At 32.1% G+C, this 139483-nt stretch overlaps 4 protein-coding genes and 1 long non-coding RNA gene across 31 annotated transcripts in view; 2 read left to right on the top strand and 3 right to left on the bottom strand.

Moving 5' to 3' along the window:
- Nucleotides 1-20782: 20782 nt before the first annotated feature.
- Nucleotides 20783-118412, top strand: LOC139511944 (uncharacterized). 10 transcript variants are annotated; one of them, XM_071299144.1, is made up of 31 exons: nucleotides 23580-23702; nucleotides 30375-30412; nucleotides 39949-40120; nucleotides 45553-45733; nucleotides 53722-53794; nucleotides 55991-56065; nucleotides 58021-58144; nucleotides 59243-59290; nucleotides 62416-62719; nucleotides 71572-71664; nucleotides 79371-79514; nucleotides 80155-80295; nucleotides 81382-81514; nucleotides 82673-82743; nucleotides 83816-84005; nucleotides 85639-85794; nucleotides 86714-86803; nucleotides 88101-88225; nucleotides 89312-89522; nucleotides 100856-101035; nucleotides 101479-101610; nucleotides 102005-102071; nucleotides 102801-102892; nucleotides 103198-103295; nucleotides 105601-105724; nucleotides 106105-106244; nucleotides 107161-107178; nucleotides 108232-108424; nucleotides 109462-111782; nucleotides 115064-115151; nucleotides 115920-118412. In XM_071299144.1, the coding sequence occupies exons 3-31, from the start codon at nucleotides 40066-40068 to the stop codon at nucleotides 116079-116081; spliced, it is 5829 nt and encodes a 1942-aa protein (XP_071155245.1). In that variant the 5' UTR covers nucleotides 23580-23702; nucleotides 30375-30412; nucleotides 39949-40065; the 3' UTR covers nucleotides 116082-118412. The 10 variants fall into 10 exon arrangements, 8 of the variants coding, with proteins under 8 accessions (XP_071155246.1, XP_071155245.1, XP_071155249.1 ...); XM_071299145.1 differs by lacking the exons at nucleotides 23580-23702; nucleotides 30375-30412; nucleotides 59243-59290 and adding an exon at nucleotides 20783-20898 and having other exon boundaries at nucleotides 71575-71664; XR_011662122.1 differs by lacking the exons at nucleotides 23580-23702; nucleotides 30375-30412; nucleotides 39949-40120; ... (5 more) ...; nucleotides 62416-62719; nucleotides 107161-107178 and adding an exon at nucleotides 64148-64291 and having other exon boundaries at nucleotides 115920-117650; nucleotides 117703-118412.
- LOC139511930 (uncharacterized) lies at nucleotides 42260-44644 on the bottom strand. The gene is made up of 3 exons (XR_011662120.1): nucleotides 44140-44644; nucleotides 43327-43395; nucleotides 42260-42565 (listed from the first exon to the last, which is right to left on the bottom strand). It is a non-coding gene; the product is annotated as an uncharacterized lncRNA (long non-coding RNA).
- On the bottom strand, nucleotides 93348-98953 carry LOC139511929 (protein scabrous-like). Its single transcript, XM_071299120.1, has 3 exons — nucleotides 98612-98953; nucleotides 95119-96683; nucleotides 93348-94198 (listed from the first exon to the last, which is right to left on the bottom strand). The coding sequence occupies exons 1-3, from the start codon at nucleotides 98818-98820 to the stop codon at nucleotides 93588-93590; spliced, it is 2385 nt and encodes a 794-aa protein (XP_071155221.1). The 5' UTR covers nucleotides 98821-98953; the 3' UTR covers nucleotides 93348-93587.
- A 5827-nt stretch (nucleotides 118413-124239) lies between the features above and the next one.
- LOC139511928 (uncharacterized) lies at nucleotides 124240-128268 on the top strand. Its single transcript, XM_071299119.1, has 5 exons — nucleotides 124240-124486; nucleotides 125494-125563; nucleotides 126287-126337; nucleotides 127082-127225; nucleotides 128157-128268. The coding sequence occupies exons 1-5, from the start codon at nucleotides 124313-124315 to the stop codon at nucleotides 128204-128206; spliced, it is 489 nt and encodes a 162-aa protein (XP_071155220.1). The 5' UTR covers nucleotides 124240-124312; the 3' UTR covers nucleotides 128207-128268.
- Nucleotides 128269-139455: 11187 nt separating this feature from the next.
- LOC139511924 (rap guanine nucleotide exchange factor 1-like) overlaps nucleotides 139456-139483 on the bottom strand; it is a 69741-nt gene continuing 69713 nt past the window's right edge. For all 18 annotated transcript variants that reach the window (XM_071299093.1, XM_071299095.1, XM_071299101.1 and 15 more), the window contains one exon: nucleotides 139456-139483. This exon is cut by the window's right edge and continues 864 nt beyond it. The gene's annotated coding sequence lies outside the window, so the exon portion shown is untranslated.

The following is a 139483-nucleotide window of genomic DNA, read 5'->3' as shown; positions in this document are numbered from 1 at the left end:
TGAAATAACCACGTTTATTTCACATGTGAAATTATCGGTTTTTATTCAACTGGGATATCAATGTAATTCATTGCAACCAATGTAATAAACTTTTATATCTTAAATTGAAGAAGGCCAATGGCCAAAACGTCTTGAACAATTGGTTTATTTATACAATTATAAAAGGTATGTTCCCTATTGGAATTTTGAAAACAAGGATATCTTAAATTTCTTCAGTCTTGCTTTGGTAAAATTGAAATATAAAAAAAAGAAACTGTGCTTACAATACTCTAAGTTAGTTTTGTGATAAGAAATCATGACTTAGTGCAAAAAATAATGTGATGAATATGCAATTTTTTTGTTCACGAGTTACTTCCCTTTGTAACTTGCTGGAGTTGAAAGAAATACAACTTATATTGATGATTTGATGTGCCTTTATTTTATTAAATGATATTTCCCTGTTAACTTAATTCGAGTGGGAAAAAAATTTTATGCTTGAGATTTTTTCGTTCAATCTAACATTTCTGTAAAATGAGGCCACCATGGTTTTAGAAATAAAATTGAGCTAATATTTAATAGAAGTGTTTATGTAATCATGGTAACATATAGATAATATTACCTTGTCTAATATGATATGTAATAATAGATTAAAAGTGTACTTGGAAAAGATAATATTTTATTGAAAATGAGTGAAAACTTTCCTTTTTCTTTCTTCTGTCGTTCTCTATAATACTCCATGTAAATAGCACATATTTAATAACTAAATGTAATAAACAAATATCAGCATTTTTGTAATTTATTGAGTTGTTTTAGTGAAAACTAAGGCATTTGCATAATTTTGAGAGACTTGTAAGAGAATTGAATATATAACTAGAATGTCCGAACATGTTCATGTAGTGTTTGATGATTTGTGTCCATGTTTAGGTTACTTACTTGTACTTTAGTACTTTGGCAAATGTTCAGAAGTAATATATTAAAGAAATTTTCAACAAAATTGACAATCATATTATCTAAATGGTCTAAACTAAAAATATGAATTGGTTTCTGATAATAGGAGATCACTAGACTAGTATTGATTGTGAAATTTCATTAAGATATATTTAATTTTGAATTAATTTGTAGATATTCTTTTTCAGAAATTCAAATTTAATTTATCTGGTAAAATTTCGAAAACCTTTTCAATTTGAGGACTGGAATTTTTATTGAAAATTTGAAACTAAGAATAAAATGTTTTCATATGATTTTGAAAATACTTTTATTAAAATTTGAAACTGAGTATGCATGAAATATTTACTTCTAGACACCAAGAAAACAATCAATCAATAAATATGAAAAAAATCACAGACATTTTCTACTGAAATTTTTGAACAATTGTAATTGAAGTTGCTCATACTTGAACATGGACATAATCTGTTTGATAGAATGCTGCAACATTATAGCAATCAACTGTTTGTTTTTCGTTAGTTAAATGTCTGTATACTTTCTGCTTAAAAAGCAGTTCACATGCAAGAGAATACAAGCTGCATGGGATAAAATATTGATAAAATTGAGCCTTGAATCATATCACATAAATCGAGTACCGGTAATATGTATTATTTTGATAACCGTTTTAAATTCCCTTTTGGAATACTGTAAGGTCTTTGTTGCTAGATAATGGCTATTTATACAAGTCACCACTGCTTTTCATTTGATAAACTGATTTGTTCTTCTTAGCCGTTTATAGAAGAAAACCATTAAGAATACGAAAGACTATCTTCATAAGTACATAGAAATAGAAATATTTTTTTTATGAGCTTTTTCTCATGCTGGTTATATTTAGAAGAATTTTGGTAATTATCAACAGTTTTAAGAAGAAAAAAATAGCTGTTGAAATTTACTTTGATTATGATGTAGCAGTTGTGATTGGTCAATATTTATCCTTTGAAGCTTGTGTTTCATCCACACATGAAAATGGTTCATTTGTCTCATAATGCTTTATAAGATCGAGGTGCATCTTCAAAAATAGTTTTAAATTAGACATCTGAAGAAGTGATCATTGTTTGATTATAAGACTATAGAAACTGAGTTCTGAGGATTCATACATTTTGTTGGGTTCGATCATGAATTTAGGAAAAAACAATGGATATTTTATTCTCTTGTTTTGGCTATAGTCTGCTTTCAAGCCTATAGTAAATTTATACTCTTTTGTACATTAAAAGTTTGTGGTAAATCAATACCCATAAAATCCACAAAAATTTGTACTCCATGAGTAATAATAAATCCACAGTACATAAGTTATCCAGATAGCATTTTACTTTGGATAAGTCTTTAACTGTCCTTCATGTGCATGTACATATGCTTTTGAGTAAGTGAGTCAATTATGTGAGGAAGATCCAAGTTAATCATGTGGTCTTGGTATAATTTTTTTAAAGATCATGTGGTGGTCATGTGACCAAATTTTAAATAATCATGTGATACTTGTATACAAAGTGTATTTCTAAGTGCTCTTTATGAAAAAGTTTTATACAATTAAAACAATTTTAACAAAATAAATATGCTTTGCTTTAATGTCAGAATGTTTTATAAATAATGTATATTTAAACTGAAACTTGTGCTTTAAACTTGAGGAATGTATGAGAGAGTATAATACAGTGTATATCAATGTACATTTCATGTCAATTAAAAAATCAGATCATTTTGTCAATGCTTTTCTCATTTGAGCCTATTCTGATCAACACTTATTTTTTGTCTCAAAAGAAAAACAAATGAATTAGAAAAAGTTATCAATGTGTACAAGCAATATAAGTAATTCTAGTATAATAGACTAAACTAACTTTGAAAAGAGTCCATTTGCTTGTTTCATTTATTTTCAATGAAAACAAGACTTGGTGGTCTATATAAAAAAGAAGATGTGGTATAATTGCCAATTAGACAACTCTCCACAAGAGCCCAAATGACATAGACATTAAAAACTATGTCACTTATATGGTTGTTTTTTTCTGATCTTTGGTCAGGTTGTTGCTTCTTTGACACAAATTTTATTTGTTAATTTTTGTGCTACTGAAGGATTTTCTGAATTTTATCTTTATCTGGAACAATTAAACCCCAAAAATCTGATATATGTATAATTCCCTGAAGACACAAGGAGCTATATCACCAAAATGGACATAAAAAGAATAGCCAAATCCAATTTATGTCAACTTAAGGGGGCTCGTGGGTCTTAATCAATTTTTATACGACCGCAAACAAATTTTGCTGTCGTTTATTGGTATGACGTTGGCGTCGTCATCGTCCGAAGCCACATTGGTTTTCTCACTATAACTTTAGTTTAAACAAAAGGAAGGTATGGATTGATTTTGGGAGTTGAGGTCCCAACAGTTAAGGAATTAGGGGCCAAAAAGGTACCCAAATAAGCATTTTTCTTGGTTTTCGCACCATAACTTTAGTTTATGTAAATAGAAATCTATGAAATTTAAACACAAGGTTTATGACCACAAAAGGAAGGTTGGGATTGATTTTGTGAGTTTTAGTCCCAACAGTTTAGGAATTAGGGGCCAAAAAAGGGCCAAAATAAGCATTTTTCTTGGTTTTCGCACAATAACTTTAGTATGATAAAATAGAAATCTATGAAATTTAAACACAAGGTTTATGAACGCAAAAGGAAGGTTGGGATTGATTTTGGGAATTTTGGTCCCAACAGTTTAGGAATTTAAGGGGCCCAAATAAGCATTTTTCTTGGTTTTCGCACCATAACTTTAGTATAAGTAAATAGAAATCTATGAAATTTAAACGCAAGGTTTATGATCATAATAGGAAGGTTCAGATTGATTTTGGGAGTTTTGGTCACAACAGTTTAGGAATTATGGGCCCAAAGGGTCCAAAATTAAACTTTGTTTGATTTCATCAAAAATTAAATAATTGGGGTTCTTTGATATGCTGAATCTAACCGTGTATGTAGATTCTTAATTTTTGGTCCCGTTTTCAAATTGGTCTACAGGTCCAAAGGGTCCAAAATTAAACTTAGTTTGATTTTAACAAAAAATGAGTTCTTGGGGTTCTTTGATATGCTGAATCTAACCATGTACTTAGATTTTTAGCTCACCTGGCCTAAAAGGCCATGTGAGCTTTTCTCATCACTTGGCGTCCGTCGTCGTCGTCGACGTCGTCGTCGTCGTCGACGTCGTCGTCGTCGTTAACAATTTTTCAAACATCTTCTCCTCTGAAACTACTGAATGGATTTGAATGAAACTTAAAATGATTGTTCCTTAGTATATCCTGCACAAAATGTGCGCTTCGATTTTTGATCCGTCAAAAAACATGGCCGCCGTTACTTAAAATAGAACATAGGGGTCAAATGCAGTTTTTGGCTTATATCTCAAAAACGAAAGCATTTAGAGCAAATCTGACATGGGGTAAAAATGTTCATTAGGTCAATATCTATCAGCCCTGAAATTTTCAGATGAATCAAACAAACCATTGTTGGGTTGCTGCCACTTAATTGGTAATTTTAAGGAAATTTTGCAGTTTTTGGTCATTATCTTGAATATTATTATAGATAAAGATAAACTGTAAACAGCAAAAAAGATCAGCAAAGTAAGATCTACAAATAAGTTAATATGACCAAAATTGTCAATTGACCCCTTAAGGGGTTATTGTCCTTTAATGACAATTTTTCACAATTTGTTCATCATATTTGCTAACTTTAAAAAATCTTCTCCTCTGAAACTACTGAATGGATTTGGTTAAAACTTAGCATGGTTGTTCCTTAGATTATCCTGCACAAAGTGTGTGCTTTGATTTTTGATCCGTCAAAAAACATGGCCGCCGTTACTTAAAATAGAACATAGGGGTCAAATGCAGTTTTTGGCTTATATCTCAAAAACGAAAGCATTAAGAGCAAATCTGACATGTAGTAAAAATGTTCATTAGGTCAATATCTATCAGCCCTGAAATTTTCAGATGAATCAAACATCCAATTGTTGGGTTGCTGCCACTTAATTGGTAATTTTAAGGAAATTTTGCAGTTTTTGGTCATTATCTTGAATATTATTATAGATAAAGATAAACTGTAAACAGCAAAAAAGATCAGCAAAGTAAGATCTACAAATAAGTTAATATGACCAAAATTGTCAATTGACCCCTTAAGGGGTTATTGTCCTTTAATGACAATTTTTCACAATTTGTTCATCATATTTGCTAACTTTAAAAAATCTTCTCCTCTGAAACTACTGAATGGATTTGGTTAAAACTTAGCATGGTTGTTCCTTAGATTATCCTGCACAAAGTGTGTGCTTTGATTTTTGATCCGTCAAAAAACATGGCCGCCGTTACTTAAAATAGAACATAGGGGTCAAATGCAGTTTTTGGCTTATATCTCAAAAACGAAAGCATTAAGAGCAAATCTGACATGTAGTAAAAATGTTCATTAGGTCAATATCTATCAGCCCTGAAATTTTCAGATGAATCAAACATCCAATTGTTGGGTTGCTGCCACTTAATTGGTAATTTTAAGGAAATTTTGCAGTTTTTGGTCATTATCTTGAATATTATTATAGATAAAGATAAACTGTAAACAGCAAAAAAGATCAGCAAAGTAAGATCTACAAATAAGTTAATATGACCAAAATTGTCAATTGACCCCTTAAGGGGTTATTGTCCTTTAATGACAATTTTTCACAATTTGTTCATCATATTTGCTAACTTTAAAAAATCTTCTCCTCTGAAACTACTGAATGGATTTGGTTAAAACTTAGCATGGTTGTTCCTTAGATTATCCTGCACAAAGTGTGTGCTTTGATTTTTGATCCGTCAAAAAACATGGCCGCCGTTACTTAAAATAGAAGATAGGGGTCAAATGCAGTTTTTGGCTTATATCTCAAAAACGAAAGCATTAAGAGCAAATCTGACATGGAGTAAAAATGTTCATTAGGTCAATATCTATCAGCCCTGAAATTTTCAGATGAATCAAACAAACCATTGTTGGGTTGCTGCCACTTAATTGGTAATTTTAAGGAAATTTTGCAGTTTTTGGTCATTATCTTGAATATTATTATAGATAAAGATAAACTGTAAACAGCAAATATGATCAGCAAAGTAAGATCTACAAATAAGTCAATTTGACCAAAATTGTCAATTGACCTCTTTAGGAGTTATTGCCCTTTAAAGACTTTTTTCACAATTTGTTCATCATGTTGACTTACTTTAAAAAATCTTCTCTTATGAAACTGCTGTATCAATTTCAGCCAAACTTAGGCTAAATGAGTTTCAGAGTTTCAGAGTATCTAGTATAAATTTTATATTTCATTTCCTTGTATGTCAAGAAACATAGCTCCTATGGCTAAAATAGAACATAGGAGAAAATGATTTTTTTTTGCTTTTGAAGAAAATAGGACGATTCAAAGAACATTTAAATAAATTGAAAAGCCAAAATAATCATTGATGAGAGATTAAACCAAAAAAATTCAGGTGAGCGATTCAGGCTCTTGAGAGCCTCTTGTTTATTATGGGCCCAGTTTTCAAGTTGGTCCAAATCAGGGTCCAAAATTAAACTTTTTTTGATTTCAACAAAAATTGAATCCTTTGGGTTCTTTGATATGCTGAATCTAAACATGTATTAAGATTTTTGCTTATAGAGCCAGTTTTCAAGTTGGTCCAAATCGTGGTCCAAAATTAAACTTTGTTTGATATCAACAAAAATTGAATCCTTGGGGTTCTTTGATATGCTGAATCTAAACATGTATTTAGATTTTTGATTATCGGCCCAGTCTTCAAGTTGGTCCAAATCGGGGTCCAAATTTAAACTTTTTTGTTTGATTTCAACAAAAACTGAATATATGGGGGTTCTTTGATATATGCTGAATCTAACCATGTATTTAGATTTTTGATATTTGGGCCCGGTTATCAAATTGGTCCACATTGAGGGTCCAAAATTGAACTTTATTTGATTTCATCAAAAATTGAATTCTTGGGGTTCTTTGATATGCTGAATCTAACCATGTATTTAGATATTGGATATTGGACCATAATAGGTTAATGTCCAATTTAAAATTTAAAGTTTTTAAGTTTAAGTTCTTAGACCACATTCATTCTGTGTCAGAAACCTATGTTGTGTCAACTATTTAATCACAATCCAAATTCAGAGCTGTATCAAGCTTGAATGTTGTGTCCATACTTGCCCCAACTGTTCAGGGTTCGAACTCGGCTGTCGTATAAATCTGCGCCCTGTGGAGCATCTGGTTTTATCTAATATAGGATTTCGCTATATTTTTCTATAAATGAACTTTATCTTATACTTAATAGAAAAATGAAATAAAAAAATGGGATTACCGTTCATTTACGCTCCCAGTCTGCCTTCGAAGGAAGCATATATTTTTGTTAATGTCATTTTTTTCTGTTGAACTAATAGGAGAAATAGCGGTAATATCGAAATAAAAAAGAACTAAATTACAGAAATCGCTTAAATTTTACAATTATTTAGTTTATGTAAAGCTTATTCGAAAACAACAATAAAAAATATAGGTCACCGATGAGAATATTTCAATTTTAATGCCAAAAAATGGCATTTTTGCACAAAAGGGAGATAATTTGGAGCTTATTCAATGATATCTACATTTTGGAAGTCACCTGGGGCCAACACAAATTGATTTTTTGGAATGATTTTTGTACCATATCTATCAGTCCATCTGTATGTTCCATGAATATTTTTCGTCCCATCTTTCTCAGTTACTACATTACAAGGATTTCAGGGTTTATATGAGTCAGCAATACCGTGTGATGCCTGTTCAGATTCATCACTCAACAAGTTCCTGTTTACCTTATACTTTTAGCGGTCAGGGGTATGATAAGTGAGCAGTAGCTCACAGATTCTATTGTTTCTAATACAAAATGTCTTGACTTAAAATGGAATAGTGAATATTTCATGCATTTTCAGGACCAAACGGTTGAAATTTTAAATTAGTATGGTAATATGGATGATAAGTACAACTTTTGTAAATTGTATACATCAGCAATATATAAAAAAGAAGATGCGGTATGATTGCCAATGAGACAACTGTCCACAAGAGACCAAAATGACACAAACATTAGTTTAAACATATTTATTTATAGTGGATTGGGAAACAAGTTTTGCAACTTATATTAATCCCTTTCCACTTTGCGGGTGCGAGTGCTGCCTTGTAGCGGCATTAGCCTGCTCTTTTTCGAAATCTACAAGGGTGTCTTTAACGTGCAAGAGATATGGCTCTCACTTAACACGGGTCAGCCATTTATCGTCCCCTTCCGACGGACTATCATCGTTTCCTCGAGACCATACTCGCAAATGGTGTCAAGGGAGAGCCGAAAATTCAGTTCCTGAAATTTTCATCCCAATTGGGAATCGAACCAGGAACCTTTGTGTTAGTAGTCCGATGCACTAACCACTACACCACGGCTCTCTCTGAGACACAAACATTAACAACTATAGGTCACCATACAGCCTTCAACAATGAGCAAAGCCTATACCGAATAGTCAGCTATAAAAGGCCCTGATAAGACAATGTAAAACAATTCAAATATAACCACTTATCCAAGATACCAGTGTAAAAATAAGAAGATATGGTACAACTGCCAACAACTCTTCATCAGAGGCCTAGTTAAATAGAAGTTAGCAACAATAGGTTACTCTATACATGGCCTTCAACAATGAACAAAACCAATACAGCATAGAAAGCTATAAGAGACAAATGAAAAATGTAAAACAATTCAAACAAGAAAAACAATGACCTGATTTATATACCAAATCATGAAATGGTATACAGCAACAAACGATAATCACTGAATTACAGTCACTTATAGAATTTGGCTGATTTATCATAGTACAACATAAGAAAAAACTATAAAAATCAGAGAATGGCTCAAGAGTGATACAAAGCACAAAAACCTTATAGACACAAAAGAACATATCTGAGAGTACTTGCAGTTCATAAAGGTATTTCAAAGCCAATAACAAGTAATAAAACAAGAGAGCACCTTCAGAAATGTCAATCTGCTTTATTTGACCATGATAATTCTAGGTTGAAAATTGAAGGGTTAACTACAAGTATCACATCAACTTAACATTTTCAAAAGATCCATGACAGAGGTCAAGGTCAAATTAACCTTAAAAACATACATGGACTCGTTACATTATTCCATACACCAAATATAGTTGACCTATTGCTCACAGTTTCTGAGGAACCGGCCACCAAACTAAGAATACTTCAACATTTACTAGATGAACCATGCAGATGAATTTAAGTCAAGGTCAGATGACACATGCCAGATAGAGATGTATATTTTACCAGGAAAACTAAATTAAGACAAAGATACCAGGATAAAATTTTGTACATTTGTACTAAACATTGAGCAATGAAAAATAAAAATGAATCAAGGTCTGATAAACTTGCCAGATAGACATGGACATCATTCCATACACAAAATATAGTTGACCTATTACATTAAGTATTTAAAAACAATGCATCCTTGAAAACGTAAGATTGAACCATTAACATAAGGTCATGGTCAGATGATACATACCATACAGACTTATACACCTTACAATCATTTCATACACCAGTTGACTTCCTGCTTATAGCATCTGAGAAAGTAAAATAACCATGAAACATTTAACCTTGATCACTGATCCATGGGAAATGAGGTCGAGGTCAAATGAATCCTGTTTCATGGTCATGTACTGGTCGAGGACCAGTTACTAGTTACTCTTACCATCATCTGCCATTTTATTCAATAATGGAGACATTGTATAAATACGACATATAGTGTTGTTTTTTTCACAATTATTTTGCTGAATTTTCTGTAAATTGAACGCTTTCTTGAGAGTTTCATGTGTGTTTTTTTTCACATGTTAAACAAATATGTTTGAAAGAGTTCCTGTTAATAATGATTTGAGAAAAACTGCAATTTCTGACAGTTAATTGTTCTTGATCAGTAGACCTTAAAAGGATACAGTTTATATCCTATAGTCCAGTCAATCTAGCATAGATTTGAGTCTAACCTTGAAGTAATTGCAACAGAAGATTTTAAAGTTATAATCTTTAGTATTATACCCCAAATACACAAGAAAAAAGTCCAACAAAATCTAACTTGAAGAAAAATTAAAAAAATCATGAATTTACAATTCCTATAGAGATTTGCATTGAAACGGGAGATAACTCTGCAAAAAAAGCAGAAATATCAATAAAAATTTATACAAAATTATAACTTTACGCTTCTATTCAACAAAATGTATTGATTCTTGATATTTTAGCTGTCTTTAGATTATAACAAACAACTTTAAAGGTATTTTCATATCTTTTAATCAAGCTACAACCTAAGTTTCATTATTACTTAGTTGACCATTTATTAGATTTTTCTGCATATCTAGGTAAAAAATCTCAAATTTAATAAAACTCAGTGGAGGATCCAGAAATTTAAATAAGTGGGGGCCCACTGACTGACCTAAGAGGGGGCCGGCTCCAGTCACGCTTCAATGATTTCCTATATAAGCAACCAAATTATATAATATAGTAAATGCAAGCTTATAAGACTTACAACACCATCAAAGTATCGTTATCTCCCTTTCGAATGGCTGATTTTAAGATTTCCTTAAGTTAGATTTTAGGGGATGTATTTTTTCTGTGTTTATTTGGGGCTTAATGCTATAAATGAGAACTAAAACATTTTCTGTTGCAATTATTTTGAGGTTCAAACTTATGACTGGACTTACAATTAGGAAGCTACCATTTGATTTTTATGCAGGAGCTAGAAGGAAATTTGAAGGGAAAAAAGGCAGGACAGAAGATTTGAAGAAAAATATCGTGAGTCAGTTTTCTCTGAAATTGAAAATTTTTGTATGCAATAATAAAAATTTGTAATTTGATAAAAAGTGTTTGGAAATCCTGTCGGTCTTTTATTTTTTTCTGCTTAATAATAATACATCCAGGGGCGTAGCTAGACCAAAGTGATGTGTATGCAATGCAGAGGAAAGAAGTCTTACTGCGAGAGGTCTGGGGGATCCTGCATTCTCGCGATTTCCTGGGACTGAAAATGACCTCACAGAAATCTTATTTTCATGAGTAACAAGTCAACTTTTGAAAATAATTAAATTTGAAAAAAAAAGTTAGAGAAAAAAAAAAATTCTAATGTGTAGTGGGTAGAGCTTATTTATATATTAGGTAACAATTAAAACATATAGTGCCACCACCATATATTTTAATTGCTACCTAATCAGTCTCAACCCACTATACATTCACTGAGAAAATCCAAATTTCTAAGCCTTAAAGGGTATTTTTTTTTATTGTGAAAATACATAAATAAATCGAATCACATTTCTCTATGTTTTATTTTATAAGATAACAAGCAGTCTTTCTTTTAGCTTTTAATTCTGAAAGTTAGTTCTGAAAGTCAATGACCATTTCCTTTCCAGTTATCCAAAACCGTGTCTGTTGAAATTTGTTTTTCGTGGTATATGTTCAATAGAACAAGCCCAGATAAACAAATGGATTTCATTGTATTTCCTTGGTTGTCTCATGGTACTGAAAGATTGTTCTATTGTTGCCGTCCAGAACGACATACATGCATATATGTTTTAAGTATTTTAAAGATACCCGGGTATAAATCCTTGTTTATAACATCATAGTTTGGAAACCTTTAACTATACATTTGTATATAAATACTTTTGAAATCCCAAAATCTACAAGGAAAAGCTTCAAATTAAATCTGTAACTCCAAACTCCAAAACGAGTCTTTTATTTTTACAAAGCAAGGAAAACAAGCACTTTAAATTTTGCACATGGAGAATAAGCACTTTTAATCTCGAGACACGTATAATTAAATTAACGAGGCACCCATCTTGCACGACCGAACATAAAATAAAAAAGTAAAAAACACGTTGATCGTTAAAAAAACCGGCGAATAGGTTGCAAAAATATTACCCTTAATAGAACACCACTTTTTATTTCATCAGTCATTTTGAAATCTTCATAAAAGATGTCAGGGTAAGGAGGCATAGTAGACGCACTTATAGTATTCTGAAACCCCGAGGACTCAGCTATTTTAATTGTTTGCATCAGCAGCACAATCACGATGCTGGTCCCGAAGGTGTAAAGAGAAAATTAGTTTCCGGAACGGAATATAGTTACAAAGTGACTATTAACATATTTTTATAACACTTTATAATTAATTCTATTACGTAAGTTTTATTCTAACTAGATTTACCATATTTTTATTTTTGTCAAATTTTCGATGTGTACGCAACTGCGTTTTTGCGTACGGGTTGCTACGCGCCCAATCTAATTAAAAACCGATCTCTCATCGCTCCTGTTTCTGATATGTCGCGTGGGAGATCTAACGAATCCGGCTTTGAGGTCCCACGCGACATATCAGAAACAGGAGCGATGAGATATCGGTTTTTAATTAGATTGCTACGCGCCTGACATCTGATTATTCTCCTGATATAAAGACAAAAAATAAGTAAGTATTATCAGAGACATACACACACATGTGTATAATATGTCTCTGGCATTATATGTCTTAGACTCTTGACAGTGGACCACGTGCAATGGATAATTTCCATTCTAAAAGATCATAATAGCTGTATTGAAAATAATGTCATTTTGACAGTTCCTTTCCCCGGTCTCTGCTGGTCCTTCTGATGCTGCTGTTGCTTTTTCTTCACGATTGCAAAGGTTATTTTAAATGCAACGAGCTCGAGTCTAAGAGGTTTAAATATGTTAAGACAATGCTTGTCTTTTCAATTAGCATTTGTGGTGTAGATAGTAAACCGCACATTGACAGAAACAAGTGCCTGAGTGAAAAAAGTAGTAGCTTTTAAAGTAGAGTTTTTTTTTATGGCTAATGTATTAATCAGAAAAAGCAACAGCACATTGACAATCAACACTGACAACAGGTCAAGATTAACAGTTGAACATGAGGGTACCCAAGTTGCTAGTTTATTTCAAGTTTTTTCACCTTTGATTTTTGAGAAGCAAATCAAAGTGTCTGTGCATTGTCATTCTGTATATCTTTTGTAATCATTTCCTTGTTTTAATTACTATTTAGTTCCACTAATTTTTATTTTGAATCCAGTATTGCTGTTGAATCCAGTATTGCTGTTGAATCCAGTATTGCTGTTGAATCCAGTATTGCTGTTGAATATGGTTTTAATCAATGTTGCATATTTGTTATTATGACAGTCATCTAGGTAAAAAGTTATGAAAAAAACTGTCAAATTACTGTTTATTGGAGTTATTGCCCTTTACTTACTATATATAAACCACTATTTGCAATCATTACTTTTGAAACTCCAGTTCCTTACATTTTCCTCTGTATACATGTATATCATATATATATATGCTGATTATAGTTATAGTAATCTCAGATATATGTTAGGATTGACAATATATATATGCAAGTTGATGAAACTTTGTCACACTTTTCTCAGGATCTATGTATCAGAGCTTCCCGAAATTTTGTAATAAGATTCATAGGATTGTTAGGTTGGAGGCTCTCTCTGGGCACATACTCAAGCTTCCACCATAGAATTGTCAGGTTGGAGGCTTTGTCTGGGCACATACTCAAGCTTCCACCATAGGATTGTCAGGTTGGAGGTTCTCTCTGGGCACATACTCCAGCTTCCACCATAGGATTGAGAGGTTGGAGGTTCTCTCTGGGCACATACTCAAGCTTCCACCATAGGATTGTCAGGTTGGAGGTTCTCTCTGGGCACATACTCAAGCTTCCACCATAGGATTGTCAGGTTGGAGGTTCTCTCTGGGCACATACTCAAGCTTCCACCATAGGATTGTCAGGTTGGAGGTTCTCTCTGGGCACATACTCAAGCTTCTAGGATTGTCAGGTTGGAGGTTCTCTCTGGGCACATACTCCAGCTTCCACCATAGGATTGTCAGGTTGGAGGTTCTCTCTGGGCACATACTCCAGCTTCCACCACGAAATAGCACAACAGTGGCGGATCCAGAACTTTTCATAAAAGAGGGGGGGGGGGGGGGGGGGGGCCCGCTGACTGACCTAAGGGGGCCCACTCCAGTCGTGCTTCAGTGATTCCCTATATAATCAACCAAATTTTTCCCCACGAAAGGGGGGCCCGGGCCCCCCAGGCCCCCCCTGGATCCGCCTATGCACAATAGTGCTGAAAGTGGTGTTAAAACACAAATCAATCAATTATCAATCAATCATTCAATCATGTGAGTATGCTTTACCATTAGATGCATTTTCACCTCCAACCTCTTGTTAATTTAATAACAATAGTGGGGTATGCTTGGTGAGAAATGGCTCATATTTTAACTTGCAATATCAATTTTTGCATCTGATCTCATTTATTTCATAGTTCATTTAATTTCCACTTATTTTCTGTACTTTTAAAATGTGATTCCACCTATTTATCACAAAGCAGCACTTCATTTGTAGTCCTGTGTCAAAAATTACCTGTTTACAGTAATTTTAAGAAATTGGTCAGGCTCCTTTAAGGTTAACGAATCTTTGGTGTAATACATAAAAATAAAGTTCAACAAAAATAAATTCATATATATATGCCTCTTCTTTTGTAGAAAATGTTTGTATGAATCCATTGATTTTCATACAAAGCCTTTATGTCTAGTTATTTTATTTGATATTTATGTAAAGAAAGTTACAGATTGGTATTCAATGAATTATTATAATCAACCAAAGGTTCAATAACCTCACACTTGTTTTGTGACATTTGGCCTCTGTTTGAAATTAGCTGAAAAATCTATTTCTGTTCAAACTATTTAAAAACTACTCAACAATAAAGTTCAGTCAAAGTGTTATTTTATCTAAATTTATCAATGCAAGAATCATAAAAGTACGATTTTTAGCATACTGTTGATTCATCATTATTTATCGCACCGCGGGTAAAATATCACGTTGTGATTGGTTTAACACCGTCATGTGGTGACCCCTATGAGACTGTATGGGGTTAGTAGATTTCATAGGGGGTTCATGACACGTTAATGGTGACGTCATCTAGTAATGTTGTTGTGTTTCATTGTTTATCATGTATTTTTCAACATAACGCAGCAGAAAAAGTCCAGTGTGCAATAAATTTGTTATACGGTTAACTACTGACCCCCTACGGACCATAGAGGGTGAATAAAATCCATAGGGGATTTCGGCCTCCGGCCTCACCCCCTATGAATTTTACTAACCTTCTATGGATCTGTATGGGGTCAGTAGCGAACCATATAACTTATATCGTTGGATATGAATTTTTTATGTATTTTGTGGGAACATGTAAACCATAAAATTAAATAATCAAAGATAAGAATGACAAATTTTCTATAAGCTTGTATCCAGACTTCATCAAAACCACTAAATTCAATATCCATAAAAAATGTAAGTTTCCTCAATCCACAGTTCCCACAAAAATAAATGAATCCACAGTACCTGCTCTGTAAGTCTGTTTATTCATTCTTTTATACAGATTTATTTTAACTGACATGACAGAATAAAATTTGTTATTTGAACTGGACTTCTTTGTAAAACTGTACAACAGATTATCTCCCTTTTAAGCCTATCTGGCCTGAAGACCACTAAAGCTATTTGTCATCACTTGACATACATCTGCTTTTTGTCTCGCTTGTCGAATCAAAAAAGCGAGACATAGGTATGCTTTTTTGGGTGTCTGCGTTGATGGCGGCGGCATCAATAATGTATTAGTTTGTGATTTATAGGTCTAGTTTATGGTGAACCACTAGTGGTAAGTTAAAGATATTTGGTATGCAGTTGTATAAGTATTTGCACATTTCATTACCATGGAGATTACTTAGCTTGTTTTCCTGTATTAGTTTGTGATTAGGTCAGTTTATGGGGAACTACTAGTGGTTAGTTTATGATAATTGGTATGCAGTTGGCAGATTTCATTTCCATGGAGATTATTTTGCCCCGCCCCTCAGTGATGATCTCTTCCCTTTGAAATCTTTGCTTTGTTTTCCTGTATTAGTTTGTGATTAGGTCAGTTTATAGGGAACCACTTGTGATAAGTTGATGATAATTGGTATGTAGTGTATAAGCATTGGCATATGTCATTTCCTTCAGGATTATTTGGGCCCGCTCCCTCAGTCATGGTCTATTGACTTTGAAACTTTTGCTTAGTTATCATGTGAGCTTAGTCGGATAGAAATCGAACTTGTGCAAGTGCATGTACACAGATACATGTATAAGACTTTGATCGATTTTGGAATAATTAAGATATAAAAGATGCATTTTGGTCCGTTTTAAAGGGTTGTCTTCTTATGGAAACCTACTTTTGGAACAATTACAGACTTTCCATAGAAATTATTTCAACCCAAAATAGGTTAACAGAGGTATTGATTTTCGTTTTATATAAGGTTGTTTTCTATCCGACATAGCTCATGTATAAGTTTGTGATAAGGTCGGTTTATGGTGAACCACTAGTGGTAGGTCATTGATATTTGGTATGCAGTTGTATTATCATTGGCAAATCTCATTACCATGGAGATTATTTGACCCTGCCCCCTCAGTCATGGTTCATTCACTTTTAGATTTTGCTTAGTTAACATGTATTAGTTTGTGTTTAAGTTTGTTTAAGGAGGCTCGCGGGTACAAAAATTTTAGCAAAAAATTAAACATTTGTTTTTTCATTACAAATTTTATTTATTACACTATTAGTTATTATCTTATGATATGGTACAAACATCAACCAAACAAATCAATTCAGTTTGGCCACAAATGACATTTAAAATATTTATATCACTGAAATCTCCAAATTATCTCCCTTTGGTGCAAAAATGAAATTTTGGGTCATATAAATTGAAATATCTTTTTTAACTCATTTGTGACCTATACTCTTTATTATTGTTTTCAAATAAGCTGTACATAAACTAAACAATTGTACAAATTAAGCGATTTTTATAATTTAGTTCTTATTTTATTTCCATATTACTTCTTTTTCTCCTATTAGTTCATTCTCCTATTAGTTCAACAGAAAAAAGGGACAATAACAAAAATGTTTGCTTCTTTCGGAGACAGATTGTGAGTTTAAATGAATGGTGACCCAACTTTTTATTTCATTTTTCCATTAAGTATATGATAAAGTTCATTTATTGAAAAATATAGCAAAATCCTATATTAAAAAAAAATTTGATTTATACCGGTGAGACCCTTTAAAGGGAACTAACTACTCATGATAAGTCAATAGTATTTGGTATGCAGTTGTATCAGCATTCGCACATCTCATTTCCATTGAGATTGTTTAGCCATGTACCTTCAGTCATGGTTCATTGACTTTGAATATTTGCAAAACTTATGTAAGATGTTAAAGTGTTTCTATTTTAATTTCAACATTTGCATTATCGAAATTACAAAAGCGAGGCATATCTCTGTGATAACAGTTTATGATATTTAAAACTCTTCTTCTTTGAAACTTTTTGGCCAAATGTCACCAAACTTTATTTGAATGCTCTTAAGGAATCTTGTTCAAACATAATATCTGTATATTTGATCCATCAACCATCATAGCCACTGTTACTTAAAATAGAACATAGGGGTAAAATTCAGTTTTGTTTTTTCTCCAAAACTTGAGCAGTTTAGAACAAAAATGACAGGTAAAATTGTGAACTGACATCTTCTAAGGGTATAACCTTCAGTCATATTTGAAGGTATTTTAGGGTAAGCATTATGAATTTCCCAACACTTTTCAAAATTTTCACACAGCAGCTCTTACTTACCCAGGAAAACTTTAAACATCAGTGTGTAAATTTGTGAAGTTTTGCAATAGAATTCATAATTTTGATTGTACAGATTTTTCTATAAAAGTGTACATCATCACCCTTTTCTATGCTACAGGTTTGAGCAATAAAAAGCTCATTTTTGTCGAGCCTGTGACTTTGTTGCAGAAAGCTCGACATAGGGATAGTGATCCGGCGGTGTATCGGCATTTGCTTACTTCTTAAAAGCTTAATATTTTAGAAGGTGGAAGATCTGGATGCTTCATACTTTGTATATAGATGCCTCATGTTATGAAGTTTCCGTCAGTCACATGTTCAATATAAATATAGATGATAGTTCAGGCAACGATATTACAACAACTGTTCAGCCATTACATTTAATATACAAGTACGTATTTCCGCCCAAGGCGACGTCACTGACAATACGACGTCGACAATAGACATGTACAATAGTTGGAACGTTATGTTCCCGCGATAATCTCAACAGTCCTTGACCTCATTTTCATGGTTCAGTGACTACTTGAAAAAAAGTAAATAATTTTGTAATGTTAAATTCTCTCTTATTATAAGTAATAGGATAACTGTATTTGGTATGTGCGTACCTCGTAAGGTCCTCATGCCCTTTAGACAGTTTTCACTTGACCTCAACCTCATTTCATTGATCAGTGAACAAGGTTAAGTTTTGGTGGTCAAGTCCATATGTCAGATACTATAATCAATAGGTCTAGTATATTCGGTGTATAGAAGGACTGTTAAGTGTACATGTCCAACTGGCAGGTGTTATCTGACCTTGACCTCATTTTCATGGTTCATTCGTTATAGTTAAGTTTTTGTGATTTGGTCTGTTTTTCTTATACTGTATACACTAGGTCTACTGTATTTGGTGTATGGAAATATTTTATGATCTATATGTCAGTCGTGCAGGTTTTATTTGACCTTGACCTCATTTTCACGGTTCATTGCTTGGTGATAAGTTTTGGTGTTTTGGTCTGTTTTTCTTAAACTATAAGTAATAGGTCAGCTACATGTATATCTGTTGTATGGAAGAATTGTTAGCTGTACATGTCTACCTGGCATGGTTCATCTGACCATGACCTCATTTTCATAGTTCATTGGTCAATGTTTACTTTTCTTGGTTAATGTTAAAATTGTGTGACAGTTGTAAGACAGCTTTATATTTAGGACAATCAACATAATATCAATGATTAGTAAAGAAGGCGAGACATTTCAGCGTGTGCCTTCTTGTAGTAGATAGCATCTTGATTTTAAATTTACTCTTAAATTGAAAACACAATATCTCAGGAGCATTATGTAGCTGCCTTGTTACTTTTTTCTTTTTTCAATCTTATGTTAATTTGCATGTTGATGTACTAGAAAGGACAAGGTACGAAAATGCCTGTTTTTGGCCCCCCTATTTTCTCATTTTCTAAATTTTGTTTTGGAGAGTTACTTATCACATTAAGATATTCTCTTAGGTTTGAAGTTTGTTTGGATGAACTTCAAAACCATTAATTTCAGAAAAAGGGTGATGTTAGGGGGGTAAAAGGGCATCAAAAACGTCAAAAGAAGGAAAAATTATGATTTTTGGCCAATATTTCTTAAAATTTAATAGGATGCGCCTACGTAACCTGGAAAAAATTATGCCGATTTAGACAGAAAAAACAGTTCTCATGAAATTGGGTCACGTTGGCACAGGCACTAAAAAAAATAAAAATTGTTGTAAAATCACCTGCAAAATGAATAATAATTACAATATTTGAATAATAGCCGAAAGTTAATGCCCCTCACCTTACCCAGTTGCAGAAATAAGAGGTTTTGAAGTTCATCCAAACAAACTTCGAACCTCAGGGAATGTTTTAACATAAGTAGCTTTCTGAAACATAATTTGAAAAATGAGAAAATAGGGGGACCAAAAACAGGCCTTATCATACCTTGTCCTTTAGAAATTATTGTGACATTTATATAAATGTGAACTTGTGACAGTACTATATCAGGTTTATGATAATTAAAACTCAAATTTACAATTTCAATAGGGATGGTCCTTCATTTAACTTTTGCAATGGCTTTAACATATTCTCATTTTTTCCATTGGCTGAGGATTTGCAATAATAAAAACACCCAATAATTTTTGAAATTACAGCAATATTTTGTAAGTGATCTTGAAGATATTATCATGCACAATAATGATTATACAACTAGAGAACACTAAACCTTAAAGAAACAACAATAAAACAATCAGCCTAAAAGATTGTTGCATTTCTTTTTATCCTCAGTATATTTGGTAGGATTTCTATAGGATAATATTTGATAGATATAAGAAGATGTGGTATGAGTGCCAATGAGACAAATCTCCATCCAAGTCACAATTTGTAAAAGAAACACCATTATGTCTTCAACACAGAGCCTTGGTTAATATTTGATGCCCATTTGACTTGATAATATTTGCGATTTTCTTTTTCAGGATACAGGCAATGTATTACATTTGCCTAATGCATAGCAGTCTTGCATCAAAAGTCAATGCATATATATCACCTTTTACAGCAACGCAGAGATTATACAAAGCTTAAACATACAGAACGAATGCCTAATCTTCCAAGGCAAGAACTAAGATCAATAATCGGTGATCCCACTGACTCTAGAACAGAGGTAAGCCTATAATATATATATTTGTGGAAACCTTGTTGATTAGGGGACCCTGAGCCCATCAGCTGGTCTCTAATTTTAGGACAAGATAAGGCCAGATTGGTTCCTGCATAATCTTGGAATCTTCTGATTTGTGAGTCACAGTATATATAACGTGAATGACCTTGAAACAAACTTTTATCAATATTGACAATTCAATAAATGGCAACATCTGGCTAAATATGTTTGTAATACATAAATAAAAAGGTCCAATAGGGGGCATTCCTAAGATAATAGAATGTTAAAAAACCTGAACAGTTTCAAAGAAAGATTGAACTTTTTAAAGGATTTTTTTTATTATTTTCTTAGAGAAAGACTAAGGTTGATTAAGTTATTTTTTACTTTATATGAACAAGTTTTAAGGAACCCTGTTGGTAACCTTATTTTCTGTAGGAAATGTCCTTGTCTGGCTTTTTAACTTACCTAGAAATTAATTTAAACAAGATTCTTGTTCATATTTCCCTTGATGGTGCCTCTTTTACATGGATAATATTTCAAATAGGATTTTACTAAGTCTAATGTAAGTTTTGTTTTGCAGACAGTTGCTTTTTATTTATTTTTTAAACTTTTTTTAACTTTAATGTTTTGAGATTTGTTTTTTACAATGCATTTATAAACAACAACAATAAACTTAGTTTGATTTAAGGCGCCCTGTTGAAAAAACAACTCACTGTGGTGCATGTAATCTTTATATGTATAATATACTTCATACTTAGGTGTCTATATACTGCTATTATTCTGAGAGGTGTTTTCTTTTCAATACCAAAAAACTTTTGCACTATAAAGGCATTTAAAAAAAATCTGTTGTTTTTTAAAACTAATTTACCTGAAGTTTTGCTCATAATCAGGTAATTCAAAGTGTTTCTAAATATTAATTTAAAACAAGATTATACGAGAAAAGAGTAGAGAGTTCATTTAAATCTTTATTTGTAACAATGATTGAATAAACATTGCTGAATTTCAAAAGAAAGTTAAAGTCATGAAGTAAGCCTGAACAAATTAAAAGACCTCATAGTTAAGTTAAATTTAGTTTTAATGTAACTAGCATTATTATGCAACTTGAAATAGGAATCAGTGATAAAAATGAATTTTCACAATACCAGGATTGATCTGATCGCATTGTTTCTATTTCACATTGCATGAACTTTGATTGAATTAAACTTCTTGAAGATTGTTATGATACCAAATTGTCTTATCTTGTGTAAGTTGATAAAAAGATGCACCAACATTGGAATGGTAGAATAACTGAAATTAAAGATTGTGTGCATATGTCAAAGCAATAACATTAACAGTACCAGTTTTACTGCAGCAGATGCACATATCAAAGATCAATGTCTCTTCAGTGATGCTTAAGTCCAAATATGTTCGAAATCTCAAGCTTAATGAAAGAAAGGAGAGCTAATTTCTGTATTTTTAATATCTTGATAAGCTTTGTTTCCTTTTTTGATGACATCAATAATTTATATTTGAAGATATTTGGTCGAAGAAAATATATGTAATTTTTCTCTCTTGTTTAAAAATGGACATTTTAAGATAAAGTGAAATTCATCTCCAATGTCATTCACAATTTGTCTAGTCAAACCAGATTATGATGCTTTAAAGCTTGACAAATGGTTAAGATATTTGTCTATTGTTAAAATACTTGGTATTTTAGATGCAAGAAGTTACTGTGGTGTGTTGTCAGGTTGTTGTTTCATAACCACATTACTTTTTATCAGGGCCTAGCCACTAATTGCAGATCGCCCAATAGTGATCAGTTTTTCCGTCTGCCGTCTGTCCTTCACAAATTGTATCCCCTCTATATCTAGAGAACCGGTATGATTTACATGACATGCATATTAACTATCTTCAGAGGGTGATTCATAACTTCCTAGGTCAAAAGACAACCCCATGTCCTATGTTAAAGATACAATTTTTTTACCACACATTATTGAAAGCAGCGCCTTCAGAGATGGAAATTGGAAAAAGTTAATTTTTTTGGAAAGAAAGACTATTTTTTTGATTTTTTATGGATAGCTTCCTGAAATTCTAAATTTTGAACAATTCTGGAATGGATATTATTCAAGACCAGTACCAGATCTGAAACTGCATTGCAGCATGAAATGGAATAATTAAGATTGCATATATTGAAGCCTCCATAATCAAGCTGTAGACCAAATATAAAATCAATCCCTTCCATACAAGCCAAGAAACTTTGATGAAATTTTCTCTATATATCAAAAGTAAAGTTTCAAATTAGCAAACAGGAAGTGGCTGCATGACAGATGTAAAATTTACTTACAAAGTACACATCATCATTATCAGGCTGAAATTAGTCTGCTCCAAAATCTTTTTAAACTTCTAATTTGAAGACCATTATTTCTGACATTTTTCTAACTTTTGAACAAAGTTTTACAAATACTTGCCAGTCCGAATTAAATTTTTACTAGTCTGGGGCATCAGACTAGTGTTTAATAGAGCAGACTATGAAATGGTAGCCAAGATATCTAGGTAGCATAAGATCAATGAGAGGTTGAGATATATCCTGTATTTTTATATACATTTTTGTTTAAGGGCCAGCTGAAGCACACCTCTGGGTGCGGGATTTTCTAGATGTATTGAAGACCCATTGGTGGCCTTCAGCTGTTTTCTGATCTTTGGTCAGGTTGTTGTCTCTTTGACACATTTCCTATTTCCATTCTCAATTTTATATGAAGCATAGAAAAGATGCCATGCACTAAATGACCTATGTGTGAAGCTTCACTTGAAGAAAAGGTTATAGGTACACCACTTGAACAAGTTTTAACAACTAGATACAAACTTCCTTAAATATTTGGTATACACTACTTTGACACAAAAAGGGTTTGTAAACTGGTAACATGCTTGTAATCTTTTAACACGGTTTTCTATAAATAATCGGTAAAAAATTAATTGATTTGAAGAAGGTTTTAATCACGAACGTGAGTTACATGACAAACATACTTTCAAAATCATTAAAACCAACAGATTAGACCTATCTTCCCTACCTGTTCAGGTAAAAACTTTTACTTACAGTTTTTTTTATGAATAGATTTTATTATTTTAATTGAAACTTGGCTTTCATTAGCTTTGATAAGAAGTTACTTTCACTTGACAGAGTATCGGTGGAAAATGATGTATCTGTTATTAACTTTACGTTAAAAGTGAAATTTTAAAAATATGCTTTCTATAGTGAATTTTGTTATTCGGCTCAAGGGCAACTAATGGACTTTTATTCAGCCTTTGAAATAATATAGGTGAATTCATTCATGTTATTACATCATTTGGAGTGGGTTGTTTAGGATTAAAAGTTAATGTGGTTGAAATGTGAGTAAAATATAATTATTAAATTAAATTTAATTTCTATTTTGTAGATTATTTATTAACCGATAATGTAATAATTTAAAAATTTAGAATTTTTAGTGGTTATTTTAACCCTTAAATAAGCCCTTTTCAAGTTGCAAATTAGAATAGGAATAAGTACTATAACATCATGCTTTGATGCTTAATTTGATCTTGTTGCAATACACAATTTTGTCAAAATTAGCCGAGTTTTTACAAAAGATTTAACTTTTATTACTATTAGTATCATTGACCATTGCGAAATTGAGATGACATGAATGAATCATCATATTAAACAATATAAAGATATGAAGATGTGGTATGATTGCCAATGAGACAACTCTCCGCAAGAGAACCAATGGCACATACATTAACAACTATAGGTGAACCAATGGCACATACATTAACAACTATAGGTCACAGTACAACAATGAGCAAAACCCATACTGCATAGTCAGCTATATTAAAAGGCCATGAAATGACAAATGTAAAACAATTCAAACGAAGTCTTCTATATAATAAGACTAAATTCACTGAATATTCAATATTCTGTGATGCTAAACTAAAAGCTTTTATAACCTTGAGCCAAAAAAAATAAAAATATGCATATATTTTTCATGAAGATTGTATCATATTTTGATTTCTAAGAGAGAATGTTGTCATTTGTGTCTCATATTTTTTTTTTTTTTTTTTTTTTAGCTTTTTTGCTGCTTTTGTTTATTTTTCATGAAAAGATTTCTTTTGTTATTTTTTATGACTTCACAAAATCTTCACTGTTGTAATAGAAACCAAAACATTACATACAAAATTTTTTGTTGTGTATTCATAATCTTGGCCATGTCAAATTCTTTTTCAAGCTTAACACTTTTAAATTACTTTATGATTTATCACAACAAAAGCCCCTAGTGCCTAATCTTACTTTGCAATGGGAATTTAAGTGAAGAATATTTAAACACAAAATGTATGTTAGCAAACTGAAATATTTTGCATTTTAAATATTAAAGTTAAATACTAGAACTTCCAAAAAGCGTCCTGTATGTAACATGCACTATCTATTCCTTCTGATTTAAAATTGTCTTTGAACAATACATATATGTACATATATGTATTTGTAAAGCATGTTCCCCTGAACAAAAAGTACAAAGCGATAGACCTTTAAATGTCAGGTTCATGGCTAAAATTATTACACGAAAACTGTTATACAATAACAGATAATACAACATAATACTGTCATTTACCAGGGCTACTTAAAACATTTACTTTAATTATTACAATTGGAAATGTAATTATAGTGATTTTATCGGTACTTGTCCAGTTTTGGTCTTAAATGTTTGTACAACTTATGCCTAAATTAGGAAAACAGAAAATTCTAAGGGTTTTGAAGGATTGTTGTGATGAAGTATCATGTACACTAAAGGGGGATTTTCTTTCATATATAAATGAACCACCAATTTCAGTGTATTTTACAATGATAGTTTTGTGGTTGATCTAGCCAATTTTAAAAGGAGGTCCCAACCCAGGATAAAAAGGAGGGGGGATGACCAACAGGGAAAGCCTGTGCAAGGCCTCTCCATTAATGTTAATGCTGTAATTTGTTATAAGTTAGTATAACAGTACTACTGTTAATAAACCATTGATATTTGGTATTCATGTGCAGTTTAGGAAGTCCTGCCTTTCATAACTGTAAATAGGGCCTTGGTCAGGCTGAGTGGTCTAAGTAGTTACTACTGTAATCACCTAAGCCAGTCAACACTGAGGTTGTAATTTCCAACCCCACTTGTGCTGGAGCACTCAACTCCAATCTTAATTGAATAGGATTATCATTTTTCCTGTCGAAGGTCAATTATTTTCTCCTGCTTCCTGCCACCAATAAAAAATGGCTGCCACAAAATATCCCAAAAGCAGTGCTCAAAAGTGGCTTTAAACCACAAAAAAAACAGAACTGTATTTATGAGGGAGTACTAATATTAGACTTTTGATATTTTTCATTCAGTTTCATTAGTACATACCATAACTTAATTATCAGCAATACAAGATTTACAAAAATAACATAATTGATTGAAAGGTAAAAATTAATTTCAAAATTAAATGTCTCTACCAAACTCTAATGAGCCTCTTGTTTTAAACTATGAAGGAAACTTCCTATGAATAAGTGATAGATATGAGCCGCTGGAATAGTGTGCTTTTTCCAAACTCATAATATGTGATTAGGTAGAGAATTTAAGATGAAATGCATGACAAGTTTGCTTATTGAATCATAAGTATCTGAGACTAATCAGATGTCGATTTTTAATCACAGATGCGATTAAAACTCGTCATCAAATGCATCAGATGTTTGTCAAATCTATTTATGTCCCTATGAAATAGCATGATAGCATGTTGTAATTCGAAATATATAAAAAGGTGATGTACTCCACAAAAAGGTTAAAGTGGCTCCCAAGTTGTAAAAGTAAAATGTGCTGTAAATTCAGAAATTATTGCGATGTTTTTATTATTGCTAAAAACTGGGACAGTGTAATAATTGCAATAATTTAAATGGTATTTTTCTCAATGTCGCAAAAATTAAAATTGTAAAATTATAGTCGAAAATGACAAAATTGCAATGATAATTAAATGCAGGAAATAATTTTTGAATTTACAGTACTTTGTTTTGAAGATATTAAAATTCCAGGACCTTTCACTTACAGATATTATCTTGAACCAAAGCCTCTTTAAAATCAGTTATTGGGTTAATTTCAAATTATGTGAGAATTGAACATGATGACAATAGTTCAGTACACTTGTACTTATGTAAGTTTGTTTACATGTAGATAAGATTTCTATTATATTTGTACGTTAAAGACCTTTTATCAGATACTTATAGAGATGATGGTGTCTTCTTACTTATGATATTAATTGAAAAGATGTACGATAGATACCGATAAGACAAGGCCTTGCGGTCATAAAACTTTTGAGCACGATTTTTGTACTCAGACTCAATAATCGACCAATCAAAATACTGTATTATGTGTTTCGAGCACTTATTTTGTACTCGGAGTACTGAGTAAAGTTTTATGACCGAGACCCAAGATCTTGCACAAATATTATTAAAATTTACAGGTTATTTTTACTTTATAAAATTGAGAAAGGAAATGGGGAATGTGTCAAAGCCACAACAACCCGACCATAGACTAGACAATAGCCGAAGGCTACCAATGGGTCCTCAATGTAGCGAGAAACTCCCGCATCCAGAGGCATCCTTCAGCTGGCCCCTTAAAAAAATATGTATACTAGTACAGTGATAATGGACGGCATACTAAACTCCGAATTATACACAAGAAGCTAAAATTAAAAATCATACAAGACTAACAAAAACCAGAGGCTCCTGACTTGGGACAGGCGCAAAATTGTGGCAGGGTTAAACATGTTTATGAGATCTCAACCCTCCCCTATACCTTTAGCCAATGTAGAAACGCATATATGTTTTGATATGAACTTTTTGATGTGAGATTAAAAGGTTAAAAATGAATTGCTTATAAGATGAAAATATGTCATTTTTTCTTATTCTTCAAAACAGATGTGCAAATGTTGTTGTTCTTCTGTTTTGTAACATATTAATTGTCATTTATTAGCTAATCACATGACCTAAAGTTGGTGAGGCTTCATACCATACTGTGGATTCATTTATTTTTGTGGGTACAATTTTCATGGATTGAGGAAAATTCCATTTTCATTGATATTAAATTTCATGGTTTTCTTGTAGTCAGCATATATTTATTTGGAACATTTGTAATTCGTTAAACGCTTAAATTTGTGGTTTCTCTGTACTCGCAAAATCCTTGAAAATTGGTATCCAGCGAACAATAATGAATTCACAGTATATAAAAACCATGCCTTTGTATATGCTCACTGTGATTCATGAAATTATAACACTCTGTTTGTTTATTCAATAAAAAAAAAACCTGTGCATTATAATTATTTTCAGAGGTTATCATTGAATATAAAGAGGTTCCACTTTAGTTATAACCCGAGTGAGTGTCAAGAATTTGCCCGTTTTTTTTTCATATGATAACTTAAGAAGATGTTTTGTTTTTGATGTGAATAAATCAAGATGATTATTGAAGGCATCTTTATTTTTCCCTAAAGTTTTTAGTTGTTTAGCAATATTAGCATGTGCCAAGATGAAGGATGTGAAGAAACAGGAACCAATATTTTCATTGGTTACATCAGAAAGTGAGATAGTACAAAGTTGTCCATTAATTCAAAATATTCATTGCTCACACCTTTGTCTCTGATAAGCTGTTTAGATAAAAAAAAAAAATTGCACAAATAGCAAAAAGGATTGGACACAAGTTACAACAACATTAGTGACGTCCTCTCCTATGAGCTGTTACAGATGTCTTAAAAAATGAAGCCATTTATTTCATTGAATGCAAAATCCAGAAAGTTGACATTAAGTTTCTGCTTTATTTTACTGTGTCATGATAGTTTTCTGAATAATCTTAATATTTATTAACATTGGTTTGGGATAAATACTGTAAAGGTCTCAAAAAGTTGTGGTCCAAAGGTTATGACTACCAAAATTTGGAAAGGACCAAAAATTTTGGTGGTTTATCATGGAATAGAAATAAAAGTGAGGACCAGCAAATTTCTTTAAGGACCCACAGGAAGAAAAAGATTTATAGAACTGAGATATTTTTTTTTAAATTACCTAGGAACTAGGTGCATCTATGGCAAAGCACCTAGATAAACCAGCTTGTAACTACTGTTTAACCTTTGTACGAGCAGGTCTAGATGGCAGTTTAAGTGATAAAAAATGTTCTATTTTTTACAAGAACAAATTTTTTTAACATAATTGTGTATTAATTAGGGCCCCGCCAAAGGCGGGTCGCCCTATAGTGATCAGTCTGTCCGTCCGTCCGTCCGTCCGTCTGTCCGTCCGTCCGTAACACTTTGTGTCCGCTCCATATCTAGAGAACCATTATGATTTCATACTTTATACTTTACATGTTTATTAACCACCACCAGAGGGCGTGTCATGATGTATGTACAACTTCCTAGGTCAAAGGTCAAGGTAAAAAAACTTTGGTTTCAGTTGACAACCCTGTGTCCTTTGGTGAAGATCGTGTCCGCTCTATATCTTGAGAACCGTTATGATTTCAAAGTTTATACTTGACATGTATATGAACCAACACCAGAGGGTGTGTCATAATTTATAAACGACTGCCTAGGGCAAAGTTCAAGGTCAAAAACTTTGGTTTCAGTTGACAACCCCATGTCCTATGGTAAAGATCGTGTCCGCTCTATATCTTGAGAACCGTTATCATTTCAAAGTTTATACTTGACATGTTTATAAACCAACACCAAAGGGTGTGTCATAATTTATTTACAACTTCCTAGGTCAAAGGTCAAGGTCAAAAACTTTGATTTCAGTTGACAAACCCATGTCTTATGGTAAAGATACAATTTTTTAATGCACATTATTCACAGCGGGGCCCACAGAGATGGCTCCCATCTCAATGATATCTAGTTTTGTTTATATTTAGGCTATGACAGGCCTTATTCATGAATTTTGTAAAATAATCATTTTCAAATATTTTGGCAACTATTCTTCTTGAGTTTTGTAAACTAAACATTTGCATATTTGGTCATATCTATTTTCTGTTTTAACATTTCAATGGTTTGTGTGTGTAGGAAGCTACTGCACCCTAGACAAATAAGATCATAAAATACCAACTTTGCTAAGTTAATAATGATGCACATTGCTTGTTTAACATCTAAGGTATGCTGAAGTTCAATTTTAGAAAAAAAGATGAATTATTTCGGAACAAATATGACAAATCTAACCTTTGAATGTGTAAATTTTATACAATATAAAAGAAAACAAGTTGAATATTTATAACTAATGTAAGGAGATCTGTATTGACTGCCATTGAGACAACTGCATACCAGAGACCAAAAGGCCAAATAAAAAATATGTGTGGTTCTTGTTACCCTACGTCCCTACTTTTTTGTCTTAAAAAATAGCCTACCTTAAAGATTTTATTGTCATTTTTCATTAAGCACTGTTAAAGTCAGAATGTTGCTCCCATAGACTCATTGTTAAAAAAAAAACATAAAATAAAAAAAAAATCCCTACCTACTTACCCTAACTTATTTTCAGATGTAACTGGAACCACACATACTATTTTATTTTGCCTAATATGAAGATATGAAGATGTAAACATCATTATTAAGGTGTATATTATACTGCCAGTAGAGTGCATGCAGCAAATATAAATAGTTTTTAGAAATTTTTTTAACTATTATTCAGAGTGAAATTGCTTTGCTATGTTGTTATAGTATTTTTAGAAATTTGTCTTCTCTAAACTAATGTTTTATATTCATCTTGTCATCCATACTTCATTGATTTAGTTGTAACTAATAACTAAAATAGACCAAAAATCAACACACAAATAACAGGAAAAGGCAGATATTTGGTAATTTACATATCCCCAGATTATAATGAGGGAAGCTGTGCTGGTTGATATATAAATAGTTGTTCAGATGTATGCAATGAATATTAATATTTTTATGTCATTTATAGATCTTTTGTACCTTGTATCATTAAAATAGAACATTATATAACTGATTTAATATGTACTATAAATAAGAAAGATATTTTACTATCTATTTCAGGGTTGACAGAATGTAAAACCATCATCATGTAATCTGTGGTAAGATATTTTTATTCATGAAATTCAGAAATCATATTGAGATTTTTATCAATGTGAAAAATGTGACTGGGTGAGTATTGCAACAATAAGAAATAACATTGTGATACATGTAACTGATACATGTAACTGATACATATATATGTATATGTTTGCAGATTTTTCTTAAATCGCAATAATTAAAGTCTCACATTTCTTCTGTTCTATTTGGTCAGCAGATTAATAGTGATGAATTGTAATGTGCAAGCACTCTTAGGATTTGTCAAGCATCAATTTCAATGGGTTTCAGCTAGGATTCTGGAAGCTTTATTTGGGTTTGTGTTATACAAAACTGACCTTTTTAGCTCACCTGGTCCGAAGGGCCAAGTGAGCTTTTCTCATCTCTTGGCGTCCGGCGTCGTTAACTTTTACAAAAATATTTTCTGAAACTACTGGACCAAATTTATCCAAACTTGGCCACAATCATCATTGGCGTATCTATCTAGTTTTAAAAATGTGTCTGGTGACCCGGCAAACCAACCAAGATGGCCGCCATGGCTAAAAATAGAACATAGGGGTAAAATGTAGATTTTGGCTTATAACTCTAAAACCAAAGCATTTAGAGCAAATCTGTCAAAGGTTAATTCTTTATCAATTCAATATCTATATGCTGTGAAATTTTCAGATTAATTGGACAACTGGTTGTTAGGTTGCTGCCCCCAAATGGTAATTTTTAAAAAAAATTTGCCGTTTTTGGTTATTATCTTGAATACTATTGTAGATAGAGATAAACTGTAAACAGCAATAATGTTCAGCAAAGTAAGATCTACAAATAAATCAATTGACCAAAATGGTCAGTTGACCCCTTTAGAAGTTATTGTCCTTTACAGGCAATTTTTAACAATTTTCATTAATTTCGTAAATTTTTGTAAATTTTACAAAATATTTTCCTCTGTAACTAAAGGGCCAAGTTTATTATAGATAGAGAAAATTTTAAGTAGCAAGAATGTTCAGTAAAGTAAAATCTTCAAACACATCAACATCACCAAACACAATTTTTTTTTATGAATTCATCTGTGTCCTTTCTTTAATATGCACATAGACCAAGGTGTGCAACACATGTTCTTTAAAGCCTCTAGTTTAGGTAACAGAATAAGTCGAACAGCAAGGCTCACTTTTTTGTTTGCCAATATACTTTGAATAACAAGTTGAGGTATGCTAAAAGCACAATAAAGTGTCACATGAAATGAGCTCTAGCTATTGACACAGCTTTGTATCCTCGTTTCTACTGAAATGGTCTAGTAATTTGTTGACATTTGTATCTTCTATAAAAATGAATCAGACAGGCTAAACATGTTTTGCATTTGACAGGAATTATATAAAAAAACACTTTTTTACCTTGAATTTATGTAGACACTATGACAGATATTGATGTTTTATTTATGGTAGTTGGTGACTTGGAGTGTTTTAAAATTATTCTTTATTTGTTGTTTTTTTGACCTGGCAAGTGTTGTGGTTCCAAAGGCAATTTTGAATATTTTTTTCCAATTACATAAGACATAAGACATAAGACATTTTATTTCACTAAGACCCCCACATGGGGTATGGTAGTACAACATTGTTTAACAAACAATAAAAGTGTGAACATATTTACATTAGAACAACATGGTTAACAAAGGTGCAATAATAGTATATATATAATTAATACAAATATTTGACAGGAAGTACAAATTATAGTAACATGATTAAGCACATGTATTAAAAGGTTTTAATAACACTTTTTCAAAATTTTGCTATTCCAGTAAGTGTAAATAAATCTGATGTATTCAACAATTCTTTAAATTTTAAAACATTTGGGTTTTTACATATATTTAAAGGTAAAAATTAAGCTCTTACATTGTTGAAAAAGGTACATTTGAATAAGTAATGAAACTCATCACCAAGTTCATTAGCATTACAAAGATTACAATGTCTTTCAGATCTATCAAAATTAAAAAATCTGCCCGTTTCAATGGGCAATTTATTACTAAGGCAACCAAATTTACATAAATACATTCTTAGATCAGATGGTAACACCGATAAATATTTCTCAAAACAAAAATCAGACTTGTATATTCTGTAATTAAGACATTTTGCAGAATTCATAACATTATTACTCCAGTTCAACATAAATTTATCACTTAAACATTTCTTGACATTCTTACTAATATTATCAGATTTAGCAATTATTTGATCATCCCACATCAAATTAAATCCACATTCATATAAAGTATTTTTAATTTCTAACAACCATTTAGAGTGGTAGATACCCCTTTTACTAAGCTGTACAATATAGAATACAGTGTATATGAATTTTTTTCTCTTTGACCACACATGATACGTTGCCAGAAACCAACCATTCTAGCTTTAATAAGAATATGTAATGGTATTCTACCCAATTCTCCATAAATCATACAATGAGCAGTACTTTTTTTAACCTTCAAAATTATTTTACAAAATTGCATATGAAAGTTTTCTATAATATTACAATTTTCAAAATCCCATACTTCTGCACCATATAACAAAATAGGTACAACCATTGTATCAAATAGCTCTAATTGCATATCAATTGGCAATCACATAAAATGTATTTGGTCCAAGGACACAGTTATCGTCCTTTGGTTTTCATTGTCTACGAATATAGTCCCTAGTGTAAACAGTGTATAACTTGCATGTTTTATTTGATACACTGTCCCAATTTATTTCTTGATATTAAATGCATGAAATATTAAGAAGGGGGATGTATTTACATGTTAAAAAAAATTGGGTGCTGAATCTTTATTTTAATTAGTGATTTGGTCCAGTTCAAACAGGTCAAATTTTATCTTGTCTTAAGCTGTCAAACTGAATTTTACACCCCCTTAACACAGAATTATCAATATTTTGAGTTAAAGCTGGTAGAAGTTTCTATATTTTTTATATTATTTGTCTCACTGGTAGTACACTACACTGTAAAAATCTTTTTGAGAAAGAGCAGGTGCGATTTTTTTAATTTGAATTTATTGTCTAAAAGAAATGCACTACGAAATAACTGTGTTCTCGGGTCATTTGAGGAATTTTTCCTTGCAATCTTTATTAAAAATGAACTTTTATATTTGATAATGTATAGATTAGAAATTTTGTGATGGTTCCAAACCCATTGAATTTTCCTTTTCAAAATTGTCTGTTCTAATAATTTCTTCATTGCAAATAAAGTAAACAGTTCATATACACACAGCATTTTAGAAAAGGTAACTTTTCACTATGGATATTTGTATTTTTTTAAGGTATTTTATACATATCTACCACTGGACCATTTAATTCCCGAGAGAATTTGCTTAACATGAAGTATCAAGATGCTGTGAACTCTTTTATCTTTATAAGGCCCTCCTTTATGGAGCTACTTATATGGTAAATGCAAAAACTTTAAATATTTCAAACGCCTAAAGTTGCCAAGTTCATACTGGCCTACTGTCACTATTTGTGGGAGATTTCCCCCATGGAGGCTCCCAGTTGGCAAAATTTTGAAATAGGAATTTTGTCCGCAATTTAAAACAAAACAATCACTTTTACTACATTGTATTGGTAAAGCTTTGGAAAACTATGAAGAAGCAAATAAACAACATAAAAAAGAAATGTGAAGGCCCCTTTAGAGGTTTTGTAGGACTATGACAGCCATATTGCATGTACAACCCCCATGGGAAATTTAAAATGTTGGTAGGTATGCAACTTTGGGACCCCTCAATTTTTAAAATCCTGTATCCATGGAGTTAGACCATGCAGCTCTTGTAAAAGACTCTTAATAATGTTTTGGTTTTTGTCGAGCCTTCAACTTTTGTTGCAGAAAGCTCGACATAGGGATAGTGATCCGGCGGCGGCGGCTACGGCGGCGGCGTTAGCTCACTTCTTAAAAGCTTTATATTTTAGAAGGTAGAAGACCTGGATACTTCATACTTCGTATATAGATGCTTCATGTTACGAAGTTTCCATCAGTCACATGTCCAATGTCCTTGACCTCATTTTCATGGTTCAGTGACCACTTGAAAAAAAAGTTCAAATTTTTTGTAATGTTGAATTCTCTCTTATTATAAGTAATAGGATAACTATATTTGATATGTGCGTACCTTGCAAGGTCCTCATGTCTGTCAGACAGTTTTCACTTGACCTCAACCTCATTTCATGGATCAGTGAACAAGGTTAAGTTTTGGTGGTCAAGTCCATATCTCAGATACTATAAGCAATAGGGCTAGTATATTCGGTGTATGGAAGGACTGTAAGGTGTACATGCCCAACTGGCAGGTGTCATCTGACCTTGACCTCATTTTCATGGTTCAGTGGTTATAGTTAAATTTTTGTGTTTTGGTCTGTTTTTCTCATACTATATGCAATAGGTCTACTATATTTGTTGTATGGAATGATTGTAAGGTGTACATATCTAGCGGGCAGATGTCATGTGACCCTGACCTCATTTTCATGGTTCAGTGGTCAAAGTTAAGTTTTTGAGTTTTGGTCTTTTTATCTAATACTATATGCCATAGGTCAACTATATTTGGTGTATGGAAATATTTTATGATCTTTATGTCAGTCACGCAGGTTTTATTTGACCCTGACCTCATTTTCACGGTTCATTGCACAGTGTTAAGTTTTTGTGTTTTGGTCTATTTTTCTTAAACTATAAGTAATGGGTCAACTATATATGTTGTATAGAAGCATTGTTAGCTGAACATGTCTGCCTGGCATGTTTCATCTGACCTTGACCTCATTTTCAAGGTTCATTGGTCTTTGTTTAGTTATCTTGGTTAATGTTAAGTTTATGTGACAGTTGTAATAAAGCTTAGCTTTACACCTAGGACTATCAACATAATATCAATGATTAGTATAGAAGGCGAGACATTTCAGCGTGTGCACTCTTGTTATTTTTACCTTGACATTTCTGCTTCTATAAACAGTTTTAAATATCAAATGGAAAAGTTCACAAAATAAGCTGATTGTATCATATGTACTTAAAGTACGTAACCAATTGTGATTTAAACACTATGTCCTTTAGTCTAAAAATTAAGAAAACATAGATCAAATATAAGATTAGATTAATACAATTTCATGTTATCAAAGTTAATCCACCATACCTTACATAGTATATCTAAAAGTAGTCATCCCACATATCAGAGAAATCTAGACCAAATTTAATTTGTTGATCAGATTTGATAGAAATCATTGATGAAAAAGATGAAAATTTAAATGACTATTAGAGGTTTCATAGCTACGGGAAAAATTTTCACAATGAGCAAATTATATGTCAACAGTTCTAACATATTGCTTTTCTAGGTAAAGCTGTATTAACTTATTTCTAGCTCAGGCTTTCTAATACAACTTTGACTTTTATCTTTGGTGGATTAATTTATATTCAAGTGTACCAATTTCAGCTAGTGCATTAAGGTACTTTTTTCTTGGATTACTTGATTTTGTTGTTTTTATTGTTGTACTGACAATATGTGAAATCATCCTCAATAATTTTTTTTTTTTTTACATTGAATCAATATAGATAATTTACTTATATGTAGTATCAGTATTGTTCATACAAAGAACACTCTATTCAGGAGGTTGATAACAATCAATCTTAGCATAGGTTTTTTGGCACTAGATGCTCTTGGACAGAGAAAGGGAGGAGAAATGGTCCTTAATAAGTAGTGTTGTAGACAGTTAACCGTTGAACGACCGAATACAGAATACCCAAAACGCTAACCAGTTACCAGGTAACTGGACTTTTATCAATTTTAATAGATTTGATATCAATTTGTGTTGTAATCATTAGATATTTATGTTTTCTTTAAAAATTGTTGTTTTGGGAATTAATTTGACAGATCAATTGTCTAGTATATTGATTGCTATTGTTAACCCAAAAATATAAAATTAATTAGAACTTGTCTTTCAGCTACGGGCAAGATCTTAAGGAAACATAATTAGTATACATGTTTTTTTAACAGTCACTTTAAATCAGTAATACGATTAAATTTTACGATTTACTTCATTATTTCATTTTTGATCTAATATTGTGTAGACTTACATCTGAATGTGCAATCTTCGTCGTGCAAGGTTTGTCATGCTTTAAATGAAATGCTAACTCAAAAGTTGTGAAATGCAAACCAGTGTAAATGTAATCAATATATGCTTGATAGTATGAGTTACATGCTTAATCATTTCAAATTGAAACACTCCATCTATTTTCGGAAACAACAAGAGACAATTGGTTCTGAAAGAATCATCAGTTTCAGACATCTTAAATTCTATGAGATCAAGAAGTTGTTTTTTTTATTTTTCAATTTAAAGTTAGTACAAACGCCATAGCTGATACGGTGTATTTGATTATTAAAAGACAAACTTCGCCAGGAATCCTACAGACAAGCTTTATAATACCAAAGGACAAACTTCAATTCATCGTATTATAAAAACGTAAATGTATGACTTGGATGGAAGGTTGTCACATTGAAACTCATACCACATCTTCTTTTATCTATGTGTAGGGTACTTTAGATAAGGCCTTCAAACATTAACTTAAACTACCTACCGTTAATCGGTCAAACAATTATCCGAGTAACCGATCAGTCTAAAGTGTACGATTTGACAACACTATTAATAAGAGAACAAAATGTAATCTGAATTTGTTTGCTGATCTTTTTGTCTTTTAATTTGATTGGTTATGATGTTTTCTGTAATTATTTACCTGACCTCATTATGTTTGATTGACTTCTTTCTTAACTTTTTTGTAGTCTAAAATACATCTATTAGTTTCAGTGGATTTGCATAATCAGGAGTTTTATAGAAAAAAATGTGATCTTTCAGAAAGTAATCATAATCACCAAAATTGATTTATCATACAATTTAATCTTTGTTTTATTGAAAGTCCCAGTGAAACCAAATTCATATTATGGTTAAAATTTCAAGTGATTATTATCAGAGATTATATATACTGTAAATTCAGAAATTATTGTGATTTTTTTATTATTGTGAAATTGTGTCAGAGTTATAATCGCAATAATTTAAACTTGCATTTTGAAATTTTTTTAGTTGACTTAAATAGGATTTTTCTCAATATCGCAAAAATTAAAAATTACATTTTAGTCTTATATGACAAAATCGCAATAATTTCTGAATTTACAGTATATATAATCTGTGATAATAATCACTGAAAATTTTAACCATAATACGAATTTGGTTTCAGGGACTTTCAGTAAAACAAAGATTAAATTGTATGATAAATCAATTGTCATGTTAACATTTGGTTTAAATCTTTTTCAAATGTAAAATTGAGAATTGATATGGGGAATATGTCAAAGAGACAACAACCAGACCAAAGAGCAGATAACAGCTGAAGGCCACGAACGGGTCTTCAATGTAGTGAGAAACTCCAGCACCTGGTGGTGGGCCTCATGATCCTATGACAAAATGTGTGGTTCTTTGCCTTCTGAATACAAAACAACCTGGAGAAGTTGCAATGCAGATATGATTTTAAGAATATATTACATAACATCTCACCTTTCAAGGGCACCTGAAATCATCCCCAGTTTTGGCGGGATTCATGTTGCTGAGTATTAAGTATTTTATGTTATGTTTTGTATACTACTGTTTGTCTTTTAATCATTTTTATGCCCCATTGTTATGCCCCATTTATGGGCATTATGTTTTCTGGTCTGTGGGTCCGTTCGTTCGTCCGTCCGTCTGTCTGTCCGTTCGTTCCACTTCAGGTTAACTTTTTTGGTCAAGGTAGTTTTTGATGAAGTTGAAGTCACATCAATTTGAAACTTAGTACACATGTTCCCTATGATATGATCTTTCTAATTTTAATTCCAAATTAAAGTTTTGACCCCAATTTCACAGTCCACTGAACATGAAAAATTATAGTGCGAGTGGGGCATCCATGTACTATGGACACATTCTGGTTTAAACTGTTTCTTTATAATGAAACTGTATCTTCATTCCAATTATTATGTATAATCCCTGACGGAATTTCTAGTGATTATGCATAATTCCTGAAGATTAAATAATTTTCAGGGTTGCAAATTTTTTTTTTTTTATCATTTTCAGTGAATTTAATTTAGAAAATAAGAAAATGAAACTTGTTATCAAGGCTTTGCTAAACAAGCCTGAAATATTAGACAACGTGGTATTGGTTTTGCACATTATGGAAGGCTGTACGTTGACCTATATGCTTTAGTTGTTAATTTTTGTGTCATTTGGTCTCTTGTTAGAAGGTTGTCTCATTGGCAATCATACCACATCTTCTTTTTTTTTTTTTTTTTTTAATATAAGTGAGCTGTAAATGAAGCCAAATATGGGATGAATTTCAATAAAACCTTCAAAAACAATAGTAATAAGAAGATGTGGAATGAGTGCAAATAAGATCTCTCTGCATCCAAGTCAAAATGTGTAAAAAGTAAAGAATTATAGCTCATAGTACAGCCTTCAACAAGCGCCTTGGCTCACACCAAAGAGCAAGCTATAAAGGCCCCCAAAATTACTAGTGTAATACAATTCAAACAGGAAAACAAACCCTCTTATCTATATAAAAAACGAGAAACTAGAAACACTTATGAACCACAGCAACAAACTACAACCACAGCAACAAACTACAACCACTGAACAACAGATTCCTGACTAGATTGAATATGTAGAAGTCATTTCTTTTTGTGTAATTTAAGTTTATTATAATTCGTGAAATAAATACATTTTATAATGTGAATTACAATTGTAACTGCTTATTTCGCTTTTTAACATTTACCAAAGACTATCTTTTGTAAAATTGAGCATGCACCCAGTACACCAAGCATAGATTATTAAATATGAACTTAAAAGCAATTTCTGCTTTAACTCTTGCTTAAAATTAATTTTTTGAAGTATATAATTTGATAAATTTTGTACAATACATCAATAATGAGAGTATATGAATCAGCCGGTAGCTATTGAACCACGGTTGTCGTCACAGATGTTTTCTATTCTAATAACCCTGGTTGAGTCAGGATATTCCTTCGTGATATTTTTAAGAAAATCTTAATAATTTTCTTTAATTTAAGATGCATCATTGATGTATTTTGTGTGATAAAACGTTGATCATTAAACTGAAGTTTAATTGTCACTGAAGAAAGAACGAGCTGAAAGGACTAATATATTTTTGCTTACTTGACAAAATGGAAAAACAGCTGATGTGATTTATAATCGGTCAGTTATATAATACCAGTGTTAAACTCACTCATTTGGAATAATCAAATAGTGGACGTAGTGGACGGAGAAACAATAGATACTTTGAATTGTTTTGATACTAAATCAACTAATTTTATGCATATAAACTTTAAAAGTTTTAGTTGGATTTTCTTTACAATCTGAATTATTGATCGGAATAAAGACTGTTACATAAATTTTAACTTATTGCATAATTAATCTATTTTGTCTTTAATTGGATGTGTATTTATATGTCTATTTATATGTCTATTTAAATTCAGTGGGTTTTGGAGATTTAAGTTTTAATACTTATTTCTTATCGCCAGCAGATGTGAAGGACAGTCATTATTGTGAACTATATAGGATGACCTCATCACCATCAACTCTTTTCATTCCCATCAACTCTCTATACAGTCATCATAAGGATTAGCACAGATGAGTACAGAATGTCTGGTTGGAATAGCCTTTCGGGATACCTCCAATTTCGACCTGGAGGAGGTGGTAAGTAGATATTTTGACCTTGACATTGTTAACATGTAAAGTCTCAATTGATTGAAAATTTTGGGGAACATCCAATGATTTGAGTATTTTTTCTATTTATAGATGATATTTTGAGGGACATATATATAGTAACTAATTTCTACCTCTGTCTTACATCCGGCAGAATTTTTAATCTAAATTCTGAAAATAAATTGTTTTAACTCGTATTATATTGTCCAAGTTTAGCATTCCTTTGAAGATGAAAATATCATCAGAGGACGTCTAAAGAGCCATTATGAGTTAGCCCATGAAACCTTATACTGTAAATTTAGAAACAAATGTGTTTTTTAAATAATGAAAATTATTGCGATTTATATACAAATAATATATGTATCAGACATCAGAATGCATGCTCTTATTATTGTGATACTTATCCAATTACATTATTCAATTCAATAATAAAAACAACCAAAGAACAATCAGCAGTTTACAAAACACAACCTAGCAAGTGATCACAGATGCTATTAAAATGAAGCAGATCCTGCTCCACATGAAGCAACTGTTGTGTTGCTCATACAAGTACAAAACTGGTGATAAGTCTAATTTGCCAGGTTACCTAGTGGACCAAATATAGGGTCAGATAAAAAAAAGTATGATTTCTTTGCCAGGTTACCTAGTGGACCAAATATAGGGTCCGATAAAAAAAAGTATGATTTCTTTGCCAGGTTACCTAGTGGACCAAATATAGGGTCCTATAAAAAAAGTATGATTTCTTTGCCAGGTTACCTAGTGGACCAAATATAGGGTCCGATAAAAAAAAGTATGATTTCTTTGCCAGGTTACCTAGTGGACCAAATATAGGGTCCTATAAAAAAAAGTATGATTTCTTTGCCAGGTTACCTAGTGGACCAAATATAGGGTCAGATAAAAAAAAGTATGATTTCTTTGCCAGGTTACCTAGTGGACCAAATATAGGGTCCTATAAAAAAAAGTATGATTTCTTTGCCAGGTTACCTAGTGGACCAAATATAGGGTTCTATAAAAAAGGTATGATTTCTTTGCCAGGTTACCTAGTGGACCAAATATAGGGTCCTATAAAAAAAGTATGATTTCTTTGCCAGGTTACCTAGTGGACCAAATATAGGGTCCTATAGAAAAAAGGTATGATTTCTTTGCCAGGTTACCTAGTGGACCAAATATAGGGTCCTATAAAAAAAGTATGATTTCTTTGCCAGGTTACCTAGTGGACCAAATATAGGGTCCTATAAAAAAGGTATGATTTCTTTGCCAGGTTACCTAGTGGACCAAATATAGGGTCCTATAAAAAAAGTATGATTTCTTTGCCAGGTTACCTAGTGGACCAAATATAGGGTCCTATAGAAAAAAGGTATGATTTCTTTGCCAGGTTACCTAGTGGACCAAATATAGGGTCCTATAAAAAAAAGTATGATTTCTTTGCCAGGTTACCTAGTGGACCAAATATAGGGTCCTATAAAAAAGGTATGATTTCTTTGCCAGGTTACCTAGTGGACCAAATATAGGGTCCTATAAAAAAAAGTATGATTTCTTTGCCAGGTTACCTAGTGGACCAAATATAGGGTCTATAAAAAAGGTATGATTTCTTCGCCAGGTTACCTAGTGGACCAAATATAGGGTCTATAAAAAAAGTATGATTTCTTTGCCAGATTACCTAGTGGACCAAATATAGGGTCCTATAAAAAAAGGTATGATTTCTTTGCCAGGTTACCTAGTGGACCAAATATAGGGTCCTATAAAAAAAAGTATGATTTCTTTGACAGGTTACCTAGTGGACCAAATATAGGGTCCTATAAAAAAAGTATGATTTCTTTGCCAGGTTACCTAGTGGACCAAATATAGGGTCCTATAAAAAAGGTATGATTTCTTTGCCAGGTTACCTGGGTCAAAATCTTTAATTGTTTTTACATAGGCGGTAATGGTAACGTTTTTTCCTGTAGCTCAGTCCATATCGTTAACTTGGATATGTATGATAGCTTGTTTCGAAGCTGTGACATTTTCACATATGTGGTTAAATTTTCGGGGTACGAAGTGAGATTACTTTTTCCGTAAATTAGCAAACCCCGAACATCCTGTTGTGATGCGGCTCCTTGTGGTAAAATATCCCCTTTTTAACACAATAAGTTCTTTGAAAATTTAATACTTTGAACACATTCAATAGCTCCATAGTTTTTACACATTTATTCTATGTTCCTCTACTTTCCTAATCACCACAAATAATTAAGTTCAGTCATTTGCTAAAAATAGAAATATGTCCAATATCACTACACAGAGATTTTTTCTTTACACGTGACTTTTGAGTTCCTCATTTCAAGGCGCATTAGGGATGTTGTCCCATATTGAAATCCATACTTCTGATTTTTCCAAATATTTTTATGTGATCTTCATCGGTATAATATTCTGAATAAATCTTTGTATTTTTGTCCATTTCTGAAAAAAAATAAAGTTGTTTTAGCACTATAAGGCAATGACACTTTCGTCGCTATATTCATTTATTTTGAATACAATGAGTATGTATAAGTAATTTCTTCCAGATTACCTCCACTAGTCAAAACAAGGACAAAACTTCTGATTATAACCTTTAATTACAATACACAGACCCTGATAAAGCATTCTATAAAATTTTCTTGTGCCTTAAAGTGCATTTTGACAGAGAAATTATGCAAAACTGAAGGTTTTATAAAAAAAACAACACCAAAATAATTATTCTAACTAGTGGAAATCTTGTATTTAATACTGTTGAAACCACTCTAAACTACTGGGAAAGTCATCCATATCATATAATTAGAGTGCAATATAGTGCAAATTTTCAAAACTTGTCCTTTCACATAATTCTATTTGAGAAAAAATGTTTTTTACATGTTTTTCAGTGAAAACCTTTTATCAGTGAGAAATCCACATGAGGTCTTAACGGAAACATTGTGACATCACATGTATTATGGCGTCATTAAATAACGACAGATCAAAATAGCGCTAAAAATAGTTTGCAGTGTTACGTGAGAAACAGTTGCCGCAAGATTTTACTCGAAATATTGAGTCCAAACGATCTGTAACTAAGCCTTTTCATTTAATACCAAGACCATAGCAACAGTTTTCATATTAGCATATTTTTAACATACTGACTGTAATTTCTATTGCATAAATACCAGAAAAAACAATTTAGAGCTTGCCTAATAAAACAAAATGCTTACCAGTTATTCAGGACTTTTTAAAACCTCTAGTTTGCCATCTCAGGTTGAAAAATAATGATATGTCTGGAACTGAAATAAGACAAAAAAAATACTCAGGCTGTGTTATCATTTGATTTAAATGCATAAGTATTATTGAGAGAGAAAAATCTATTCTTGAAAGTTTAATCACAAAGAAAGACAAATGCTTCTCCCTTGTGGCTTAGCCACCTTCATTTAAACCTTTTGTATTAGAACCATGGGTAGTAGCTAACTAGCTTAATAGTTGAATAGGTGCAGAAATATTGTTTTCAAGAAGGTTTGACCCTCCCCCTTTTTCACTGAGAAATGACAATATCTTTTGTTTTGCTCATGTGCATTAAAAATAATAATTCATGATTTTCTTAAAACATGTAAATGTGTTTGTCTGTTTTTTTGTGCATATGATATCTACTGACCAGGGGTCAAATCATTGGATAAAAGCACATGCGATGATGAATCTCATATTACTCGTATGAAGTGTGTTATCTCCCTTGATTATCAGGTATTCCTGTAGACCAGAGTGATAATTACATAACAAAGACTATATTGTGTCATGTTTACTTACAATTTAATAATATTTAAAAGTTATTTCTTGCCTTTTTAATGTAGTAAACAAATTCCTTTCGGATCTCTCGGAAGTAAACAAATTTATGATTGTGCCTAAAACAAGTGTTCAGCCCCGTGCCAGTTATGCATTTTAAAAGCGAAAATTTCCTCGAGTTTTTGCTGATCTTTATCAAAAACATTTATCTTAAACAATTTATGATATCTAGGTATAAATAAAAAACTACTTACCATCATTTTCGGTGGTGTACAAGGTGAAATCATCCATAAATCAGTCTGACAACTTCTGGAATTAAGCTTCTAATTTGGGTCAAAATCTTTAATTGTTTTTACATAGGCGGTAATGGTAACGTTTTTTCCTGTAGCTCAGTCCATATCGTTAACTTGGATATGTATGATAGCTTGTTTCGAAGCTGTGACATTTTCACATATGTGGTTAAATTTTCGGGGTACGAAGTGAGATTACTTTTTCCGTAAATTAGCAAACCCCGAACATCCTGTTGTGATGCGGCTCCTTGTGGTAAAATATCCCCTTTTTAACACAATAAGTTCTTTGAAAATTTAATACTTTGAACACATTCAATAGCTCCATAGTTTTTACACATTTATTCTATGTTCCTCTACTTTCCTAATCACCACAAATAATTAAGTTCAGTCATTTGCTAAAAATAGAAATATGTCCAATATCACTACACAGAGATTTTTTCTTTACACGTGACTTTTGAGTTCCTCATTTCAAGGCGCATTAGGGATGTTGTCCCACCTAGTGGACCAAATATAGGGTCCTATAAAAAAAGTATGATTTCTTTGCCAGGTTACCTAGTGGACCAAATATAGGGTCCTATAGAAAAAAGTATGATTTCTTTGCCAGGTTACCTAGTGGACCAAATATAGGGTCCTATAAAAAAAGTATGATTTCTTTGCCAGGTTACCTAGTGGACCAAATATAGGGTCCTATAAAAAAGGTATGATTTCTTTGCCAGGTTACCTAGTGGACCAAATATAGGGTCCGATAAAAAAAAGTATGATTTCTTTGCCAGGTTACCTAGTGGACCAAATATAGGGTCCTATAAAAAAAAGTATGATTTCTTTGCCAGGTTACCTAGTGGACCAAATATAGGGTCCTATAAAAAAAAGTATGATTTCTTTGCCAGGTTACCTAGTGGACCAAATATAGGGTCCTATAGAAAAAAGTATGATTTTCATATTAAGTGTTACCCTTGTCCATCCCATCTGTCCCTTGTGTACATCCCCAAAATTGTTAGTTTGACTCAATCAAATGCTATGAAATTTATACACAATGATTATTATTACAAATCAGATTAAGTTTGAAGATTGATTGAGTCACTTGAACAGTTCTCGAGTTATGTACCTTTATAAATGGAAAAATGGCTATATCTGATGTTTCTGTTCTCTAACTTTAGTTTGCTTCAACCAAATGTTATGAAAATTTTACACAATGCATAACCATAAAACACAAATCAAATTTGAATTTGGATTTTGTCACTTTAACAGTTCTTGTATTATGTCCCTTTGTAATATTATATGCAAGCAGAGGCATCATCTGTGCAAATCTATGTTTCTGTACAGTAATTTTAAAGATTTTGACCTAAGAATGTCATATTTTTCAAATAATTATTTCAGGTCTGAGTATTTTGAAAACAAAGCGTAAAGTTTGGTGTGTCCTTGATGAAGGTCAATGTAAATTAGTATATTACAAGAACGAGGAGGAATTGAGACACAACAAAACACCAATCGGCAGTATTAACATTAAAGGAGCTGGGATATCACTGGATTTAGATACACACAACCAGTTTATTATTTTGTAAGTAGTGTATTTTAATACTTGATCGTCCTTTATATGCATGAAATATTTGCCACTGGACCTATGCATGGAACAACAAATCAATCAACCAAATATTTGATGAAAAGTTGCCTATCATAAACCAACCAACCTTATGAGTACTCTAGGAGTGTGGCTATATTGCATTCACCTTGTCTGTCTGTTCATCAACTTACTTTTCTTAGAATTGACTACATATTTAACTAGCAGTTGGACAATAATGAGTTGTAATGTGTGAGCACCTTTTGAATCCATCAGTTACCTACTGTTTGTTTGCTGATACTTGGAATCTTTTGATATGGTGAATGATCTCAAAAATATTGATAGACATATATCTCCAATATTACTGAACATAATGACTAAACATTTGTTCAACAGTTCATCATTGATGAGTTGTAATGTGTGTGCACTTTCTCAAATTTTTCATACAACTTCCTTCTTCCTGTTATCCCATACTTTAAAGTAGGAGTGGGGTATCCTTAGAAGCATAAGTATGCTTTTAAGTCAGGAATCTGATGTACAGTGGTTGTCCTCTGTTTATGTTGTTCATACTTGTTTCTTGTTTTTCAATTTTATATAGATTAGACCATTAGTTTTCCTGTTTGAATGGTTTTACACTAGTAATTGTTTGGGGCCCTTTATAGTTTGCTGTTTGGTGTGAGCCAAGGCTCCATGTTGAAGGCTGTACTTTGACTTATTATGGTTTACTTTTACAAATTTTGACTTGGATGGAGAGTTGTCTCATTGGCACTCATACCATATCTCCTTTCTATTTCCAATTTGAAAAAACATGACCAGTATTCAAGTCTCTTGTAATACATTAAAATTCCCCTGTATGACCAGACCCAATGCAGCTGTATTTTAGATGGCAACTAATTACAGGTGCAACGTCTTAGTAACCAGGAAAAAAAGCATTTGCTGATCAAAGTTTTCCTTAGTAATGACTCGGAGAAACAGATGTTTACGTTTGTCATTAAATATAGCTAAAAGTATGATTAATTCTACATAATGTGATTATTAGACAATGTGTTGCGAACCTTAAACGTGAAGGTGAACACTGCGATGGTAAACAATTTCTGTGTCAAGGTCATTGACATAGAACGTAGGCTTCCTGATAAAATATAATTTAGTATATACAAAATATAAAAATTATGTAATAGATATTGTTCAGATCGTGCTACCATTGAAATAACCATTAAAAAGTTATAATCATCAGATTTTGTGAGCTCAGAAACCTAAGATTCCTGTGGATCTGTTGAAAAATGGCATCAATTTATACGCTTCCTTTTCCCCAACCTCAGTTGCAATTTAACATGGAGTGATGGGTAGTCTTTGTTATGTCATGTCAAGAAACCTGACTTCTTATTCCAGGCGCGGATCCAGAGGGGGGGTTCCGGGGGTTGGAACCCCCCCTTTTTTTTGGACGATCAATGCATTTGAATGGGGACATGTAATTGGAACCCCCCCCCCCTTTGTCCTGGGTTAGGAACCCCCCCTTTTTAAAATGGCTGGATCCGCCCCTGTATTCCTCTATTTGGTGACCTTTTGTTCAAGGTTTACATCATTATATCATGTTACATAATAATGGCTGCATTTTGTTTTAGGGTATTGTTGACTTTCTAAAATTGTTTATTATCTCGCCTCTTATTTTATTGATTTTGTATTTACATTGTGTCATAGATCAAATTTATTCCTTCAATGTATATTCACTTGTTTGTTTTTATATGTCTTTTGATTGAGTTCAGCCATTTCAATTTATATTTTATAGTGTGTCTTTCTATGTTAAGATGTTACACTATTGTTTCAGGTAAGGGTGAAGGTTGGTACCTATTAAAACGTTTAAGCCCGCTGCATTTTTTTTACATCTGTCCTAATTCAGGAATCTGATGTTCAGAGGTTGTTGTTTGTTGATGTGTTTCATAAATGTTTCTTGTTTCTTGATTTTTATATAGATTAGACCAATGTTTTTTTCCCTGTTTGAATGGTTTCCCAATAGTCATTGTTGGGGCCCTTTATATTTTGCTATTTGATGTGAGCCAACGCTCTGTGTTGAAGGGAGAGATCCATTTGCGCCAAAAATGCGTCCTTTTGCGCCACAACTTTTTTTCCCAAATGCTACGTTTGCGCCACATGTTTTAAAATTAGATGGTTTCATTTGCGCCAAAAATAAAACATACGATTGCGCCAGTTAAAAGAAAATTACTTCCTTACTCCTTTATTCGGACTTGGAACCGGCAGTGTAACACGGCACATGTTTCCTTTTCTGAAACATATGTTTAACTTAATTACAGAAATTGCTTAAATTTTACTATTATTTAGTTTTAGTATAGCTTTAAATAATTAAAATTATAGGTCACATGATAGAAACATTTTAAAAGTCATCCAGTAGAGCCAAAATGAATAGATTTTATCGGTTGATTTTTGTACCATATCATAAAGTAACAAACAATAGTGTAATAAATAAAATTTGTAATGAATTTTAAAAAAATGTGTAAAATTTGCTGAAATTTTTGTACCTGTAAGCCTCCTTAAATCTGCAAAAATTAGTATATAATATAACAGTTTTTTTATCAATACTTTAAAAGTTTATGAGTGAAGGAATGCCCTATACTGTATGCTTCAAAAATTCATTTTTACTACTGTTAGATTCAAATTGAATAACAGACCCTCATATATGCTACTATCCTTAATTGTTTTCTTTATCCATGACTTTAACACAATACAAATTGATGACTGAAGGTCGTAATCCCATCACATGAAAAAACACATTTATATATAAAGAATTATAGATTATGTCTATATTGAATTTTATTGTTTAAGAAAAAGGCTTATTTTATGCAGACTGACAAATAATGCAGTGATTGATTTTAGAGCTAAATTTAAACGTATTTGTTCGCAATATGTCGACACTTAATGAAGGTCAGGGTTACATGTATTAGTTCAGAATGAAACAGAATCATGAAGGTACTTAGAAATAAAGAGTGGTACCACAGTTTTTACTTTTATATTTTTAATGGACCAAACAATAGTTTATTTGACTTACAACATCAGGTGGTCATTTGGTTTATGTCCTTGCTCTAGGTCCTAAAACTTTACTCAGTACTCTGAGTGTAAAACTTGTGCTTAAAATGCCAAATCAAGTATCTTAATTGGTTGATATTTGAATCTGGAGTACAACAATCATACTCAAAAGTTTTATGAAAGTAAGCCCATAAAACTTTACTCAGTACTCTGAGTACAAAATTTTGCTTTAAAAACAAAATCCAGTATTTTGATTGGTTGATTAATGAGTCTGAGTACAAAAATCATGCTCAAAAGTTTTATGACAGTTAGCCCAGATCTTTTTTAATTACTTTTGAGAATGAATCCATATTGATAAGGCCATCTGATCACATTTACTTATATTTGGAGGTTTATTAGGATTATCATCTACAAGACAACAACTTACGGTCAACACAAAAGAATTGATCTACAATCATGCTTCAGTAAAGTGATCAAGACTTATAGTTTAACTGTTGACTATCATTCCATCATTTTAAAAGAACAACAGTTGTTAGGATTTTTACTTTCATTTTATTAACCGGATTCTTGTGACAAAAATGTCGGTTATTGATTTGGGGATGTACGGCGGGCAGCGGGGCGGGCAGCCGGGCAGGCAGCCGGGCGGGTAAGCGGGCGGGCTGCGGGCTGTTGGCAATCAAATGTTGTCCGTGCATTAACACATGAACCATTCAACCAAAGCTTTTAAAATTTTAATATGTTGTTACTGACAACTAAATGAAGGTCAAAGTTAATAATGGTGATTTTCACTTTTACCATTCAGGAGTTATGGTTCTTGAAAGATTGAAAAATGGTTTTTCCAGTCGAGTCCGTGCATTTACGCATGAACTGTTCTACCAAAGCTTCCCAAATTTTAATATGTTGTTACTGATGACAAAATGGAGGTCAAGTTCAATAATGACAATTTTGACTTTTACCATTCAGGAGTTATGGTTCTTGAAAGATTGAAAAATGGAGTTTCCAGTCGTGTCCGTGTATTTACACATGAACTGTTCTACCAAAGCTTCCCAAATTTTAATATGTTGTTACTGATGACAAAATGGAGGTCAAGTTCAATAATGACGATTTTGACTTTTACCGTTCAGGAGTTATGGTTCTTGAAAGATTGAAAAATGGTGTTTCCAGTTGTGTCCGTGCATTTTCTCATGAACCATTCTACCAAAGCTTTTGAAATTTTTATATGTTGTTACTGATGACAAAATAGAGGTCAAGTTCAATAATGACGATTTTGACTTTTACCGTTCAGGAGTTATGGTTCTTGAAAGATCGTAAAATGGCGTTTCCATTCACTTTATTGCATTTACTCATGAACCATTCAATCTAAGCTTTTCAAATTTTAATATGTTGATACTGATGACAAAATGGAGGTCAAATTTGATATTGACGATTTTCACTTTCATCATTCATCAGTAATTGTTCTTGTGATATTGCCAGGACACAAATAAATGTTAATAAATCTGGTTTGCTGTCGTTGTGACAGCCTCTTGTTTGAGATATCGATCTTATTTTTTATTACATAGCTTAGTTATGATATTATAATAAAAGATAAAATCCTGAACCAGTTTGATCTGCATTTGATAGAAAAATAGAATCGTGGAAATAATCATTAAATTAATACTTGCCCTGCTTTATATTGACCTGATTTTTAGTACATGTACTGTAAATTCAGAAACTCTATGAATTCATGTTTTTATATTTAGAATTGTAATTCTAAAAGGAGTAGGTTCAGTAAGACCCCTTTTTGGCCCCAAAAAGCAGTTTTACAAAATTTTGAAAATGTAATATTTAGCTATATACTGGAAAGTAGAATGCTTCTACTACATAAATATTGGCTGTTTTTGACAATACAATGCACATATATTGGGTACTACACATGTATCATCATTAAGTCATGCTAAATTACTAAAATTTTCTCAATTTTAGCATTTTAGTTAAATTTTAGACGATTTCCGTCTTAAATGAAAGTGTCCGCAATTCGTGTTCATTCATAATATTGATATGGAAGTTGTATTTGATGATGATACATAACATATATAAAGGTTGAGGATGAACACGGATGTGGCCACTTTCATTTTTGACAAAAACCATCTGAAAAGTGACGTTTTTTGGCATATTTGATAGATTTTTCATATTTAAGCTTGAATCGGAGCGTTTTTAATGTCAAAATAAGTTAAAATCTTTCATATAAACTAATTGAATCAACTGAAATAGACACTTAAGTGTTTAAAAAGCGTCCCAAAACTTTCGTTAGATGAACCTAAAATTTGAGGCCAAAATTGGCCCTTACCGGACCTACTCCTTTAAAAGAAGTTAGGATCATTTTAGCACAGACAACTAGCATGCAATAACACTGGATGAATTTTAATGGCCCATTTTAGCCAAAACTTAAATGGTAGAAAAAAATCTCACAATACTAAAATTGTATAGGTATTTATTCTGGCTTATTGTTTGCATTCACACTTTCGTCTGTATCTATCATCAAAATACAAACAACAATATGATTTGAAATAAGAATTATCAATGAATACGCACCTCAAAACTTGACAAGACAAACAGAAAGAACAGTTCCTCATGCAATATTATGAAAAGTATATATATGAGAACCCATCACCTACTTTTTCTGAAATATGATTTTTTATATATTCTATATCTTAAATACTTACAAAACAAATGAATGATGAAAGGGGGTAAAAATGGGGGGAACTTTTTGTCAAAGATCATTTCTCGCAGGTGACAGAGGTCTAAAGAAGGAGTTTTAAAAGGAAAAAGAGGGATTATCCCTCCTACAAATGCTGCGTTGGCATGTATGCTACAGGATTTGTGCTAATCATTGCAAGGATGGTACCTTAATGTTTTACACTTGAAGATTTTGTATACTTATTATTTACAGTGTGTTGTTGGTGTGTGTAATAGGATTTGCATGCAGATATATCGATTTGTGTAACCTCACTTTCTTAACTTGGCTTTATTACAGTATGATGCACAATTATGTAATCTCTCTTACAGTATGGGAGCAAAAAAAACATCAAAACTTCAATTTAAAAAACATTAAGGTAATGTTATATATATGTAGTAATCGTATGAAAGAAGATGAAGAGTAGAAATTAACAGACAGAAACCCAAGGACACGGATATAAAATCTATTTGAAATACAAAGACTATGCAGTGCTTAAATAAAATTGCCTGGATAAAAAAACTGTCTGTTGCCTTGCATCGGTCGTTATCCATTTACTTTTAGAAAAATCTACAAAACTGCTTGACCAATTGAAACCAAACTGGCTCAGTATCATTCTTGAGATATCTCAGTTAAAAAATGTGTTTGATGATCACCCAACAAAGCTGCAAGCCTAAACAGTTTTTTCTAATGTCTTTTAAGTTGTATATTTTGTGATAGTAGTGTCAACAGTGTTAACAGCCCAAAACATCAATTTATATATGAGTAACTTTTTATGTACAATATAAAAAAGAAGATGCGGTAAGATTGCCAATGAGACAACTCTCCAGAAGAGACCAAATGACACAGAAATTAACAACAATAGGTCACCAATGAGCAAAGCCCATACCGCATAGTCAGCTACAAAAGGCCCTGAAATTTCATATATATAATATCCACTTTTGGAAGGTTGAAAATGGGCTGCTACTTTATCCATATTTCATTTAGCTACTTTACGAAAATTACATAACACACTGTGGATTCATATATTTTTGTTGATTCCAATTTTTGTGGATAAAAGAAAACATTTATTTTTCGTCTATATTTGATTTTGTGGTTTTCTGCATACAAGCCTATAGGAATTATGTATTTCTTTGAATGTTTAAATTGATGGTTTAATTATAACCACAAAATCCAGAAAAATCAATACCCTATGAATAATAATGAAACCACAGTACTGAGTGGATGCATGTATTATAAGTAGATTGCATACAGTGCTTTCTTAAATGTGCAATACAGTAACTCAATACTAGACTGATAATAAGTCAGGGTTTAATATTATAATACAACTGAAATGAACAGAAACATAAAAGTACGCTCGCCACAAATCAATAGAGATTACAGTGTGTTCTGAATGCCCCCACATCATCACTAAAGGGAGGTAACATTTGGCGTATGAATCATATCGGCAATATAAATTCAATAATTTATTTATCTTTTGTTCAAAGATACATAAAAGGAATTATATAAACATTTCAGAATTTATCTTTATTGTTTATGATTTTAATGAAGGATTTCGATTAGTATTAAAGTACATGTGTGTGACATGGTTTTGCTTATTGTTGAAGGTTGTAATGTGACCTAGAAAAATGATATACTGTGCACAATATTATTGTTACAGTAATTAAAAATCGGTTAAATGTGGCCTGAGTATTCTATGATTTAATGAGAGGATAAAGACCAGTTTCAGGATTTTGAAAAGCGTGCATTTATCATAAATGCAGCACCATTAGAGAGGGTCCAGGACCCGGCCCCCTCCTAAATCATCCTCTGAAAGTTCATACCATGTAAATACCTTTGATTCCAAGTTTAATAAAGTTCATGTATGTTCTTTCCATAAGCTCTGATTGAAAACTATGGCAGTCCATAGATAAAAGTCCTCATGAGTCATTTCATCTTATTCCTAAAATTCAAACACGATTTTTGTGAAAAAACCTATGATGACATTTTCCTGAATAACTTGACAGGAAAAGAGTGAGAAAATTTACAAATCAGTATGCTCTCTATTTATCTTCCCTGAGACTACTGTATATTGTCCTTCAGAATATTTCCAAAGAGCCAATATGTAAGATGGTACTGTTTTGTTGATTACAGATTTGTGCAAGTAAACCTCTATCTGGTTACCATTTTTATTTAACCAGCATTATTTTTGAGAAGATGGAAACCAAATTAATTTTACAATGGTTTTTTTTTTCAGATCTGATGGAAAAGAATATATCTTTACCGCAGAGAACCATGAAAGTCTTATGATATGGTTGATAGGACTACAGGTATGTGATGCTCAAATTTCCCAATCCAGTTCAGGGGCGGATCCAGTCATTTTCAAAAGGGGGTTCCCAACCTAGGAGAAAGGAGTATTCCAACCATATTTTCCCATTGAAATGCATTTTCAACCCCCTGGGTCCGCCACTGTAGTAAGCTTAGACTTTGTATATAAATATAGGTAATGAAGAATAAAAGTTAACGAGACAGCAGCAACCCGAAGACTCAAATGAACCCTAGAATGAAACATTGAATGAAAAGTCTGAAACAAGCTACAATTACATGTACTATTATTGTATGGATGATCTAATGTATCAATGTTTTACAAATTATGCAATAGATAGATAAAAATGTTGCAGGTGTTTCTTTATATTTATCATATGACATTTATTTATGCAGACATGTGACAGAACTGCCTAGTAACAACTGGAGATTTGAAATTTTGGCCTCATAATTATAATGGAGAAGTTAAGAGAGTTTAATTGTGTAATTAACTATCTTGTCCATTTATTAAATTTTTTATTTTTATTTTTATTAATGTCTATTTTATAATTGATTTTTAAAAAAAAGTGACCGTCACATCAGGGCCTCAAAATTATTTGACATCACAGTTTTACTACATGATCCATATGCAAGAAGATAATTTCTATGTCTAATCTGTACAAAAACAGAGATTTTAAAAAGTAAGGGGTTCCACCCTTATGTCCCTATTCAAATGTGCTGATTGTCCAAAAAAATGGGGTTTCAAACCCCCTGAACCCCCTCCGGATCCACCACTGCAGATAGCTTAGATTTTGTATTTGAATAAAAGGAAATGTAGGATATAGGTTAACAAGACAGCAACCCAAAGACTCAAATGAACCCTAGAAAGAGGCATTGTATGGAAAGTCTGAAACAAGTTACAATATTGCATGTTATATAATTGTATGAATGATCTAATGTATCAATGTTTTACAAATTATGCAATGTATAAATAAAAATGTTGCAGGTGTTTCTTTAACAATCCTATGACATATATTTATGCAGACATGTGACAGAACTGCCTAGTAACAACTGGAGATTTGAAATTTTGGCCTCATAATTATAATGGAGAAGTTAAGAGAGTTTAATTGTGTATTCACTATCTTGTCCATTTATTAAATTTTTTATTTTTATTTTTATTTATGTCTATTTTATAACTGATTTTAAAAAAAAGTGACCGTCACATCAGGGCCTTAAAATATTTCAATATTTGACATCACTGTTTTACTACATGATCCATATGCACGAAGATAATTTCTATGTCAAATCTGTACAAAAGCAGAGATTTTAAAAAGTTGGTATGGATTTTACCATGTGTTTTTCCATGTTGTGATTTTATGCTATTGTTTCAGAAAAAGGGAGAAGGTTTGAATCCATTAAAACGTTTAATCCCGCTGCAAATGTTTGCACCTGTCTTAAGTCAGGAATCTGATGTACAGTAGTTGTTGTTTGTTTATGTAATTTATACGTGTTTCTCGCTTCTCGTTTTTTTAAATTTTATATAGATTAAACTGTTGGTTTTCCCGTTTGAATGGTTTTACACTAGTAATTTTGGGGCCCTTTATAGCTTGTTGTTCGGTGTGAGCCAAGTTTCCGTGTTGAAGGCTGTACATTGACCTATAATGGTTTACTTTTTTTAAATTGTTATTTGGATGGAGAGTTGTCTCATTGGCACTCACACCACATCTTCCTATATCTATGGATGTTTGGTAATGAAGGTGAATAGATTGAGTAAACAGAAATAGAACAAAACAATGCAACCAACGACAAAATAATTACGAGGTATTTCATCTTAACCAGTAACATGTGCTGACCTTTCAAAATCATCTGGTTTACCCCTACATTTTTATGGGTTCATATTGCTTAATATTAAGTTGTCTATTGACTGTTGTTTGAGTGTTTGTCTGTTCCCTGTTTGTCATGGTGTTTCCTTTTTATCTTGGCTTATGTTGATTGTCCACATTTAACTTTCAAACCCCAAAATAATCTTAAAGAGGTTTTTGTATGAAAGACTAAAAGAGTAGGATAAAGTCGGTCATGTGATTCATTCAGAAATTGAAAAAAAAAAAGGTATTTGTTAAATTTTACATTTTAACATGAATAATTTGAATTTAGTACCATATAACTTTTACAGGTTCAGTATGTATGGAATAATTGAAATAAATAATTAAATATTTCCACAGGCAAAGCGTGAAACCTATATTAAAGATCAAGATAAAGTCGTATTAGCCCCAGAAGGCAAGTCACACTGTAGCAAGGTAAGTGTACAATCATTCGCTTAAGAAGGCAGAACTAGGTTAAGGGAAATAACTCTGAAAATCCTCAGTACGTTTGTGTCAGCCATTTTCATAAATATGTTCTAAGCTTCTAGGATACATGGATTATTTCCAATCTGTTTCAGGTAAATGCTTAAAATTTATTGACAAAACTTGGCTTTTACAAACACATTACTGATTTAAAGAGTTATCTCCCTGAACCAAGGTATACCCCCTTAATTTATAAGGCAATGCCTGGAATATATCAAAGAGACAACAAAACGACCAAAGAGCAGATAACAGCTGAGGCCACCAATGGGTCTTCTATGCAGTGAGAAAACCCCGCAACCAGAGGTGGGCCACAGCTGGCTCTTAAATAAAAATGTGTACTAGTTCAGTTAAAATGGAAATCATACTAAACTCCAAAACATATAAATGAACTAAAATTAAAAGACATACAAATCTAACAAAGGCCAAAGGCTCCTGACTTGGGACAGGCACAACAATGTGGAGGGAGGGTGTTTAAACATGTAAAGTGAGATCTCAACCCTCCCCCTAAACCTCTAGTCAAGGTAGATTAAAAAAAACATGCAGTATTAAGCAGTCAGCGTCCTATGTTAGAATAGGTAACAATAGAAACTTAGCAAAATGACAATGATACATAAATTAACAAAGGGCAACTAGCAGTTACTGACATATAATGCTCATAGTTGAAGGATGTACAAGGACCCATAGTTGCTAAATCCTATGTCATTTTGGTCATTGGTGTAGTGTTCTAGCTCTTATTGGCAATCATACCACATCTTCTTAGTTTTATATATAATATATGATAAAGTTGAAAAAATTGGTACTTGTTAGTTTCAACAGATACTGTAAATTTTTAGAGTGCAGGTCCTTCAACCTTAACTAACCTTTGATACAAGTATACCAAATGTATATGACATTGCATGCACTGTTCTACATTTTAGAGTACATGCCCTTCAACCTTGATTAACTTTTGAAACAAGAAAGCAAAATGTTTCCAAAATTACATGTACTTATATACCGGTACAAGTGTAAATCTATACTGTTGTCATATTTTGTTCATTTTCATTTGCTTTTTACTATCATTTATCTCAAAGTCTTTAAGTGGATTGAGACCAATTTCAACAGATAATTTCCTGTATCCCTGAGCTTTTTGGTTAGGGAGAGGGACATAGTTCAGTCCAGTTTTATTTCTTTTTGAAGAAAAAACACTGGCAGGATAATAGTTATTAGTGATGTTAGGTTGTTGACTTTATCACATGCACCCCACATATATTTTACTTATATATACCAGGCAGCATGTATATTTCTCTTAGTGTATTCTAATAATATTTGAGGAAATTCCATGCAATATTTTGAGGACAACTCATTGTAACTTAGCTGGGGTTTCAGGAATGGACAAAAATGTGAGTTTGGTTTTTGCTATTAAAAAAAAAATATACCTAAAGATCTATGTTTATATCGTATAATATAATCAAAATGAGGATGTTAATTTGATGTGTGCTTCTTCGTTACATTTGTTGTTTTTATAGTGATTAAGATGATAACACAATGTTGACTGGTGTACCCCTATTTTTGACATTTTTAACTATTGTGTCTGTTTGTTTTGTTCAAGCATCGGTGACAATATAATGGAATGTGATACGACTGTCATACAAGTGAGAGGTTTAGCTAGCTATAAAACCAGGTTCAATCCACCATTTTCTACATTTGAAAATGCCTGTACCAAGTCAGGAATATGACAGTTCTTGTCCATTCGTTTTTGTTGCGTTTTGTTATTTGATTTTGCCATGTGATTATGGACTTTCCAAATTGATTTTCCTCTGAGTTCAGTATTTTTGTGATTTTACTTTTTTTTTTCAGTTATCAATATGTGAGTTCTTATTATTGCTATACTCACCCAGACACATTATTTAATTGATGTTTTATTTCAGAGAATTGTAGATAGTTGTGAGTCTAACATACCAATGGGTGTTACAAGAAGGAAAGTGAATTGGCAGACTTATAAAAACCAGAGAATAGCAGAATCTCTTGACTCGGCTCTCTACAGAACAAAAAGTTAGTATACATGTAATATGACTTGTGATCTATTATATTATTTTATGCACATCAGATTTATTTGTATTTAAAATGAAATGCATATTTTGTAGTAGGGTTTTCATAAAGTCAATGAATAATATATTAGCAATCAATTTTTGAAATTTATGAATAGTTTTGAAATATGGGAAAATCTAGAGGAAAATCTCAAACTTTTTATTAATTAAAAATTAATTTTGAATACTCTTTTGGTGGGTTGTTGTCTCTTTGATATTTTCCACCTTCAATTGTATTGATGAATGTTTAAAAATATATTTAGAACACTAGTGCAAAAGGCAAGGGTGAGCTGTAGCTATTTATTATGTCCACCGACTTTGAAATAAACTTTGAGGGAATTTTTTGTATTCAAAATTGTATAAATGTTTATACATGAATTGAAAATTGAAAGATATTATCTCCTTCATGCTTAAAAATTAGTTTTTAATCTTTTTTACAAATAATTGAATCATGTTTTATTATGTAGAATAATTATTCACCAAATATTAATATGCACTGAATATTACCTAATAAATTTAGATTATTTAAAAGTATAAATTTTCTAAAGGCTGTATATGAGATTTGATTTTTGCTGATATATATCAATTCTATAAATAACTTTTAATATTTGTTTTACATGCAACAGCTTTTTATGTATCTATGATATGCATCACTTTTATAAACGGCTTAATCGTTATATATTATACTGAATTAATTTTAATGTAGGTCACCACCAGATTTGTATAAATATCACTTAATTATATTAATTTTATTATAAAAGTATGATACTAGGTATTAAATTATATCCTAACATATTTTGGGGATTTTTTTTCTCTTGTTCTTAATAAGTCGAAAAATGTAAAATAAAAATTGTATTGTAAAACTATGTTTCATTTCTAATGAAATTTGTCAAAAATGTATAAAAATTTGTAATATATTTATTTTGAAATTGAAAAAATCTAGACTTGCTGTAGATAAAAGAAAACAGGATTTTTTTGTTTCACTAAAATTTATATGTTGCTTTTAACTATCTATTTAGAAAAATAAACATTTTAAAATTATCATTAATTTATCAATGTTTAGACCATCAAGAAGCAAGTAGATCTAGGTCACTGCCACCTGTTTTTGAAGGTAAAATGTGTTTCAGGTTTGGTCTGAACTGATACTACCTAACATTTTTTTTATTCACCACTGTAAGGGAGATAATCCTAACATTATTTTCTATGAAAAGAAAACAGTGGTGAATAAAACTATTTTTAGTACAAGTGCAAACTATCCCATCATGCTAATCAGCTTCAGAGTTATGTTTCTAACCACATCACACAATTATTTTCACATCCACTTATATTTCACTGAATCTATAATTTACACTACTAATTTTCTCTGCTTAATGCTCAATTTGAACCAGCTGTATATATTTTTGACAGTGGCTTTTAACCAAGTATATCATACTCCTTCTTATAGCACAACCCATTGCTATCCGTGAGTATCTATATGTTGTAGATCAAATGGTTGTTTTTCTGTTTTAAACATGTTTGCTTTGATTCAGTGACTTATACTTGTAGATTGTTTTGGGAAAAAAGAAATAATTAGAAAAAATGTTTAGGCTCTTGGCTGCAGGCCTCGACAATAACGCTTGTCCGATTGTCCGGTACCAGAGGGAAAAAAGGTCGGACAAGTAAAAGCTGTATCAAGCTTGTCCGTCGGGACAAGTACAATTATTCAGCAGAAAATAAATTTAATCTAACTTTGATGAACAAAGTAATTATAAACAACAAGCAAGAAAACAAATATTAGTTTGACATGTTTCTGCATTCTGTTTATTCAAATGCAAAACCTTTTTTTTCAACATGTTTACTTGTTGCAATCGATAATTTTTAACTGGTTCTTTGTCAGGTACTTTTTACCAGGTAAAAGGTATACTATTCTCAGAAACCAGTCTTACTGATCCGAATCAATGATGCGCTTTGTAGATAAGGTAACTGTACAGGACAGTTCGTCACCTCTACAGGTTTAGCTCCAAGTTTAATAGACAGTTTGGCACCGTAGGAGACATATTTAGTAGACATGATTGATAGACAGTTTGGCATGGCAGGAGACATTTGGGACCAAGACAAATCAGTACCTCATTTTGCTACCTTATTCTGTTCCTTATAACAAATACCATACTGGTAATTTTTTCACAAAATGTTTATTTTTTTTATTTACCATTCACAAAATCATATTTGATTATAAGTAGAAAAAAACAATACTGACAATATGGTGACCTATAGTTGTTAATTTCTGTGTCATTTGGTCTCTTATAGAGAGTTGTCTCATTGGCAATCATACCTTATCTTCTTCTTTTTATTGATTGCATTTCAATAAACTTTTTTCAACTTAAAAAAAACAGGATTATACAAATCCAATGTCATTATGAGTGTACAGGCCTATCAGATGGTGCCTCATGTTTAGAGTCTGATGAGACTGGCATTGATGAAAAACTAGAACCTAAGTCCTGTGACATGACTATGTCTATTGTTTAAATTCGTTTTGTTCCTTTAATCAACAAAAAATATAAAAAGGTTATTTTTAATAGAAATCTTTTGGACAAGTAACAATTTCATTCGGACAAGTAAATTTTGGTATGTACTTGTCCTACAGGACAAGTTGAAAAGAAAGTTATTGTAGAGGCCTGGGCTGTAAAATATTCTCATTGTTTTGTGACAACTATTATATTTTAAATAAAGCAGGTGGAAAGACTAATAATTTGGTGATAGAATTTTGAAGAAGTGTTTAATGAGAAAGCCTATCAGTTTCTTATAGAAATTTAAAAAGGGAACCAGACTGACTGGAGATTTTTTTTGTTTTCTTGATAAATGTAAAATAAATTAAAATATGGATTTTCTTACCATATTTTACATACTTAATGTAAAGATTTGGATTGAAAAGTTTATTTTTCTCTAAAACACTTCTGCATAGAAAAATTTATATAATATGAGATGCAGTGTGGTATAATTAGATAAGGATAAAATTATCACACCAACTGAAGAAACATTAAATTGAAAAGTTTATTTTTCTCTAAAACACTTCTGCATAGGAAAATTTATATAATATGAGACGCAGTGTGATATAATTAGATAAGGATGAAATTATCACACCAATTGAAAAAACATTAAAATGTCTGAACAGCAGCCAATAGAACCTTTTCTGTTCCACCGTTCTTATGAATTATGTTGAAGTTACATATTTATATAGTTCCTTATATAAATGTATGAAAACTGAATCAAGGGAGATTGTTTAAAGTTATGTGATTATTTCCCTTATCTTCCTTTCATTGTTGTAGTAGACATCAAAGTCAGAGCATAGACTTCTAAATAGTATTGGGAACTTTTTAAAATGAACTCTTGCTGCAGATACCTAGTCTTTCTAAATTAATTTATTTAACAAAGAAAATTAAAATAACATGTACAAAAAATTTTGTTTTTAATTTACAAAAAATGGAAAACCAACAAAGCTGAAATTTAAAATGTCATCTTTTGAAAAATACCAATGGCAATTATATTTGAGTAATAGGTCATATTCTTTAAACTTTAAAAATAAGCAGTTTTTGTTGGGTCTTAAATTAAAACTTAAAAAATCACAGTTTATCTAGCTATAAGTTCTTTTGTTTTCAATAAGATATCAGTGAAACACGAAAAACATACATAAACCTTAAACTGTTTTTCTAGAGAGATTTCATTAATTGGAACCATTGATCATTGTTCATTAAACTGGTCCATGATGCTAAGTGCATTGTTTTAATTCATTTATACTTTCCTAATCAGAATCTTGCTTGAACATGCATGAAATATTTGCCACTGGATGGTAAACAACCAACAATCAATCTAGATCAGAATCATTTGAAAAATCTTAAGGTTTCACAAATTGCAGTAAATGATATTTTTTATGTCATCAGAAATCATTTACATTTTTGAAAAATTATCTTTTAAAGATTTTTTCTACTTTCGCTCTAATTTATCTTGGCTTCAGTAAAATTAAAAGTTTTTGTTTTTATGTAATTTTAAGACTATAAAGGAAATATTTAGATTTATTTCATGATTTTAATAAATTAATTACTAAATTATAATCCTGGTACCTTTGATAACTATTTAATTCTTCTTTTGTTGTTTAAACAATTTCAAAATAATTCTTCCAATTTAATTTACAATACATTTAAATTAATTGAGCTGTCAATTAAAATCGTAAAATTAATCAAAAGTTTTAAAATATTTTAGCAATGGAAGCCCCAAAGTTATCATCTGCCCATACAACCTTGTGTTTGAGCAGAAGTTATGATGTTCCAAGAAAATATACAATAGCAGGACTAGAAAATTTATCTCGTTCTTTCCGAGACCAAGGTCACAAGAGGTTTTTAAGACGAGAGTCTAGCAGCGGAGATAGTGACGAGGTGTTTGACCTGTCAGAACAAAGTGATGATAGACATTATCTGGCTTACTTACAAAAACTAGATACAATTGATTCCGCTAGTGACAGCTCACCAACAATCGATCCGGTAGAAAGGAAAGAAGTAGGAAGTTGGTGAGTAGTGATAAGAAATTAATGCACAAACCCAATGGAGTAGGTCCGGTAAGGACCGATTTTGGCCTCAAATTTCAGGTTCATCTGACGAAAGATTTTGACCACTTTTTAAACACTTAAGTGTCTATTTTATTTGAATTAATTATAGTTTATGTGAAAGATTTTAACAGATTGAGTCATTAAAAACGATCCGATTCAAGCTCAAATATGAAAAATCTACATAATATGCCGAAAAATGTCACTTTTCAGATGGTTTTTGGTAAAAATGAAAGTGGCCGCATCCGTGTTCATCCTCAACCTTTATATTTGTTATGTATTATCATAAAATACAACTTACATTTCAGGATGAACACGAACGCGGCCACTTTCGTTTTACACGAAACCGTCTAAAATTTAACTAAAATGCTAGAATTATGAGGATTTCAGTAATTTAGCATGACTTAATGGTGCTAGTACCGGATATATGTGCATTGTATTGTCAAAAACAGCCCATATTTATGTAGCAGAAGCATTCTACTGTCCAATAAATAACTAAAGGTTTACATTTTAACAATTTTGTAAAACTGCTATATTTTGGGGCCAAAAAGGGGTCTTACTGAACCTACTCCTTTCTTTGGTAAATCTTTGGTAACTGATGACTCATTTTGGTGTTTTTGAATTATTCATAAGACTTCATTTGGACCCTTCAGCAAAACAGAGCAGTTACTGTGCTTAAAAACAACCTAAAGTAGTAAAACTGTTCCTACTGTTGACTGTCAATACATACCTGCCAACTAACACTATTTGCCGGGGATTTCCCCCATGGTGACTCCCAAATTGAAATTTTGAAAGAGCAGTTTTGTCCACAATTTTAAACAAAACAATTATTTTTTCAATGCCTATGACTTTTAAAAGTATGAAGAAGCCAAAAAGCTACATTAAAATGTATTTGAAAGCCCCTTGAAGATTTTTTAGGACTATTACAGCCATCTTGCATGCAAAACTCCCATAGGCATTTTGAAAAGTTTTTGGCAGGTATGTCAATAATACAATAAAACAAACTTATTTTTAGGGGATACTTTTTTCAGGTTATGGTCTTTCTAGCCGACTTTGCAATGATTTCATATGGGATTTCCAAGCTTTGTTGAGATATTCTTTTCGGAGAAAATTCTTTTTTGTAATAGTTACAAACATTTAAATTCATGTTAATTTTCTTCTTGCATAAACCTAAAAAATAATGACAGTATTCTCAATTTTAAGTAATACATTACACAAGCTAAAATTCAGAGTAAATGTTTATTTTAAAAGGTTCAAGATTTTGTTATGCAACGGGAAATAACTCTTGATGACTAGAAACATCATTCAATGTACTAAATAAAAGTAAATAATATAAGTTTGCTTGATGAGTAATCAAAATCAATTATATAATGTAACAGATGCCAAATATGAGTCACGATAACAATTTTTACATAAACTATGACATATTATAAACTTAACTTCATAAATTTCGCATTTTTCGTTAGAGAGACTACATATTTCAAATATTGTTAACTGAAACATGGGTCTAGTGAAAGCCAGTGAAGAATATTTCTGGTAAGATATAGAAGGAGAATCATCTTAAAAAGTGTAGAGCAAATATCATTATCTGTTTTGTGCTTGTATCATATTTAAATCACATCAAAGTGGTTCAAACACTGCTCATGAAGGGGCCTATTAGGGAGATATAGAATAAGGATCATTGTAACTGCATAGACAGATGGATTGATGGTTTATGTCCAGTGGCATATATGTCATGCATATCAGGAAAAGAACTTGATGATTTGATATGATGTGTACTCAGCTTTGTACACGAGTGATGCACTGAGCTAGATATTAAGCATACACATCACAAAATATTACTCAAAAGGACACACTCCAAGCCGACCATTCCTTGCTCTTACTCTTTAATGAAACATCTTTGGCAGAGATCTGGTTAATTTCAATTTTCAATTCTTTGGTTTTGGCTGGGAATGAAAATCCTTGACCTCCTTCACTTGAAGTGAGCAAGCTGAGGTAGTAACAATGCATAGAAATGCAAAGTAGTGAGTAAGTTAGCATTAAGATTAAAGTGGATCAGTTTGACCTTCTTTTCATGACATAATAACTTTTGTTAAACTTTACATCAAACGTTTGGTTAGCAGTTTGGGAAAATATATCAGATTGACCTACTTTTAATGCCTCACTTACTTTGGATCTACTTAATGAAGAAAGCAGAATTATTAATAATTTACATGCAGTTTTGCTTCATTAACTAGGTAATAATTAAGTTTTTGTTAGCTCATCTGGCCCAAAGGGGCCATTGTTGGTTAACAAAAATCTTCTCCCACGAACCAAATTTAACCAAACTTGGCCACAATCATCATTAGGGTGTCAAGTTTAAAAATGTGTCCGATGACACAGCCTATCAACAATCATGACTGACATGGCAAAAAATAGACCATAGGGGTGAAATACAGTTTTTGGCTTATATCTCTGAAACTAAAGCATTTAGAGGAAATCTGACATGGGGTTTAAATGTTCATTAGGTTAAGATCAATCTTCACTGAAATTTTCAGACATACTTATATTGAGCAAATGCCTCCAAGACCTGAAGGATTAGTTGGGTTCACAGGAAACCCTGCCAGATATTTTGTTTAAGGGTGTTCCCTAAAATACTTAAAGGCATTCTCTAGAATTATGTACCTGGGTGAAATAAATTTTGGAGAGGAGGGATATTAAATGGTGTTTGCTTGGAAGACTTATGACCACAGGCACTCGTCTCAGAAAAAAAAAATCCTATATACTTTTATATAACATTATATAAAGGTATATAGGGAACAAAAATTCTGAGACGAGTGCCTGTGCTTATGACATTACTGATTGCGATATACTGTAAACAGTAAAAACATCAACAAGAAAGATCGACAAATAAGTCAAACTTTATCAAAATTGATAATTGACTTCCAGTTGTAGTTATTGTCCTTGAAAGTCTTTTTTCTACAATTTGTATTGTAATTTTGTAAACTTTTTTCAAAAATTTTCTGCTTTTGAGTTAAATAATGGACCAAATTAAACCAATCTGGGCATCACCATTCAGAGAATGATAGGTTATGTCAGGCTCTGAATGGTGTATGATCCTGTCCCATGCTTGAGATATGATAGGTTATGTTAGGCTCTGAATGGTGTATGATCCTGTCCCATGCTTGAGATATGATAGGTTATGTCAGGCTCTGAATGGTGTATGATCCTGTCCCATGCTTGAGATATGATAGGTTATGTTAGGCTCTGAATGGTGTATGATCCTGTCCCATGCTTGAGATATGATAGGTTATGTCAAGCTCTGAATGGTGTATGATCCTGTCCCATGCTTGAGATAGGTTATGTCAGGCTCTGAATGGTGTATGATCCTGTCCCATGCTTGAGATATGATAGGTTATGTCAGACTCTGAATGGTGTATGATCCTGTCCCATGCTTGAGATATGATAGGTTATGTCAGGCTGTGAATGGTGTATGATCCTGTCCCTGGTTTGAGATATGATAGGTTATGTCAGGCTCTGAATGGTGTATGATCCTGTCCCATGCTTGAGATATGATAGGTTATGTCAAGCTCTGAATGGTGTATGATCCTGTCCCATGCTTGAGATATGATAGGTTATGTCAAGCTCTGAATGGTGTATGATCCTGTCCCATGCTTGAGATATGATAGGTTATGTCAGGCTCTGAATGGTGTATGATCCTGTCCCATGCTTGAGATGTGATAGGTTATGTGAGGCTCTGAATGGTGTATGATCCTGTCCCATGCTTGAGATATGATAGGTTTTGTCAGGCTCTGAATGGTGTATGATCCTGTCCCATGCTTGAGATATGATAGGTAATGTTAGGCTCTGAATGGTGTATGATCCTGTCCCTGGCTTGAGATATGATAGGTTATGTCAGGCTCTGAATGGTGTATGATCCTGTCCCTGGCTTGAGATATGATAGGTTATGTCAGGCTCTGAATGGTGTATGATCCTGTCCCTGGCTTGAGATATGATAGGTTATGTGAGGCTCTGAATGGTGTATGATCCTGTCCCATGCTTGAGATAGGTTATGTCAGGCTCTGAATGGTGTATGATCCTGTCCCATGCTTGAGATGTGATAGGTTATGTCAGGCTCTGAATGGTGTATGATCCTGTCCCATGCTTGAGATAGGTTATGTCAGGCTCTGAATGGTATATGATCCTGTCCCATGCTTGAGATATGATAGGTTATGTGAGGCTCTGAATGGTGTATGATCCTGTCCCATGCTTGAGATATGATAGGTTATGTCAGGCTCTGAATGGTGTATGATCCTGTCCCATGCTTGATATATGATAGGTTATGTCAGGCTCTGAATGGTGTATGATCCTGTCCCATGCTTGAGATATGATAGGTTATGTTAGGCTCTGAATGGTGTATGATCCTGTCCCATGCTTGAGATGTGATAGGTTCCGTCAGGCTCTGAATGGTGTATGATCCTGTCCCATGCTTGAGATATGATAGGTTATGTCCTGCTCTGAATGGTGTATGATCCTGTCCCTGGCTTGAGATATGATAGGTTATGTCAGGCTCTGAATGGTGTATGATCCTGTCCCATGCTTGAGATATGATAGGTTATGTTAGGCTCTGAATGGTGTATGATCCTGTCCCATGCTTGAGATATGATAGGTTATGTCAGCCTCTGAATGGTGTATGATCCTGTCCCTGGCTTGAGATATGATAGGTTATGTCAGGCTCTGAATAGTTTATGATCCTGTCCCATGCTTGAGATATGATAGGTTATGTCAGGCTCTGAATGGTGTATGATCCTGTCCCATGCTTGAGATATGATAGGTTATGTCAGGCTCTGAATGGTGTATGATCCTGTCCCATGCTTGAGATATGATAGGTTATGTTAGGCTCTGAATGGTGTATGATCCTGTCCCATGCTTGAGATATGATAGGTTATGTCAAGCTCTGAATGGTGTATGATCCTGTCCCATGCTTGAGATATGATAGGTTATGTCAGGCTCTGAATGGTGTATGATCCTGTCCCATGCTTGAGATATGATAGGTTATGTCAGGCTCTGAATGGTGTATGATCCTGTCCCATGCTTGAGATATGATAGGTTATGTCAGGCTCTGAATGGTGTATGATCCTGTCCCATGCTTGAGATATGATAGGTTATGTCAGGCTCTGAATGGTGTATGATCCTGTCCCATGCTTGAGATATGATAGGTTATGTCAGGCTCTGAATGGTGTATGATCCTGTCCCATGCTTGAGATATGATAGGTTATGTCAGGCTCTGAATGGTGTATGATCCTGTCCCATGCTTGAGATATGATAGGTTATGTCAGACTCTGAATGGTGTATGATCCTGACCCATGCTTGAGATATGATAGGTTATGTCAGGCTCTGAATGGTGTATGATCCTGTCCCTGGCTTGAGATATGATTAAATGTAAGTCTAATTTTTTTTTTATTAGAGTGACAATTACTATGTGTTCCATGATCTCCAGAAAGTCTTGATCCATTATAAGATAACTGCCATATTTGGTCAATTTTCTTAACTTAAGGTGGTACCCAACACTTTCACTAAAATTAATTTGGCTCGTTTAATTTCATAAAATTTTGACAATGTATTTACTTTTAACCTTTAACAAAAATATAAAAATTTCAAAAATTTTGAACCAACCGTTTTGTCAGAAAAATTACACTGGTTATATAGCAGTTTGACAAACACCAATTTTGATCATTAAGAAGCTTAATATTCCCTTTACAACACAACGTAATTAAGAAACTTGAAAACTAATAAGCACTGTTAAAGTCGGTGTTCTGTTCGAATTGTGACTGTTAAAGTCGAGTTTGTGAGTCAAACGAACCCCCGTTTGGAAAATCCTGGCTACGGGCCTGGATGTCAACCGTCAATGAACCAACTTGACCATGATAGCTAAATATAGAAACATAAAGGTAAAACACAAGTATTTTTTAAGGCATTGCCTTTATTTGCATAGTTCTTAAATAGTAGTTTTAAGATCCAGTAAAAGTATGTTTTTGCTTTATTTCATATTGAAAATTAGGTAAATGCAATTAAACATTCCTTAAACACAATATTAAAATGGATTGAAATTTCATTTCCTTTACTTAGAAAATTATTTGCTAATAATTATAACATAGAATGTTTTTCTATATTGTTGAAAACTGTAAAAGATAAAGAAAATCTGACAAGACAAAAATGCTCAGAAAGTCATGACCTACATATTTTCTATTTCAACCAAAATGATCAGATGACTTCTTGTTGGGGTTATTGTCCCTATATAATGACAATATTTGACCAAGCTTTTGCATTTCTGCAATTACAAGTATCTGAGGCAAAAATCTTTATAATGATGAGATGTAACTAATGGGCAGTTACATTAAAACAGGCAGACGACTTGTTATTAAAAATATTTTTTGTATATTGTTGAACATTTGAATTTGGGAATCGCCTTTACCCACAAATATTGGCATCCATAGTATTGCATATTTTGCCTGGTGGGCTATTTAGGCTCTTCAGCGCTTCTAGATTCTTTAACCATTATGCAATAGATGTACGGGGAATAAACATTGAAGGTGCAAAAGGGTTTGTTTCTCCTTCACTGAAAGCTAACATTTACCCTTTTGGCTTTTGTTAAGGTATTTCATTTTCAATATATTGACCTTAGGTTCACATGACCTGACTAATATACCTTGCATTTTCATTCTGAATCAGGTCATTTTGACATCTATTGAATATTTTGGATCAAAAGTCTTGATTATATATAAATCTGTTGAACAGTAAACTAAAACCATTCATGACCATGTTTGTGGGTCTGTATAAGATGGTCTTAACTTTGCTTGATTAAGTACTGACATAATGTTAAAGAAGTCGGAGTTTTACGATTAAATCAATGAATAGTTCAAAAACAAAATAAACGGATAAATGAAAATTTTATGTGCAACCTGTGTTTAAAAGTTTGAGCCAGAGGTATGATTGGTATTTACATGTGTTACACACTTTATGTGAAAATAAATTCAACAACTTGTTCAATACTTATTTACATTTTATGAAAATGTCAATTTCCGTGGTGACGTGAAAATGGGACATTTTAAACTATAGATGCATTAAGATAAATTGTTACCGTGTCAAAACAAGCTTTGTTGATTAAAAATATTAATGGAAACTACCAAAATGATTAAAATGTTTAAAAAGTTATAAATTTTGTCAAAGTTTAATGATACAATGGATGTGTGGCCTAAAATTTGCTTTCCGTATGCACTTAATCGTGTTATATATACATTTGTGAAAGGATTTGGATAATGCAAAGAACATTTATAGTTCTGCATAAATATGTAGTTAATAAGTGATTGTGACATAGCTACTACAGTTTGTAGATGACATTTTCATAAAAAAAAAAAAATAATTGAGTTTAAATGAGCCTCGCCAAATGAATATTTTTCTGGATTACTGCAAACTACGCGACCAGATTGATGAAGTCAAAATGTTGATGTAAGTTTAATTTTTGTAACAGATAATTTTACTTTCCAAACTATTTAAAAAATCATCAACATACCGGCATTTTTATTTGAGGAATTACACTATCATTATTGATTATCCTTAATGAGCTTTACATTATTTATGGGGGAGGAGGGGCAACATCATTTATTAAAATGTTATTTTGAAATTCAGAAAAAAAACCCATCTACAGTACCAATACTCTTTAACATAATATTGCAAAATCTTATCCATTGGTATCAATTCATATTTTTTATGCTTTTAAAAAAACATTTCATACTTTTTTAATGCAAAGGTTAATTAATATATAGCAATGAACAGTATGTGTATGTCTGTTCCTACTTCCATCACATATTTGTATCCACTGCTGCTAAACTAAAACCAAATATGTTGTCAATTTGCTCCTCCTTTTTGCATTTTGTCATCTGTAAAATTCTTAGTGTTGTGGGGCCTGATGGTGTGAGTTCGAACCCTGCTCATGTGGGTTCAATAGACTCCAATCTTATCCGACTAAGATTGTCAGTTTTCCTCTCCAAAGTTGGTGGTTTTCTCCAGGAACTTCGGCTTCCTCACCCCATACAAACTGGACGCCACGAAAATGCCCAACAGTGGCCCTTCAAAGTGGCATTAAAACACCAACAACCATTCAATCAATCTTAGTGTTGTAACATTGGTATGACATGGAATTTGTCATATCTGTAGGCTACAGTACATATTTTTATCCATATCTCCTTCCAAATTTCTAATTAGAATTTAATGAATCTCTTTCAAAATTTTTTCCATGCAATGGTGTATGTTGGGCATTGTGCTTTGTGTATTTTTCTTTTCTGTATTCAAATTATCTTTGGGGTTTCTCTCAGAAAATCATGGACTTTGTATGGAAAAAGTATCATTTAGTTGACTTTGCTTGAGACTATTTTTAGATTCATTGATTTAGATTGACATTTCCACGAAGGACAAGTGACTCCTGATTTTTGTTTTTCAAATTAAAGATTTATTTTTCAATCTGGAGTTATATGTTATTTATGATAGTGTACATGCCAAAAACAAGCTTACATGCTGTGGATTCATTTAGTTTCATGGGTATCAATTTTCATGGTTTGAGGAAAACTTTTAAATATTTGATTTTGTGGTTTTGGTAAATGCTGCCTACATTCCTTTAGAAAATAAGTAATTTGTTGAACATATAAATTTGTGGTTCCCCTGTACCCAAGAAATCCACGAAAATTGGTATCCAACGAATATTTAGGAATCCACAGTACATATTATTTGTTATAGTGTATATGACAGAATAGGAGCATACATGTTTTTATTATTTTCAGCAGTTCATTGTCCAGTGATTCAGCCATAGATAGAGGAGATGCAAGCTCAGCAGAATTGGCTGGACGCTTACAGGACCTGGAGAAAGAACTCATGTAAGTTAGATATGTATTAACATGTACAGGCATTTGGTGGCCATGTAAACACTGGGGTTGTAAGTTCGACCCCCGCTCTTGTGGGTGCACTCGACTCCAATCTTAATTGACTAGGATTGTCAGTTTTCCTATCAAAGGTCAGTGGTTTTCTCCTGGCACTCTGGCATCCTCCACCTATAAAAAATGACCGCAACAAAATAGCCCAATTGTGGTGCTTTAAAGTGGCATTAAAACAACAACAATCAATGAATATTAACATGTGGTCACAAGTCACACCTGCAAGCATAGTATTTCACTTGTCAATGATTTTACAAAAGGTCATACAGTCGTAATTCCTCTGGTTTTACTCTGGTTGAATGGTCAATCACTTATATGGCTGTCATTAGGTCAAACATAAGTTGACAAACTTGAGTTTTGAATACTGTCTGAATATTACTGACCAGTCTAGATCCAGGATTGTTTATGGAAGTTATATTTGTCATACAATCAGGATATTTTACCCTTTAATACACTATTTTTAAGTTCAAAATAGATTTCTGTCAATTCAGAATTTTTTGCGTGCATTTGTTATTATTGCTTTTTTTAAACAATTGGAAAAAATGGTACCGGTAAATTGATTTTTGAGATATTGGGAAATGCTGTATAAGAAACATGGTATCATAAATTAAATTCAAAATGTGACCGTTTTAACAAGAAGATAACAAAGTTTTAAATTTAGGATAGCAAATATTCTTCAGAAACGGTTATTAACACAATGTATCCATTAGGAAGCAATATTTTTCCACCATTGCCAGAAAAAACTTTTTCCTGTACATTTGTATTTGGTTTAAATCACTGCAGAAACCATTTGTTTTTTTCTTCTACGTAAATGTTATTTGATATAGCAATGAAAAATATTTCAAGTAAAATGGTTTGATTGTTCAAGTCAATATTTTCATCCTTTATATGAATCTGTTATATCATTACAAATGAAATCAATAACAGCATGAATGATCTAACCATATGTGCTGACTTGTCAGGCATTCAAATAAGGTCAAGTTACACAAAGTAAATGGGTCAGGTCACAGACTTTTATCACATTTTGCATACAACTGCTGTACATTGAATTTAAATAAGAAGATGTGGTATGAGTGCCAATGAGACAAACATGAATTTAGAATAAACAAAACAATGCATTTATCTCCTTTGATTTTTAAAATAGTATTGAGTGAATTCTTTCAAAGTTTGATGATTTGTATAGAATGCATGCAAAATTAATGAAAAACATCCTTAAATTGTCTTCAAATGTTAAAATCTTTGAAAAACCAATTTAAGAAAATCTGTGCACCTGACAGGTGTTGAGAGAGGATCTTTTTAAAGATAATTTTGACATTGTTTTTGGAAAGATTGGAACTTGTTCTAAATCTTTCCTTAGGCACTGGTCTCCCTAGCAACACGACACATTAGCTACTATTACTAAATGTATTCACACTGAAATATAGTTCCCTGATCTCATGTGTGTGCACATAATATACATATGAATTTTTAAAAAATTAGTATATTTTTGGAGCACTTCATTCAAGAATATATGTCATTAAGGTGTGTGGATGGAAAGGCTTTTTTTTAAAACATTTTGATTAGGTAGTTGAGTATTGATACAATCAGAGACATAATATATGTCTTTGATACAAAACTAGATGATTGACAACTGTCATTATCATCATCCATTCAGGGACAAGGTGGACCTTTAATTACAATGCTCCACCTCCTAAACTGTCAATCAAATTGACCACATTACTTATCAACCTCAGTCTTACATAATTATACATCCCAATACACAAATATCAGTGAATATTTGACCTCATAATTGAATACACAAATGTATATATTAGATGTTTGATATATAAGGATGAGAGATTTATCTATTGCCTATTACTTCTTATCTGCATTACATAAAGTGATTCTGTAAATTATGTCTGAAAGATAAATGATTAATTAAGGATTAAAAAGATATTTAAAAAAGATGAAATATAAATATGAATATATAAAAGGTATTCAAGTAAGGCCTATGATTTACTTGATAAATTTCCAATAACCATCTGCAATTATCCTTGTTTTCAAAATTCCAATAGGGAACATACCTTTTATAATTGTATAAATAAACCAATTGTTCAAGACGTTTCGGCCATTGGCCTTCTTCAGTTGTTTATTATTCCTCTAAACTACATGGCTGCCATCTGCAATTAATCAACAATTTATGTTAGTTCATTTAATTCTTTTATCAGTAATTGGCTTGAAACAGTTTTAAAATTTTAAAACTTTTTAATTATAACAAACCATTTTTTATTAGTTTATTCCCCATCAATCATTATGTCTATTTTAGTCATTTGAATTTGTATATTAAGAAGTGAATATATATTTTTGCAATCAAGAAAAAATCCACATTTCAAAAAAATAAGTTTTTTTAATTTGTTTACGATGAAAACGTACATTTTCAATGCCCTGTGCTGAAAAATACTTTATAAATTGATCAAAAGGCACTCTACAAGTTTTAATCTTCGATGTCATATAACCTATGTCTCAACTTACAAAGTGCCCCAAAACAAAATTTTTAGATTATTTTTGTTGACACTTTAAAGTTCTTAGCTGTTGGTCTAGATCTCATGTCTTACAAGGATAGTTGGTATCATTTACTAGAAGAATTTTCAGCAATAGTGCTTTTTAGCTCACCTGGCCTAAAAGGCCATGTGAGCTTTTCTCATCACTTGGCGTCCGTCGTCGTCGTCTGTCGTCGTTAACAATTTTTCAAACATCTTCTCCTCTGAAACTACTGAATGGATTTGAATGACACTTAGCATGATTGTTCCTTAGATTATCCTGCACAAAGTGTGTGCTTCGATTTTTGATCCGTCAAAAAACATGGCCGCCGTTACTTAAAATAGAACATAGGGGTCAAATGCAGTTTTTGGCTTATATCTCAAAAACAAAAGCATTTAGAGCAAATCTGACATGGGGTAAAAATGTTCATTAGGTCAAGATCTATCAGCCCTGAAATTTTCAGATGAATCAAACAAACCATTGTTGGGTTGCTGCCACTTAATTGGTAATTTTGAGGAAATTTTGCAGTTTTTGGTCATTATCTTGAATATTATTATAGATAAAGATAAACTGTAAACAGCAAAAATGATCAGCAAAGTAAGATCTACAAATAAGTTAATATGACCAAAATTGTCAATTGACCCCTTAAGGGGTTATTGTCCTTTAATGACAATTTTTCACAATTTGTTCATCACATTTGCTAACTTTAAAAAATCTTCTCCTCTGAAACTACTGAATGGATTTGGATGAAACTTAGCATGATTGTTCCTTAGATTATCCTGCACAAAGTGTGTGCTTCGATTTTTGATCTGTCAAAAAACATGGCCACTGTTACTTAAAATAGAACATAGGGGTCAAATGCAGTTTTTGGCTTATATCTCAAAAACGAAAGCATTTAGAGCAAATCTGACATGGGGTAAAAATGTTCATTAGGTCAAGATCTATCAGCCCTGAAATTTTCAGATGAATCAAACAAACCATTGTTGGGTTGCTGCCTCTTAATTGGTAATTTTAAGGAAATTTTGCAGTTTTTGGTCATTATCTTGAATATTATTATAGATAAAGATAAACTGTAAACAGCAAAAATGATCAGCAAAGTAAGATCTACAAATAAGTTAATATGACCAAAATTGTCAATTGACCCCTTGAGGGGTTATTGTCCTTTAATGACAATTTTTCACAATTTGTTCATCATATTTGCTAACTTTAAAAAATCTTCTCCTCTAAAACTACTAAACCAAATTCAACCAAACTTCAACTGAATGATCAGTAGGGTGTATAAAATAAAGTTTGTGCTTTATTTTTTATTTCGTCAAAAAACATGGCCGTCATGGCTAAAAATAGAACACAGGGTAACATGCAGTTTTTGGCTTATATCTCAAAAACTCCAGCATTTAGAGCAAATAAGACAAGAAGTTAAAGTATTTATTAGGTCAAGGTCTACCTGTCCTGAAATTTTCAGCCGAATTGGGTAACTGGTTTTTCAGGTATAATGCCCCTGAATTGATGATTTTAAAGAAATTTTGCAGTTTTTGGTTATTATCTTGAATATTATTATAGATACAGATAAACTGTTAGTAGCAAAAATGTTAAGCAAAGTAAGATCTACAAATAAGTCAATTTGACCAAAATTGTCAATTGACCTCTTAAGGAGTTATTGCCCTTTAAAGACTTTTTTCACAATTTGTTCATCATGTTGACTCACTTTAAAAAATCTTCTCCTTTGAAACTGCTGTATCAATTTCAGCCAAACTTAGGCTAAATGAGTTTCAGAGTATCTACTATAAATTTTATATTTCATTTCATTGTATGTCAGAAACATAGCTCCTATGGCTAAAATAGAACATAGGAGAAAATGATTTTTTTTTTGCTTTTGAAGAAAATAGGACGATTCAAAGAACATTTAAATAAATTGAAAAGCCAAAATAATCATTGATGAGAGATTTAACCAAAAAAATTAAGGTGAGCGATTCAGGCTCTTGAGAGCCTCTTGTTTAATGTTCTTTTGTCCCCACCATACCTTAATATGAAATTATTCAAACTACTCTTCCAATATTTCCATGAGTGATTTCCATCACTTTGATTGATACATTTAGTCACATTTTATACAAATGTTGACCCATTTGAAGGAATTTCATTCAATAATGTTTTAGCAAGTTTTATGCATTGCTTGTTTTTTGATAAAGTAGTACTGTGTCTGCTTGCAGTATAAATTTGCTATATAGTGAAATCCTAACCGTGGCAAACACTTTTTATTTCTTGAAACAAAAGATATAAATCCAATTTTGACTCAACATTTATGTTAGACACAATGTGTACTTGGACAACTGCTGTTTTATTTAACCCTTGGACTTTTGACTGGGGTAACAGCTTGGTCTTACGGGCAGGGAAACAGTTGTTGTCCTTGTCCCCTGTTGAGTACTGCATACTGACTGCTAATTCACCTATAGTACTATTAGTTTTATTGTTTAACAGAACAAATTTACATTGATTTCATGTTTTTGTCTCCACAAAACAATTTAGAACCCTACAAAATACATATTTTCCTTTGAGTCTGAATGTGTAAATTTTTATACATGTACTATAAATTTAAAAACCTATGAACTGTTGTAATATGTTGACAAGCCATATATTAAAGCTGATACCCACAAAGAAAAGTACTTGTTTAGTACAGTCTTTCCTTTGGAGCCACAGGTCTGGTGCTTATTTTTTATATTAGTACTTTTGTAAAGACTCTATGAGGGTTGTAATGGGGGTACCTTCATGAAGAATATTGGAAAATATTCTTGCCAAATGAATTTTTGGTTCATGATGGTAAAATTTACACCTTCTTTCACAGACAACAAAAAAATAGACTAATATTGACAAATCACGTTAATTTTTTCCAAAAATAACAGTTATGATAATAATTTGAGAAATTGAGACATCTGATAAATCACAATAAGATTTTAACTAATTTGATGCTAACAGAAGCCGAAAGTGACTGTTTGACTCCTGATGGTAAAGGGAATTCCTACCCTCTTTATAGTTTATAGACTATATTGGCCCTGTAGTAGAAATTCTTCCAGCCAGATATACCTTTTACAAGTACAAAGTTTCATACATGGTTACAGTATACAGTTTCTATTTTTGGGACTTTTAATTTCCTGCTGCGCCAACATGTGGTTGAATTTCCTTTTTTGAATCATTCTATAATTTTGGCTTCCTTTTTAATATGCTGTAGTCTTTCAGCACTCCTGTAAAAATAAGTGCCTAAAGTAAAGCATCAAAAACACGACATTGGCCTTCAAAAAATTAGTCAGTATTCTATGGTAAACCATTTTATTGATTTTTGTAGTATATTTATTACATAGAGTTATGTGTAACATTTGGGGATGGATATAATGGAAACATAAGAATTTGAGATTATTTCATAAAAATGTTGGCTAACTTTGTTGATTCAATAAGGTAAGGAAATTATTTCAACTAAAAAAATGATGGAAGTTCTTTTATATAAATTAATTAATGTTTTAGATATATCTAGAGCGCCATATGGTTCTAGTTCATAAAGGGTTTATAAACCAGGAAGAAAAGACAAATAAGAAAGGGTTTATGAGTGGCAATTTATCTGACTATATATTCATAATTTGCAGAAAGTTATGAAATGAAAAGTAAAAAAATGACACATCTAATGCACTGGATATGCAAGATTTTTCAAAACAATGATTAAATTTCAGTTAGAATAAATAAACACTATAGTTCAAAATTTTATACTGTGCTAAAAAAAAAAGATTTTCCTAGTTACTGGAAATTTGGATATTGGATAATGTTAAAATAACTTAATTCTGTAAGTACTGTGAATTCATGTTTTATCTTTGGATTCTCATTTTTCAAGAATTTGAAACCACCAAACTGTAGCAGAGCTGGGGTAAAGGCCAATAAAAATAAAGGAAATAAATACATGTACAAGCAAAAGTTCATAAAAGAATCATGCTAAATTTGATTCATGGGTGGAAAGCATCATGAAATAAACTTTTTATATCTTATACAAATTTATGATATAAAAGTATATTGAAATTCACTTTTTATAATTTTTCATGTGGACCCTCACCATGTTAGATATAAATCTATAGAATGCATTATAAAACTTCTGTTAAGGGGGATAACTCCAACAATATCTAATAAATGGAATGAAATTCAACAAAATATTATGATTATCAGTGATATATCAAACTCAAGATTTTTATGCCCCACCTACGATAGTAGAGGGGCATTATGTTTTTTGGTCTGTGGGTCCCTCTGTTTGTCTGTCCATCTTTCTGGTCGTCCATCCGTCCGTCTGGTTGTCCGTCCATCTGTCCCGCTTCAGGTTAAAGTTTTTGGTCAAGGTAGTTTTTGATGAAGCTGTAGTCCAATCAACTTGAAACCTAGTACACATGTTCCTTATGATATGATCTTTCTCATTTGAAAGCCAAATTAGACTTTGATCCCAATTTCAGGGTCCACTGAACATAGAAAATGAAAGTGCATGTTTTAGGTTAAAATTTTTAGTCCAGGTAGTTTTTGATGAAGTTGAAATCTAATCAAATTGAAACTTAGTACACATGTTCCCTATGGTATGATCTTTCTAATTTTAATGCCAAGTTAGAGTTTTTACCCAATTTCTCGGTCCATTAAACATGAAAAATGATAGTGCAAGTGGGGCATCCGTGTACTTTGGACACATTCTTATTTACTGCTACATCTCATTTCACAGCTGTTGCCCTTTGATGTAGCTAAGATAACACCCTTTTGTTCAAAAAAACATTGATAATCTAGCTATAATTCTTAGGTGTTACGTAACTTACAGAAGATCGTTATCTCATATATGTCCACTCTAATATTCTGTTTCAAACCAAACTATTATTTTGCTTTTAAAGGTCAAATAATTGGATTACGATCGACCAGACAAGGTCATCAGGTTGGTAACAATGAAAATAGGCATAATTATACATGATTATCAATTGTATTTTTGAATTTTCAAAACTTATTTTTACTAAAAAAATGAAATCATTTTCCATTCTTAAACTAAAATTTCATTTACTAGAGGTATGGAAAGTCATTTGAAATATGGTGAACTTCAGATTTAAATTTTTTTTTTTTAATTTTAGATCAACAAAATGTGAGCTTGCCAAGGTAATGAACAGACAGTCCAGTTACCAAGAGTTACTGGTTCAGAGAGAAGATGCAATTAGATTCTTAGAGGGAAGATTAGATACTTCATCAGTCAGTGAACTTGCTAAGACAGGATCTGGGTAAGATGATGTTTGTTAGGTTTAATTTGATTGATTGGTGTTTAACACCACTTTCAGCACTATTGTGTTATTTTATGGGTGTCAATTTCTCTTGTTGAGGGAAGCCTCACTGGCTCAGTGCCCAGAGAGAATTACTGTCAAATCAGAAATTATTGGGAGGTTTTTATTATTGCGAAAAATGCTACACAGTTGTAAACGCAATAATTTAAACTCGCATTTTGGATTATTTTATATGAATTAAACTGAATTTTTCTCAAAATTGTGAAAATTAAAATTGCATTGAAGTGTAAAATGACAAAATCGCAATAATAAATGCACGCAATAATTTCTGAATTTACAGTTATTGAAATTTCAGTAAGATTATTCTTTAAAATAGAACATAATATGTACGACATTTTCTGTTTGTTTTTTTTAACAAATATTTTTATGATTGTCATAAAAAGGGAGGGGTATGTGCATAGATGAATGGAAAATAAAATGGACATTTCATGATGACAAAAAATAAAATAATAACTTGCACATTTCTTTTTCACCAATTTGCAGAAGCATAGTGCTTCAAGCAAGAGAATAACTCTTTACACCAAGCATGAAAATTATGCTTTATCTCCCATTTTATTTATCTGTTTTTCTTCCTTTACAGCAAGTCATCATCAAAGAATGACAAAGATTTACAAGAAAGATTGAGAGTGCTGCAGAATCAGAATAAATTCCTTAATGAAGAAGTGAAAAAATTAGCCAAATTACGAGAGACAGATCGTAACAGTTTTTATCAACAAGAGGAGTAAGTATGCCTTACAGAGATAAGTTTGACTTTCCTTAATTAGAAAAGATAGTCAACAGAGGGAATGAGAAACTTTTGTTTTTTTTGTTTTTTTTTGTTTTGACACCCCCCTTTTTTGTTATTAAATTGTTAATTTTGAGATAAAATAAACTCAAGTAACATACTGTAAACTAACTTATTCAGTACTCCTTTCTAGTCGACTTATTCTATAAAAATATGTAGTGTTGTTATAAGGGAAAATTCAAGTTTTACATACTTGTAAAAGTTGCATAAATCAGGCACAAAGATAAGTTGATGAATTTACAATTTTTTAACATTTGCTGCTGTATAAGTATTCATTCAGTGTAGTTATATTCTTACTGAGTCAATTATTTCTTCACACTGACTGATTTATTTATTTACACAGAGTTTCTTTATTCATACTGTGTCATCTTGTTCACTATGTAATTTTGATCACACTAAGTCATTTGCGATATACTAAGTCATTTTCAATATACTGTGTCATTTTGTTCACACTATGTAATTTTGATCACACTAAGTCATTTTCAATATACTGTGTCATCTTGTTCACACTATGTAATTTTGATCACACAAAGTCATTTTCAATATACTGTGTCATCTTGTTCACACTATGTAATTTTGATCACACTAAGTCATTTTCAATATACTGTGTCATCTTGTTCACACTATTTAATTTTGATCACACTAATTCATTTTCAATATACTGTGTCATTTTGTTCACACTATGTAATTTTGATCACACTAAGTCATTTTCAATATACTGTGTCATTTTATTTACACAATGTTATTCATTGGCCAATAATCAAGAAATTGTCATAAAGGGAGGGGACTGCGTAAGAGAGGGCCCACTCCAGTTATGCTTCAGTGATTCTCTATATAATCAATAAAATTATTCCCACAGAAAAGGGGGGGGGGGGTGTCAAAACAAAAGATAGATATCAAAACACACACAAAAAAAAATGTTAAAGAAATATTCATGTTGATATTTTGACAATTAATGCAATAGTGAAGAAGATGTTCTCATGTAGGACAATGCTCAATTAGCTTATCTTTGATTCTTTACAGAAAAATAAGGACACTAGAGGCAGAAATAGAGAAATGGAAACTGGATTATGTCCTCCTTATACAGTCAAGTATTAGATTCCCTACAGGGGATAGTGTAGAGGATGCAGAACTCATACTATTTGGAGGAGATAGGGTATATAAATTAAGATGACAGTAATTTTGCCCTGTTTGGCACAACTTTTTTTAATTTTCAGATAATGCTCAACTTTGTAAATTTGTTTACCATTCAACTGTTCTGATTTGAGGGCCACTGATGTGTCTTATTAAGATGAAAATGTGCATTTGATGTACAAAAGTTTAAGCCTGGTATCTTTTTATGAGTTGTTCCCGATGTTTAAATTGCATAAGACCCTATACCTGTTATAATTACTGTTTGATAAAGCTATCTGTGCATTTAGATTTCCCCAACTCCCGAAAGTAGGTTGCCTATTAAGTTTTCTTAATACCAAACTACTACTACAATAAATGTACTTGGAATTTGAAACGATATAAAAGGGTAAAAAAAACAATTTCCTGCATTTCCCTTTAAGGTGGCCTTATTTAGGAACAATTAGTTTAGTTTAAACATATTTATTTATAGTGGATTGGGAAACAAGTTTTACAACTTATATTAATCCCTTTTCACTTTGCGGGTGCGAGTGCTGCCTTGTAGCGGCATTAGCCTACTCTTTTTCAAAATCTACAAGGGTGTCTTTAACGTGCAAGAGATATGGCTCTCTCTTAACACGGGCCAGCCATTTATCGTCCCCGTCCGACGGACTATCATCGTTTCCTCAAGACCATACTCGCAAATGGTGTCAAGGGAGGAACAATTATAGCTTCTTTAAACTTGCCTCCGTTTATAATTAGTACATGAACAACCTTTTTGTGAAACACAGCAGTCTTCACGCTGAGTGGCAGCCCAGGCTAGTAAAATTCGTCGTGAAGACTGACACAGGTCTGCTTCTTTATTGCCATTTTTTCATCTTTGGTCCCAAATAATCATGAGAAATATATAGTAAGATCTATAAACTAATCAATTATTTCAAAGTCACTTCAAGGTCAATAAAGAATTAAAAAATACTCTGATTTATAGCTATGTCATTGACTTTTTATACCATGTGATGTTTTCTTAATTAAATGTATTTTTGGTCCATTTATTGTATCAACTAAGAGGTCAAGGGCATTATAAACCTTTAGAAAGTAATTTTTATTTCAAGATAACTGTAAAGTCTGAAAAACCCTTTCATATAGGTCTTTTTGAACAAAAAAAGTGTCTATAATTAAAGTACCTTTCTCTCTTTTTTTTCAGCACAAAATTAGGATAAAGAGGTTGCTTGAAGAAGCAAGAAGGATTAATCCAGGGCTGCCAACTTATGAAAGGTATAAAACCAAAAGGAGTGAAATTCAGACCTAGATAAAATTGAATTCTTAAAAAAAGAAACATAAACTTTTTTTTTAAATAAGATTTTGCCTTCTTTAACTATTATAATTTGCTTTTTCATACAATTTTGATTAATAATTCAAAATTTATTATAAATCAGTACCCTTTTTTAAGAATTTAGAAATACATTTAATGAGTGTAATTCTGTATGGCTTACAATTTCAGATTTAAAGTAGTTCCATGTGAAGCTGATGTGATATCATAATGTATCCAATAATGGTTTATTTTAATATGACTCACTTTAAATGCATTGAGTCCACATTGTGGTAAAATACAAATATATTGTATGTAAGCTGATGTGTTAGGGCTGTTCCAATCATACTCCCACGTTGTAATCTTTTTATGAAATAGTTTAGTGAGGTCATTCGATGTAAACTGCATCATTTGACGTAATAACATAAGTACAGTAAAATACATGAATGTGAAAGTCCTCAAAAACATGGTAGTAATACACATCCAACCTCCAGCTCCTTCATTGGACAATGACATTTGGTGTAACACACAATTCCCTCTTTTCTGACAAAGTCACACAACGTAATGATGTAACTTCATCCGAAGCTGTCCAAGTCTGTAATTATAAATTATTTAAGCATTTCACAATTTCAGATATCCTTGTCTTTTTTTACCACAATATCAAAAGTGTATACAAAAACAGCAAAGATTTTACTTGACCTAGAGCATTTCAATCCAAAAGAATTACTGCCTTTGTCTTGTTAGAATAGCAATAATTCTTTGGGCTTGAATTATTTCTTAAATTTTGTTTGCTATGTATTTTAGTTTTAAACTAATTTGATGTCAAATAATGTGATTTCACAATATAACTTCATCACAGAATTCAGCTCAATCACCAAATTTTCCCATCACTGAGAAATCTAATATTAGAAATGGCAAAATGATCATAATTAATTCTTAGTCTAGTGTTTGTGGCAGGACACAGTGTCAGTATGTTTCCAATAATTCTTATTTTATGCATCCTAATATATGGTTTAATATTTTTTCTTTTATTTCCAGTTTGAGTAATCAGGAAGTCCATGTAGATAGTTATGGATTCCGACATAAGTTTGAGGACCAGAGCCTACTACTACATTACCTGTGTCAAGAACTGGCCCAACATTATCTGTCTCAGGCTGGAACTTATGAAGAACATCAGAAACGATGGACTCATTTCATGAGACAACATGGCAAATCTATTGCGAGTCATGTAAGATATATATTATCATTATTAACAAGCATCTAAGGCTAAACCAATACTTTAAAGTCAACAGAGATGCAAAATTTCCTGAATTTTTAGCAAATTAATTGAGTATAATGTGCATTCTTCACTGAACTAGTTCACAATTTTGTTTAGGGGCAAGCTGAGGACCACCTTAGGGTGCAGGAATTTCTTGCTGCGTTGAAGACACATTGGTGGCTTTCAGCTTTTGTCTACTATTTGGTCATGTGGTTTTTGTCTCTTTGACATATTCCCCATTTTCATTCTCAATGTTGTTTTGGGGTTTCTGTCGTATTGACATATATACTTTACATCTCCATTTATTAATGTAAAACCTTATTCAATATTGTATATATTTCTGACACTTCTACACTAGTTCTGTGGAAATGTTACATCATCAACAATAAGTGTTATTTAATAGTTAGCTACATCAGCTTGTATTGATTCGGCACTAACCCACAGTGATTCAAAAAGTCATCGTCCTATGAAAGATCTTAGTAACTATATAAGATATTGTAATTTATTTACATCTTGAAGTAGCTTTCAGTATACATCAATCTATTATGCAATGACAAAGAATTACTTTAAGAACTTATAAACTCATAAAAGCCAAGATGTCAATGAAATTAAAAACACATGATGTTGGGCAATGAATGATAGTAATTTTAAGGAAGGGCACAACAGTTATTTGTGTAATTGTTGATTAACATTTAAAACATCCAATGTAAATATGAATGAAAGGATTTGTATATTTGATATCATTTCAACAGCAACCCAACAAGAAATGAACCAAAACAGATCACCAAAGATTACTGCACTTACTTTTTATAAAAATGTGAGATTGTTTATTGCATTTTCAGGAAAATTTGCATATAGATTATGCATCAGATATTAGAATGCAAGCTCTTAGTTTTGCAATAATCACCCTGTCTAAATATTCTCATTAATAAAAACCTCTCAATAATTTCTGAATTTTAAATGTTAGATTGAAGTCTCTTTGATACATTGACTATTTCTAAGTATTTCCTGACATTTTGGTGTCATTGGCTTTCCCTAATGTCGTGTCTATACCAATGGATAGGGGCCTCAATGGTCAAGTGATCTGAGTAGTTCATCTACAGTGATCAGTAGTCTATCAAAACTGAGCTTGTGAGTTCAAACACCACTTAAAGAGGTAGACCTAGGTTAAGGGAAATAACTCTTAAAATCATCAGTACGTTTGTGTCAACCATTTTCAAAAATATATTCTAAGCTTCTAGGTTACATAGCTTATTTTCCATCTGTTTCAGGTAAATGCTTAAAATACATTGATGAACTTGACTTTTACAAACGCATAACTGATTTACAGAGTTATCTCCCTGAACCAAGGTCAAACACCACTTCAGGCACGGTGTGTTTGGTTCCAATTATTTTCCAGGCAAAAAGGTTGATTGTTTTCTCCTTGTACTCCCTCTAATAAAAATTGGAGTTATCTTCCTTTGTCTAGAATAGCTGTTAAATCAACTACAACCACATGCCATATTTAATAATACTTCCCACTGATGAATTGAAGCAATCTTTACTGTCAGTGCTTGAAAGCACTTTGATTTTAGTTTGAAATGGATTTTTTTTTCTTTTTCAGCCAAAAGAGTTAAAACCATTGTGTAGAGGAGGAATCCCAGACAGGTTCAGAAAACAAGTATGGAGACAGCTGGTACACTTCAAATGTAGAGATATCATGGAAGAGAAAGGACCACATTACTTCAGGAATCTGTGTAGTCACTTGCCTGATTCACCTGTAAGTTAATTTAGGAATTTGTATAGTCACTTGCCCGATTCTCCTGTAAGTTACTTCAGGAGTTTCTGTAGTCACTTGTCTGATTCTCCTGTAAGCTACTTCAGGAATTTGTGTAGTCACTTGCCTAATTCTCCTGTAAGTTACTTCAGGAATTTGTGTAGTCACTTGCCTGATTCTCCTGTAAGTTACTTCAGGAACTTGTATAGTCACTTGCCTGATTCTCCTGTTAGTTACTTCAGGAACTTGTATAGTCACTTGCCTGATTCTCCTGTAAGTTGCTTCATGAATTTGTGTAGCCACTTGCCTGATTCTCTTGTAGATTTTTAATTTGACATTCTGCAATGATATTATGAATGAATCTTTGTGACTTTGGGTTACTTTCCCTGAATTATAAAATGTCTCTACAGGTTGAAAGATTTGTTTTTATGTCTTTGTGAAGCCTCTTGCACTATTTCTCTAAAAATAAGTTGTCTGGTGTCGTCTCTAATGTTCTATGTCTGCAGTAATTGATAATTCATAGAATTCTAGTACCTAGTACATATTTCTGTTTGGGTTCTTATTTCAAAAGTGTGGAGCACAGAGGTTTATACTTAGGGGCAATTAGTATAGCAGTTATCCTGTTCACTTTTTGCCAGCTATGAAAAATTCAAGTGACTAGATATAATAGTTACAAAATGTATAAAGTTGATGAACATGTCATATGTGATTAAAATTCAAGTTTAATTTGGAACCCCTTCCCAAAAAAAATTAAAAATAAGGAAACTATAGGTAAAATTACAGGTTTTTTTTTCTTCAAAATATTGTCCTCTAACTCCTAATTCTAGCAGGTATGGATAAGAATCTTCAAATCATTTTGATATAAGCTTACTGATGTTTATCATATGTAACTAGCTTAAACGATAACCTTTTCCATTTCCAGTTGGCCTCTCAGTACAGGAAACAGATATCATTAGATCTGATGAGAACTATGCCAAGTAACATCAAATTCTCTGCTCCAGGCTCAAAAGGAGTAAGTATAATGATTGACCTTTCAACTTTTAATTAGTCATGACTATTCCAGAAAAACTGATCACAACCAAATTCATTTTCTATAATAAACAATAAGTGTATGTGGTCTTGATTGCCAATGATACACCTCTTAACCAGAGACTAAATGACTTTGTGAATGATACACCTCTTAACCAGAGACTAAATGATGTATGTCAATGATACACCTCTTAACCATGAACTAAATGATGTATCTCAATGATACACCTCTTAACCAGAGACTAAATGATGTATCTCAATGATACACCTCTTAACCAGAGACTAAATGACGTATGTCAATGATACACCTCTTAACCAGAGACTAAATGACGTATGTCAATGATACACCTCTTAACCAGAGACTAAATGACGTATGTCAATGATACACCTCTTAACCAGAGACTAAATGATGTATGTCAATGATACACCTCTTAACCAGAGACTAAATGATGTATGTCAATGATACACCTCTTAACCAGAGACTAAATGACGTATGTCAATGATACACCTCTTAACCAGAGACTAAATGACGTATGTCAATGATACACCTCTTAACCAGAGACTAAATGACGTATGTCAATGATACACCTCTTAACCAGAGACTAAATGACGTATGTCAATGATACACCTCTTAACCAGAGACTAAATGACGTATGTCAATGATACACCTCTTAACCAGAGACTAAATGACGTATGTCAATGATACACCTCTTAACCAGAGACTAAATGACGTATGTCAATGATACACCTCTTAAACAGAGACTAAATGACGTATGTCAATGATACACCTCTTAACCAGAGACTAAATAACAGATGTCAATGATACACCTCTTAACCAGAGACTAAATGACTTATGTCAATGATACACCTCTTAAACAGAGACTAATGATGTATCTCAATGATACACCTCTTAACCAGAGACTAAATGATGTATGTCAATGATACACCTCTTAACTGGAGACTAAATGACGTAAAAGTTTGCAACTACAAATCACGGTACAGCCTTTAACAATGAGCAAAACCCATCTGGTCTTTTTACTTTTTTGTTGATCCCCTGCCCTAAAAACTGTTCATAGGGTAACTCACTCTAAAGTATGACACCCCTCCTTGTATATCCACTGGAGAATAAGAGAATCTAGAAAAAGCAGAAAAAACATTAAAAATAAGAAAAATTAATGACCATGTTATCATATTGTTTTAAAAAATACTAGATAGTAAATTTTTGGAACAATTTTAAGAATGTTTGATGACATCAGTAATTTGACATATTTTGATTTCAGATAATGGACTTACAAGATGTCCTCCTAGCCTACTGCTGCCACAATCCAACCATTGGCTATTGTCAAGGAATGAACTTTATAGTTGGTATGGCATTGCTGTTTATGGATGCACAAGATGCCTTCTGGTGAGTTATTGGTTAATTTTATAAAGAAAAAGAATTATACATGGGAGAAAAGTTCTTGTTTTATGACCGTATGTGTTGTAGTTGAAATGAATTGTTTGAACAGAAGTTGATCAGCACCAAAAACAACAAATGTAACCAAATATGACTAACTGAAATCAAATGTATTTAGGCATTCATAGTTAGTAGTGGAACTATTTGTCGAGATTTACTTCTCCTTTGCCAGAAGGCATAATATTCTCAATATTGAATACAATGTCTAAGGGAAATTAACACAGCAGAAATCTTGTTCAGCAAATGCTTTAAGTTATTCTGCATACAACTGTCTTGATTTTTTATTCTCCCAGTTAAATTAGTTTGAGTTATCTCCCTTTTGGCACATTTTTTTTAAAAGTTTTTGTAACAAATTTTGGTATTTTATTTTTACTTTTTAGAACATTCTTTAAACATAACTCTGTTGACAATTAAAATATCTATTTATTTTAAAATATACCAATATAGAACTGTTTCAATTTTACTTGAAACTGGTTGAACTTCATGAATTGACTGTTAACAAGATACATGTATCATATAGTACTGCAAATCAAAATATTGGAGAATACTCTCTGACTATGCAATATGCTGAGAAGTATCTCAAACTTGAGGTTTCAACCAATTAGTGCAGATTATTATCATTTGTTCTAAACTGTTGTTGTTGAGATGATGTGAAGTGAAAAAAAACAAAAAAATAAACCACTTTTTATGGTTATAACACACTGAGGAATGACTTATTTTGGAGTTAATTGCAGAACATTTATGAGTGTATTTTTCCATAGGAAGGCACTTTTATAATTAGGTAACTATCTATTAAGGCAATTTAGAATTTCTCTCATACATTATCTTCACTCTTAAAAAACACCCACCTATAGTTGTGATTTGAATTGCCTCCCGTAGGTTCCATAAATGTTTCTATAGAAAAGCCAGCACTTATCATTGACAAGACACTTTCTGCTCTATAAAAAAACCCAGACATGGTGGTTTTATTCAGTAACAGTCATATTGCATTAAAAACCATGTGTAAGTTTTTAGTACATGTATTTCAAATTTCAGGACTTTAGTGGCTGTTGCTGAAAAGTTCTTTTCCAATCATTACTTTGACCAGAATCTTATTGGTGCTCAGGCAGACCAACAAGTGCTGAAAGATCTACTGGCTCACAGACTTCCACATCTTTATACACATCTAGAGGCAATTGATATAGAGCTATCAACAGTCACATTAAACTGGTTCCTTGCCATATTCTTTGATGCTGTTCCTTTTATGGTAAGCAATTAACTTGTTTTATTAAAGCTAGGAGTTGACTTGGATTACAGAGGAACAGTGAGTTCAAAGAGCATTGGCAGGACTTAGAGATGAAGAATGTAGCATTTCTGGTTTGAAACTTAGTGTTTAATGTCAGTTCAAGGGCAAAAGTGATAATGTGGATTCATAATTATTCGTTGGATACCAATTTTTGTGGATTTCGTGGATACAGGTTAACCACGAATTTAAATGTTCAACTCAAAACACTTTTTCTATAAGGTTGTGTGCAAACTTTGACAAAAACCATGATATCATGTGTCCACAAAAATGCAAGTTTTCCTCAATCCACGAAAATTGGTGCCCATGAAAATAAATAAATCCAAAGTAAAATGAAGAAATAAAACAAGAAAGAATAAAGATATTATACTGAAATGGCAATTGTATCTGACTTGATATCTTTACAACAGCAGGATAGATTCCCAACTTGAATTGTAGTTTATGTAGTAATGTGTTTATTAAAAACCAAATTAGTTTCTGTAAAAGTCATTCAACCCAAAGAGAAAAGTGAAATATATAAGTGTGGAAGAATTTTTGATTTAAGCAACTCAAATATCCAAACTAATCTTTGGATAGGAATTTAGAATAAAGTATCAGTCTCTTCATTGGGTTATTCAATATATATATATTCATTAAATAAAGTAAAAAGTTAACAGTTCCATTCTATCGATTTCATACTTCCATTGGGACTCTTCAGGATAACTGTTGTAGTGTCGATATATATATAATGCAAGCTAGTTCTATTTTAATACTTATATGTCATTATTCATATAGATATAATGTTTATTAAAAACCAACAAATCACCAATTTATATTCTGAAATGATTTTATTGAAACACATAAAAATTCATCAAAATTTTCAACATATGTAGTTTGCTGTTCTCTGCTAAAATATTTTGTTGCCATCAAAAAACAAAAAAAAAATATATTTTTGATGAAAAATCTAATTTAAAAATGATTTCAGACAGTTTTAAGTCAATGTTGTTTGGTAAAACGATATGTAAACAATTTGATAAAAACTATAGGAAGAGTGTCCACTTTTTTTTGCTTCATTGTTGGTACAGAAATTTTTATACAATTTTTTTTTTAAAAAATCCAGATTTCATTACTGAAGACTGTGGATTCATTATTATTAGTTGAATACCAATTTTCATGGATTTGTGGATACAGGTGAACCACAAAATTAAACATTCAACGAATAATGTATGCAGACTTAGGCAAAATCACAAAATTAAACGTTCAACGAATAATGTATGCAGACTTAGGCAAAACCACAAAATTAAATGTTCAACGAATAATGTATGCAGACTTAGGCAAAACCACAAAATTAAATGTTCAACGAATAATGTATGCAGACTTAGGCAAAACCACAAAATTAAATGTTCAACGAATAATGTATGCAGACTTAGTCAAAACCACAAAATTAAATATCCATGAACAAGTGATTTTTCCTTCATCCACGAAAATTGGTATCCACGAAAAAAAATGAATCCACGAAAATGAATGAATCCACAGTACCCAGATTAGAAACCAAAAGTTCAATTTGTCAGTCAATTTGTCAGGATATATATGGCATGTTATTAGGACAAAATGTTAATTGATTTAAAATACTAATGAATAAGAAATTACTTTTAAAGGGGACAATGTTATAACTTTTGATGATAACCTAATTTTGTTAATTATTTCTATATAAAGTCCTAGATAAAACTATTTATGTCTGATTATTTTGATAATATAAGAATATTTGTAACATTGACCGTATAGAAAAATTATACACATTACATTGTTTCTGGACAAGTCATTAAACCAAATGGAAACTTTGAAGTGAAAAATGTGAAAGTAGGATAGATATAAACAAGTCAAAAATATAAAAAAATGTGGAATAAGAATTTTTTTAAATAAAAGTTATAAGTCTCTTCATTTGAGATAATTCAATATGCAAGCTAGTTCTTTTGAAACTGAGGGGCCTCGGTGGCCAAGTGGTTTAAGTAGTTGGACTACTCACTAGCCAGTCAAAACTAAGGTTGTGAGTTTGAACCCTGTTCGTGCAGGTAAACTTGACCCCAATCTCAATTTACTAGGATTGTCAGTGTGGTTTTCTATGTGCACTCTGACTTCCTCCACCAATAAAAACTGGGAGCCACTAAATAGCCCAAATGTGGCGCTTAAACATGGGGTTTAAATACAAAAACTCAATCAATCAAATCATTTGAAACTGTTAATACGTCCTCCTTTACAAAGATAAAAGAAGCCGTGTAAGTTATTGGGAAATTTACATGTGATATTTTGTCATCAGTTAGCACCAGTTTTGAAAACTTAAATATATTTACCAAAATAGCTGAAAGTTTTGGTTATCATTTACATGATAGTTGACACTTTTTGTTACTTTTGTTGGTTGAGTTGCATAAAGAAATAGGACAGAGCTACAATAAGACATTTCTGGTGGACCTCAATTTAAAAAAAAAACTCTTTCTGTAGAATTGCTCAAACATCTGAAACCAAATATGATACTTTCTTTGGAGGGGCCTCGGTGGCCAAGTGGTCTAAGTAGTTCTACTCTTGTAATCACTAGCCCTAGCAAGTCAACGCTGTGGTTGTGAGTTGAACCTCACTCCTATGGTTGCACTCGACTCTTATCTAAATTGACTAGGATAGTCAGTTTTCCTATATAAGGTTTTCTTAACACACTCTGACTACCTCCATCAATAAAAACTGGCTGCCATGAAATAGACCAAAAGGGATTTTGCCATGAAATAGCCCAAAGAGGGATTGCCATGAAATAGCCCAAAGAGGGATTGCCATGAAATAGCCCAAAAAGGGATTGCCATGAAATAGCCCCAAAAGGAATTTCAGTCATGAAATAGCCCCAAAAGGGATTTCAGCCATGAAATAGCCCCAAAGGGGATTGCCATGAAATAGCCCCAAAAGGAATGTAATGAAGTAGCCCAAAAAGGGATTTCAGCCATGAACTGTCCTAAAAGGGATTTCAGCCATGAAATAGCCCCAAAGGGGATTGCCATGAAATAGCCCCAAAAGGGATTGTAATGAAGTAGCCCAAAAAGGGATTTCAGCCATGAACTGTCCTAAAAGGGATTTCAGCCATGAAATATCCCAAAAGGGATTGCCATGAAATAGCCCAAAAGTGATTTCAGCCATGAAATATCCCAAAAAGGATTCCAGCCATGAAATATCCCAAAAGGGATTGCCATGAAATAGCCCATTAGGGATTTCAGGCACCATCAATCAATCACTCAATGAGACTTTTCTTGTAAGGTATTTACATGTTGTTGCTTTATATTGTCATTGATTTAGAACTTTGATGAATGTTGAAGCCTGTTGGAATTTTTTTTAAACATCTTCTTGAAATATGCACATTTATTTGAAATAAATCTGATTGAAAGTTCCCTGTAATGTAATGACAGATTGTTAAATTAGAACTATCACTTGGTTTGTACTTAAAAGACAATCACAGCAGGTGCCACATGTGGAGCAGGATATGCTTATATCTTTTTGAAGCACCTGAGATCATCTATGATCTTTGGTGAGATGTCTGCTGCTTATTCTTTAGAATTTTAAGGTGTGTTTTGTACAATTGTTTGTCTTTTGGTCGTTTTCTTTTTTTGCCATGGCATTTTCAGTTTGTTTTTAACTTATCAGTTTGAATGCCCCTTTTGGTAGTTGTGCAACTTGTAATTTTTGCTTGATTGATTTGTAAGTGGTGTTTATTCAAGGTGGTTTCCCGGACAAACAAAATACTCTGTCATAAAACCATCAAGAAAAGATTACCAGTTTGTTTTTATAAAAATACTTTTAATACAAATTAACCACGACCAATTCAGGATTTACTGTCAGAAGCAATGTTAAATCACATTTTTCAATGAATTTTAAAAGCTAGACAAAGGTTGCTTTGATGACTGACTGACTTTTAGAATTTGCCATGGGAAAAGTTCTCAAAGGGTCATCAGCCATCAGATTAGCCTATGTTTAATTTTTAAAAAGCAAATATTAAGAACTAAAATTTAAATTACATCAAAGATTTGGTTTGATTTTCATGGAAGCATATTTTAACTGAATCCATTTACCTTCATTAAAATCATACCAAACCATTCCTAAACGATAGCGGCCATTTAAGTTGCCATAGTGACAGTGTTTATACCACCACCCAGCTGTATAAAACATTGCACAATGTGAACTGCTGCCGTCATTGTCACGGTCATATGTACTGAAACCCATTTCATTGATATAACCTAGACTGTCTGTATTGTTTCCATGGAAACCACTAACTGAAATTTTATAGTTTTCCCGCTCAGGTGCAATAGAAAATTGATCATAAGTAACAGTCCAACGTGCATTGTTTTGATCGATCATGTCTACTTTTAATGTTGAATTTGAGGTAGTTAGCATATGAATGAGATCATTTCCCAGCCAGAATTCACTATCAGTGGTACCGAACCCAAATTTGTACTCCTGCCATGGTCTATTAAAGTCTAATGTCCCATCCATCCTTCTTTGTATCAATGTCCAGCCAGTATCCCCATCTTCAAGGTCACAATAAACTTGAATTGATAAGTTTGTATTGGTTGGATTAATTATATAGACACCAGAATCTCTAAATCCTCTTCTGTGGTAACCATAGCAATCTTAAAAACAAAGTATTACATGGAATTATTGTATTTGAGTAAAACATGGTTATACAGTACAATGTAACACGCTGCTTTTTGTTTTTTCTTAGTTCATTCTTATAGTTGTTTAAATCACAAACTTTTTCTGAAGCTTTCTCTGAAATATGTATTAACCTTTCAATTAGCTGTGGAACTGTAGCTCATAGGTCTTTATGTTATTTTTTGACTATTTATGGACCATAAGGTCCATGGTAAAAAAATAACATAAGGACCTATGAGCTATGGTTTCACAGCTACCTTTGAATAAGCAAATGAAGTGTTTCTTCCAATCATTGTGAAAAAGAATGTCATCTTAAAAGGGAAATAAAAGCAGTATTATACATGTTATATGAAAGATTGGGTAATGAAACAATTTCATTAATGACTGCAAACTTGATTTTCAACATGATTTAGCAATTTAAGGGGGGCGGGGGACCCAAGTTGCTATGGTATAACCTTATATGCTGAAAATGAGGTTCAACACTAACAATCAGTCAAGCATTCAATCTTTTTTTCTCATAAAAACAGTCTTTTTTTTGTTAAATATTTGTTTGAAGCACTTATAAGGGGGTCTCATTGGGGGGTTCCGATCCTGGATCCCGCTTACTGTTTTGTCAGATTCCCGTATCCCGCTTACACTATGTACGTAAGCAATTCTCATTTTTTTTGTCATTTCCCGGGTCCCGCAAGACCTCATTTCCCGTTTTCACACCACAATAATTTGACTTTCACGTGTCACGCTTACAAAAAATCAGCAATCCCGTGTCACGCTTATAAATGACATTATTATGGAACCAATATAGGATTCATCAGTCAATATTGAGAAATATGAATTGATATAGCAGTCAAATTTCTTATTTCATAGTCTCTTTTTTTATTAGAGTGATTATACAGACTACCTTTTGGAATCATAAACTGGAAGAAGTTTATCTGACGTTGTATGCTGGCTATCTGTGGGAAGATTTGATCAATTTTGTTGATATCTTTTATAATAACATTAATGATATCACTCTGATTTCTGTTGATAATGTATTCCTGGTACAAGTCGCGCTGGACCTGATTTAATATTTCTTTCACCATATGAGAAGCTTCTGACATTTTTACCATAGACTTTTCTATTTGCATCATTCTGCCATCTTGATAAATATCGGCATTAACCTTTTTGCACTCTAACAAACTTTCATTTAAAATTTTAAGTTCCAGTTTAGCGATTCTGTTTTCATTGTACACTACTTGTAAGGCAATGTCCTCAATCCTTGACAGAAGTGTTCCAGTATTTTGATGATCATTTTGTATCCTATGAACATAAACAGGTGGAGGAATATGTTGCGTATTTTTATTACGTCCATTACGATTCCATTCTTCTTTCATATCTTGTACTGTATTGTTGAGTTGTATAATATGAATTCGTAACAAACTGAACTGTTGATAACTGAGAGACTGAGCATGAGAAATTTTCATGTCTAATTCCCTGAGAAAGTTTGTATTATTAAATATCATACTTGTAAGACCAGCTATATGCTGTTGGTTTACTTGTGTAGAGTTTATAAGTTGGCCACTAGCCATTTTCCACTGGTCCATAGTCAAAACTTTCTGGGTGAAATTTATAAATGAGTCTTGCAATCTTTCCATGAAATTTCCAAGTCTTATTTCCTGAATTCTCCCTTCCATTACTGAGAGCCCTTGTTTCAAGTTTTCATACATATCAAGTAAAGTTGTGATTTCAACATCACGTTCTTGGAGTTCTAACAATAGATCATTTTTTTGCACATAATTACTATGTGAATGAGCTGTAAGAACTGGAATAGTGGCTCCACTTCCTTCCTCTCCACTCCCTACCTCGTTCCATAGTTTATTCTCCACTGAATTTGAAATTTCAAAAAATTCTGATTCAATTCCATTGGTACTTTCAGAGCTTTGAAAAACTTTGCTTTTATCAGGAACAATAGGTCTGCTTATATTGTATATTTTGTAGAGTTTATCAAATCTTTTACCTATTGTTTCTTTCTTAAGAGGTGTGAATAGTGCAGTTTGATTGGAAATAAATTCTTTTAGCGCTTCAGTATTATTTTGAATAAAAAATTTAAATCTTGCTGCATCTTTTGTAGTCTTTTCAAAATATTCAGAACAGCTTTCCTTTGTTTTCAGTAAGTCTTGTGAAACAGCATTTGTATTTTTATCCAGGGTTTCTATTTTTGCTTTAAGACGTTTTTCTAGTTTTCTTTGGGATCTTCTTGTGTTGTCTTTAAGTTGCATCCAGCTTCCGATATCTTTTTGCAGTTGTTTTTGTATAAAATTAAACTGTTCTGACTCTAGCTTAAGATCTCCTACACTTTCATCAAGTGTGGTTATTTTGTTTTGTATTTCTGTCTGTGTTGTTATTAGTTGCATGACATCACTGTGGAGTGTTATAGTTTCTGCATGCGTCAGGATCATCCTGTTTTCTACCTCCCCATAGTAGGTCCTGAAATGGAAAAAAAAAGACTTGTTATTATATCAATAAGGTGCTTCCAAAGTAATTTTCTGTATTTTGCTCCAGCAGGAATGCACAAACCCAAATAGTTGTCAAAATATCTTTTAAAAAATAGATGACCATTAGATGTTTAGATATTTCCCTATAACTATATTTACTCTTAAAAATGTATCGTAATATATTTTGTCTAGAAAAGAAAAACACATAGGGGTTTGCAAATATGCTCATCTTTTAGGGGTCAGATTCCTAAGTATTTATATTTTAAAAAATCAAAACTGATAGTCATTGATTTATATTACTAATAGAAATAAAAAAAGGGGGAGGTTTGATTATATCAATTAACCCTCTGTTGAACATTTAAATTCTATGTCTACCTATACCCTCAGCCAAGGTTGACCTCAAGATAATTATTTCCATTGTCATGTTATGTTGTTGGGTGACTGTCTTATTGATCTAAACAACACATCATTCTACCATCATGTGCTACGGTGAATTATATGTAAAGTTGAAGGATTTTTTATGCCCCCACCATAGCCGATGGGGCATTAAGTGTTACCCTTAATTACATGAATCCTGCATCTGTATGTGGAAGCTGACTCATGCACCTTTACTAGTGGCAGCATCTGTGGCCCATAGACACATTCTCTATTAATTTTGAATTGTTTTTGCATTTAGAACCTGTTGATCTGCATTTAAATGTTAAAAAGTGATGAATCTTTCATGAATTTTACAAAATCACAGGGATGGATCCAGCCATTTTTAGAAAGGGGGTTCCAACTATATGTCCCCATTTAAATGCATTGATCGTCAAAAAAGGGGGTCCAACCCCTGGAACCCCCCCCCCCCCTTCTTGATTCCCCACTGTCACACTTATAAGATTCCATACAAACCCCTTACAATCCCTATAAAAAGACTTAAAGAAAATGAGAGTTATCTCCCTTCCAAGAACAATTTCTTGTAGTTATTATTTATACCAAGTGAACTAGCTATACAGTACTAATTAAAAATATCAGGGAGGATGTATTGGCATACTAATATGACAGTTTTATTTTGGTAACAAGACTTCAATAGATATGACATTTCTGGCAAAATAACTAGTTATGCAATATAAACAAAAAAGTATCAGAAGTCATCAAGTATCATTTATTTCAACAGAATAATAATTATTCATTTTATCCTATCCTCGAACCTATCTAGCAAATTAGTTTATATGAGGGATTTAAACAGCTTGACTGGTCAAAAGTCTCATTTTTAACATAGATTTTTTTTTGAGAGAGAAAACAGCTATCTGCAATAATAATGATTGATTTATTTTAAAAGAATTGTAAACTAAGTTGTACAAACATGCACAAAAAATCTCATCCATTTTTACCTGTCGATTCATTTTTATTGTGACAAAAACACATCTTTCTTTTTTCACATAGACAGGTGTGTAATTTGCTCCCATGCAGCTGGTCTGAGTTAATTAGATTTTAATCTGTATTTTCATACGTTTGCACTATTATATGATTATATCAAAAGATCTGTTTTGTTTTATGATGTGTTGTATCAAAGTTGAAAAAAAAAGATAGTTTTTATGAGATAATCTGTATAGCAGATGGGTGTGAAAAAAAAGAGAAAATTGACTTACAAAAAAAATTATCATACATTTATGAGTTCACTCAAGTTTGATAAACAAGGGAAAAAAATAAGACTGAAAGAAAAAAAGACTTGATCTATGAGTTCATTCAGTTTGCTTGATGATAAAAAAAAAATTGTAACTGAAGAAAATAATATCATATCTGATTTATAAGTTCATGCAAGTTTGCTTTATAATAAATTAAGTCGATAACCCATCTACTATGCTGGGCACCAGATGTTAATCCGCAGTTTAAATATTTTTTATATAACTGAAAAAAAGAATGAAAACATATACTTACTTGTCAGTTTTCCTTTCATTTTTAAGGTCTTCAATGCTGGATTGTAAATTTTTTACCATAGCCTCCAGGGCTGTCACCTTGTCCTCAGTTGTCACATCTGTCTTCTGCTGTTCTGTCACATGACTTAATGTCGTCTGCTTTTCAGTCACCTGACCACTGATGAAACAAAACAATTGAAGCAAGCATAAAATTACAAGTCTCCTGCACATTTTAAAAATATTTTTTTCAAGAATGCAAAATCAAAATATTGTATCTTCATTGATCCCCAAATAATTATTTGATAGATAACCCTCCATAGCTTGGGTAACACTGTCACTAGTCAGGGCTGGTTATTTGACATGTGAGTAATGTTTTGATTGGAGGCTTGGATCCATTGTAATAATTAGAGGCTACACAAAGGGCACATTATTACCAAACATTTTGATTGTTAGTTATGTGAAATAAATATGATAAATTTAATATTTTTTTAGGTGTAGTGAAATATTTGAAAAATTTAAGTCAATATAAGGTTTCAATTGTTATATGATGTCAATTTTAAAATTTATGTCTTTTGATCCTGAACGTAACTATTTTTATTTTAAATATTTCTCGCATACTCATCAATCTGCTCATAAAGGTAATAAAAAGGCAAAATTTTGAGAAATGACATAAACAATACTAATATTGTATATAAAGTCAAAGTTCTATATCAAATTGATTAGAAAATATCACTTCTTTCCCAGCTTGAATATTATAAACAGTCAACTTTTAACAAAGATAAGTCTCCATGTGAGCCCTACACCATTATAATTGATAGGCCCTTAAGCTTACCTATTCTACTTTTATAAATATTTATTATTGAACCTGACTTCTTTTGGACAATAAATTGACACGAATGTATACATTATGTTCCTGGTTTCCAAGTAATCCCTAAGATACCTCATGAATTTTGACCCTTGATTTGACTTTTGACCTGTATAATTTCTTATCATCAGTATAATTCTGTGTTTGGTGATACCATAATGGACCAATTTCAATATAATTAAAATTAAAAATACATTTTTCTTGTTGTCAGTTTTAGACAAATTTGATTGTACATAATGGAAATTCTATTAATGTCCTTTATATTAAATATATGAATCTGATCCCTTAAAAAATATGGATAAATGTATACTTTTAGAGACCTGTATCTATCTAATAAAAAAATATTATAATGAAAAAACATCATTATTTAAAGTACAAGTTAAGTTTTTTCATAAAATGAATGGCCAGTTTGGATCATATATAATAAATTTATTTTTTCGTTTACACATTTTGAAAGTTTCAAACCATTTATTTTATGAGAAGAAATGAATGGAACAGCTTCAGTAGTTATGTTTGCTAGGCCTAATTGAGGTTTAAATGAAATATGAATATATAATTGGAATAGAAAAGTGATCTTCTTGTGAAGTAATAATCAAGTTATAAGGTAATTGTTTAGGATAACAGCTAGTTTGGGTGGTCTAGTCAAAAGTTCATGTAACCTTTAAGGCTAATTTACACCTTCTATTAACTGATATAACCCTAGTTTTCTCTTTTTAAGTAAATTAATAGATAAAAATTAACATACAATCAAAAGCAAAGTGAAATGAAATGAAAACATGAAATTAAATATATGAAACTATAAGATAAAAGATGAAAAAAGGTAAATTAATTAAAATGATTAGAAAAGAAAATAATATTATCAATGATAAAGTACTCCCAGAATCCATTTCTCAAGTATCACTGTGTGTTTTTCATTTTTGTACTTCCAAAATGTCTGTGTCACTCTGGTTGTCCATAGTCAATTTTTAGAAACTGAGTTCCCATTTTGCCATTTGATTTTACATGCAACATGAAATGGAGGACTCATTTTTTACAAGTTACTAGACGTTTTGATTATTTTCTTGAAATAAATTGATAGATATAAAATCTACGACATTATCACTTTAATAGTGCGAGGATGCAATTTAGGGAGTATACATTTCTAAACAAAAGTATGTCACTGTAACCTATATTTCATGTTTCATTGAAAAGTGTAGTTTTATGTCGGATGTCAGCTTTCAGATGATGTATTAGATAAGGATATATGTTAGAGACGACATCAAAAGTTCAATGTAGGATAAAAAAAACTTAATTCACATAGTTTTTTCATCAAGAAATAAATTTTAATTCATCAGGCAAATTTCCCCTTATACTATCTTCTCAAGAAATGAAAGAAATTTAAATAATATATTATCTTTTTAGACATTACTGAGAGTTTGGGATTGCTTTTTGATGGAGGGACCGAAAGTGCTGTTTCGATTTTCGATGGCAATTTTGAAAATTCATGAAAAGGACATTATCCAGCGATCAGATACCATTAGTGTGATGAGACACGTGAAGGCCAGCGCCAAACTTTCCTTTGATATAGAAGGTTTGGTTAAGGTTAGTTATCATCAAGATTTTGTTATTGTTTATTGTTGTTTTAACGCCACTTTTAAGCACCACTTTTGGTCTATTTTGTAGCGGTCAGTTTTAATTGGTTAAGGAAGCCATTAAGTGCCTAGACTCCTAGAGATAACCACAGATTGATAGGAAAACTGACAATCCTAGTCAATTAAGATTGGAGTCGAGTGCACCTCAAGATGTTGATAAGAGTACAGGGCATTTCATTGAGGATTATAAAAAAAAAATAGATAGAAGAAGACAAGGGGGCAATCAAAAACTATAAGTCCAATAAAAACAGAAAGCACCATGGCCAAACAAAACACAATGAAAGACAAACAACTGACAATTACAAAACACACTCCAACCACTCAGTTGTTCCAGAAGGATAAACAATTCCTGTTCTTAAAATGAATTAACCCTATTCCAATTTTTTGTTTCAGGTGGCTTTTGAAGGGCAATTTACAAAGAGAAATATAATATGTACAAAACAAACATGTTATTTGAATACCCTGAAGGAGAAATATAAAAAGAAAGAGCTACAGAGACTTGCCTTTACTGAGCGGGAAGCTCTGGTAAATATTTCTCTGTATATTAAAACTGGGAACCAGTAATTTTCTTGGAGCTGGTCAATCCAATTTGAATTTTTAAAAAAGATTATTAAAATAATGTGAATATTGATTCCCATATTGCAAAGATTATATGCCTTGTGGGTGAGTTGAAATTATACTGACCAATGATACACAGGGGCAATCATGTCTTTAATTCATTTTTTAACACCCTTAAAAATTAAAAATAGAACTAATTGCTAGGTTGATAATATTTTTCTTTTATGTGGCCTTTGTGTCCATTTAATGTTGAAAAAAAAAGGAAAACATTAAAAAGATATTTCAGAGATCTGCCATTTCCAAGAGATTTATTGAATGGTTTAAGTTGTTTGAATGTAACTGTATGCTTGTTTATTTTCAGTATATGCAAATGGAGGCAGAATCAGGGAATTTTATGGCAATAGGAACAGCAGTTGTCTTTGATGAAGGTAAGTACTTTGGTACTTTGGGATAAGATTTCTTTGCTGTTCATAGCGTTAGTCAATTTTATTTTTTAAACCTTTTTTATACTTCTGTCCAATCATCTATGTTCATTTGTTAGAGAGGTCTAAGAAGTATATCTAAATTTATCATTGGCCTGTCAACTGGGAGGCTGCAAGTTCAAAATCCACTTGTGGTTAGGTATGTATGCTTCAATCTTAATAGACAAGGATTACAAGTTTTTCTGTCAAAGGTTCATGGTTCTCTTTAGGTATTTTGTCTATTGTTATCTAATAAAAACTGGGCACCATGATATAATCAAGAGACTGAAAGTGGTATATAACTACAATGAACAGACCATTTTTTAGAATCATACCTTTTCATGATGCAGCTTTGGGAATTTTTCTTATATGCAAGTGTAAATCTCTTTCATTATTTTAATTTGACCTTCATACAATTGTTCTCATTATTTGACATTCATACACTGTGCTCTCATTATTTGACCTCTAATCATTGTGCTCATATTATTTGACCTTCATACATTGTGTTCTCATTATTTGACCTTTAATCATTGTATTCTCATTATTTGACCTTCATACATTGTGTTCTCATTATTTGACCTTCAATCATTGTGCTCATATTATTTGACCTTCATACATTTTCTTCTCATTATTTGACCTTCATACATTGTGTTCTCATTATTTGAACTTTATACAGTATGTTCTCATTATTTGTAGGTAAAGTTTGGTATTGCTATGGTGATCAGCACATTGGAAAAGTTTGTAAAGTCACCTGTGAGGAAGGCTTGATGTTTGATATGCCTGTACAGGTAGGATATTTCGTTTTCAGCAATTAATGCCCCCCCCCCCCCCCCAAAAAAAAGAAGCACATTTTATTAGAATTTTATTAGAATATCTTACAGGTGATATTGTGGTTTTGAAATTATGTCCTAGGGGATATGAAGCCTTGTATTTACTAATTATAATATACCACTAATGATAGGATTGGTTTTAGAGGCAAAAAATGTTTTAGTTGTTCAAGACCTGTGTTCTTGTTGTATATGTTTAAAAACATAACTAATAAATGTTAACAGCATAATTTTAGAAATTTGATTGTTATGTGATTTATTTTCAGTTTGACACCAGAATAATGTGTATGTGCAGAGTAAATGCTAATGTGGTCTTGGTTGGTACACTGTCATGGGTTATCTATGCTTACAGTGCAGTAACAAGGTAATTATCTCCCTTTGGGACACTGTCATGGGTTTTTCTATGCTTACAGTGCAGTTACAAGGTAATAATCTTCCTTTGGGACTCTGTCATGGGTTTTCTATGCTTACAGTGCAATCACAAGGTAATTATCTTCCTTTGGGACTCTGTCATGGGTTATCTATGCTTACAGTGCAGTCACAAGGTAATTATCTCCCTCTGGACTCTGTCATGGGTTATCTATGCTTACAGTGCATTCACAAGGTAATTATCACCCTCTGGGACTCTGTCATGGGTTATCTATGCTTACAGTGCAGTTACAAGGTAATTATCTCCCTTTGGGACACTGTCATGGGTTTTTCTATGCTTACAGTGCAGTTACAAGGTAATAATCTTCCTTTGGGACACAGTCATGGGTTATCTATGCTTACAGTGCAGTTACAAGGTAATTATCTTCCTTTGGGACTCTGTCATGGGTTATCTATGATTACAGTGCAGTCACAAGGTAATTATCTCCCTCTGGGACTCTGTCATGGGTTATCTATGCTTACAGTGCATTCACAAGGTAATTATCTCCCTCTGGGACTCTGTCATGGGTTATCTATGCTTACAGTGCAGTTACAAGGTAATTATCTCCCTTTGGGACACTGTCATGGGTTTTTCTATGCTTACAGTGCAGTTACAAGGTAATAATCTTCCTTTGGGACACAGTCATGGGTTGTCTATGCTTACAGTGCAGTTACAAGGTAATTATCTTCCTTTGGGACTCTGTCATGGGTTATCTATGCTTACAGTGCAGTCACAAGGTAATTATCTCCCTCTGGGACTCTGTCATGGGTTATCTATGCTTACAGTGCATTCACAAGGTAATTATCTCCCTCTGGGACTCTGTCATGGGTTATCTATGCTTACAGTGCAGTCATGGGTTATCTATGCTTACAGTGCAGTTACAAGGTAATTATCTTCCTTTGGGACTCTGTCATGGGTTATCTATGCTTACAGTGCATTCACAAGGTAATTATCTCCCTCTGGGACTCTGTCATGGGTTATCTATGCTTACAGTGCATTCACAAGGTAATTATCTCCCTCTGGGACTCTGTCATGGGTTATCTATGCTTACAGTGCAGTTACAAGGTAATTATCTCCCTTTGGGACACTGTCATGGGTTTTTCTATGCTTACAGTGCAGTTACAAGGTAATAATCTTCCTTTGGGACTCTGTCATGGGTTATCTATGCTTACAGTGCAGTCACAAGGTAATTATCTCCCTCTGGGACTCTGTCATGGGTTATCTATGCTTACAGTGCATTCACAAGGTAATTATCTCCCTCTGGGACTCTGTCATGGGTTATCTATGCTTACAGTGCAGTCACAAGGTAATTATCTTCCTTTGGGACACTGTAATGGGTTATGTAGGCTTATAGTGCAGTCACTAGGTAATTGTCTCCCTTTGGGACACTGTCGTGGGTTATATATGCAGGTTAAAAGGAACTAAATTAAGATGACTGGTGCCACCTAGATTTTACATCCAAGATAAAAGGTAGAAGTAATTCCGGAACTGTTGAGTACCCTTAAAAAATGCCATTTTTCTATCAAAAAAGCTGCGGCACCATATGTGTTTCACCATTTCAAATACACCCAAAGGTGTTGATAATTCAGATTTCAAATATTTTTCAAATTGATCTTTAAAAGTGAAAATGCAGGACCAAAAAAGGCTACCATTGTGGCCTATGTATATAATTACTTCCTTGTATACAGTGCAGTCACAAGGTAATTGTTTCCCGTTGGGACTCTGTCATCGGTTATCTATGCTTACAGTGCAGTCACAAGGTAATTGTTTCCCGTTGGGACTCTGTCATGGGTCATCTATGCTTACAGTGCAGTCACATGGTAATTGCCTCCCTTTGGGACACTGTCATGGGTTATCCATGCTACAGTGCTGTCACAAAGTAATTGCCTTCCTATTTGACAGTGTCATGGGTAATTTATGCTAACAGTGTGCATCACATTTTTTATGTTATTTCTTTATAGACAGAAAATAAATTCCAGTCATTCCTTAAACAGTTTATTGTCTTGTGATTTTAACACTATGTGTATTCCGTTTATTAAATTTTATTATTGATTAATTGTTGGTTGCTTAACTACCAGTGGCAAATATTTCATGCATGTTCATGTCTGAAATTGAATTCAATGATTTCAGAGAATGTTTAGTGTGTTCAATATCTAATGTTTTTTCAATGATTTCAGGAAATGTTTATGGAGTTTACATCTAATGTTTTTTTTCCCCATGATTTCAGAGAATGTTTATGGATTTTTTTCAATGATTTCAGAGAATGTTTATGGAGTTTACGTCTGAATGATGCCATCTTGTCACTGTGTGTTTACAGTGATGACGATTCACCAAACATCAGGATTTTTGCAGGGTTAGCAGATGGAACATGTGCAGTGTTAGAGGTAATCACAAAAATATTATAGAATTTTATAGAATGTATATCAATTTTAAAAGATATCCAACAATAAAAACACATAAAAAATCTGTATGTTATTAGATCTACTAACAAATGTTTCTGTACACATGGTACATAAAGTTTCTGGTAATTTTGTCATTTCCTTCTTATGCCATCATTCATCAAAGTCAAGATTTTATTATAAGAAAAGTTCAAAGTTGATGTTGCAGAAATGAAAAGATATGGGGTATCCATATACATGTATATCATACAACACGAAATCAGTACATGCATAACAAAAAATACAAAAAGCAAATGAACAGCCCTTTTATTGCTTTTCTTCATTTCAATTACACAGTAGACAATTCTGTCATATTTCTATTTTAGCAACAAAGTATAGAGAAGCCAGCTCCAGGAAATGATGTCATGTACATTTCCATTGGTCAAGCACCTGTAGCTTGTCTTCTGTTATTGGATGAAATGTTGTGGTGTGCTAGTGGAAATACAGTTTATATTATACATGCAAGGTAAGTACAATTAGCTCTAATGTCAAAAACCCAAATAAATGTTAGCCTTAGAATTCCAATTGTTTGATGCAGTTTAACATCCTTCCTTTCGTCATTTCTACCATGTCATACGATATATTTAAGTTGGTAAATGAAATCAAGTACTAACCACATCATATATCAGTAAGTATAGTGTTCCTTGTCTTTTTTTCATATAAACTATCAGACTGTGCAAGACCTTCATGCAAAGTCAAGGTCATTAAAAACCACCCTCATCAACATCATATTATAAAACTATACAAGTTGTGAACACATAATGCATTGCATTAGTACAGGTAGATGGTGACTGGTCCAAGGACACAATTATCGTCCTTTGGTTTTCGTTGTCTACGAATATAGTCCCTAGTGTAAACAGTGTATAACTTGCATGTTTTATTTGATACACTTTCCCAATTTATTTCTTGATATTAAATGCATGAAATATTAAATAGGGGGATGTAATTACATGTTAAAAAAATTTGGGTGCTGAATCTTTATGTTAAGGAGTGATGTGGTCCAGTTCTAAAAGGTCAAATTTTATCACGTCTGAAGCTGTCAAACTGAATTTTACACCCCCTTAACACAGAATTGTCAATATTTTGAGTTAGAGCTGGTAGAAGTTTCTATAATTTTGATATTATTTGTCTCACTGGTAGTACACTACACTGTAAAAATCTTTTTGAGAAAGAGCAGGTGTGATTTTTTTAATTTGAATTATTGTCTAAAAGAAATGCACAACGAAATAACTGTTCTCGGGCCGACTGATTTCTTAGCTCTTTCAGCAATCAAAACCCCCAATAAAGAGGCCAAATTTCTTGATTGATTTTATTTGAAGAGTTACCTCCCCATTTATACAGACATCCAATAATTTACTTTTGATGTATTTATTAATTTTTAGTCTTTCGGAAAACTTGACGTAAGACTGATTTTTTTCTGACAAATATTTGATTGTTCTATGATTTTTATGTAGTTTAAAAAGTATATTTTTACATATATATTTAGAATAGTACAAATAACTTGAATATTTCTTTATCTGATCTTGTACTTTATTGCATGTCTGGTTGTGCATCCACTAGTCAAGCATATATCCTTCTGGAAATGATGATAATATATTCTTTTAAATTTTTGCACTAGACTTCTTTTATGATTATAGATATTAGTATATTTTATTCTTGACTTTTGATAGCGCTAAGTAAATATAACCTTTCAAAATTGTTTTTGTGTGTCCCTTTGTTCTAATTTTATGATAGCTCAGCATGATTTGCATATGATTTGCATATCTACAAATACTTGATTGTGATTGGATTGTTTGAATTTCCTTCCATAGTTTACACTTTGGTAGACCATGTTAGGGAACTGACCTCTTTTCATAGCTAATGTAAACAATACATTCATTCATAATGCACATCATAGGGTTCTACAAAATGTCATTTAAGGGAATAAAATGTACAGGTTGAGAATAGCTGATTTATAAATTAGTTATTTTGAATAAACTTTCAAAAATTTTTTTGTTATTGAAAAGACAAGTTCATTAAGAGTAATCATAAAATTGAGAATGGAAATGGGGAATGTGCCAAGAGACAACAACCCGACCATAGAAAAAAACAACAACAATACCTACTAATAAATCATGGAGAATAATCAAACTACTTACTTGAAAAATTTGAATAAAATTATGTTCAAAGCAATATCTCCATATTTTGTAATCATTGACATCTAAATTCAGAAATTTGCGTCTTTTAATTATTGTGATTGTTTAACAAGAAATGCAATTGGTAATGAATTATTGAGATTTCAGGAAATTCTTATAATGAATGAAAATTTAATTAGGCATATTCATTTTTGTGAAGCCTATCCGACTAACTTTCAAAGTAAAAGCCATAAGTCCTTTAATTTAAAAAGAGAAATTATTGTTAACATCAATATTATATGGCATTTTACATAATAATTGAACATAATTTCTTTACAGGACTCTAGATGGAATGGACAATTTTAATGTATCTGTTAATCCATATGATCATATCCTAGCCATGGTGTCGAGTGAATATGGTATCTGGATTACATTGAGAGGGTCGTCTATCTTGGAACTGTGGGATCCACGATCATTACACTGTAAAATGTTGTATGATACAAGAACAGATAGATATCCACAACTCAGAAAGGTATGGTTGTATACTTTAACTGTTATAATATTTAGATAAAAATTTGAAAGTGAGAAAAAATCCCTGAATTCATTATTATTTGGTTGGTATTGATTATTTCAGAATATTTCAAAACCACACCAAGTTTTCTTCAATGCATGCAAATTGGTACATACTTATACAATGAATACACAGTTTATAACATTTCAAAATGTAATGGAAAACATTGATAAACACAAAGAAATAAATTGCAGTTTGATGATTTTGAAATTTACTTCTAAAATTCTTCTTTTTTTTGCTTATCAATAGGGGATCAAACTTTACTTAAATTTATTTAGAAAATTTATTGTAAAGGGAAAACTAATGGAACTGCTAATTTTAACAGAATCTTTGATTAGAAACTATGATAAACTCTTTCTGTAATCTACGAATAATATTCCCTTGAAACTTGTACTATAAAGGTTGTCAAGTTCTTGAGCATTTAAGGTGGTACCCAACATCTTCACTAAAATTAAATTGGCTTGTTTAATTTTCATAAAAATTTGACGAAGTATTTACTTTGACCTTTTAACAAAAATATAAAAATTTCAAAAACTTTGAACCAACACTTTTATCAGATAAAATACACTGGTTATATAGCAGTTTGACAAACACCAGTTTTGATCATTGAGAAGCTTAATATTCCTTTTACAACACCACGTAATTAAAACGTTTAGCTGACTTTACAGAGTTATTTCCCTGTAGTGTTAGGTACCACCTTAAGAACATGTTTGGTTTATACAGGTTCACAACACATACAATTTGGTATGATGGTGCTTAAGAATATGTTTGGTTTATACAGGTTTTTGGCATATGCAGGATTTGCTTTAGTCAAGTTTCACTGTATCTGAAAATTGTAAATGTGTACTGCAGAGGCAGATACTAATAATAAATTTTACTTTTTTTTATGTTTTTGAATTGTTGTTGTTGTTGTTGACTCTAATAATTATGTTTTGTCTAAGAATTCAACTGTTCTAAATTCCCACAGGAAAGTAATAATTTTTATGATTGTGTTTCAGGAGGATGACACGTACTTCAACAGATCCCGGATCACAGCTGTTATGGATATGGGACATTCCGTTTGGATTGGTACAGGAGAGGGAAATATGATGGTATATGAGGTTGCAGAACACATAAACTTTAAAACTCCTACCACTGACATGTCTCCATCAATAGGCACACCATCAAGTCGGTCAGGGAAATTGTTTCTATCTCCTAGTCCTAGAAATGGTAGTTCTTTAAGTTCAAGAGGCAGGAGGAAAAAAGATAGAGAAAGAAGCAGAAGTAAAAGTCCACGGGAAAGTATAGCAAAACCTTCTTTCTCCATAGGAGTTGAGGAAAATACAGGAAAATGTATAGATAAAGTAGATAAAAAGCCACTCAAGAGAAGCCTGTCTAGTGAAATCTCTATTTCTCAATTACAAGTTAAGTCTTTGGAAGTTTCAAACCTTGCTTCTGATACCAATTCAACGGGATCTGTGACCCCTAAAAATATTTCTCCTCGTTTAAAGCATCTGGAAAAGAAACCAGCTATTGAAAGAAATATCTTAGAAGAAAGAGACAGTTCCACTGAAAGTTATGAGAAAGAAAGAAGAGATAGTCATGATAGTGTAATAGAGGTTCGTAAAACTGTAGAAAATAATGAAAAAGAGGCTGATCAACCTGTAAACGAAAGTGAAGAGAAAGGAAAAATAGTTAAGGGACTATCTTTTGATTCTGAAGAAGGGGATTCAAAGATGGATAAAAATGGAGAAGAAAATCAATCTCAAGAAATAAGCCATGATGGGAATCTTCAAAATCGACCTACTGACCTGAAGTTGAAGGTCAATAATAGAAAGAACTGGCTGTCATCAAACAAAGCCAAAGGTACAAACTTTATAGATGAACTTGATATTGCACTTACACAGTTAAATGGTGTAATAGACAAGGCAAAATCAAGAAATGGATGTGTTTCCTCAGGTCAAAAGGTCATTGGAAGTGATGATGACAGAAAGGATAACCTGCATGAAATGGAAGAAAAGAAAAGCACACAGAAAAGCAGTGATGAAAACACACAAAAACATGTTAATGAAAATGGCTATCTTGAATGCAATGGTGTATCTACTATTGAAGAAAATGTAGCTTTGGAGAAGGAAGCTTTGTGCAACTTTGAAGAAATATCTCGGCATCACAAGGTCAACACATGGCTCAGTTCACTTGAAGAGTCAGAAAAGTTGGGAGAGTCTAATTCTGAACAGGGGGCAGAGCAAGATAATAACAGTTTGAATGAAAGTGGTTTTTCTGATTCAAGTATAGCACAAGATTCAGAAAATATGAAACCTGAGAGTTCTAATGATAAATCGGACAAAAAGAATGAACATGATGCAGTGAAAACTTCACCTGAAAAAACAAAGGATTCTGTTGACAAATTGGCACTAACAAAGAAAAACAGCGTTCAGTCAGATAATAGTAGTTGTAAAAATAGTGACAGTTCTTCCCCTCGGAGAAAGTCAGTTAACTCAGATGAAAGTTTTAATAACAGGGGTTCTAGATTACGTACAAAGAGACTCTCTGAGAGAATGATTGCATACAATCATCGACAAAAAACAATGGAAAGGATAGAATCTGTAGACAGTGAAATGGCGGCAGCAGCTGCTAAAATAGGGTCACATGACCCAGAAGTTCAGTATAGACTTGATTTTTCTGGAATGTACATAGAAACTGATTCTGAAATGGATGGGGCTAGACAGTCTAGGTCAGATTCAATTAGTGATCTAAGTCTGTTAGAATCTCGTAGACAAAGTGGAATGGATGAACCATTCACGCCTGCAATGGATAAAGTTTTTATGATGGAATTGAACAAATTAGATAGTTGGACAATTGCTAGCGCTAGCGCTAGTGCTAGTGCTAGCAATTCAGCCGTCACTACTCCGGCAGATACAAAAATGTTAGAACTAATGCAAACACCAAGTCTGATGAGCAGACACATATCGGTAAATAAAGTAGCTCGTGAAAGACTGGACTGGAATGATTTAAGTAGCAATAAACTATCAATTACAAGTGGCCGTAGCTCCATGGATTTCAATAAGGTACAAGATTTTCTTCGGACCCCAAGCATCAGCAGCAAAGCTAGCTCTGTTTGGTCAAGTTACGATGAGATATCAACTCCCTCTGTTAAGGATGACGAAGTGGATGCGGATGGTTTCGGGAGACGAATACAGACTTTAAGTGGATTGATCTCTCATACAACAAGTAATTCTTCTCTATGTAGCATGGTGGATTCACTATATACTGTGGATGTGACATTGCAGGCAAAAGTTAAAATATCAGATAAACCTGTGCGAAGCTTTGTCAAAACAAGGTGAGCTATTGTACAGTATAGAAGTTACCGTAACTAAAAGTCTTTTGACATAATTTGATTTGGAATTATTTCTCATTTCTACTATGTTGAAGGCTAACTGATTGATTTTGTCATTTACATAACCAAATTAGAATATGTGGTACATGTACATGCAAGTCTGTTTAACAGATCCTTAGTGATGAACTATTAAAGACTTAAACAAATGCAAATTATGAACTATTAAAGACTTAAACAAATACTAAATTGTCTGTTTTACTTACTAGTACACTTGGTACAATAAAAAACCTGATAATAAATTGTTCAAATAAGGCCTTTGAAAATAGTGGAATTAATTACTTTTGGAGTGTCAAAAACTCGTTGGAAGTACTTGATAAATTGCATGCATATATTGGTGATTTTGAATCTGTTCAAAGTTTTGATTTTTCTACCCTATATACCACTTTGCCTCATATTCTTATTAAGAAAAAATTCACATCCCTAATTAACTGGGCATTTAAAAAGTCGGAATGCGAGTACATATGTTCAAACTCTTTTAGATCATTTTTTAGTAGCAATAAACAAAAGAACTATGTCAATTGGACATGCTTTGATACTATTTATGCACTTGAATTTTTACTTGATAACATTTTTGTTCGCTTTGGAGATTCTGTATATCGTCAAGTTATTGGAATTCCAATGGGGACTAACTGTGCACAACTTATTGCGGACCTGTTTTTGTATTGTTATGAGTTACAATTTATGACTAAAATTAGCAAAGACCCATCAAAACAACATTTGATACAAAAATTTAACAATACTTTTAGATATTTGGATGATATATTGGCTCTAAATAATGACGACTTCAGTATGTATACTAAAGAAATTTATCCTGTAGAACTTACTTTAAATAAAGCTAATGATAACAATGACCACTGCCCTTTCCTCGATCTTGATATCTATATCATAAACGGGAAGCTTAATACAAAAATTTATGATAAAAGAGATGATTTTTCATTTCCTATTGTTAATTATCCATTTTTAGATGGTGACGTTCCCTTGTCACCATCTTATGGTGTTTATATATCTCAACTTGTACGATTCGCTCGTGTATGTAACAATGTATTAGATTTTAGCGAGAGAAATTTATGTATTACTGAAAAATTATTACACCAGGGTTTTCGATATCACAAACTGGTCAAAACATTTACTAAATTTTATCACCGGTATAAGGAAATAATTCGTAAATATAACTCAACATGCAGACATCTTATACGTTCAGGTATTTCACATCCAAAATTTTATGGAAATATTCTTTATAAAGCACAAAAATGCCAGTATTCTCCTAAGAAACTAACAAAACCTTTAAATAGACTTATTAAAAGGGGATATAGTTACGATACTGTTGTCAGGTCATTAAAGATTGCATATTTTGGCTTTAACATTGATTCACTGATAGGGTCTTTGCATCGGAACTAAACACATTTATTTCTAAAAAAACAGTTGTTGGCATGACACGGGTTATGTTCTTCTCATATATTTTATGATAGTATGATACTAAACCCCTAACGGGAGGGATTGTACCTGATATTCATATGATGAAGACATAATCTTTCAATCAGTTTAATTGAGATCTGGAGCTGGCATGTCAGTTAACTGCTAGTAGTCTGTTGTTATTTATGTATTATTGTCATTTTATTTATTTTCTTTTGTTACATCTTTTGACATCAGACTCGGACTTCTCTTGAACTGAATTTTAATGTGCGTATTGTTATTCTTTTACTTTTCTACATTGGCTAGAGGTATAGGGGGAGGGTTGAGATCTCATAAACATGTTTAACCCCGCCGCAATTTTGCGCCTGTCCCAAGTCAGGAGCCTCTGGCCTTTGTTAGTCTTGTATGATTTTAAATTTTAGTTTCTTGTGTATAATTCGGAGTTTAGTATGACGTCCATTATCACTGTACTATTATGCATATTTTAGGGGCCAGCTGAAAGACACCTACGGGTGCGGGAATTCTCGCTACATTGAAGACCCATTGGTTGCCTTCGGCTGTTGTTTGCTCTATGGTCGGGTGGTTGTCGCTTTGACATATTCACCATTTCCTTTCTCAATTTTATTGTAATTTAATTTAAAAGCTAGGCTCCAGTAAACCAACTTAAATTTGGTTTATTATTAAATGAGGATGTTGTCTTCAAACATTGCAGCAAAGGGGAAAAACTAAATTTTAGTCAAAAATGAAATAATAAGTTTGACATATCATATGAAATGTCAATCTCTTAGAAGTGGGTGATCCTCCTTTGCCAAAAAATGCCTGGTAGGAGAAATGCTGTGAAACCTAATTCATAACTGTTTTATTTATAATATTGTATTGTAAATTTTGAAGCTGTTTCTATTAACATTTTGTTTAATCAATCATTCCAATAAAACAAATTTAGATAATTGATTAGCTCAAGCAAAATATCAGGTTGGTTAGAAACTGCATTGCATAATCAAACAATGTCAAGCAATAATCTTGTATTTTAACCAAACAGATTTTTTTTTATTATAAAATTATGGTGAAGATTATTCCTTGGTTCAGTGGTAAAAGTTACATTTTTGTGCTTATGTCTTTTTTATTATACAATATTTAATAGGTCAACTATATATGGTGTATTGAAATTTTTTATGATGTACATGTCAATCTCGCAGGTTTTATTTGACCTTGACCTAATTTTTTCGGTTCATTGCTTAGTGTTAAGTTTTTCTGTTTTAGTCTTTTTTCTTACTATAACAATAGGTCAACTATATTTGTTGTATGGAAGGATTGTAAGGTGTATCTGTCTTGAAGGTAGCATTGTGACCTCATTTTCATGGTTCATTGATCAATGATAAGTTTTTATGGATAAGTTTGTTTCTTTTATACTATAAGTAATAGTCAACTATATTTAATGTAGAATATTGCAAGATGTACATATCTGTCTAGCATGGTTCATCTGACCTTGACCTCATTTTCATGGTTCATTGGTCAATGTTTATTTTTCTTGGTTACGTCTGTTTTTTAGAAACTACAGTTAAACAAGGTCATATATATTTGGACGTTTATTGTATGATTGTAATGTGTACATGCAATTATCGTTTGGTTTATCTGACCTTGACCTCATTTTCTTGGATCATGTTAAGTTTAAGTGATATGTGTAGTAAAGCTTTATATAATAAAGAAGGTGAGACATTTCAGCATCTGCATTGCACTCTTGTTATATTTTGTGTGATCTACACTTGCTTGTATACTGAAGTGTCTACAATGATATATGATTATCTTTATAGGAGTTGTGGTGAGCCATGTGTTATAAGCTTTTCTGGTTGCTATGGAGATGATGAATCTGTTTTAAAATGGAGAAAAGAACCAAATGAGGTAAAGTCAGTTGAATCTGTATAAAACAGCTTTTTCCATTAATAACTTGTCTCGTTTGCTTCTATTAGACTTTATCCACAAAACAGCAACATTTAGCAAATGTTGCTGTTTTGTGGATAAAGATATTGCAAGAGCTAGCTCATCCAAAAAGTATTTTCTTCAACATTTCTTCAATACCATTGAAGAGAAATACTTCATATTTTTGGTCTGCAACTCAGTGATAAGCTCTATAGTGTGTGTGTGCTTTTCAAACTGTCAGACACAAGATACCTGTTTTCCAATACTTTGAAAAAAGCCAAATAAAAAAAATACCGAACTTGAAGGAAAATTTAAATTGTTAAGTCACTTTTCAAATGGCAAAATCAAAAGCTCAAACACAATAAAACGAACGGAAAACAACTGTCATATTCCTGACTTGGTACAGTCATTTCCTTATGTAGAAATTAGTGGATTAAACCTAGTATTAGAGCTAGCTAAACCTCTCACTTGTATGACAGTCACATAAAACTCCATATACATGTATATTGATAACAATGTATAAACAAAACAAACCAACATTATTTCTATGTCATTTGGTCTCTTGTGGAGAGTTGTCTCATTGGCAACCATACCACATCTTCTTTTTTATATATAATAGGTAAAAATGTCAAAAGTAAGGGTACATTTAGGAGTTCAGAATCTCTGCACATCAATATGAGCATTCTTTCAAATACTTTGCGCTTTTGTTATAATTAAATTTATATTTTACACTAATATTTTCTTTTTTAGCGCTTGTGGACCAATGAACCAGTTTTGGTGATGTGTCCAAAAACCAAACAGACAATTTTACCATCATATATGAGAGGGAGGTTCTCTAGTATTTCAAGTGGATCAAGTACTCAGAGTGGCTTTAGCTTTCATAGTGTAAATTCACAAAATAGGACCAATTAGTTATATTGGAATTCCATAAGTTAACAACAATTGATTCTTGTATATTTATAGTGCTGATATTCAAACCAGCTTGAAGACATTGAATTTAACTTGATGACATGGAAATTATTGATGACATTGAATTTAATTGGATGTTATTGAATTTAATTGGATGACATTTAATTTAATTTGATGGCATCAAATTTAACCTGATGACATTGAATTTAATTTGATGACATTGAATTTAATTTGATGACATTTAATTTAATTTGATGACATTGAATTTAATTTGATGACATTGAATTTAACTAGATGTAAAATATTCTGACATCATATTCCATAATAGTTTGTGTACAAATAATCATAATTTTATCTACAAAATCTAAGCATTTGTCTTTGTGCAATAGAACATTTAATCCTATCTGGATTTAGGTAACAGATTTCTTTTGGTGCACCTTAGTTCCATCATTAGAAATTTGATAGCTGATCATAATTCTTGGGCATTCTAAAAAATATGTCTCAAAAACATGTTTTGAATGATGACATTCCAATTAAAGAAATTTATAAATCTACAAAATGTGTTTGTGTATTGAGGGTTACATGAAAGATTGAAAAAAACATTTTCATAGTATGTTGTTGAAATAAGGTTATAGAATTGCAATTAACCGTGCAATTATATTTTATATATCAATATATTGTAATATATGCTTCGACATTCCAGTATATTAAAAAAAATTAAATGTTATTAAGTCTTCCATATATTATTATATATTATTGATGTCTTCCAGTTCAGTATATGCATGAATAATTATTTTTATTGAATAATAAATTTTTTTTCTGTAAATTTTATATGATCAGTGCAATTGTTTTAGATGTCTGATAAAAATGATAAGATGAATTATAGTGTTCATAGTTTTGTAAAATTAATATTTTACACTAAAAATGTCTCAAAATATTTTTATTATATAGGAGTACCATGTATGATATTTATTTATATAAACCTACTTCTAATTAAATTGAAATAAGTCTTTGGAAATTGGAAATGTCATAGCATTTATGATGTTTTTGCAACAACATTTATTTCATGATTTTGACTTGATATTTTCATGTAATTTGCTATTAAAATAAGTTATTGGCAAACTTTGTTTGTTAATAATTTCAATTTTGTACTATGACCTCTTCATGAAAAATTGTCAGTCGATGAATGGAAAGATTGATGAATATGCATGTATATGTAATTATTGTAAAAAGATTTGGTGAGGGGGATGTTTAAACTTGCCGGAACATTTTGCAATAATTTATGTACAGAGAAATGTGTATTTATGTGATGCCTTGTGAAAATCTAGAATATTTTTTTTAAATCTTCTTTTTCCTTCAAAATTCTGTTTGAATCTTCAAAATCTGCAATGTGTTTGTTTTAGGTCAAAGCTGATGAACAAAATTTAACCAGATTGAAATTGTTTGTATTTTTTAGTACTGATAGAAAACTGTTTTTCTTGGACAAAAACATAGAATATATAAGTCACTATTTGTCAATATTACAGAAACAAATAATTAAAGATGATAAATATCAATTCACTTGAAGACTTAGTGGGAGAGTTGTCTCATTGCCACTCTTACCACATCTTTTTATATCTATTAGGGGGAGAGTTGTCTCATTGGCACTCTTACCACATCTTCTTATATCTATTAGGGGGATAAAATCTCAATAGACTGTGCCTTCAAATGTGTATGTATATATAAATATTATATAAAGTTTGATACTGTTTTTAGATATGTTGCAATATTTCTAGTCATTCTCATTTTTTGTAAATAGAAAACAATTATTGGAAAGATCAGGTTGTTTGTTTGTTTGTTATTTCTTGTATGTTAGGATGGGAACAAAGCAAAAGTTAGAAAAAATTGTTTGTTATTTTAGCCCGAATGTTCAAAAAACTATTTTGGAAGTTTAAATGCTCGTCAAAATTTTCCATGTTGAATAAAAACTTCATGAACTTTGAACTTTTTTTAATTTTTTAAATTTTTTTTTTTTTTTTTTTTTTTTTTATTTAAGTTTTAAAAAAATCTTTTTATTACTGCCAAAAAAAAAAGAGTCTTTTTTTCAAGGTTCTCTCAAAAACATTTGCTTCCAGTTCTTACATATTTAGATGTAACAAAATGACGGGTGTAAAAGGATATAATACTGTGATGGCCGTTGATGTGATATTATTAAAATTGAGATAATCAAGGATCAAAGATGAGGGAAGTAAAACTAGAAAAATACCTTAAGTAGATTGTTTTTGATTGTTTGTTATTGTTAATTTTTCATGTTCATTGTTATCAGTTAGCAATAAATCTTATTGAATAAAGAAATGTTATTTTTTTACATGAAAGAGCCTTGGACTTGATTGCAAGTCTCTGAAATAAGATATTAAATGTAAAGGAATAATTTCAATTTGACAGTCTACTGCCTCATTCACACGGAAATTTAATTCACACACTCTTCTTTTTAAATTCGAATTGGCTAATTTGAATTATCAATTTCGCATTAGAAATACGCTTTTGTGAATACGAATTAAAAGTTAACATTGTTTGGACAGTACAGCAATTGACGCGCATTGTAATTAGAATTAGAAATGACATTAGGACGTAAAACGTTTCAAATGCGAATTAAACTAATTCGAATTAGTAAATGCATATCGAATTTGAATTACGTGTGAACTCAGCGTACGGAGAAGAGAAAGATACCAAAGGGATATTCAAACTCATAAGTCAAAAACATACTGACAACGCCATGGCAAATACAAAAGACAAACAACAATATACAAAACAAAAACTAAGAAAACTAAACACTGAGCACCATGAACCCAACTGAAAAGCCAGGCATGATCTCAGGTTCTCTAATAGGGTGAGCAGATCAAACTATGAATTAAAAATGAGAAGCTAGATAGGACTAGAAAATGAAAACCCAACAATGTCACAATGTCTTCCGAGAATACACACAGCTATGTCACCATATCTTCCACCCAGTTATGTCACCCAGTCTTTTGGGAACACTTCTAGCTATGTCACCATATCTTCAAGAATACACCCAGCTATTAAGCAGTGTCCTCTAGTGTCACTGTGCCTTTCAAGAAATCATCCAGCTTTGTCGCCATGTATTTCAAAAGTACACCAGCTATGTCATCATGTCTTCAGATGTCTCCTTATGTTCCCTGCTATGTCACATTCTTCCAAGAAACAACCAGCTATGTCCCCGTGTCTTCCATGAATTATATCTGCTATGTCACCATGTATTTCAATAATACACTTAGCTATGTCTCCATGTCTTCTAAGAATACATCCAGCTATGTCACTCTTCAAAGAATACACAAAGATGTATTACTCTGTCTTCGACAAGTGATGTTACTGTTTCAAAGATTATTACACAAGCTATGTCACTGTCTTCCTAGAATATACCAGCTATGTCATAGTGTCTTTCAAGAATTCACCCAGCTATGTCATCGTGTCTTACTAGACTACACAGTTATGTTAGTGTGTCTACCAAAATATCCACCAGCTAAATCAGCTTGTCTTCCTAGAATACATTTAACTATGCAATCATGTCTTCTAATTTCACCATGTGTCCCTAGAATACAGCCAGCTATGTCACTGTGTCTCCGAAGAATACACCCAGCTATGTCTCTGTGCCTTCCAAGAATACACCCAGCTATGTCACTGTGTCTCCCAAGAATACACCCAGCTATGCCACTGTGCCTTCTAAGAATACAACCAGATATGTTACTGTGTCTTCCAAGAATACACTCAGCTATGTTACTGTCTCCCATGAATACAGTCAGATATGTCACTGTGTCTTCCAAGAATACACCAAGCCATTACACTGTGTCTCCCATGAATACAGCCAGATATGTCACTGTGGCTTCCAAGAATACACCAAGCTATGTCACTGTCTTCCAAGATTACACCCAATTTTGTCACGGTGTCTCTTAATAATACAACCAGCTATGTCACCATGTCTTCGAAGAATACACCCAGCTATTACCATAACCCTAACGGTACCCCTAAGCCTAACTTAATACAAACCTTACCTAACTCTTATCAAAATCGTTATTGCAATCCTTAATCAAACCTCAACTTAAACCATAAACCTTAGTTGAATAGAATATCGTTGCAGGTTTTGGCAACTAAAGTAGAAACATTGTTATTATTCAATAATAGCACACATTTCTCACTATCTAATAAGTTTAAATGTTCTTTGAAACGTAAAGCTGCATTGTCATAATTTGTCTAAGGTCTGCATACAAAAGACTTCTTCAATTGATATTAAGTTCATCTTCTATAACAGAATTGCAATTAAAACATGTCCTCTCATGAACTTATTTCAGTACCGAATAAACTTATTTCTATGCCATTTTGTCTCTGGTGGACAGTTGGTTTCATTGGCAGTTATACCACATCTCCTTATTTTTATATTATCATCGTGTGCCACAGGTGTAGCATCGACTTGCGTATCATTCTGATGGGGTTCGTATTGGTAATTTTAAGGTTTTTGTCTCGCCTTGACGGAGTCAAAAAGCGAGACATAGGTATGCTGTTTCCGGCGTCGGCGTCAACAATGTATTAGTTTGTGATTAGGTCTAGTTTATGATGAACCACGACTGGTAGATCAATCATATTTGGTATGCAGTTGTATAAGCATTGGCACATACCATTTCCATGGAGATTTTTTGGCCCTGCCCCCCCCCCCCCCCCCCCTTTCAGTCATGGCAGTATTGACTTTGAAACTTTTGCTTATTTTACATGTATTAGTTTGTGATTAGGTCAGTTTATGGGGAACCAGAAGTGGTAGGTCAATGATATTTGGTATGCAGTTGTATAAGCATTGGCATATCTCATTTCCGTGGAGATAATTTGGCTCCACCCCCTTAGTCATGGTCTATTGACTTTGAAAATTTTGCTAAGTTATCATGTGTTAGTTTGTGATTAGGTCAGTTCAAGGGGAACCATTAGTGGTAGGCCAATGTTAATTGGTATTCAGTTGTATAAGCATTGACACATCTCATTTCCATGGAGAATATTTGGCCTCGGCCCATGGTTTAATGACTTTGAAACTTATCTTAGTTTACATGAATTAGTTTGTGATTAGATCAGTTTAAGATGAACTGCTTAATTATGTTAAGTCAATGATATTTGGTATGAAAATTTATTGACATTTGCAAGTATAATTTCCATGGAGATTATATAGCCCCACCACCTCTTCATGGTTCATTGACTTTAGTTTTTAAGTCATGTTTGTATTTAGGTTTGGGAACGACTTATAATTAGTCAATGGTATTTGGTATGCATTTGTATTAGCATTGGTAAATCTTATTTACATGGAGATTATATAGCCCCACCACCTCTTCATGGTTCATTGACTTTAGTTTTCAAGTCATGTTTGTATTTAGGTTTGGGAACGACTTATAATTAGTCAATGGTATTTGGTATGCATTTGTATTAGCATTGGTAAATCTTATTTACATGGAGATTGTTTAGCCATGTAACTCAGACTTGTGTAAGATGTTAAAGTGTTGCTATTTTGATTTCAACAATTGCATAATCAAAATTACAAAAAGGCGAGACATATATCTCTGTGATAACAGTCTATTGATGTTGTGTATGAAAGACTGCTATTTGTCTTTCGTGGTTTTTTTTTTAATTGTTTTCTTTACAAGATTTTGTCTTCGGCATATGAGATTAAATTCCTTTGGGTATCTTTCAACATTTTCTGGTTTCAATGCTGTATAAATACCACTGTGATCGTTCCAAGACTATCGACAAAAAACATCATACTTCAATACCTCACATAACATTTATTGAATTAAACATCCTTTGCCATGCATCACCTGAAATGATAAAGGAGACTTAGAATTACGTTTCATATTTTTTTCGCAAGATACTTATACATTAAAAGGGTTATACAATAGATCGTATCATATGTACTTGGGGACAAGACAATTGTCTAAGCGCTTACCCTTTTTCCAAAATCCGTCATTCTTTTTTTTTTATAATTTTGATAATTTCGAGTTTTACTGTATAATTAAACATAGATATTCTAGACATAACTTGTATTTGCTATTGACTTTCAATTCCAAGTTTACTATCCGCAGTGGTCACTGGTATATTATATAGATAAAAAAAAACCACTTAATTTAAAACACTCAAACAGCTGTGCCATGAGCGCATGATACGCCCGTCGTTTTGTGAAAACCCACCTTTTTTAACAAAAAAATCAATAATAACTATAAAATAAATTTTGAATCATCACTAAAAAGTATACTAATCTTAATATGAATATAACTAATAAGTGTGTAAAGTTTTAAGCGATAATCATAAATTGTTTTTGAGATACGGTGCGACATGTGAAACACACCCCTGTTTTAGTTACAAAGTCCCGTAACTCAAAAAGTTTCAATCTTATTTTCACCAAAAAGTATATAGATCGTTTGGCCATCACAAGAAACAACTGTATTAAGTTTTATGAAATTTGGATGAGTCACTCGCAAGTTACGTTGCGACATGTTTATGCCGGACAGACGGACAGACGGACACCAGACATTTGTACCATAATACGTCCCGTCAAAATTTTGACGGGCGTATAAAATTATAATGTTATAACAATCTAACACTTTTCACACATTTCGTCTTACAAGAACTGCAATGACATGTATGATGTGTACCATGGTGGTGACACTGTGTGTCGCTGTGACACTCAATCTTATAATATACGTACCCTCTTCTCACACATCTCGTCCCACAGCAACTGTAATGACATGTATAATGTGTACCATGGTGGTGACACTATGTGTCACTGTGATAATGTTATAATTTACTTACCCTTTTTTCACACATCTCGTCCCACAATAGGCGATCTCACACATTTCGTCCCACAACAACTGTAATGACATGCATAATGCGTACCATGGTGGTGACACTGTGTGTCACTGTGACAATGGAGGTGAAATGTACATCTACATCCGTGACCAAACATATCGTCGCCCCATTTAGACCCAGGCTGGATGTCAGTAGTAGGCTGGATGTCCTGTTTGTGGTGGTCGTGTCCTTTTCCTCTCTTTAAAAATGTGTTTATACTTATACTCTGTATCTTTTTTGATAGCACTGAGGAAAATAATCATCGTTATATATCATGAATAAGAATTGGCATTTGAGTAAAAATTGACCCGTGGCATAATAATTATACAGCAACCCGACGATACAATATAAACAAAAATGACCCCTGGGTCCACAAATGAACATATTTGAAACATACCTATTGAACTAATAAGAAGAAGAATCCAACAAACAACAAAGATTTTGTTCGACATTTCTATTCGTGTTTCTGTTTATTGAGAAATATACTAGATAAGAATGACATCATGGAACTTTGACCTTTTGTATAATCTCATTCATCGCAAAGACCATGTGAACTGGAATAAAAGGTGGAACGGAACTTCAATTCAACTTCTTACTGATTGCAAGTGCGGAAATTATTTGTCACAAAATCCCCAGTTTTATTTTCCAGTTTGTTAATTTAAAAATGATAAGTTTACAATATTCATATTAATCTCTGGTTAATAACTCTTTCTGCAAGAGAGGAATGGTTGAACTCTTATCATTCTATAGGTCTGGCGTCAAATAGAGAAAAGTGCAATAAGATTTGTGAATATTATACAGTTGTATATAGTATACAGTTATATTTCAACCAATAAGTCACCGAACATTTTCATCATTTGATTTTGCCAACCTGTTTCCTGGTCTGATGCGGCATCTTGTGTTTAGCCAGATGAAATTTCAAAAGGCAAAATGGTTTGTTTTGTATCCAGACAATACATGTTGCGGCTTTAAGAGCTAATTCCGTTCGAAAATATGATTTTTGTCAAAAAGGGATAATTTTGACTTTTAATGACATTTTTTATTTTTTTTTGGTACTTCTTCTTCTGGCAAGGAGTTGACCTCATACTTTCCTGTGATTAGCATTATTTTTAAAAAAAAAGTTACAGGAAAAGTACTATATAGAAACATATGTGAAATAAAATTATAATGTCTTTTAGTTGGTAACTTTGTGACACGCGGAGATAAACCATCTTAATCGTCAATAACGTTAAATGATTCGTTCAACGTATTTCGCCAATGACCCCCGGGTGCATTGTCTACAACTGTTGCGTTTGCGTTGTTGTCATGACAGCGCGTTGGTAGAGGGTTATCGCTTCAACTTACTACGGGACGTCCTAGGAATGGCAAATGTTTTCACGAAACGGACAGGGAAACCTAGATCCACGACGCTGGGGGATTTCTGTGGACCAGAGAAAACAGCTTCACGTTTAATTCCACGAGCACATTCTCCAACAAGACTGGCTAACCCACATCCAGTTGGCCTGTTTTACCAACCCATAAGTAATCAGAAAAAGGTATGTACCATACTCTTTAAAATATAGAACCAAAGAGTATATAATCCTGACGGTGTCAAATATTTTCGCTCGAGTTTAAATTTTGTTGCGATTTTGATTAATATTTGTGCTGCTTAGTAAATTTTCCTCGTAATGTTTTATTGACTTTTCATATGTCTTTTTGGTCAAGGGGCTTTCTATTTTCTTCGGCTTTGGCCTTGTTGGCTTTGACCACGATGTCATTCTTATCCGGTATATTTCTCAATAAACCTCATGGTATCTTTGCCTCTTGTTCATTCATATTGGAATTGTGTTGATTGTTATGATTTAAGAGCATCTTGAAAGATTATATCTCATGTTATAAGGTATCCTTTTTACCAACTTTAAAGTGATTTTATTTTAAAATTTACTCGTTCCGAACATGTATGAAATATTTGCCAGTGGACACACAATCAATCAACCAAACAAATTTACTGAGAAAAAGTAAGGTATCGTTTACTGGTATTATGTAGCCATCTTACCTCTTGATCTAGCACTGTCTGGCATCATGTATGACGGATCATCTAAAACGGATGAAGTGTCATATATGCATGAAGTAAAGGAGAAAGATGTTACAGTCAAATAAAAAATCTATACGAAGGTCTGGTTGGGGGTTACTGAAAAGAGATTAATGGGTAGCATGCCTAGAATAAATGGCACGAAAAATAAGGAATAGAAAAATAGGCAGAAAGTAAAAAAAGAATAGAGAATCATGGTAGCTTGAATGTAGAGAACAGAGAATAATGAGCAAAATAAATAAAGTACATATATACGGAAAAATTGTATAAAAAATAAATAAGAGAAAAATGAAGGACCCCACCTTGACCCTCATATATTCATTGTTTTAAAATATTTAATGTGTAAAAAGAAACCCTGACCCATGACAGAACAAAGACATTATCATGCGGACATTATCTCTTCAAGCAAAATCAGGATTTAGAATAAAAGATGGAGAATAAAAGTTCAATATTTATCTGTCTTTGTTATAGAGTTACGGCATTTGGCATCCCAATTTCCAGAAGATAGCTGTAAGAATTCCTTCAATGAAACGTCATACAAGTAAGACATTTTTTTTCATATAAAAGCAATGGCAAACATATTATAAAATAAGATTAGAAACTCTTATTTTGATTCGGCATAAGTCAAATATACAACCCAAGCTCTAACGAGCTTTTAACCGAATATAAAAAACATATACAACACATTTAAACATTCCAAGATATATAACCAAAACAACCTGCAATACCAAATTAGAATCTTTACACATAACATGCAACAAAAAATAGCAGCAACTTTAGATTGATGTCAAGCATTTATCTATAGGTTTTAAAATAAAATTGAGAATGGAAAAAGGGAATGTGCCAAAGAGACAACAACCCGACCATAGAGCAGACAACAGCAGAAGGTCACCAACAGGTCTTCAATGTTTATCTCTTTCAAAATTTAAATTTAAATTCTAATTGATATCATAGCGGTAATAAGAATTATTAAAATTTCTAATTGTAAACGGGGGACTTTTCAAGTTTGTTCTGCTATGAATGCGGCAAATTTGATAGATCTATGTTTCTGCTATATATTTGTTTAGGGGCCAGTTGAAGGACGCCTCCGGGTGCGGGAATTTCTCGCTACATTGAAGACCTGTTGGTGAACTTCTGCTGTTGTTTTTTTCTATGGCCGGGTTGTTGTCTCTTTGGCACATTCCCCATTTCCATTCTCAATTTTATTCTGTAAATTAATGTTGTCTATGTATAATTGTTAAATGTATTTATTAATTTATTGCAGAATGGGTTAATTTTTGTAATGGACGATACAGCTCACCATACTCAGAAAAAGGTACTGTGGAATTTAATTTTGTTTCATTTTTATAATTGAAGTACGATTTCTTGTACGACTCTAGAGCAGTTTCCTTGCCTGGAAAACACAAACAAAACTGACATTACGGAAGCCTATTTAGGACCTACAATTTAAATATGATTTTATATCATATATCAATAAATAAATTATTATCACGAATTTTAGAAATCGTTATCACAAACGAATTTTGTGGGATTATTTAAAACAGTTTTTAGGATAGTCATGACGAATTGCATGTTTTTTTGTAAAAAATTTTATAACGGATTTAGTTCCTTATAACGAATGTGTAACTTCTTAACACGTTTTTTTTTATTCGTGATAATATCTATGTAAATTATCACGATTTATAATATTCGTTGGTAAGATTAAAACAGTAATCACGAATTACAAAAAGAAATGTAATAACGAATTTATATACTACAATGTAGTATGTAATTAACCAATTATTTATAACAAAAACTTTCATAAATAAATAGTCTAGAAATTGGTGATCGCGATGGGTAAAATTCGTTATCATCAGTAAAGTTGGTTCTTAAAGCTGATTTCGAGGACTGCTAAAAAGTGAAAAGAGTATTGTCACTTTTCAATTACTTTAAATACTTTAGATAAAATACGGTAAAACCATATAATACAATAAAAAGAACAAAATAATTTCTGATTTTCTACACATTAGTGTATCAATCAGCGTATTGAAAATGTAATTTCGAGTCTATATTTAACCAGGAAAGGCCCCAGAAATCATCTACGCAGAAGATACCACGTCGAGGGTTAGTTATTGTCCACCGTCGAGGTTTCCAGAACTTAATAAAAACCAGAACACAACGAGATACGGTCATTCACCTAACAGGGGACCAGTTATAGGAATTAGTAAGTGTGTTCTCGTACATTACTTTTATAATATTTACATCTAACTTTTGTCTTTTGGCAAGGGTTCTGCTTTCTCCTTAGTTTAAGATATGAGTTCCCTTGGAGTTTAATCAATCAAAATTATATTACAAGTTTACAAACTATAAACACTACGGGTCTATGAATGCTTACCGTGCACCAATTATTTTACGGCTCTGGTGGATAGTTATTTCATTGACACTTACATCAATTCTCAATTCTACAATAAAATATAAACAGTGGTCTTTTGAGACCGTGCTTGACTTTCCCACCACAGCGCTTGAAGTTGTCGATTTGGTCACCATGGTGAAGCAAGGGTTATGTAGTATAGGAACATAGCAGGGACAATGTTAGAAAGCATTGACTGGTCACCTCAGAGTAGGTGGTCAATCTGATCAAAATTCCGATCTTTCGTGTATTGTTAGTATTACTGAAATCACAGAATTTATGACAGACTGACAACAAGGATTTAGTTACAGGGTGACAAGTTTATTTGTGAACAGCTCCATAGAGTACGCATGTAAAATATGACCAAAGGTCTAGGTTTGATTTATAACAGAAAATTCGATCCAAGTTAAGGCCACATTCACACAGCCAATGTTAATTTTTTTAAACACAAGTCTGAGCTCTCATTAGTTGTCTATAAAGAAATAAATTGTTTGACATACATTAAATACTATATTCAAGTCAATTAACAGCTTGAAGTGTTTTCAAAATACACGCATTGATACTTTATAATTATTAATTTAAAAAAATCAATTAAACTTTTTTCAGTGTTTATATGAGACATCGACATTAAAAAATCAATGAATCCATTGCTATATCTCGAAAAGTTTAAGATTAAAAGTATGCAACAAAGAAAGTTTAATTTCTCCTAAGTTTATTTTCTTATTTTCATTTTCTCTCATTTCAGTACCAAATCTGAAGCCGATAAGATACGAACCAGTAAAAGATAATTTTTAAAAGATTATCTCTAAAAGAAGATGTTCAGAATTTTTTAGTCCAAATAAAAAGGATAAAATATTTATGTGTTATTACTAACTTTTATCCCTTTTTGCAATTGGTTTGGGGAGGGTCTAGAACTGTTCCGGAGTCATGTTTTGTTCTGAATACGGTTTGTTGACGGAAGTTTAGAACACCGATAGTCGTATAGAAACTTGAATTTTAGAAGTGCTGATATTCCGAATTGGTGCTTATACCGTATAGATGTATATATTTAGTTGATTTTACTGTGTCAGATAATTTTATCATATTTGGCGAGAGATTAATTTTTACTCCAAATCCTTCAGGTGTGCTTATATTTGCAGAAGATATATTATAAAGATTACATGTTAGTGGATACATCTTGTTGACTGTTTATAGCAATCATTGAGCAAAACACAGATTTTGAAAGAAAACATCTGTCTTGTAGAAGAGGCAAACGAAACCAGACACGAGTCGAAAATAAACTAACCATGCCTCTTTTTGCAAAAAAACAAAAAACAAACCCAAACAACAGAAAGACATCATAGTATTCAAAACTCAGCTTAGAAAACAAAAGACTGAACAACAGGAACGTCGCCAAAATTTTAGTATTTCAGTATTTCGGTTTCCGTCTAAAATTAAAGTGACCGCATTTGTGTTCATTCTTATTATTGAAATGTAAGTGGTATTTGATGATAATACATAACATATTTAAAGGTTGAGGATTAACATGGATGCGGCCACTTTCATTTTTAACAAAAAACATCTGAAAAGTGACATTTTTTTGCATATTTTGATAGATTTTTCATATTTGAGCTTGAATCGGAGCATTTTTAATGACTAAATCAGTTAAAATTTTTCACATAAACTAATTGAATCAAATGAAATAGACACTTGAGTGTTTAAAAAGTGTCCAAAATCTTTCGTCAGATGAACCTGAAATTTGAGGCCAAAATCGGTCCTTTCCGTACACACTCATTTAAGATTCAAGTGACATTAAAAGTACTCAGTATTTAAAATTTTCGGAAAATATTCCTTAAAAATTCAAAGTTGGACAGATAATTACATTGAATTTGACAGGACAATGTTTTTGAAAAAAAAAATAAGTGAATAAAAAGTCCGTGAGTCTGACCCATATTTTTTAAATTTCGGAAGTTATCTATGAAAAGCAATTCCTCATTGTGTATGTAGTCTGTAACCTTGTAGTTGTCTCATATTGTATTTTCTTGTATTTTCTTGTTTTCTCTTGTATATTTTCTAAAGTCTCATAAGTGTAAATAATTTCTGTTGTTTAGGGAGGAACGTGATTGTTTGTTATTTTGTTATTGTCGAGTGGTATGTAAATACTCTTCGCTATAAATGTACACGAGCAAAACATTCCAGGTCATTGATGGCAGGATTACTAAATATTTTGAGATATATTCCTAAAAACTAAAGTTTCATAATGCAAGTCTTCCATTGACGAAAAGTTCAATTTCCCTAGCAAATCGTGAGCATATTTGATTGAATAAGATGACATTCTTATATACCTGCAGTAATTACCAGAGGACCAGCGTCTAAATGGTCTTCAATATGTGCTTTCCCTGCAGTTTTGGCAGCTCCAATGCGTACGCTATGACCATTGTAGTGATCAGGATTAAAGCCACATAACATTTAACTATCTTTACCCTTCCTGAAGGGATCTGTTTTTGACTGTTTCAGTTTCAAAACTATCATATCTTTATGAGATATAATATCTCCAATACATAAATTTACAGATGAGTCAATGAAACTGATTGGCTTTCAAAACAGTGAACTCTCCACATCTCACAAAGCCATAAAAAAACACTGTTCAAACTGTCTCTATCATTATATCAATAAAAAGGATAACACACCTAGTCTACGACGAAATATGATTTTGTCTAAAAGGGTCCTTTACAGCTATAATGCTGTATTTTATTTCGCATAGAAACAATTTTATGGTAGAATATTGTAGTTTTTAAGAAAATTAAAATGTCTTTTTAAATAGGTGGTAGGTAATTAAATTTAAAATTGTTCAGCAACATAAATCTCTCAAAATGTTTGAGAGATTTATGTTTCATATGCACTCTTTGTTTTGTTGAAATATCAACATCCCAAAGTTGATCAATTATTTTGTTATGTTATCAAAGGTACCTGAATCATAATTTAGTACGCCAGCCGTTAAGGACCACATAACTTCTACACTGGTTTGACATCCGATTGAATAGCAGCCACTATTACGGGGTAAAGTTCTAGTAATGCCATGGAATATTTTTTTATATGGTTAATCCAAATTTCCTGACCTTGTAGAATTAAATCAGTCTCCTGTATGATAACCTCCAAAACCTTTTGTTGATGGTACATCTTTTAATATTTCCATCGACTAGGAGAGATAGGACAAATTTTAAACGCGTCGGATATATCATATTTACATACTTATGAATTTTTACCTTAAGATAAAGAATAAGAATGGTATCAACAATCTTGACATAAGTCATTGAACAATGTTTTTTTTTTTAAATTAAAACATTAATGCTTTTCTGTTCATCTTCATTGTGAGGGGAAGACAAATCTATTAATTATCGTTTTTAGTTTGAGTATATCCCCTTTGCTTCTCCTATTGGACTAACCCTGTAATACTCCCTTTTCATTCTTTCCCCTCTGCCAGGCAAAATTTCTCCGATATATTAAGTAATCTAAGTATAAATTTTAAAAGTTGTTTTTAAAATCGAATAATAGCACTAAATAAAGGCAACAGTAGTATACTACTGATCGAAAGTCATAAATAGATTGAGTGAAAACAAATCCGGGCTACACACTAAAACCGAGGGAAACACATCACCTAGAAGAGGAAAACAACGAAACATCAGAAACACTGAAATGCAACAAAAAACCAAACGACAATGTAACACACAGAGAAACGAACTTTAAGTTAACAACTGCCATTTTCCTGTCTTGGTACAGGACATTTTAGTTTTTCACAATTTGTTCATTTAGTTTGGTTGGGATTTGTTATGTAGTTTCAGAGAAGATATTTCAAAATTAGAAAACATGACAACTTGTTTAAAATTGTCTTTAAAGGGCAATAACTCCTGAAGGGGTCAATTGACATTGACTAAATTCTATAAAATTTGGACCAACTTGAAAACTGGGCCCCAACATCAGTTCTCACAGAATAACAAACAAACCTACCGCTAAATTCTTCAAACAATTTACCAAAGAAAAGAAAAAGAAAATCAAAAATTCTATTTATCATTACTTTTTAAAAAAATCTATGAAACGTATCTGTAATTATCTTCAAAATGACTAATAATAAACGGTAAATTTCTAACTTTATTAATACAGTCATATAAAGCTCTTAGGAAACAGAAAATTTTGTAATAAATCTGTCGATCCAATCATAAGACATTTACCAGATGCTATGCTATATATACACAGGTGAAAATTAGTCAATCACATAACTTTAACCAAAATCTTCAAAATTTCCTTAAAATTACCAATTTAGTGGTAGCAACCCAACCATGGATTATAAGATTCATCTAAAATTTCAGTGCTGATAGAACTTTACTTATGATTACATTAACCCACGTTTGATTTGCTCTAACTGCTCTGGTTTTGAGATATAAGTCAAAAACTGCATTTTACCACTATGTCCTGTTTTTAGCCATGGCAGGCATGTTTTTGACGAATCAGAAAATAAAACACAAACTTTATTCTAGATACCGTAAGGATCATTCAGCTTAAGTTTGGTAGGAATTGGCTTAGTGGGTTCAGAGGAGAAGATGTTCGAAATAGTTTACACCGGATGGATGACGACGGACGCCAAGTGATGAAAAAAGCTCACAGTTGCTTCGGACCAGGGATCCAAGAAAGAGACTTATAATACAAAAATGTAATACTGTTTTCTCTGCATAAATGCAATATTTATGATAACATAATACTGAGATGTATGACAACGACTTGCATATTTCGAAACCCTTATTGTTCAAACGTTCAGGCATTTTGCTAGGGGCACCGTTACAATTAGTAAAAATGTTACTGTGGCTTGTCTGTACGTCAGTTCCAAGCAGAATTGGCCATTGTTCCTTTATGACCAGGATTTGTATGCCTTGTCTACGGTTTTTTTTATGAAAGGGGAATTCTGATCTGTGATTCTATCAGTTAGTATGTCCCTTTCCACATTTAAAGTTCTTTATTAAAGTAGTTTACATCGTTGTCAATATAATGAAATTTGATGCAACTGGCATACTAGTGAGAGGTTAAGCTAGCTATAAAACCAGGTTCAATCCATGATTAGGGACTTATCGTTTTGAATTTTCCTTGAAGTTCAGTATTTTTGTGATTTTACTTTTTACTATTAAGTTGTTGTCACATGATCACCAACAAAAACTTAGTACACGTGTTCTTTGTATATTGTTGTGATTTGATCTTTTTTAATTATATACTAGAATGGATTATGATTTTGCCTGGATTCCAAAGTTTACTGAACATAATTGGACATACATCTATGATAATGCAACCAGGTCATGATGTCCTCTGGATACATTATCTTGTTTCTTAAATCAGACGTTTAGTTTATAAACAGACGTCTCATATGTACAACTTGCAATGGACCATTATTATGTTATTTGATAATGCAGTTTTCAAATATAGTGCTTAATTAGGTGAAATTTGTAATGGCCTGCCTACTTAAGGTTGGGCATTGTATTTTCAGTCTGAGATATAAGACAAAAACTGCATTTTACTCCTATGTCCTATTTTTAGCCATGGCAAGCATGTTTTTGACGAAACAGAAAATAAAACACAAACTTTATTCTAGATACCGTAAGGATCATTCAGCTTAAGTTTGGTAAGAGTTGGTTTAGTAGTTTCAGGAGAAGATGTTGAAATAGTTTACACCGGATGGATGACGACGGACGCCAAGTGATGGCAAAAGCTCAGTTGTTTCGGACCATGGAGCCAAGAAAGTGACTTATAATACAAAAATGTTCTACTTTTTTTCTCTGCATCAATGCAATATTAATGATAACATAATACTGAGATGTATGACAACGACTTGCATATTTCAAAACCCTTATTGTTCAAACGTTCTGGTATTTTGTTAGGGGCACTGCTACAATTAGTAAAGATGTTACTGTGGCTTGTCTGTACGTCAGTTTCAAGCAGAATTGGCCATTTTTTTTCTTTGTGACCAGGATGTGTATGCCTTGTCTACGTTTTTTTTTTATAAAAGAGGATTCTAATCTGTGATTCTATCAGTTCGTATGTCCCTTTCCACATTTAAAGTTCTTTATTAAAGTAGTCTACATCGTTGTCAATGTAATGGAATTTGATGCAACTGTCATACAAGTGAGAGGTTTAGCTAGCTATAAAACCAGGTAGGGACTTGCCGTTTTGAATTTTACTTGGAGTTCAGTATTTTTGTGTTTTTACTATTAAGTTGTGGTCACATGAGCACCAACAAAAACTTGTTCTTTGTGTATTGTTGTGATGTGGTCTTTTTTAATTATATACTAAAAAGGATTATTATGATTATGAAGTTGACTGAACATAATTGGACATACATATATGATAATGCAATCAGGTCATGATATGGTTTTATAAGCAGACGTCACATGTGTACAACTTGAAATGGACCATTATCAGGAGCCTGTATATTCAGTAGTTGTCGTTTGTTTGTGTGTTACATATTTGTTTTTTGTTCATTTTTTTACATAAATAAGGCCGTTAGTTTTCTCGTTTGAATTGTTTTACATTGTCTTATCAGGGCCTTTTATAGCTGACTATGCGGTATGGGCTTTGCTCATTGTTGAAGGCCGTACGGTGACCTATAGTTGTTAATGTCTGTGTCATTTTGGTCTTTTGTGGATAGTTGTCTCATTGGCAATCATACCACATCTTCTTTTTTATATTATGTTATACAGTTTTCAAATATAAAGCTTAATTAGGTGAACTTTTGTTATGGCCTGCCTACTTAAGGTTGGGCATTGCATTTTCAGTCTGTGTCAACCAGTTCAACATTCTGCCCGCCTGTATCAGGTTAAACCTTTAGTCTGGCATAAAAATGTGCTACTAATTTGACACTAACACCTGTTGTTCATTATGATGTATATTTTTCAAAATATATATGACAAAATCAACATATGATCCATATTCTGTATTTTAATAAACACGAAAATGTGATGGTTTGACTGGGCCTGGCCTCATATGGATATATATTCTTGGAAGCAAGGATATTCAAGATCAATATGCATGTTATATTTTTTGTATTTATAAGCAGAACATTAAATTATATTTCAAATAGTCTTTTTTCTATATAATTACTAAGGCAGTTTGAGAATCAACACAGACTTCTAATTTGACAATTTTTTAATCAGGCATGTGGTAGTTATACATATTTGTACACAAAAATAGCTAAAACAACACATTTTAGTGACCAAATGAACCTCTATACACAGACAGATGTACTACACATTTAACTCTTTCTATCGCATTGTCTAATTTACTATTGTCATAGTTAATAAGCACAATTTTCATCTATAATTGTTTACTAATTTAAACATTGCCAATACTTAGAGGAATTCATCTAAAAAAAATTCTCTTCAAAAAAAGTAAACCAAAATGAGATTGTTTTATAACTTTAATTTCTTATGTCGTAAAATGTTAACAAACATGTGGCTAAAAGAAACTCAACTAACTTTCATTTTGTTCAATAATACTCTAACTCATTTGCATAAATTTATTTACTTATGCATAGTATTGTTTCAAACAAATATTCATAATACTTTCCTCCTCAGTTAAGTTACTGAAATAGCTATGGCTCTTAGTGATTTGTTAAGTAATCAAAAGATTTTAAACAATATGTTTTTCTTTCTGGGGATGAAGTTATTAAAGGTTATGTATGTGGTCCCCAAAATTTCGAACCTACCAAAATAATTTGTATATCTTATCAGAGAATAAATATACAAGAACACTGGTCACTGTGTAATGTCCAATCTGAAATAAATTAATGACTAACAAAATCTTACACTAGTATAAAAACAACTTTATATACAAGGGTTATGACGGAAACAAAGGATTAATTCATTTTGAAATATTTGTAAAATTTACAAGCCCTTTTGTGATTTATATCTGTACCATAAATACATATATACAAAAAGAAAAGATGTTGGGATCTCATAATAGCAAAAAAATATCAAATAAAATTATTCCCCATGGTTCACACACAAATAAATCATGATAACCCCTTTAAATGTTACAGATGGCAACAGTGACTACCTGTAGTTTAATTTTCTTTTATAAAAAAAAACGTTACTTGTATGCTTGTTAATAATAAAATATAACTAATTCAAATGTATGTATCTGTACTAGGATTTTTAAATGAGAGAATAATTTTTTATTTACATTGACTTACACCCAAAATTGTACATACATGTATATACACTGTACTTTCCACTCAATTGGTCAATTCATTTGATTTTGCTTTTAGTGCTATTTAAACAATTGCCAAGTAATAAACAGTACTTTTTGACAGTTCTTGCATCAGATACTTTACAAATGAATATAGTGATCTTAGCTGTAATTTTCCAGATAGGTTTCAAAAACCAGATCTAAAAAAAAAGCTCTTAGGAAAATTAGAACAGTACTAGTCACTTTAAAGAAAATTTTGTTACCACATGTATGGTTTTGGTTGTAAAACAAAGAAGGAATAACACTACAACATGAAATTTGGCCCCTAAATAAAGGTACAAAACTTTCTATCAAAAATTATTGCATTTTGTTCTATGATTGCATATACATGTAACACTCTCTGCACACTAGTATCAATAATTGGTTCAGTATGTAGAATATTGAATTATATTCTGCATATCACAAAGCCTCATTTGAAAAGAAAAGAAGGGGTTGCGTACTATACATAACTGCGTACTATACACGATCAAATACGGTAATGAAAGTGCTGTACACTATTTTTTTCAATATTATTCTGATTGTTTGACAGGAGGTAAAGACTATCAATATAATTACACTAATCATTTAATCCTCTTTATAATTAGTTTATTATTAATTGAGTTAAAAGTCCCATCATAAAATTTAAATATATTGGATCTTAGTATATTTTTAGACCTAAAGGAGTAGATTGGATATGCTTTATCATGGCCCCTTTTTCTAGCTAAAAATTGAAATTTAAATAAATGACTATTATTACAATGAGTCATAGTTCAAATAATGACTAGATAGAACATAAGTCTATTTTTGAAAATTAACATATCAGAGTTTTATCATGATTATTTATATAGAATAGCATATATTCCAAATTTCTACCAAATATACTGAAAACGGGCTATTTCCTTTGGTTTCAGAAAAGGAAACTTAAGGAATTGCCTTGACAAAAACAATTTTGTAACATGAAGATTGTTCAAACAAATAATATCAGACTTGAATATTGAGTTGTTGAATCCTGCACTCTATTGTTTTAAGGGCTACATTTAGTAAAGTTGAATCTATAAGATTTTGTTTTAAATTTTAACAAAAATCTCTACTGTTGGTCTATTGGGATAAAAAAAATTTAACAGTTCATTAGAAAAGTTTAACAAAATGATCTATTCATAGACTTGAGACACTTTCCATACTGAAATAGTGGACCTGATATTTGGGACCTATAAGGCCTTTAATTCACCTGCAAGTGTATACACAGACTTTAAATGGACATTTGTTTTGAGCTTTTACTTTTTTGGTTCAAAAAGTATAAAAAGTTTTTGGCTTGCTAACTTCTTTTCCCCATTACTGGTATATTTCTAAGAATCAGACGCAATACTTTGAGAAAATAAAAATTCCCTTATATCTCTTGAGTGCACTTCACATCTATATAAAAAATTACACACGATAAGATGCATCTACATGTATTTTAAAAAATATGTGTACATAATTCTGGCTACATTTATTCAAAGACCAGCTTTTCAACTTTTAACAACTATTTGGACAGTTGGGTATATTGGACTATAAATAACATTAAAAATGGCTCTCAACAATGTACTAAAATGGGCTCTTGTTTAGCATAAATAAACAGGTATAAAATGTGCATGGTCAATAAGTGTATTTTGCATAATAACAACAAATTATTTTTAAGTCATCTTGCATTTTATTCTGCATATTAACAATTTACATATGTAAAAAGGTGTTCCAGAACTAATTCATATGAATGTTGGAAGGCAAAAGGTGGATTTACACTGTACAATTTCTATCCGATTTTTTTACCTATAATGTGGTGTACACAAAAATTACACCATATGAACACTAAAATTGGATGTCTTACGGGTAATCTGATGGAAAATGCATCCTTTTGTCAGAATACTGTATAATTTACTAAGGTGACTATCAAATTTGATGAAAAATTGTACCGTGCAATCACAACTTTATAGCTATAAATATCTAAACTCTTTGATATTTCTTATTGTTTAAAAGCCTATCCAACCCTTTCGTATGAACATTTCTGTAACAGCCCTTATCATTTGTAGCATATAGCACTATTTCATAATGTAAATTAGATAATAAGTCAACTACACATCTATGCTTTAGAATTACAAATGATGCAAATTCATAACTAATTAAAACATACTCTATTTGTTCAAAATATATAAAGAAACATATTTGTTTCACTGAAGGATCCTCATACTTTTCTACATAGAAGTCATATTCATAAATATAAAAAAGAAGATGTGGTATGATTGCCAGTGAGACAACTGTCCACATTAGACCAAAATGACACAGGCATTAACAACTATATGTCACCGTACGGCCTTCAACAATGAGCAAAGCCCATACCGCATAGTCAACTATGAAAGGCCCCTAAAGCATACTTTCATTTTTTTTCAGTTACAGATATGTGCTGAATGATAGTTTTAAGCAAATAGAAAAATTTCTATATGAAAACTGCCTTTTAAATAAATGTTTCACAACTTCTCGAGTTCTGAGCAAATAGAAAAAAATCTATGTAAAACTTTTGTATCATATTAATAATCAGAATTACAAATCAAATATGCAAATTTTATTCAAATACAGAGTTTGAGAAATAAATTGTAAAAATTTGATCATAGTTCACCATACAGAATATTTAATATACATGCTTAGATGATCATAGTTCGATACAGCGAGAGATACACGCTTGAATAAACTCAAGACTGTTGTTCGATATACGCTTGAATGAACACAAGACCATAGTTCGATAGTTTCAGATACATGCTTAAATAAACAAGACCACAGTTTGATACAGCTTCAGATACACTCTTGAATGAAGTTCAATAATTACAGATACATGCTTGAATGAACACAAGACCATAGTTGGATACAGTATGAGTTACACGCTTGAATGAACATAAGACATATGTGCTAAGTGATATATACACACTACTGGTTCTATATGTCTACTGAACACATCAAATTTACTTCTCAGACCAGCTGGAAGTTTTTGTCTTCAAATAAATATATAAAGCTATATATACATGCTTAACCTTGATCTGTCATCTCTAGGTAATAGCAAAACATGCCTCGCTGACCTCTTGAACTTAAACCACTTTATAATGGCAAATCATTTTAATACATGTACATTAAGGGCATATGATACGATACGAAAAACATAACTTTTCTGTTTTTAAAGATAAACACAAATTGTTTTTTGTTAAATAATTTGTAATTTCTGTATTTTATAAGCATCCTAAAAATTTATACAGTTTTTATTCAGAAATAAATCATATTTATCAAATGTTCATGAATGTAGAAAAAAAAACATCATTTTTTGCTGTGTATTTATCAAATTAAAAAAAACTGCACTATTTACGTTTTCATGAAAATTGGCACACATAATCTTCTCATGATAAGTCATAGTTTGACATCGCGAAAATAACAATTTACGTTAGCAACGTCATTACCTTCCATGTAACTGTATCGTATGCCCTTAACATGTAATAATTCTAATTCTCAAACAAAAAATATGTTTAAAAAATCGGTAAAATTTACTTCTTTTTAAGGAGATATTTAGGAAAGAATGATATTGAAAGTTATACAAAGATTACTTTTTTTCAATATATTCACATTCTTTTGAATAATTGGTTACGTACAGATTAATTGAATCAGTATTTTTAAAATCTAATTTCAATGTATTACTCTGTTATCTCACTTGTTCGTGGTATTATGGTTTATTAATATTAATAATCATGTTCAATGACGTAACATTATAAGTTATACAATAAACTTGATCAGTTTATTGGTAAATAGACTTGT

Source organism: Mytilus edulis, chromosome 2 (assembly GCF_963676685.1).
Source record: "Mytilus edulis chromosome 2, xbMytEdul2.2, whole genome shotgun sequence".
NCBI classification, from domain to species: domain Eukaryota; kingdom Metazoa; phylum Mollusca; class Bivalvia; order Mytilida; family Mytilidae; genus Mytilus; species Mytilus edulis.
Note: the sequence above shows the minus strand (reverse complement) of the source record. Positions and strands in the feature narration are given on the sequence as shown.

Excerpts from the sequence above, each read along its gene's own strand:
- LOC139511944 (XM_071299144.1), top strand. The coding sequence starts at position 40,066 with ATGTCTGGTTGGAATAGCCTTTCGGGATACCTCCAATTTCGACCTGGA. Across the intron at positions 59,291-62,415 it reads ACTGCCACCTGTTTTTGAAG|CAATGGAAGCCCCAAAGTTA; the intron begins GTAAAATGTGTT and ends AAAATATTTTAG. Across the intron at positions 82,744-83,815 it reads GGGCTGCCAACTTATGAAAG|TTTGAGTAATCAGGAAGTCC; the intron begins GTATAAAACCAA and ends TTTTATTTCCAG.
- LOC139511929 (XM_071299120.1), bottom strand. The coding sequence starts at position 98,820 with ATGTGCAGGAGACTTGTAATTTTATGCTTGCTTCAATTGTTTTGTTTC. Across the intron at positions 96,684-98,611 it reads AATGAAAGGAAAACTGACAA|GACCTACTATGGGGAGGTAG; the intron begins GTAAGTATATGT and ends TTTCCATTTCAG. Across the intron at positions 94,199-95,118 it reads CCAGTTTATGATTCCAAAAG|ATTGCTATGGTTACCACAGA; the intron begins GTAGTCTGTATA and ends TTTGTTTTTAAG.
- LOC139511928 (XM_071299119.1), top strand. The coding sequence starts at position 124,313 with ATGGCAAATGTTTTCACGAAACGGACAGGGAAACCTAGATCCACGACG. Across the intron at positions 125,564-126,286 it reads TTCAATGAAACGTCATACAA|AATGGGTTAATTTTTGTAAT; the intron begins GTAAGACATTTT and ends AATTTATTGCAG. Across the intron at positions 127,226-128,156 it reads GGGACCAGTTATAGGAATTA|TACCAAATCTGAAGCCGATA; the intron begins GTAAGTGTGTTC and ends CTCTCATTTCAG.